The sequence below is a fragment of the Macrosteles quadrilineatus genome, unplaced genomic scaffold (assembly GCF_028750875.1).
Source record: "Macrosteles quadrilineatus isolate MER2022 unplaced genomic scaffold, UCM_ALF_1.0 Scaffold_8__2_contigs__length_117827958, whole genome shotgun sequence".
NCBI lineage: Eukaryota > Metazoa > Arthropoda > Insecta > Hemiptera > Cicadellidae > Macrosteles > Macrosteles quadrilineatus.
The window spans coordinates 80,706,955-80,820,260 of record NW_026542601.1 but is presented as its reverse complement, the minus strand read 5'-3'; the positions used below and the strand labels follow the sequence as shown (position 1 = coordinate 80,820,260).

The 113,306-nt window shown below is 34.8% G+C and overlaps 3 protein-coding genes across 11 annotated transcripts; 1 reads left to right on the top strand and 2 right to left on the bottom strand.

The window, feature by feature from the left end:
• Positions 1 to 282: 282 nt before the first annotated feature.
• On the bottom strand, positions 283 to 74,839 carry LOC129001105 (protein Gawky-like). 9 transcript variants are annotated; one of them, XM_054428284.1, is made up of 28 exons: positions 43,274 to 43,623; positions 40,433 to 40,546; positions 39,557 to 39,601; positions 39,152 to 39,224; positions 38,043 to 38,173; positions 37,285 to 37,425; positions 36,559 to 36,751; positions 35,864 to 36,054; positions 35,181 to 35,306; positions 34,666 to 34,774; positions 34,269 to 34,466; positions 33,922 to 34,096; positions 33,474 to 33,748; positions 32,719 to 32,863; positions 26,218 to 26,383; positions 21,880 to 21,954; positions 21,477 to 21,665; positions 20,507 to 20,635; positions 18,540 to 18,641; positions 17,819 to 18,025; positions 16,673 to 16,825; positions 14,749 to 14,924; positions 14,154 to 14,301; positions 13,060 to 13,295; positions 8,348 to 8,597; positions 6,352 to 6,471; positions 5,928 to 6,266; positions 283 to 732 (listed from the first exon to the last, which is right to left on the bottom strand). In XM_054428284.1, exons 2-27 carry the CDS (start codon positions 40,499 to 40,501, stop codon positions 5,976 to 5,978), a joined length of 4,113 nt encoding a protein of 1,370 aa, XP_054284259.1. In that variant the 5' UTR covers positions 40,502 to 40,546; positions 43,274 to 43,623; the 3' UTR covers positions 283 to 732; positions 5,928 to 5,975. The 9 variants fall into 9 exon arrangements, with proteins under 9 accessions (XP_054284259.1, XP_054284255.1, XP_054284257.1 ...); XM_054428280.1 differs by lacking the exons at positions 283 to 732; positions 43,274 to 43,623 and adding an exon at positions 74,636 to 74,839 and having other exon boundaries at positions 758 to 6,266; XM_054428282.1 differs by lacking the exons at positions 283 to 732; positions 43,274 to 43,623 and adding an exon at positions 43,828 to 43,845 and having other exon boundaries at positions 758 to 6,266.
• A 5,247-nt stretch (positions 74,840 to 80,086) lies between these two features.
• Positions 80,087 to 83,561, top strand: LOC129001153 (39S ribosomal protein L12, mitochondrial-like). The gene is made up of 4 exons (XM_054428362.1): positions 80,087 to 80,270; positions 80,850 to 81,072; positions 81,694 to 81,828; positions 83,373 to 83,561. Exons 1-4 carry the CDS (start codon positions 80,209 to 80,211, stop codon positions 83,487 to 83,489), a joined length of 537 nt encoding a protein of 178 aa, XP_054284337.1. The 5' UTR covers positions 80,087 to 80,208; the 3' UTR covers positions 83,490 to 83,561.
• A 1,719-nt stretch (positions 83,562 to 85,280) lies between these two features.
• On the bottom strand, positions 85,281 to 112,275 carry LOC128999401 (ras-related protein Rac1). The gene is made up of 6 exons (XM_054425893.1): positions 111,986 to 112,275; positions 94,162 to 94,233; positions 92,023 to 92,140; positions 89,963 to 90,025; positions 89,658 to 89,792; positions 85,281 to 88,675 (listed from the first exon to the last, which is right to left on the bottom strand). The coding sequence occupies exons 1-6, from the start codon at positions 112,018 to 112,020 to the stop codon at positions 88,520 to 88,522; spliced, it is 579 nt and encodes a 192-aa protein (XP_054281868.1). The 5' UTR covers positions 112,021 to 112,275; the 3' UTR covers positions 85,281 to 88,519.
• Between the last annotated feature and the right edge of the window lie 1,031 nt (positions 112,276 to 113,306).

The window sequence follows — 113,306 nt, the reverse complement described above, 5'->3', positions numbered from 1 at the left end:
AAGGAAGTGGAATTGCTTAGATTACTGCTTTTCATTGTTTTATTTTAACTTGTCTAAGACCACATTGGGCCATTGGGCAAACAGCTTATTTTTTAAGTGCTCAATACATTAACTGAGCTTAAGTAAGCAACACAAAAACATATCCTTGTGATAATTTCTTTCACTGATCTGTTTATTTTCGCCATCACTAATATTACTGTACTTAATTCAAATAATAACACACAAAAATATTAAAAAATTAAAAAATTCTTATCTCAGTGAACACAAACCATATATTTCAAATAAATACAAAATAATTACATACATAGAAGAAAAATAATATCTCAATTATCCTTCCAAAACTTAAAAAGGGAAAACTTAATAGCAGTCTTAATATCTAAAATTGTGGGTACAAATATCAATAAAATTGTAATAATCAGTGTTAATAAATATGAATTCTACAAGTCTTTATAGTAAAAATACAGTTAATATGAGGCTATCAAAAACGCTTTCACATTCAAACACTTGAGGTTATAAAAAATAAAATAGTATATAGACATCCAATAAGCTAAAACAAATATTTCAATTAATTGACAACCATTAGACACCTAACTACAGGTGTTTTATACACACAAACCATTTAACTAATTTGTAATTTTGGAATATAGAAACAGAAAGCAGTTGTACTACCCGTGGAGAGGAAATAGGTCTGGACAGGAGATTAGGAACGAGGATCAGAACAGCTCAAATGATCTGGGAACACAAATAAAAAGACAAATTAAATACAGACACTGAGGACAACCTTTATTGAATGCATACTTGCTGGTCCTATACATAAAGGGATTGGTAGTTACGTTTACAGTACACAGTTGTTAAAAGCACTTAACATAGAATGTCCCACCCCACACAATACAATACTGACTCACCTCTCCCACCCTAATGAGATATTGTCACCGTAAGTTTAGGCCATCGACACGACCGGTGGGGCAGGGGGGGAGGCGAACAACAAAAACTCTGCCGGGAAACGTATCCGTCAGTAATAAAAAATACTATCTGTCAACATCTTATGCTAACTTTAAAGCTAATTTGGAAAACGCGATTGCAAGGTGACAGTCGTTTCCGAGCGGTTTCTGTTTTTCGCGTGATGTCGGGGGGCTAGCTACAACGGAATCTTATCGACTACGACATAGGAAGCGATGTGCTTATCACAATCTCGAGTCTTGTGATGCGACTTGCGTGCGTCACCGTACGATCGATCGAGATACGGCGATGGTTGATGTTCCTGGCTGCCAGCGGCTTAACCTAACTTACGACTAAACTGACAACCGATAATTCGCTTAACCGACTAAACAAGTAGAGAGAAACCCGAAAACAAAACTACTAATTTGGTTACTTACTAAGCGTTTATGACAGTGCTTCAGACATGAAATGTTTTCCCATAATACTTCTTCAAAATTTATCTGTGTCCAACTTTGTTTTTGGCACTACATACTGAACAATTACATTTAACCGCTAAACCGAGAATAAAGCTTCTCTTACAAATTCTAGAGTATTAATTAACAAAAACATATCACACAATGCCTTAAATTAGTCGGTTTCTATGATTGAAAACGGACTGTGATAACAGCACTTAAAAATTAAAATGCAAATATACACAAAACAAAACGAGCAGAAAACAAAAATAAATAATTTGTCATAGATTTAACGATGGTGAGCTGGGATGAGATCTGAGACTGATAGTTTATCACAAAATATCGGTTTGATTATAACAGTACTTAGTAACTAGACTATTCGATTGCATCGGGTCATAAAACTTTAGTTTTCTCTTTTGAGCTTAGGTATTTAAAGATTCAATAGACTGTTATATTATTTAATCTTATTACTTACAAAGGCTTTTGAGACATGCAATATATTTCATTCAGTACTATTTCAAAAATTATATACAGCATACAATAAAAAAGTAGAGTATTATGTACAAAGAAGGAAAAATTGAAACCTTGATGGTTTCATGCACATGGAAGTTTGACTTCAGATTGAAAATTGTATTTTAGTATTATGTAACACACTACTTCCTTATTCATTTTATACCTTCTCACTTACAAAAATTTGATTTGAACACTAATCTACGCTGAATTGCAAGTATCACAGCTGGTAACGAGAATTAACAGTTTGAGTTCTTTCAGTAAAATACAAATAATAGTAGATGTTTATAAGTGATGGGCCACAAATGGATATTAAAGACACTGAGTACACACTAAATCAAACAATACTCTATAACATTAAAATAAAAATTATTCACAATAACAATAATTATCTAAAACAATTTAATATTTATTGTTAGGCTAATTTTCTATCAGTTTGAAAAACTTAGGCTTTACAGTCCGAATGAATAAGGAAGTTTTCCTTGCAGGAACTAAACTATGTCGTCAAAACTCGCACTACTTGGTCGACTGGAACGGAAGAGCTTGCAGTCAAGACTAGCCCTTATCTGGAATTTGTTCCTTTTTGCGGAAATGTCAAAACAGGAATGACCAAAAACTTGAGAACTGCCAATCCTAACCTAAACTAACTATTGCGTTCCACTGCAGTCTTCATAGGGCAGTCCTATAACTCTATTGTTTTGGTGTACTCGTCTTTAGAATTAAAAAAACCCCATAACATGTAAAAAATTCTGGATCCAATATTCCAATTTATAAAACTGAGCAAGTTGAAGTACAAGAGTTAAAAAGCTGCTTCAGCAATCTCCCCTCGAAATCCTTGTGGAATGTAGTCGAGGAGAGAGAAGCCGATGGCATTATTGCTAGTTGCAACTTAAACTAAACCAACTTAAAACTACGGCTAAACAGTCAAGTCAGTGAACACAAAGCCAGGTCTTAGCCTAGATTACAACTAAATTGCACTCAGACTAAAGGCACTTGGGGGAAAGAGGCCGGCGCATGAGCGGCACCTTGACAATACTTGATCTTCTACCCCTCAAGACACGGCGTACGACAATTTCCTTCCTTCAGAATCTCACCGTTTGGGAATGTTGAGTTATAATAATAGCTTAACTATTCAACAAATTAATTCTAAGTTCACCTCAAATTCAATCTAATAATTATTAAGTAGTAATTAAGACAATATCCGACCTTTTCTCCATCAGAAAAGAAATTTGTTAATACTTTCAGTTACAAATTCGATATGGAACATTTGAATGGTTGCTGCTGATTTTATACCAGAGTATTTTAAAACGGTAAGAGTCAAGAGAAAGGAGATCTTTCTTGCCATTGCACGTACACATAAAGTAAATGTATAAATGCTAAGTGAGTGAAAGCTAAGGGAGACTAGAGTGGTGCTGCAGCCTTGAACATCAACCCTCACCAAAGAGGCACGGAAAGTTTGTTTTGTTCAGTTTGTCGAGTCGGTACATGTCAGCGGGTGGAACCTGACAGATCTCTGAAACCTCCGACATTCAGTCTTAAATCGGTTTGAAAACTCTGAATACTCGTATAACCCTGACGACTAAACCATAACCGTTAATCTTACATCTAACTTACGAACTATGGTATAGAATCATCTGCAAACAAAACCCACAAACCCGAGTGATTAATCTAAAACAAACAAACAACGATATAAGGCTGTCTCCGCAGAAACGCGATTGGTCGAGAAAAACCGTCGACTGGAAACTAAAAACATTACTTCCAAACAAAATTATAACTTCGGCTCTCGGTAGAAACTATATATGAAAATTATAAAATAAAAATCGACTAACGACAAATAGACTACGAAATGTGACTGGTGTAACCTCTATTGGCTTTAATAAGTCTCATGTGATTTGTTAAAAAAACTACATAATAATATTGACATATTATTGATATGGCTGATGAGACGGGGGCGTTTACACTCGCCGACCAAGAACGGACAAACGAACAAACAAACGGAACGGCCGAACACTGTCGGATCAGACCGACAGACAGATTATTGCTTGGTCGACGCAAACAGTCTTCAATTGGTGTTCCCGATGTTGCCGATGAAACGAGAGTGAGGCATTAGTTTGGTCAGAGCGATGAATAAACGCCCCCGACCCTTACATCACAATATACATTACAACAGCACCCACACACCCATTCACTCACACTTTTTTTTTTGTTTTTAATATTTTTTATCATTATTTTATTATTATTATTATTATTCAATACTTTTAAGTTAAAACTCTTCAACACTCTTATTTTAACAATTGTACAACATCAATATCATAATTATTCTCAAAAACAAAAAGTGGCACTTGAATCACATAAGGGGGGAAGACGACCAGACGTTCATTTACTGATTCAATTTAGTAATTAGCACCAGACAAGAACTTCCTGCCTACGTTCGCTTTACGGTAAATCTAAACAATAAAGACTTGTCATCTCGAAATCACAAAAAATGGAGTAAAATCCACAAAAATAAAAATTATCTGACAAAAAAATTTGAATAGCAAACTACATAATATTGGACAAAAACAAAATATTTAGCCGTAAAACCACGTCATGGCTGAGTTTGAAAGCAGATCGAAAATGATTTAGATACAAAACAACGGTAACCGCTAAAAGGATTGTCTGATCGTCAAGTTTCACAGGGAATCTATTCTACAGCTGATCAAAATTACCCGATAATATTTTATTTATATCTAGACATGATTATTACATCGAGTAATTACTTCCGCGTATCTTTTAATATCTCAATGCCCTGTGTCCAATTTGTGCAAAAATACCTTAACTAATAATCATTGTCGTGGCGAAAACTCTAACTCCCACGAGCTTTCGGAGGGGAAAACACGATTATTCGGGCGACGGTAACAGAGAGGCAGTTGTGACCAGGAACTACGCCGGAGCGATATTCCTCGGACGGTGAATATCGCGCACGGAGATAAATGCCGCACCGACCGCGCGCTCGCGCAGGTACAAGAAACATCCTCAGAGACGGACTAGAAACGCACTGGCGGTCGGCACGACTCCCCGAAACTCTGTTTTACTTAAACCGAGAAGGAACAAAAGTGTAAGCTTATCGTCTTAATACTAAAGTTAGCAATATATATATTCTGTGTACAGCCAGAAATCTGCGTACGTATCACTTGACCGATATCACATTTACAGGAGATGGGTGAGCAAAGAGGCCTCAATTTCTGTCTTTACACCTCCTCACGCTATACTTGCACTACCAAACTAACCCTTAGTGCGCCTACAGTTACAAACATAATTATACTATGTTCGTACAGTTACCCTATTATATAATATTTGGTTCGAGATTGGCAATAGAGAAGAATTTTAAGCACATGTATCAATTATTTTCTAAAATCAAAGGAAATTAAAAGTATATACACCCGACACGCTACACAGAGCAGAGTTCGGCTTAAAACTAAAATTGGCATTCGGTTAATCAGACGAGAAACGCGGCACCGAGTGGAGCGGCCGCAACTCGCTGCCTCACTAGGTATTGGAAGACAAACTATAAACCAAAAATTAAAACATTACGATCCCTGTCATTCGTTAATAGAGAAGAGACCGCTCCGAGATGCCGCAAAGGCCTATCAGTAAAATTATAAATTAGAAATCACTTATAAATCTATATAATATAATATTTAATACACATTTTGCACCATAGTCGAAAACGTAACACTAACACTAACAGATTTATGCTTCGATAATAGTAATCTCTTATTATCCCTAAAGTGAACAACATTTCAAGAGTCTTCGATAAAACATAAGAGATAAAAAAAAGAAAGTATATCGTAACAACAGAGGTAATATTCTCGTAATAAAATATAGTTAAAAAAGCCACACAATTTTCACAGCGCAGTTCACCTAAACAGTACGACGCACAATAGTCCGCTGTGCCATCGCACTTTATCATACTGATAAAAATTTAAGTTACATTTACACCGTTATAAAATTATTTTTACTGTAAGATACAAATTACTTTATTACTTAAATACTTTTCGACGAACAGTCTAGATGATTGAAGAGATCGACTCGTTACATGCTATCGCCGGGGCCGAGTAGGTCGCCGGGCAGGAAGGAGTTTAATGAGGAGGGTGTGGAGCGGTGGGGGTCAGGAGGGGCGTCACCCCCCCACAAGGAGCTAGAGGCGGGAGGCCAGTCAGAGCCCCAGGTAGTGGCCTTGCCTCCGCCACGTCCCCAGCCACCCCCGGTAGCTCCACTACCAGCTGACAGGTGCTGTAGTAGCTGCTGGACCTCTGACTCTGCCAGCATCTCAGAGTAGATGGATGTGTTGCTCAGCACACAGTTGTTCAGAGCCCCTTGAGCCTGCAATACAAGTGTATGAAAATATGAAACCATTGTCGATACCATTAATAGTTGTTCATTTAAAGTACACATAGTTACTACTTACTTTGCTGGCCTCGTCCCTGGTGGAGTATTTAGCCAGAGCGATGCCATGGTTCAGGTACAAGTGGAAGTTCTGTAGAGGCCCGTGTTGAACACACAGTGTCTTAAGCGTTGATCCGTCAATCTGCCAAACAGAAAGTGTTGTCATAACAACATTCTAAGAATAAATGGAAAATAATGCATATATACAATCTCTCTATTTTTACTGAAGAAATCTCCGTATAAAATCACATTCTCATAACTGTTAATATTCAGAAAAATATACTTGCCAGTGCAAGTGACCAAATTGTAGTTGATCAGAAGTTAAAATAAGATGTAGAGAAATACACAAAACACTATGAAGTTGAATTGTTAGTAGCATACGGGTTGAGAGCTTGGGTAAATGCTGCAAACACAACCATGATACACAATATGTTGCTCATTGATTATTAGGAATAATTATAGCCAAGGTTGTTATTCATGTTTTTGAGGCAAGTGATTCATTGTTTTAGCATTTTTTATTTTTTTCAGGGTATCCACCAGGCCAACTAGAAAAAAATCATGAGTAATTCATGAGAAAAAAAAAATCCAGGTAGTTGAGTTCATACTTTTCGTACTAAAATTTCCAACGTGTTTTGCGCCAACTATCGCAATGCTGTTTTAGCGCTAACACAGCTCGCTATTTTAGTTATCGGAAAGAGCATTCTCAGTTAAAGAAATAAAATTTATCATTACTGTAATATTGCCTGACACAACCAAAGACAAAATATACCAATTCAATTTATATATATTACTGATTAAATAATCCGAAAATTAAAAACTAATCCTTAAACCTGCAATTTATCAATAACTTCTTAAAAATAGTGATATGTCGATACCAAAATTTTTTGAATCTCTGTCCAGACACTATATACCACGTTAAAGGAAAATAAAGATATTACAAAATATAAAAAAAACCTTCTAAAAGTGTGCCATTTTGAAATTTTTGGTCAAGCCAAACTCGAGGTTATATTGTGATCATCTAACACAGTCGTAGAGACACCATCATCGTTTTCTGCGATAACTGAAAAATCCAGAATATCTCACTCAGTAACAAAAATATCACCACTGTCTTTCGTGGTCGTGACAAAATTCTGATATTTTTCAGAGGTAACGGAAACATTAATATCCTCTTCCGTCACAGAAACGGTCACGTAAACATCATCTTCGTTTCCCGCGGTCACGGAAATGTCATCGTCTTAACTCGCGGTCACGGAAACGTCATCCTCGTCACCCACGGTCACAGAAACGTTTTCGTCTGCTCCCGCAGTCACGGAAATGTCATTGTCTACTCCCGCGGCCATGGAAACGTCATCGTCTGCTTCCGCGGTCACGAAAACGTCATCATCGTCTCCCGTGGTCATGGATACGTCATCGTCGTCATGAGCGATCGCGGCGAAATCACTAACAAATCCCACGGCCGTTTGGACATCATCGTCGGTCTCCTGCGGTCACAGGAACGTCATCTTCATGCACGATCGTGGCAAATTAAAAATCCCCGGTAAAATACGAAATTCACACATAGTTCCCAGTTTTCCCGGTCATTGGACACCCTGACGATTTTCCTTTGCGAATTTCCCATATAGGGAATAAGCTATACCATAGGTATCATGGTAAGACTAGACCCAGGACCGATTTTCTTTTGTTTTGAGGTCCACAGAGCCCAAAACTACCCTCCGTCCACAAATTCATATATTATATTAATGTGTGTGTGTCTGTAAGCGCAATAACTCAAGCAAAAATGATCTGATTTTGATGAAATTTGGAACGTGTAAGTAAACCTAAATTAGTAAATTTATTTGAACGAGTATGATCGGACTAGGGGGACAGTTGTTTATGGGGGGAAAATGGGGTTTTCCCATTTTGACCACAAAAACACTAAACTTCATGATTTCTTTCCAAACCATTTTGTAGAGCTTAAAAAAACCTGATAACCTTACAAAAAACTACTGATAAATGTGTTTGATTGACATATAGGTTACCTGGGGTGTAAGGTTCTTGAGCAGAAGCCAGGTAGAATTGGGCTGGTTGGTCCAGGTGGTCCCGGGATTGTTGTGTCCCGGGCCCCATCTACTACCCCCTCCGCCCAGGCTGCCCCAGCCGTTGGTGCTGGGTCCCTTGTTGCTGCTGAGGCCTGGCGGGGGACCTCGTGCCTTGTTGGGGGCCCACAGGTCTCCCCCAGGGCCAGCTTCACCCCAAGCACTCTTTGACCCGCTCAGCTTTCCTAGTGGGCTGTAACATCATACTGAATTGATCAACTATGTTTTTTTAGAGTTGAAATACATTGTGGCATTTCATAGAAGCAATCAAGGTATAGAAGTACAGTAGAGACCCGCAAACTCGGCGTAATGTGGACTGGAAGGGTGCCGAGTTTGTGAAATGCCAGGTTATCAGGAACTAGGGTTAAAAATAAGGACAATAAAATTTTTAAGCGTTTTAACCTCCTTTTTTTATATTACAAGTCAGTATTAAGTCATCAGATATAGTACTAAAAATCCTTGGTACAAGTTGTGAATGATTTTACTTGAGCTGGCTCGAGTCCATGTTTAACTCGGACTCAAAATATCACTAATTTTCTGAGCCAGGTGATGGCCGAGTTATCCAGACTGCCGGGTTATCGAGTGCCGAGTTTGCGGGACTCTACTGTATTGTGTTACTATAAGGTGGCTGCTGGGTGATTATAACGCTGAACAAAATCTGTAGAATATTCTAAGATTAACTAGGTATAATCAGAACTGAACAACTTATTTTAGAATGAAGACATTTAACTCTCAAATGAAAAGAGTAGATGGCAGTCTAACAGGGTTTTTAAAGCACATGTAAAAAAATTATTTTTTAAATTCAGGGACTTTACCATCTTACATCAATATTATATATATATATATATATATATTAGGGGTGGGCGAGTAGTGATTTTTCAATTCGAGTCGAGTCGAGTATTTGAGTAAAAACTTGAGTATCGAGTCGAGCAGAGTAGTTGCGCGTTAAGTAAGCCTAGGCCAAGGGGTTTAAGCTGCGGTAGTATTATTAGCATCTTGCTATTCACAACTTAAAAATGCTAAGTTTACATTATTTGGCAGGCTAGGCCTATGGCAAATTTTCTACAAATAAAATTGAAAAAAGTAATGTTCAAACAAATGTAATATTAGCCTACTGGAATTTTTTGTTTTAAATGCTTAAGTTATTGAATAATATTTTTTCTACAGTTAACTTAGTTTTAGCGAATTTCCCATATAGGGAATAAGCTATTACCGTAGTACTCATGGTAAGACCTGGACGCGGGACCGATTTTTTTTTTCGTTTTGAGGTCCCTAGAGCCCAAAAACACCATCCGTTCAAATTCATATTTATATATATATATATATGTGTCCGTTAGCGCGATAACTCGAGCAAAAATGATCCGATTTTGAATAAATTTGGTACAAATGTGTAAACCTACATTTATTCTAACGAGTTCGCGATCCAGCATAATTGGACCATGGGAACAGGGGTTAACACTATTCGTGCTATCGACATGTTTGAACATAAAAGTTGCATTTATTTCAATGTTAAGCAATTGCGGGAATTCCCGTCATCAGCACCCAACGTGTTAATGGGGGGTTTTATAGGGTAAAAATGGGTTTTTCCCATTTTTGACCCTAAAAACATAAAATTTTAGAATTTTTTCCCAACCATTTTGTAGAGCTTAAAAAAAGAAATAATTTAGTATATTGAAGCATTGTTGTATGCCTAACGGTCACGGAGAAAATTCAAAAAAATGCAAATTTAAAATTCCCATGTTGTTCTTATGGAGAAAATGAAAACTGTTGTAGTTTACTTGTTTATGGATATATGTTGATCAAATTTGGCAAACTTATTTATTTCATCCTATACTATTGACGTTTGGTCATAAAACACTGTTTACCTTCCCCGTAGCAGCAAACCTAAGCACTCGTTATAGCCTATCTAATGTTATTTAAATTGGGAATAAATATGTCTTATTTATGGAAGTATTTTAGTAAATATGTAATCAGACAAGTTGAAATTCGCTTAGTCTGCAGGTTTGCTGCGGCGGGGGTATTTGTCTTTGCAGAGAGTTTGCAGCATTTTGCTGAAACAAATTTCGTCCTAGCCTAAACCCTGCCTAGGACTATATAGGTAGTTTAAGTACTTATACCAAATTTTGTAAGTTATATGGTTACTATAGTTCGGCCGCTTAGAAAGCGACCTCCTTCAGCATTGGTTTAGCATTAGCGCGCAGGTTGTTTTCTAAGCGGCCGAACTATAATTATTAGTACCTCCTACCTTAGGCCTAATAAAAAATTTGGCCTAGACTACTTGTTGGCTGCAGCATTAAATTGTTTAGGCCTACACATCACTTGTTATTATGTGTTTGATTTTTTCTTGCCTTTAATTCCTCCTCACTAACATGATAATCAACCTAACCAACTATCTTAATAAGGTAACTTTAAGAATAATTTCAATTCAAATAAGAAACAGAATTTATAAAAATAAATTTATTTATAAAACAATACTAATATCAAACTACATATTGTATCACAAGTTAAAAACATCAATATGCAATTAGGTATTTTAAAATAATCACTATTGGATAAGCACTCCGTCTTAAGTTTGAAGGTTATGGGTGCTAGGGCTATCCTCTTCACTCAGTACATTTAAACAATGATCAAGTCACTCATCTCTGACAGACTGAAAATATCAAACAAAAACATAGTAGGCCTATTATCTCGAAATAAAATCCCACATTGAACACTTAATTTAAAATTAAAACACATTTCACTGTAGCCCGGTATAGCCTATTTGGCCTTTCTTTATAAACTCACATTTTCTAGGTTAAGTTACAATTCAATCTGTAGTTGTCATGTTTCTGCCACCAGATTGAAAATTGCACAGTCAAAATCACAAACTTACTTTCTATTAAACTTCCACTAACAAAATCAATTTTATTTTAAGTTACAAATTCACTTCAAAGTAAAAACATTCAAAACTAACATTGACATAACTTCACTCCAATCCATTGTTTTGTTGTTACGCCATACGCCAGCTGTCACCATATCTGCTCTCTCTCTCTCTCTCGTCAGTCTGCTCATTCTGCTTCTGCTTTGTTTTCCCATCAAACAGCTGTTTTGCAGGGCTGACGTTGCCATATTTTTATCACTACACCATTATGGTGAATGTCGGTAAAATTATCATAAAATTGCTATAGCTTTTATTTCGTAAAAAAAATTAATAGTTTGACTAATTTTAATCATGTTTATGTAAACTCATTAGAAAATAAATTATACTTAAAGTTTGTTTACGCCAATACCACAGTTGTAAAAGTACAAAAATTATCGTCCATCTGGCAACACTGAGTTTAAAGTGGAACTGATCTTTTCTTTCTGCCAAGACCCAATGAGATTGCGTCATTCAGATGCATGTTCCTTGCAGCAACTTATCGGTTTGTAAAACTAAACACCAATACCGATTAATGTAAAAAAATATTATGCTACAACAGGTTATTTTTATTTGTTGTATTTCTATATTTTGGTATAAAATATTTTGTTATTTCTATATTTTGGTTTAAAATATTTTTATGGCAGTTCAAACTAAATCTGATACTGTACTTTGTAATATCTTCAAGAATCGTCTGCCATTGTTATACTAGTCACGAGACTCCCTTGTTGACTATCGACTATTGCAATTCGGTAGATTCATTCAATGCTTTATTTCAACTTACTGTATCGTTATCGAGACGTATTGTTTTAGGAAAGTGAAAGTCTTAAGTAGTCCTCTTGCTAGCTCTGCCGAATGACGATGGTTGTTTGTTGAACATTTGGTTTACGCTGGTCTAACCTATATGAGGTTAGATAGTTGTTTTTTGTAGGAATGGGGATTAAATAAGGCATCAACACAAAACAAAATATAATTTATTAAATATAGGTGTAGAAAATCGTGAAGTGGCACTATTTATAACTACTCGACTCGAATTTTTGAGTAGCAATTACTACTCGACTCGAGGTTGAGTATTTGAAAAAACTCGAGTAATTACTCGAAGGTCGAGTACTCGCCCACCCCTAATATATATATATATATATAATTGCCGGAGATATTTTATTAGCAATATAAGCTTCAGGTAAATCATACATAAGAAATTCTAAAGCAGAATTTTGGGCACAGTAGAAATTAACTACCTATTTGTAAAAAACAGTTTAGCTGAGGTTTTGAAGCAGAGAGAAAACACAACAAAAATCTTAATGCACACAGATGTCACATCTTTAATGGTGCTTGAAAGCAAATAAGCAATGAGAAGACACATTAACAATATTTTAATACTAAAAAAAAGAGGATAGCAGCTAGCTTACCTTGAAAGTGTGGGTAGGCCATAGAACAAGTAGAAAAAACACTGTGCACACAACAAGAGTTTATAAACTCTTTCTCTACACTTGACAAAGTCCCTTAGGCGACAAAATATTGTGTGCACAGTGTTTTTTCTACTTGTTCTATGGCCTACCCACACTTTCAAGGTAAGCTAGCAGCTATCCTCCTTTTTCTACAATTTAAAATCCTGGCCTAGAGCCTTTCCTTAACAAAATTAAAACTAAAAAAATCAAAACAGCAACATTTCATAATGCCTCAGTAAGTTATTCAGTCAAAAATTGAATATTAATTGTTATTTTCAATATAACACTGAAAAACAGTTAACACTTCTGACCTGGTAAAGCTGGAGCTGGTAGTGGATGCTGGTGGGTTGAAGCTCCAAGTGTTATTGGTGAGACTCATCGGAGGGATGGTGTCAGCCCCCACTCCTACTGTGGGGGATGTCTTGCCCCCTGCTCCTCCACTACTGAATATCTCTGTGTCCTTGATGGTGGCCAGGGAGAGAGGGGAGCGGACCACAGAGCCAGGCGTGATGCTGGGATCATCCTCGATACTCTTCATCTGGGTACCCTGTACAATGTAGGCCATAATATGTGGTATGCAAATTACTTCAATGAACACAAACTATCATTAGATCCAAACTTTATTTTCTCAAAAGTACAAGGAAGGGCCCAACCCAAAAACAATGTTACCAGTACTCACCCATCCTACATGAGGTGCTCTGGCCACCCTGATCTGGCCGACTGACCTCTTTACAACCAATGAATGATGCTTATCAACCCAATTTGCTAATGGGTGTAAAGCATTCAGCCTTTGCATTAAAACCTCAGCATTTTTCCTCCGTATCCATATCCTTAAACATTCCTTGAATCCTAATTATTCCTTTAGTGTTTTAGTACGGTAAGATACATTGTTAAATATATACGTTTGTTTTGAGGAAGTAAAAAAAATCACTCGATTAGAAAATATATTAAGGAGTAATTTTAAACAAGGTATAAATGAGATATCAAATGAGGAAGAAGCGCATGCACAACTATATCACCAAACGTTTGAAAGAAGTTGGCAGCCCACAAACAGATCACAGCACAATAATTTTTTTATTTCACCTTGCTCTTCTCTTATTGTCTGGTACCAAATATCTCCAACTCTTTTCTTAAGCGAGTTATCTTCAAGAACTGGTATTATTGGAATTAATATTCATTTGAAATAACAACTTCACCAATATTTCTGAATTTTTAATTTTTATGAGGCCTTTCGCCAGCTATGTTTACATAGCATACATATGCATAGCTGGCGAAAGGCCTCATAAAAATAAAAAAATTCAGAAATATTGGTGAAGTTGTTATTTCAAGTTAATAAGCGAGTTAGTTGTACCCAATTCTTCATTACTGGTACTAAGCATCTTATGAGTTTTATGAAGTTAGTTACCTTCCAAGGTTTTCCTGGCTCAAACTCAGGCACTAGGTCAGTGAAGGCCTGGTTGGAGGCCTGGGAGGTGTTGGGCCACTCCTTACTGTCGTCTGACACACTGCTGGAGTCCGGCCACCCTCCTTCTGAGTTGCTGCGGCTCCATGTCCTGTCAAAACCACAGTGGAACATGCTTAATTTGAAAACTAAAACTAAGTTTAAAATGTTCTCTCTGTCCCTAGAATTATTCAATCAATATTGAAATATTCTCAATAATTTCAATATAATAAGATAACATTTTTTTTCCTTTGAAGAATGACATTTAGGGCTTAACGAGATTGCCAAAAAACTGACATCGAAACACCAAAGGGAGTTTTAATATGACCAAATACTGTGTGGCAAATACCACATTACCCAAGGTTACCTTACTTTTCCTTCTCCCCCTACTTCCACACCACCCTTTGCGACCAAAAAGTATTTATTTTCTGTGTATACTATGGCCTGATTAAACGCTTAAAGGGAAATCATCTGCTACCCCTTCATTTAAAATATCAATAGAAAGTCAAAGTTTGTAAAAACAAATTGGGGCTTTCAATAAGTTGTGACTTTGACTCACCCGTCGGCCTGGCCTAGTAGCGGTGGCAAGTTGGGTGATGAGTTGCCTGTGGCTGGCTTGGCTGTTGTCCCTGGTGCCCGACTGAACTCTGACCCAGTCATGTCTCCATCCTTGTCTAGCGAGGGCAGCTTCCACTGGTTGAGTCTCGACTGCTGAGACTGGAATGCTGACGAGTGCTGCACAGACAGTCACAATCAATACAGATACAAGAGTAGTTAGTAACCTACTTATTTCAACTGGAATTTGTCACATAACAATTGAATATGCAACACGAAATACTATAACCATTCTAGGTCAATACAGGACATTTTCATAGGCTACTTTTCCTAAACCTATTTAAGCCCATAAAATAAGGACATTTAATAATATATTTGTGAAGTCGTAACTAAGTGGTGGAAATCTATTTAAAAATTGTTCTTTATTTTTAACCCTAGGAGTGGCGAGACCGATTTTCAGTATGTGCTTTGTGGAGTGGCACGCTCATTTTGGTGAATTTGTAAGGGAGTTCTTCAAAAATCTGTATAAAATTAGTATGTAGAGATAAACTATTGAACCGTATATTCATTTTGTTCGTAATTGTCAGTAGAATTCAAAAATGGTAATACAAACCAATTTTGGAAAGGTAGATTTTTAGAAAAAAGTAAAAAAAAGAAAATTTATAACTTTTTCAAATTTTATTTCAAAAGCAAACACGTGTCACATGTAACGTAATTTTTTATTGCACAATTCAAAATATGCAATTTGTTCAGAATTTATTCCTCTACATAGACAAATCATAATATACACAAAAGAATTCTTTTTATAGATTTACTAGCAATAATACGGAAAAATTGGAAAACGTCAATTTCTTCAACTACACGTTGATAGATCCACAAATAACCTCTACTAATAAATCAATATGATAAAACCATACATTTTTTGAAGCCAATAATATCATTCTATATAAGAATAACTAAATAAGATAAGTAATAGAATATTTGGTTTTCACAAAAGCAAAAATGTAAACAAAACAACTAATCAGCTGTTATAGCCCACAAAACGTCACTTTTTATCCTATTTTGGATCACATATGTATAAATATTTATGCAAAATAATGCATTTTGCCTGATACAAAATAAAAAACTAAATCGAACATTACACTGTAAAATTAGGGATAAAACCCACACTTCGTCTTTGTTATTGGACAAAAACTCACGACGACGCCGCCATTTTAGGTTAGACGATGACAAGTGTTCTGTTCCTTTAGTTTTGAAAAATCAAAAGCTTCTATTTGTGTGACCAGCCTAACAACATTGAATTCTACTGTCCTTCGTCTACAAGAGCGTATATAAAACAACGTTTTTGTACTTTTCACATTGTATATATATGCGATTTAGAAATCGACATTTTATGTCGATCCGCCACATGAACTATACGTAAAAATAGGCTATTTACAAAAATTGTTCATCAGCTGTTGGAATGTATTATGACGTTATACTTTATACAGAATAAAAGATTTCTTCATGCTTGTTGCAGTGGTACTACTTGCTTTTGTCAGAGACAAAAATTACGTCTGCTATTTATTTTTGAAATGACTCATCATTTACGATTGCGCAACAAAACATGGCGTTCGCGAGTATTTTTCGTTTAAATGTAACTCATTATAAGATCGATGTATTTATGTTATAAGGTTCATTCTTATAATAAAATGTAACTTCGGAATCTTATCTTTCCATTGGTATAAGAGTTATGTAATTTCACTGACTTTAAATGTGCTTAACATGCAACTGAAAAAAACGTTACATAAATCGACATATTCTGTCGCCCGCCACTCCAGCGGCACATTTTGAAATCGACATTTTCTGTCGATCTGCCACTCCTAGGGTTAAAACATAAAATTCAGAATAGAAAACTGGGGTTTAGGTAGATAGTTAATTGGGCCTACCTGAGGCTCCTTGTTTAGGGACAGTTCACTGAAGGTGGAAGGCAAGGCGGAGAGAGGGTCGTGATTGGCTTTGAAGAAGTCACTGGCACCAGCCTGTGGAGGCATCTGGTTGTGCTGCTTGACGTAGATCGCCTGTTGCGCCTGGATCTGGTTCTGTTGACGACAACCATTAGTGTAATAAAGCAGAGTAAACTTGTTACTAAGTTAAAACATTCATATAATTACAAACAAGAGTGATTGAAAAGATTTGGCTAATTTAAGGCCAATGCATCCATAGTAGCAATCTTCTATAGTCTAGATTCATTCTATCAAAGACAAGACGGACATTATGGTGAGACAGCTGGATCAATACAGCAGCGATTTATTTTGAGTCACAAAAACTCAATTCATCCAACAATTATGCAAAAAAATTACCGATTAATTAATTAATTTCCTACCTGTTATAGTTTTTGTTTTATTTAATCTCTGACTTGGTGAATAATACATTATACTGAGTATTTTACTGTACCGTGATGAAGATTGGATAGTGAGACTATATAGAAGAATATGCCAACTAATAATCAAAATCAAAATATAACACTTGGTCTATTTCATACAGGAGGAAAAGCATGATTACTATCAAGTAGGATTTCAAAATGTTGGTGTTAAAAAATTGTTAAGATTCTTCTATAATTTCTTGCCCTACTTTTGATCTATTCGAACTAAATCGTTAACTTTATACAAGCCAATATGAAATGAAATATTTTACTTGGACCAAATTACTTGTTGTAACGAAGGTAGCAATTTTGGAAGTTAAGTATAGACCAAGTCTAAATATGCAGATTTTAATTTCAGTTTTAAAATTATAAATAAATGTGTAGATCCGCAAAGACAGGCAGAGCCATGGGCCATCCTGAGTGAAGAATCTGATTATTGTCAGACAGATAAAAAGCACAACAGTCATGAGGCTGGGTGCAGAACCAAGTATTCTGTCCAAAAGAGCAACAATAATTAAAATAAAATAGAATTCCATGTGGGAAGGGTATACATTAAACATACCTTTTGATACATACAATACACGTGAATTAGAGATTCAAAATGTGTAGACCTTCCACACACATCACCTTAGCTCTACCCCGTTTTAATGTCTAGGATGTGTTTTGTTACCTGCAAGTTGGTGATCTGCTGCTTGGTCTTGGTGAGATGTACAGCATTATGCAGCAGTGCCTTGTCATTTTGTGGCTGCTTGGCTAGAGGGTTCTGCAGCTGCAGCATCTGTTGTTGACTCATCTGCAGATTCTGAAGCACCTTGATGTGCTGCAGCAGCTGGTTCAGTAGGATCAGTGTCTGCGGTGCCAGCGGCTGGTTCAGTATCTGACAAAAGCCAGACAAGTTACTGACCAAATTCAACTCTCCAAGATCACTTGACGCCTTACTTACTCCCAAATAATATTTTTTTAAGCGGAACCTAGTTTTACCCAATGTTGTAGTATAGATGAAGTCGCAGAAAACTCTTCATTCATTAATGATCATTACTCTATGAGGGAATGCAGTATTTTGTTAAATAAACCCTGAGCACAAGGGTATAGAAACTAAAAATCAGTGAACATTTAAACTGTACACTCAGTTGTTCCCAATGTAGTCTCTGTTACAAATATTGAGTCACGGTCCTACTGCAAGCACAATATATTTTACATGCAAATATCATAATTCAACTATTAATACATTCAGATCGATGGGATTGGAAAATACCTAACTGATGAGTCTAGTAAGAATCAAAGTTTTAACCGGGTGTTGTATTGTATATCTATGAGCCTATTTACTTTTTTCCCAGCTGAGCTAGATGAACACTATCCAAGTTACCCTGTCTACCACATACTACACACACCTGGTGGTTAAGGTAGCCAGTCTGCACTGCCATTTGAATCTGCTGCACTAACATCCTCAGCTGGTGAGCCGACGGCTGACTGGCCTGCTGTGGTCGTGTCGTCTGCGAACACAATACAACAGAGTGAGTTAGAAGGTGTCAGGTCTTTTAAAGCACTTAAGAGCTTACAAAATAGGTTTGTCAAAGAGATTATTGAATCATACTGGCAGAATTGTCATGTTTTGTGCAAATGTGCAAGCATGTTCTACCTACTTTACTACAGCTACTTTAGTCAATAATCGGATGCTATATTGACACAGTCTGTTCGAATTGTAGATCGGAATTGGCGCAAATATATTTTGTCATAGTTTTGACCGCAAAATGTACAAATTATTCAAGATTTTTTCCAGAGTAGGCAAAATTTACGGCATATTTGATTCTAAGATTTTCACCGTCTACCTATTGGATAGCCTGGGTTAAATAGACAAAACTTTATCATTTGATCATTAGATATACCTAGAGGGTGTTTATAAAAAAACTTTACAACTACAAACAACCATTTAAAAACTTTATCTTTCTACCTAAAGCTATGAAATAACAATCAAAGTTTAGAAAATAATTTTCTAAAAAGTGTACAAACAATAGTATTTCATTAACTGAGTCTAAAAAGCAAATGGGAGATAAAAAGTCCTGAAAATAATTTAAAAAGTACTATTCATTTCCTACTTTCTATGTTTTGCTATTAACATAACTTAATACTTTCTAAGTCAGTTTAGCAAATAAATCTGATACATATAAACCCAGGTCATGCAAACAAAGCCACAAAAAATTGAAATTCGAATGTACCAATAATTGTTTAAAACAGTTGAAGGAAGGGAAAACACAATGAAATATTAAATCATATACATCAAAGAAAGATAATATAAAATAGTCATAAGAAGCCTTTATTTTTAGTAAATATTTCCCTCGTACTACATCAAGTCATCACTATTAGTTTACTTGGGTCACTGCTCTTTAACGTAAACTCTCCATAATGTCAACTCTTTCTCGTCATGAAATGTTTAAGTTGAAATTATATTGAGACAACCCCAATTGTATCACTGTGAAAACTAAACCAACAGCTAAATATACCCCAGCAACAGTTAACCTGCAGGAAGCAAATTTCCATCAACTAAAATACTCCCTTAACATTGTCAGATTTATTTCCTATTTAAATAAAATTAATTTGAATTATGATATGAATACTTAAATTTGCTACTACAGGAAAGGTAATAAATTGTGTCTTTTACTGAAATGTCAATGGCTTGGTATGAAATAAACCAATTAGCCAAATTTAATCAAATAATATCCAATTAACAAGCAAACTACATTTTTAATTTTTTTTTATAATTTTCTCGTAAACCATTTGGCAATCAAACACTCTTCAATATTTGCTTTTATTTATATACACAAAATGGTACAGAAAGAAATCAAAACATTTTTCTAGGATCAAAAAATGATAAGGACTAATTTTTACCCCATAAAACCCCGTACCCATTATCAGATCATGCTAGTTCAAACTTCAAACTTGTTCAAATAAATGTACATTTACACATTTATATAGAATTTCATCAAAATCAGATAATTTTAACTCGAGTATAGTGCTAACAGACGCACAAACACACATATATGTATATATGAATTTGAACAGATGGTGTTTGGGGACATGAAAAAGTAAATCGGTCCAGGGCCTAGGCCTTACCAAGATATAGCTTATTATTCCTTTAGATAATAGCTTATTCTCTTAAATGGGAAGTTCTCCAAAAATAGGTGGTTTCACTTGGAATCCAAAAAGAAAATAATATTTTCCTTGTGCTGCTCTGAATCAAAATAATCATGATTTGACTAAAGGCAAAGTAGTTGATGACTGAATGTAGTGAAGGGTGTAAGGGTGATTTAACATGCAAGACAACATAAGTCAGTTACTGTAGCTGTAGAGAACATGCTACCTGGGTGAAGGTAGCAGGAGGTTGACTAGGCGTCTGCGCTGGAGGTGGTTGCTGTGTCATGATCTTCTGGACAATCGCTGGGCTCATGCTACCCAGCTGGCTTGAGTTTGGACCGTTCCCACTCGAACCCTGTACAACAAAAGCCAAGCCCTCACACATTGACACTGGCCTACAGCAAAGCGGGTGAGTAAAAGTCCATCAAATTTAAGTGCAAGTTGTAGAGTGATTTTCGAATGTGAAAACGTAAATCAAACTGTCTATCTATATGGTACAGATTTATTTGCAAGGATCTAGTAATAACAATGATTGTCAATGTCAATGTGTGAATCAAAAAGAGAATGATGGTCTTAAAATAACAAGTGCTATTCATACCATCATTCATCAAAGTAATAATAATTTAAATCCATCCCACACATCAATGAGATCAAGGAAAGTGTAAGACCAACACCGTATCACATGCCATAGGTTAATGCTTCGGGAATCTGCTATGAAAAAATTGCTAGAAAACTTTTTGTTGTAAAAACAAAATTAAAATAATAAATATGTGCTTGTTTGTTTAGAAAATCAAACTATCCAACTTTGTTGTTTAGAGAAATAAATAAAAAAAACCATCTTAAATACTGTACTTTATTGCAGAAAAAAGATTATTTACATCCACATATTCATTAGACAAAAAACTTCTGTAATTTACACATAAATTTATATCAGCATTTAGTGCCGATTACAAACTTTTAAACATACGATAAATAAGACGAAAAAAATCTTAGTTCCGACTAAAACCTCATTTATTTTACAATATTTCAAACTAGGCTCAATGAATGGTGTTAAATAAAGTTACTGATGAAATTAAATGACAGATGGAAGGCAAGAACTCGAGGTAAAGACAAAAAAAATGAAGGGGAAACCCAATCAAAAACCAATAAACAACACACTCCCAAATGTTCCGAGTGGCAGAATGTTATTCACTCACAGGAGGTGCGAAGGGCAGCTGTTGAGGGTTGAAGCGTTGAGAGGTGAACTGTCCAGGAGGGTTGGAGTGGTCAAACGGAGGCTCCATGTCTGAGTGGCCTCTGCGCCAGTTGCCTGACATGTTCAGCAACTCCAGAGCATCTTCTATGTTCATGTTCGAGTTTCGTAAGGCAGTCTCAATGTCTTCTTTCTGTTATTCAGATATTACAATAATTCGGTGACTGTCTAACTAGCTAAGTACTAGGACTAGTAACTAGTAAAGTAAGAAGGTTATATTTAGAAATACAAAACACTAATGCTAGGATAATAATAAATATGAGCTTTACTATTTTTAAGTCTATTAAGAGAATTTTGAGACATTAAATAGATATGTTATAGTTGTTCAAGACAGTTTTTTTACTTACTTTGAATCCCATTTCAGAAAGAATTCGGAACTGTTTGCTCGCCCAAACAATGTCTTTAGACAAAGGCTTTTGAGGCTGAAAAATATGAAACAACATTATTATAAAACAAAGTAAAAATTGATGCTTAAGAATTGCACAATGATAGCCAACACCCAACTAGAATAATAATTATCTATTAAAATTAAACCCTCATGTGTAACCAAAATTAAAGTTAGATCAGGAAATAAGATGAACCAAACTCAGGGCTAAAGATATACAAGGGCTAGGCCACGCGAGCTCAGAAAGTGATGCCAGGTGGCTCCCCTCCACTCCGCCGCTGTGACGTCACAGCGGTACCTCGGGCTCCCGGCACCGTATAGCTTTGCATGTGTGAGCGCTGGTATTGCCGCACATTTAGTGTCGAATAAGCTCTATGTTAGACATTTTTTATTAGGTATTACTATATTTTATAAAAGTAATTGATTTTCAAATAGGATTACGTATAACATCAAATTTTAATAAATAAAAAAATGACTTTAGTATATCCTTAAGGATAGGAGTGGACTGTAAAACGATGGCTAAGAATACTGTAGTTATTGATCCAATGCATTAAGTTACTGTGTAATATCTGTGTTTGTATTGCTCAAATGTATCTTAATGTATGGATTTTTAATTGTATTTATTTATTATTTATTCATACCTTTTAGAATTAATTGAGGTTATATAAAATACATTAAGGTTGTATACAAATACATTATACTTAGTATTTTGAAACATTAACAAGAAGGAAAAGAATTTCAATTTATCAATTACATTTTATTATACATATTTCAATCCATTAAAATAAAGTTGCCTGACTAACGGGCCTCAATCTCTGATAACCAATAACTAAGCAGTCGAGTTTTGGTGTGATTTTACTTTATCAGTTTACATCATGATTATAATTTGTACAATATTGTACAATATTTTAAATATTTATTTTGTTGCCATTTTCAAGTTCTTCGTTTCATTACGAACACTTCAAGTATACGGTTCAAAACGTTTGGTCTGTTGGTTTAAGCCTATATGGGCGGGTTTCCGAGCTCGGGAATACGTAATCCTGGAGTTACTTAATCAGTGAATAAAGTTAGTCATCGAATAAAAAATCGGGTTTCAGAGCTCGCGAACTAACTCCCTAGTCCGCGGACTAGTCTATTCGGAGACTAACTTTATTCGTCAACTTCTGGACTTCTTATTCTAGGACTAAGGTAGGAATCACGGGGAATTTTAGTTTTTGAGTGTTGGTAGTGGCAGCGGACAGACGAATTTGAGACGTTACCTGCCAAAGTTGTTCACGGACAGCGCTCATAGCGACACTAGCATCTACTGTCTAGTCTGGTTCTAATCACTTATCAGTTGGGATAATGATTCCTTGAGTTTCACTGAAGATGGTAACTAAAAGAAGAGATCGTGTTCAAAAACGAATGCCAAAATAAAAACCCTGTTATGGGAACCATCATAAAAAAAATAAATAAAAAAACTGAAGGTTTATTTATTGCTGTTAAGTTTGATAACAAAAAAAAACTTCCCGATTGAAGAATAAGGTGTCAAATGTATTAGTATATGCCTTTACTTTGTCCAAGTTATTTTTTATGAGAATCTAAAAACTGTAGGCATTTGAGATATTAGAGATTGGTTGTGACTTTTGTAATCCTAATGCAAACCCCAATAATTGTCTATTTAAGATCTTACAATTATTTTAAAATAAATTCTGTAGGATGATAAAAAATAAAGGGAAATATTTTATTGTTCTTTGTATGAAAATCAACCGTAAAAAATTATCATTATTACAACAATTTAAGAGTAGGCCTAGTTATAATTTATCTGCTTAGAATGTATTTGTGTTCTCTGATTGTTTTGTATTTTAACAATTCCTCTGGAAGTACAATGTGTAGTAGAGAATAAGTAGGTGTCCAAGCAACTTCAGTTAACTTCCAATCATCTGAGCTCCGGTTATCTGAGAATCCAGGTTGTCGGAGTTAACTCACGGCTGAAATATTTTTTATTTTTTTTTACCCAAATTCCAAATTATTATACTAGGTATGAGTTTCAATTGAAAATAATACTAATACATAAGTCTTGTTTTGTTATGCATACTGTTAGTTTTGGTTAAAAGTATTCTTTAGTAAAATATTGCATTACAGTAGACTATCCGGACTCCTCTGGACCAAGGCCAGTCCGGATAACGGGTCCCCAAAAACTCGTTAAATGGACCATTTAAATGCATGTAACCCTATGTAACATTATGTACCAAGCGTATTAAATACGTATTTAGATTTGATAGGCCCTACATTAATTTTTTCATACAGTTAAGTTTTTCTTTCTTTCATCGTTATATTGTTATTTTAAATTCTACGTTTAGTACCTTATAATATTAATTTTAGGGACCGTTTGGCCTATTATAGTCATTGTTATTAATTATTAATCATGATATTATAGCATAAATTGTAGATAAACGGGTTTCATTCAAAGATGGGTTTGCTTATACTTAAAAGAAAAATAAAATTTTACGAAAAAATATCAAGAGGTATGAAATTGCAAGTAAATTTTATGCCGATTAAGAATTTGGCATTTATATAGATACAACTTCACAAATTGAGTAATTACACCAAAAGTTAAGTTAGTCCGCCCCTTAATCCTGCCCATTCGCCTGGACTAAAAATTGCCCATATTTATTCCTCGAGTTAGTCTTTGTTGCCCAGTTGTGGATTAAATATTTGGCTCCGAAACCCGATCGAATAACATTTAATCCGAGGATTAAGTAACCCGTGACTCCGAAACCCATGAGAGTAAGTCAGGGACTAGTTAACTCTCGGAATAGACTTAGTCGTTGACTAGCGTAATCCTCGAGCTCCGAAACCCGATTTTTTAGTCCTAGAATAAAAACTGGTTTGAACTGGATTTTAGTCCAGGAATAGCGTTAGTCCCGAGCTCCGAAACCGGCCCTATGAATTTTTGCTAATCCTTTGCTTATATTATAAACACAATTATTAATATGCGCGTAGATGTCGGGTGACATATGCTATGCAATGCCGTGCTAGGCTACCGTCGCGCCGCGCCGATGTACCAGCGCTACGTCACTGAGGAGGGGCGGGAGAGGGGAAGTAGGATCAGGCGGCGACCGCTAACATCAATGGAGTGAGCCAGCCCTTGTATATCTCTAGCCCTGAACCAATCTACACTTTTATTTTCCTAGAACGCTAGGCACGAGCCCGGGATTGTTTTTCACATTACAGTAGACTCTATCTAATCCGGCACTGCACCACTACGGCATTCCAGTAGTCCGGCGGAACCACGGAAAAGTCATCATTGTCTTGCGCGATTGAGGCAAAGTCATGAACATCTCCCACGGTCACGGAAACGTCACAGTTGTCATGCGCGAACGCAGCAAAATCATGAACATCTCCCATGGATGTTTAGGCGTTATCAACGATTCCCACAATTACGGAAACATTATCGTCGTCATGACCCATTGCAGCAATAGTTGTTTCCGATCGCGCAAACTTCGGAGACGTATTTTAAGTGAGTTTTAAGTTTTTTATTGACAACACTCCAGTAATCCGGCAGCATCACGGTCCTATATCTGCAAGATTACTGACTGAGTCTACTGTACTTCAGGCTAGACCTAGGGGTTTGCGGCATAATCACTAGGCATTGGTGATTTGGCAGGATTTGAACCCGGGACCTCAGACTGAAGTCGCTCGCTCCCACACCAACCTACACTTTAGTACGTATACGACTAACGCCAAGTTTTAAGCTCTTATTAAGATGTTGATTTGGAAATTTTGCTTTAAAAGATATGACAGGCAGCTGAATACAATTTTTGGCCTCTGTAACTTGCACAGCATTGAGTCTAATGTAAATGATTACACACTGTATCTTTGTTTCTTAAGTTTAAACTTTGTGCTTTCACACTTGTGTCCAGCAAAGTTGCATCTTATGATAGGTGCCTTAGATGTAAATCCTAGATTCTCTTAAAAGTAAATCAGAAGCAAAATTAACAATACAATCAAGGCCACACTTAAAAAAAACAGGCCATAATGCTCGTCTAGCATGACGTCACGATAGAAGACGGCAATGACGTAATGTTTGCCGTTTGTGATCAGCTGCTTGTTTTAATCTTTCATCGAAAACAAAAATATAACCTTAATTACGTCATCGCAGTCTTCTATCGTGACGTCATGCTAGACGAGCATTACGGCATGTTTTTTTAGTGTGGCCTTGATACAATACACACTGCCAACATATGATTTGATTTTGTTAGAATCATGTTCTCTTCATGCCATAATTTAAATAATTAATAAACTAATAGAACTGTACCTGTTTGGGCGGGTGGTCCCATCCTGGATTCATTGGGTTGACATCCCATTCCCCTCCCATCTTGTACTTTGGTCCAGACAGCAGCGAAGGGTCGTTCCAAGACACCCCGACTTTCTCATCTGGCCACGGACCAGCAGCATCATGACCTCCCTCCCACGACCCGTTCCTGAACACACAAATAACAGGTTATAGAACAAACTGTTATCTAGTTACAACTATTGTAAAAAAATAGCTAATGCCAAAAACTGTACTAAAGCATTGCTTGAGTATCTTAACCACACATTACATTACTACATCTGTTGTTTCAAGTAAATTTCAAATTTAACTGTGTAGATGTACAGTTGACAATTATTCCACCAACAAATGAATGTTATAAAATAATCAATTTTGACAAAAGCCTAAACAAACAAAAAAATAATTATTATGAGGGAAATAGTAATAATTCTTTTATAAAAATCTAAGCTTTTTGTAGTTATTATAGGTCTTGTTGCATTCACTTGTGTGCAAATCATTGTATAACTTAGTTAAATAAAACCACGTTCCATGCTTCACTAACAAAACATGTGGTCGTATCTAGGTAAGCAAAGGTATTTATTTTGGTCAGAAGCACATTCATTATCATGGTCCAAGCATCGATGGTTGTTGAATCCAGTAAAACACTGAACACAACACAGTCTTTGCTGTCAGATGACGCGCATGTGCCTGTCTATCATCATCCCAAATTTGAGTTTACCTATATATCATTCAATCGCTCTGTTATGCCAAAATGTTTACTTACATCTTGATACTTACACTCATCTAAAAGACTTATTCACCACTGTCAGTTCTACCTGTTCTGTATCATGACGTCAACTAAATATGTGAGCAATCACGTTTCTTGTTGAAATAAATCTTTGAATCTTACGACCATTCATCAAACCCCCACACTATGATCAAGGACAACTGGTTCCGGTTTCAAAAAATAAAAATTCCCTTAAATTACAATATTATCACTTTAGCTCAAAACTTTTGAAAATTCTCTTATTAGTTGGAGTTTTTCATCAAACATAATACAAGGCCTAGCAAAGATTCTTAAGTGTATATTTTACTGAATCAAAAAATGTCTTAAATTTCTAAGTACTGTTGGTCAGAAGCACATTATGATCATTCAGACAGAAACCACAATCAACACCCAGTAGAACACTGAGTAATTACTGCATGTTATGTCTTCAGATGACGCGCATGTGCTTGAAATTCATCATTCCAAAAAAATTAAATTGGCCAAATTTGACAATCTATGTTAGAAATAATATTAAACTTAATGCTACGATTCGCAATAGCAAAACTTAACACTCACCATACCAAATTGTTCAAACTCAAGATCCTTTTAATTTTTTCTTTACTTTCAGAAATTAAAATCTAGCCTATTTAAGGACTTTTACAAAAAATCAGAATGATTAAATTTCTTTCCTTTAACTATTAAACTATTATTTAACTATTAAATTTCTAAGTACTGTTGGTCAGAAGCACATTATGATCATTCAGACAGAAACAGCAATTAAAACCCAGTAGAACACTGAATAATAACTACATGTTATGTCTTCAGATGACGCGCATGTGCTAAAAATTCATCATTCCAAATCATTTGAATTCCCAATTTGAGTTTATCTAACAATATAGAGGAGACAGAATAACACTTATTGCCACTATTCAAGAAGAAACTAAAAACTTCCCTATCTGTTTATAGTTTCTGATAAGTAGAACATAAAATTAAGATTCTTGGTACTTTAATGACTTTGGATGTGGATCAGAATTTTGAAGTTTCTTCAATGTTGGTCAGAAGCACATTTATGATCATTCAGACAGAAACTGCAATTAAAACCCAGTAGAACACTAAATAATAAGTACATGTTATGTCTTCAGATGACGCGTGTTACGAATTGAATTTAATAGACTTTGGTTTCATACCCACAATTTAAAAGACTTTGGTTTAATTAATTACTGTACTGTGTGGAACTAACATATGTTCATATGTTTGAATTATCATTCTGATTTGTAAACAAAGGTAGTTGGTGATGTTAAAAATTCTTAAGAATACAGTTTCTTTTAGTAAGTGAATAAAAGAGGTTTTTATTTTAATTACTCGTTAGAACCTGAAGGGAATATTTAATATTTTTTAAGGAATTTCCCCTAAGTTGTAAAATATGGCGACCGTGACAGGACGTGATAACGAGTAAATTTGACCCTGTTTTATTGAACACACAAAATTGTTTTGATTGTTTTGATTACTGAAACAGTGAATTGGAAAACATGGCTGAACTAACAAAACTAAAGAAATCAAGATCGGCTATTCGAAGGACATTTACTGTGACAGTTAAAAAACTTGAAGATATTTTAAAGGAAGAAATAGTTGATTTTATACAAGTATCAGCACAGCTTGAAGTAATAAATAATCATTTTTGCACTCTCAACGACCTAAATTCATCAATATATGATCAATTGTTAGATGGTGATGCGAGAGATGAAGACATTGATGAAGAACTTCAAGGGCAAAATTAATATATTGTACAATATCATCTTATTTCTAAGAAAGTGGAACATCTAAAAATTAATGAAATGAATTCACATCAAGATGAAAGGAGTGAAACAACGCAAAAAGGCTCAGGATCGGGTAAAGCAGGACGCTCATACAAGCTACCTTATCTGAAACTAAAAGAGTTTAACGGGGAACTAGGTGAGTGGCTCCCATTTTGGTCTCAATTTAAGAAGATCGACGAAGACCAGAATGTAGACCCAGCAGATAAGATCCAGTATCTTATAATGGCAACTGCGGTTGGATCGCCTGCCCGTGACTTGGTTGAAAGCTACCCTGCGACGCCTGAAATGTACAACGAAGTTGTTGAAGCTCTAAAGAGTCGATTCGGAAGAGACGATCTCTTGAAAGAGTATTACATGAGGCAAATGTTGGCTCTAACGATACAGAACGTCACAAGTAAAGAAAAACCAACTTTGTCGGTTCTTTACGACAAGATCCAGTCACACTTAAGGAATCTTAATGCACTGGGAGTGATTTCAGAGCATTGTGCCTCACTGCTATTTCCAATGGTAACATCAAGTCTGCCCGAAGACGTCCTCAAACTTTGGCAGCGAACAATGAACCATAACTATAACAATCATGAAAGTTCATCTAAAGAAGTTCTGGAGAATCTGTTGACGTTCCTTAAAAACGAGGTAGAGGGAGAACAAAAAGTATCTATGGCATTGGAAGGGTTTGGAATTGCAAGTACCAAACACAATGTAAAACATCCTTCAAGTTCCTCTGAAGATTTGTGGGGATCTTCTATCAAAAAAAATAAAGGTTTTGAGAAACAAAACAATCGGAAGCCTTTAGAGAAACTGCCTTCGGCGGCGGCATTTGTATCGACAACAGAAGGTACTTATTCATTGACTTGTGTGTTTTGTGATAAAAACCATAGATCTCAAGATTGTGTGAAAGCTTTGGATATGACTCTTCTTGAGCGAAAAGATATTTTAAAGAAGAAAGGATCTTGTTTCAAGTGTTTAAAAGGTCGACACATGAGTAATTCCTGTAAAGCTATGGTAAAGTGTGCAGCTTGTTTAAGAAAACACTATCCGATTATGTGTGAAGATCTACAAAAGAAAACTACCCTTTCCTTAAATGAAACTGAAAAATCTGATGAACAGAAAACTATTTCTGAGGATAGTACAAGTCAGGCATTAGTGTCGAGTACTAGTAAATCAACAGTGGTTTACCTAAGCACGCTTCTTGTGAAAATCGTCGTGGGAACCCAAGAACACACAGTTCGTGCGTTGATTGACTCTGGAAGCCAAAAAAGTTATATTTTGAAATCTTGTGTGACTGATTTAAAACTGAAGAGAATAGGTAAAACTGTAACGAGTCAAGAGTTGTTTGGGGGACAGAAAACAAATTTAAGGTCTCATGGAGTTTATTCTGTAAAACTTCAATCCACATCTGATGGTTTTAATGAGGATTTCAAAGTTTTGGACACACCTTGTATCTGCGGATTCATACCTAAAGTGTCAGACGTCAGAATATATGAAAATCTCAAATCAAAAGGTGTTATTTTGTCGGACTTTTGTGAATCCTCAGAAGAAGTAAGTGATATACAGTTGCTTCTTGGAGCTGACAGTTGGCCTAAATTGATTACATCGGAGTATGTAAAAGTAGGTAATGATTTGGCTGCTGTGAAAACAAAACTAGGATGGACACTAGTTGGTGAATCTGAATCAGACAGTGAAACTAGAATGACTTCTTCGATGTTATTGACTCTTACAAATCAAGTTAATCTCTCCCACTTTTGGGAACCTGAACTTTTAGGAATTAAGGACCCTGGTACGAAAAAACTTCAGAGTGAAAATGATAGTCAAGTAGCTGAGTTTTTTTGAAAATACTGTCCAACAAGAAGATTCTGGGAGATATGTTGTCAAACTTCCTTGGAGTGAAGGACAGCCTGTACTAGAGGACAATAAATATGTTGGAGAAAAGAGACTTTGTTCAACTACCAAAAAACTGAAACTTATTGGTAAGTACGATGATTACGATTCTGTGTTTGATTCATGGCTTAAGCTTGAATCGATCGAGAAAGTTCCCGAAGATGAGACAAATAATATTAATGTACACCTAGAGATCCTGACTTCTCTGAGTACGTCTGCCCTAATACAAGCGCTCAGACGCTTCATATCAAGAAGAGGAAGACCGAAGATTATACAATCAGATAATGGGATGAATTTTGTTGGACTTGACAACGCATTCAATGATTTAGATTGGATCAAAATTGAAGAGGAATGCAGTATTCAACGAATAAAGTGGAAATTTAATGCTCCCGCTGCACCATGGTGGGGAGGATATTGGGAGCGGTTGATAAGGACCTTCTTAAGAAAAACTTAGGACGAGCCTCACTGTGTTGTGTGACTATCTTATGAACAGCCGTCCCTTGACTCATGACCGTGATAACAAGAATGAACTTACGAATGGTTTTATACGAATTGTGAGTTTACTGATTTTATGAATTAAGTGTTTGTAAATTGTTGTCGAACTCTTCAATTTACAAAGGTGGGGAGTGTGTTACGAATTGAATTTAATAGACTTTGGTTTCATACCCACAATTTAAAAGACTTTGGTTTAATTAATTACTGTACTGTGTGGAACTAACATATGTTCATATGTTTGAATTATCATTCTGATTTGTAAACAAAGGTAGTTGGTGATGTTAAAAATTCTTAAGAATACAGTTTCTTTTAGTAAGTGAATAAAAGAGGTTTTTATTTTAATTACTCGTTAGAACCTGAAGGGAATATTTAATATTTTTTAAGGAATTTCCCCTAAGTTGTAAAAACGCGCATGTGCTTGAAATTCATCATTCCAAATAATTTGATTTGCCTAATTTGAGTTTAAGAATTTGGCAACGTGTTAGTTATTGCTAAAAGAAGGAATTTAAACATACTCAGACTATACTAAGTTCCTTTTAGAATGTCTCGTACTTACAACAGAGGCTAGGACTAGTTTTGGTACCTAATTAAAAGGACTTTGAATAGGGCCTACAGTACAGCAGATATAAAAGGACTTTGAATAGGGCCTACAGTACAACAGAATTTTGAAGTTACTTTAATCTGTAAGTACCTATTGCTGGTCAGAAGCACATTTATGATCATTCAGACAAACACTACAATTAAAATCCAGTAGAACACTGAATAGTAACTGAATATAAGCCTTCAGATGACGCGCATGTGCTTGAAATTCATCATTCCAAATACTTTTAGAGGCGTAGTTTGCTGGTAAAGAGTAAATACAGTAGAACGTCCACTAATCCGAACCCCTCATTGCTGTACTCTATACACAGTACAGCAATTCTTTATTGTATACTGTATTTAATTTACAGTACTGTTTATTCACCATGTTTACTACTGTGTTAAATGAACACTGTATTTTACTTTATAAAACATTTTTTCACTTTTCCCAAAATAATTTTGATCAATTTTAGCCATGTTTTAGCTATTGTTATGTAAAAACAACAAAATGTTCTGTAATCCGAACTATTCAATAGACCGAACTACCCCTGGTCCCAATTAGTTCGGATTAAAGAGGTTCTATACTGTATTTACATTTTGAAGCATCTAACAAGTTTACTGCCATGCTGAAATGATTGGGTTCAATCAAGGTCGGGTATAATATCAATTAAACAACCAGCCAATACTCACAGAATTTAAAGGCATATAGCCTACATATGCTACCTGACTTAACCTAAAGATCGTAAGCCATGAGTGGTTACTTTTTTGAGTACCAAGGGACTGAACGTTGATACAAATTAAACTAATATGTGTTGTTTTCAATAGATGACTAATTGTACCCTAAGCTGAAGAATGAAGAAATTTGATGCTTAAGGTAGGGTTGGTTGAATTGTTTGCTTCTCTGAAAAACTAAATCATCCATAAGACTAGGGGTTTTGACAGTTAAATTAATTCTAAACCAATAAAACTGACCTTGCAGGATGGGGCCATAGTGGGTTGTTTCCTTTTATGTCATTAGGCATGCGGTTCTGAGGCATTCCCGGGGGCATGCCTCTGCCCATGCCAGCGGGAGGAAGCTCCTTCCAGTGGGATACAGGGTTCTTCTGTCCAGCAGCCGCTGCAAACCACACATTTGATTTTATGACACAATAACTGGTTTCTTAAAATTATTTCACGAGGCATAATTAAATGCAAATACCACCCCAGACTAGTGATGTGCGGTCGAAAAATTGCTTGAAAATAGCGATCTTTCCAAAACTTCTTTAAAAAAGAACAAATTTGTTCAAAATGATGCTTTAGTTACATCTCAGTGTTGTTGTTTCAAGCTTAAACTTGTTCTGATAATTTAACAACTTCTAAGTTAGTGATTCGCATCTAAGAATTTTTACCATTAAAAGTACTAAAGTAGTTATAAACAGAGAGTTTAAAAATGAGCGGTATGAAATGTGAATTGCTTCTATAACAAAGGAAACAGTGAAGAGCTCAATCTTATGAGACAAATATGAGTTATTTGTTTATTGCGTAGCAGCAAGATTGCGCTAGGGCACTCGCATCATATGATAATTATATTTCGCATGCAATCACACATCACTACAATAGACTTGTCAACTACTAGAGCTGGAAAACAATTTTTTACAAGAGGTGCCAGGATGAAAATTGGATTGCTTTTTGTAAAGGTCATACAAAAATGGGGCCTAATTGTTTGAAGATTGTATACTCTTACTCACCCTGCATAGCAGCTGCACGCTGTTGCCCACTGCCCCAAAGACTTGTGCCATCATCGTAGCCAGGAATATTTCGTCGCTGCTGTGGTGGACTCGGCTCTTCCCAGCCATTGGATTTATCCTTGCTAGGTGGAGGTCCCGCAGGCCAGGGCTTAGCAGGAGGCATGTGATGAGGCCCAGGGCCCCACATACCTTCCGTTGCCCCTCCGTTCAGTCTGCCGCTAATACCTCGCATGGCTGGATCACCTCTCATAACCATGTCACCACCCACCATGCCTCTGCAATGTCAAAAACTTTACTGATCACCTATCTCATCCAACAAGAATATTGCTCTTTCCACAACAATACCTACAATAAAATAAAACAGATGTTGATACAAGACAAGCACATAAGTATGTTTAACAATCTGTAACTGTAAACTTTTTTTTATACAGAGGACAGAGTAACTAACCTGTGCTGGTCCATGACTCCTCTCATGGGGTCTCGTTGGTCCACTATTGATCCACGAGGGTCCCTAGCCATGGGATCTCTGGGGTCCATTGACGCTCTCATGGGGTCACCCCAGTTAGAACCGGCAGCAGCCCCCGCCCCCCACTCTCCTTCCTTTTTGGGACCATTTGCACCACCTAGCAAACAGAGTCAATAGTTAATTTTGAATTGTCGGTACAAGTTACGCTTTATAATGAGGATTATATCAACTAAAATGTTTTTAAGATTCTTATACTTAAATTCATTTTCACCTCCAAGCCTTGCAAAATATTTACACAATATATTTCTGGATATTGCAATGTGACTCACCAGGCCATATTGGCTGGTTGGGTCCTGGCCATTGTGCCTGAGGGTTCCACATATTGCCGTTGTCTGGACAGTCGTCATCCACACCCCAGGTGCCGCCGATGTTACTGGCAGGAGTGTGAGAGCCCCACGGCGTAGTCTTCTCCACCCGAGGTGGTGGCTGACCTCCATTCCTCAAGTTCTGTTCCCATAAGTCCGTTCCTGCAATCAAAAACATTTTTAACAAATGTGAAATGCTTACAATGAAATCAAAGCTGTATTAAATTTAAAGCCTAAGATCGTATTTGTGATCTTCCCACTCTAATAGGGTGTTTAAGAAATAAAAAAATATTTGAAATGAAAGAAATTACTAAATATATAGAACAATAACAGTTAATCTCAACGTTGACAAGCCCCTTACCGTTGTTGACATTGGGTTTCCAAACTGGTGGAAGAGGCGCTCCTGTGCTGTCCTTTTGTCCCGGTTCTGGACTGGAGGGAATATCCCATCCGCTGTCTTGATTTACATGCTGTCAACACAACAAAAAACAGTGTTATCGCCAAATGTTACTTACAGGCAACTCACCAAAGTAAACCACAACAAAAGTTAATCCAAACATTTAGAACTTTGTATATGTATTTTCTTATTTAAAATCTTTGATTTTGTTAACTTCCTTCACCTTGAATTTAGCTTGAAACTTATAAGCTAAATAAACTTAACTAAATATAAATTAATATAACTATTAGGCCAAAATAAAGGGAAACAACTTGAGAACAATGAGGACAATAGTAAGGAGAGCCAAAATGGGATGACGGTCATTAGAAAAAGTAAGAGCAAGAATTTCACTGAAAATTAAAACGGGGTTATTATTCTACAATATTCTGAAAAAATCAAATGTAGTAGAAACAGAAACAGTTTGTAATATGTATACTCACAGCGCCCCAGCCGTCCTGACTGAACAGCGCCTCTCGCATGTTGTTGAGTTGCTCCAGCTGTTGTTTGGTGGACTGAGAAGCAGGAGCTACTGAGTTGGTTGCGGCCGCTGACGTGGGTGGAAGACCCTGACAAACCAATCACATTCACTTTACTGAGCACATCATCGTTACAGAATTTACTGACATTTGGATTGATCAAAACAGTTATATAACAGGATATTATTGTTCAAAGTGTGGGCGTAATTCTTTGCAATATTAAGTTCAGCGGAAATCTCTTTTGCAGTATTGTGTTAAGTGAATGAATATATTGTCATGAAATACATGTTGTGCAAACTGAATGTGTACGTAAATATAGTCAAGTAAATTAATTCAATGTTTTGTTTTCATCAACTTCACAAACATAGGCTAACAGTAGTTTTCTGTGGGTTTTAAGTTTTTTGACAAAAACCATATAACAGACCGCACAAGAAACCTAACTGCATTTTTAATTGCAGCGTACATTTTCAACTTGAAAATTGCAACAATGGACAGCACAACACTACGCTGTCGCAGTTGGATATTCACTGAGGAGGCATATATCTATTTCTGTTTTTGCAACAGTGTGCAATCAGCGCACCTAGCAGTAATAGGTGGAAACATTATGAAAGGTGTTTTAAATGCAATGCGTTATTAGGTAGGTTTACCTTGCCAGCTGCCTGGGCCCATGTAGCCCCTGCGTTGCCGTTCTGTGCTTGGCTACTAGAAGTGGCTGGTTGTTGCGCCTGGCTGTTTGATGTGACTGGTGTTGTTTGTTGCGTGGACGTGGCTGGTTGTGATGTGGGTGCAGCCTGGCTGCAAGGTGTTGTGTTGGCTGGCTGTTTTAAACCTGTGTTACCTGTAAGAGGTATCCAATTAATTCACTAATATCAGATGTAAACTGAAAAAGATTATGACCAGGCTGATGAATCATCTTTTCCTACACCAAACAAAGTGTAGCACAAAAAGTTGTTTTTATATAATAAAAAAGTTTTTTCAACTATATCTGTAATTTTAGTTTTTAAACATTTTTGCTATAAAATGGTGGGTATTGGTTAATGTTTTAAAGATTCCAAAATCAAGATGCATGCTCATCTTCTACGTTGGATGTGTGGTTAAGCTGTGTTTAAATGCTGACGTTACAAAGAAAGGCTGCCATCAAGGAGTAGTTAGTGCAATGCCTTCACTAATATATCTGCACTTTGATGTTGGACAACTGCAATGTCTCTGAAACGTTGGCCAAACACAGCTCAATGACACAGTCCAACCCAGTAGACAACGAGCATACATCTTATGTGAACAAACTGTCCACATTCTGTATTAATACTAAAACCATCAACATACATTATTTATCATCTCTCACCAGTGGTTGAGTTCTGCTGAGGACTAGTGTTGTTGCCGTTGTTGTTGTAAGGCGCTGGGCCGCTGCCACCAGTCGCCGCGTTGTTGAAGCCCGAGTTTCCGTTGTTCGTGTTGTTGTTGTTCCATCCGGGTGTGGCTGTGGCTGTTTCACCGCCACCAGCCAACCGCAGTGACCGGGGGATGCCCCACCGAGCCTGATAAAACAAACATTAGAGTCGACAACAGGACTAAGAGTTTAGAAAAGACTAGATGCAATATAAATACAAATCATTCAGCACGAAGAAATACTTGCGACTTGGTACACACATTTAAACTACTAACCTAGTTTTATTGTTCCATTGTCAAATAAGTGATATTGTGCCAAGGTGAAAAATATGAAAGAAGAATATTGCTATATAGGCCAACACAAAAAAAATTCAAACTTATTTTACAGAATCCAGCGACAATGGCAAAGTAGGCAAACAAAGCAGATATTTTTTTTAATTACCCTATTTATCTAGAAAGGGAATGTTACGGCAACAATTCTTTAACACTTAACCAAAAAGAACAGAAATATTTATGTCAATAAACAATATTTTAGAAGTATACTTGATGATTAACTACATTGGCAATATCCTTACAGTGACAAAAGTGTCACTTTTTATTATACTGTCAACCAACATTTGTTTACACGGTGCATAACCAGATATAGGTATTAATACTGTTTTATGGTCTGCTCAGTGCTTACCTTGTAAGAGGCCACTGCGTACGAATGTTCTGGAATGTAATGGGGAGTCAGACTCCCCAGTGTAGACTTACAGCTAACCTTAACATTACAGGGGAGAGCTAGAGCACCGTCGATCAGGTCGACAACACTTGATTCGGAGCTCTGCAGCAACAAACAAACAACACAAGAGATTATACAACAATACATCACAGCTACTTTAGGGTAGCCTAATATCTAGAGGTATGACCAACAAGCCGGACAACAAAATAGCTGATCAATACCTACTAACACTCCTTTGGTCCGTTTAAACACTCAGTTTAAGCCATCCATGTATAGACTATAGAGTAAACATTGGTTTTGCTGTATTAAACCATACTATACTTAATTATTCGTGAAGTCAAATACCAATTAGGTCTATTGTTGATCAAAATGTAAATCCCCCAAAATATTACAATTGTAAAGTAATTCAAGGACCAAAGAATAAAACTGAGATGGTTGGAATTTGATATATAACGTACTTTACTACTGAAAGGATAAATTTTACAAATAAACTGAAAATATTAAAGCCCCATCAACTCACATAGTAAAGCACTCTGTAAGCTTAAAAAATATAACTAAAAAACTTTATCATACTATAGCCTACCATAGGTGCTTATTGATAGAATGGTGTGAACAGCTAATTAAACATCTGACCCTAATCTTTTGAAACCTATGATTCAAGTGGGAATCCATGATTTAGCTTATTTAGGTTATCTGAGAGAGATTGTGTGGTATTTTACCTGTGTAACGGACGGAGGGGTAGGCTCCTGTAGGGGTGAGCTGGATATCACAGACAAAGAGGGAAGGGTGAGGAGGGGGCCAGCTCCGCCCCCATCTCCCCCCGCCCGACACTCGCCACGCGGCTCACAGCCTGTGACAAACATCATTAGAGTATTAGTACAACCAATTCTAACCACTAAAATCTTACTCTACTGTCAGCTAAATAGCAACAAATCTGTGCATTAGACTATATCATCTCACTAACATGTGCATCGGTTATCTTTGTTTCATTGTGAGCCAGAAAAGTTTGCCGAGAAATAGACGATCCATATCACATCTTCAACGTTGCTAAAATGAATAGTGACATGAAGAAAGTTTCAGTGATGGAATTTTAATTTGAATCAACTTAACAACTCATTTTCTGGGATTTTTTATAAATTGTGCCAAATCTAAATACGTCATAGCTTATAAAGAATAAATGCCAAAAAATTGGGGGTGAATTTTTTTTTAGGAAAGTTCTAAGTACCGGTATAGCCTACACTCCTGATAATATTGTTTGAACAATATATTTGGGAAGAAATAAGGGAACTACAGCAGCAAACCTCTAGGCCTATATAAAATGAAAAATTTGGCTGACCTGTCAATACAAATAGGCTAACAAATTTTGAAAAAAAAAAATGGTTTAATGAATTTATTCATAGACTGGCTGCTGCCTCTTATTAATGGATTTCCCACTCCCTGAGTTAGCCTATCAATTAAATACAGAAAATCAAGTTTAGAAGTTGCTGATATATAATCAATAATTACAAACTAGGCTAGCCTAATAAAATTAAATTACATGGAGGTTGTCAGCAAGAATAAATCAGGGCATAACTATCTAAAATTGCAGAGAGAATTTCACCTTGGAGTATAGCTATATAAAAGTGTATGCTTAGATTTTATAGCATAAAAATAGTGTATGCAACTGTCAATCAAAAGAGAATTAAATATTAAAATTGCTTAAAATATTTCTTAAGGAAAAAAATGTTTATTAACTATTTAGTTAAAAGATTAGGCAACCGACACCAGTTTAATTATTAAATTTCCTGATATTGCAGTCATTCTTTAAAGTAACATACTGTAAACATACCATTAGGCGAAGTCGGGAAGATGGGTTTCGGTGCAGTCTTCATTGCATTATCTGCTCTGCAGTCGATTGTGTCCTGGAAAGTGTGGAAATGCTATTAGGCCTATATTATCGAGTAAACAAAATTGCTTTATAAATTGAGTAGCAAGCTCTTCAAGCGTACAAACATCGGTTTTAAAATATTTACTATTGGTTTTTTTACAGATTAAATTTATTAATAAAATGACTTAAGCTTGTGACAAGATATCAACTTTAAAATCCATCAAAACACTACCCATCTTTCAAGGATCAAAAATCATCAACCGCAATGTCCACAAAAATTTAAGATAGAGACCTACACAAAAGTAAGTTTAATATTATAATTGTTGAAAGTTAAAACCTCAATTGAATTTTAAAATTAGTTCTTACCCTCAATTCAGGCACTTGGTCGGTAGGATTGTTATGCTGCACCTCCTGCAAAAGTTAAAGTTATTTAAGATAAAATTTCAAATAAAGTTTTAGTGGAGGTTTTTTTTTATGCAGATACCCTCAGTAATTTTTATTACACTACAGTATAGTACAAATTAATTTAGAATCAGTGATTTAACTTATCTAATGCAGAACATTGTTCTTGGACATCTCTGGACAGGGAAGGTTATTCAAGCCTCAACCCTTTAAACCTGTGGATTTTTTATTGATTCAAGCTCCTTTAACATTTTATTTTTAATTTGAAGACAAGTTTTTAATGGACACCTGTGCATACACAAACAGTAATAAAGTAGCAAAACATCTTGTTTTTGTCTTGTACCACACAAAAGAATGTATTCGTCCCGTCAACTTCGACTTTAGTAGTCCACCGTTTATTTCAGATGGGCCTCTCTAACCAATTTCTGTCACAGACATGTAACTTAAGCTCTGAACGAGTTGTACACTATAGGCCTATCTGATCAGTAGCCTGAATGGGGTTTAAATACTCAATCAACAGTGCACTCTCCAACCCAGAGAGAAAATGCTTGGCCAGTGATCAGACAGGTCTACCACACTAACAGCACACAGTTCAAGTTCAAACTACGGTACACTTTAATAGTTTTTAAATTTGTTTCTACAATATAGTATGTAGGCCTACCGGTATTGGTAGTTGTTATTATTTCCTAGACCTAAATTTCTAACCACATTTAAGTCAGGCTTGATGCTGAGTTGGCCTTTTTTAATGCACTTTACTGTACTTATTAAGTGCAACATTAATACTAGGCTACTTAAACTATGACAAGCTATTTCAGGAAAACCTAATATCATTTGGCCTACCTTAATTTTTTGTACAAAGGCATTAGTTTTAGAAGTGAACTCGTCTGAACTAGATTCGTTTGGAAACATTGGATTTCAATACTTCTTTGGCAGGTGATGCATAGAAACCGTTATCTGTAACAAATAAATTATTTATAAGTCATCATGGCCTAAAACCAACAAAGTTGTAAAGTTTAAGAACAATATCTCTACAGCGCTGGCGTTATTGTACTTGGTCTGGATGCCGCAAGATAATGTGGGTAATATTATCTGACAATAGTAAAGCGTAGTTTGTTTAAAATATCGCATAGGCCTAATTTAAACAGTTTAATATGAAAAACCTGTGCTATAAATATTTCATGTGCTTGCAGAACATAGCGGGCGTAGTTTTTAAAGCTTTTTACAGCTAAAATACAGTATAATATATAATTATTTAATTGATTTAATTTTCAAAGTAGTGATATTTACTGATGTAGTAGTCAGTACTGGCAAAGAATAACCTTACTGTTTATTAAACATTTATTTGTTTTGTACATCTGTTTCCTAGTGCAAGGGTTTTGTTTAAAATCGTCTTTACCCTCGCAGTCCCACTTCCCAGCAATGCAAGCCTAAACATGCTTAAAAAAAAACAACATTTAAGATAGGGACTGGCCTTGGCTTGATGTGTACTTAACTAAAGTAGGCCTAATTGGTTTCAAAGGAACACCTGGTGTAAATCCAGTAACATAACGTAGACTAGGACTGACCACAAATTTAATGTAGGCCTACTGTATATGGACAATTCTCGAGCAAGAGTTCTGAGATATCAAATCAAATCAAATCATTCTTTATTCATTATACATAAAATAACATGTATTGAATAGAGTCAAATAGGCTATAAATACATATATCTACATATTACAAAGTGCTTAAAATATACTATTAAGATAAGTGAAGAATTTCTAATTGAATATATTAAAAATATAACACTATGGCAATCACAATAACATTAGCAGTTATTAAAATAAAATAAAAAAGCATATACCCAATTTCCGGGCTTAGGTAAAAATATACACAGAAAAGAAAAAGTATTACCTACTACTAATCATTGTGAAAATTTAAATTGTTCCCCTAATTTTGCTATGGAGTTCAAATTATGTAAGCTACTAATTTTTATTTAAAAAAATTCTTCTATGGAATAAATTGGAAATTTAATTAAAAAGTCTTTTAGTGTTCTTTTAAATTTATTCAAATTGTCTTCCGTCTTTATATAAGCCAGCAGGTGTTGCAAAAAAATTAAACCTGAATAATAAGTTTTCTTTTTGAAAAATTCCAATTTATGTCAGGGTAGGTTAATTTTAAACCTAGTGTTATAGTCACCGGTATTGTTTGAAGTGGATGACAATTGAATTTGTTTTGCATGGACAGATGCTTCATATAACTTATACAGACTATACACCGTTAGGATTTGTAATTCCTTAAAATATCTCTTAGCTGATTGTTTTCTTTGCAGTTTCATCATTAGATGAATAGCTCTCTTTTGTTTGGTGTGTATAGGCCTAGAGACTAAATGACTGTACGCACAAAAACAATTGTTGAATCATTAGGGGAAGTGATAATTTGATAAACTGTGATAATATATCAATCCAATGATAGAACTGGATACCATTGGTTAGGGGAACTACTAAATGAAACCAGAGCATGCTAAAAAAATTAAGGTGTGAGGATGAAAGACGAGAATATATGAAAGATGATATAGGCTAGATGTTAATGGGCTATGTTATTTATGTTAGGACGTCTCAGAAACTAAAGCTCCAAACTTTGAATAGCCATTACAGTTATCTCTGGAACCGTTTGACAGAACAAACTGAAATTTTAGCTAAATGCAACTACTAGGCCTATGTGTAGGCCTACTAATTTTCATAAAAATCTGTGACTGGTGGAGTGGGTGACAACCCCTGAAAGACTTGACAAGGAATGGCCCAAAACTTGTTCTATTTTTTTTATCGAGACGCAATCTATCCCTTTTTTGGGTAAAAGATGAAGAAGGAGTAAGTAAGTAGGCTAAGTAAGAGTCGCCTGCCACTCTTTTACAGTGCGCTTTGGCGTTTAACTTAAGTTAAGTTATACTTTCTCTTCTCCGATCTTAACTAACTTATAAGTTAACTTAAGTTATAGGCCTATCCTAAAACTGAAATAGGCTAAACTTATGCATGAACTGCTTTAAAGCTTACAATGAGGTGATGTACCTTAATTTCTTAAATTTGTTAAGTAAACGTATAAATTATAATAGGTCTAAAATCCTAAAAAAAAATTTAGGTAGCCTAAGTTACCGTACCTTAATTTAAACCCTAGTTGATTTCCATGCAACTAAGAAATACAAGTTAAGTTAATTACTGTAACAGGCATGATGACACAACTAAGTTAATTAGGCCTGAATTAATATAAAATTTAACTAAAAATAAATTACAAAATGCGACGTAAGTTGAAAGGGACTATGAAAGAATAAAATATACCAACTAAAATAGCCTATGCGTTGATGAAATCTAATGGACTGTTCCAATGTTCCATCCAATCCAACACGGTTTGGCCTCGCACTACGGGAGTCAGAATAAGGGAAAGAAACTAAATTAGACCTATTTACGATCGCTAGGAAAACTTAACTTAGGCCTAATCAAAGAAAATTTGATCCAATAGATATCAATGATGAACACAACATAAAAATAGCAACCCATAATTTTATAAGCAACAATCTACAGAAAAGTAATGAAATACAAAAATATTCCTTGAGGCGTAGGTAATGGTGAGGTGGGGGGAGGGGGCAATGTCGGGCAACAAAACACCACAATATAGCAGAAAACGAAACGCTGCAATCGTAAATACCTCATCCGCCGAGAAGATAAGTTTATGTTGGAGAGTTTCATACAACAAAGTCACAGCATTTTTTTAGAAAGATTGCGAAACTGAAACGCACATAGTAAATTTAGGCTACTGCCTACACTACGAATTTCACCTACAATAACAAACACAGCCAGAATTACCAGTTCACGAACACAAGAAAGAATTGCACTTCGCTGAGAACTAATTGTGGAGAAAACACTATAGATATGGCACAAAATATTACATATTGAACACCTCCGACGAAAACAGGAAATTATCACTTACAACTCTTGATGGCTGAACGTAGAAGCCAAATCGGAGTTGTCCCGTCTCATAGGACATCGTCCTATCCGCGACTTGTCTGCTCGGCTGTTCCCGTCACTGCTCCTACTCCCCGCTTTCCAAACGAGCCGCCTGTTTATAATCGTAAAAACGCTCAAATAGTGAGAGAGGAAAAGAGAAATCGATGTTATTAACTCCAAAATCTGCATAGAATTATTTTAAAACCCATACTTATATTGTATATAGGCAAAATCGCTAAAGAAATATTTTATTACCTTGAGGGAGCCTGGTATATTGATCGGAACGTGGCGTTGAGTTCATACAGGCTGGTTCGCCCTGTGCTCGCCCTCCCCCCTACGCACGGGGGGCGGGCGGTGTTATTTTGGCCCAGGCCGAACTGAACTCGTGAACTGACTCCTTCCAGTCCCTTGATCGTCAACAATGCTTAGGTCTTGTTTTCATCCTGAATAATTTATCAAAGCAACACCTAATTGAACTAAGCAGTTTGTTTACCAACCCTGGGCCAGAATCGTGCTCAACACACTCTATTCCGATTGAATAGGAAATGATGCGGCAAAGATAATTGATCTAATAAAAACAGTACATTTGATTGGATTAGCATACTGTATCATTTACACCGTTTTATCGTGTCCTTAAGGATTAATAAAACATGTGATTGTGGTAGGCCTATACAGTAAAATTTTACTGTAGGTAATTTGGTAAGAGTAAGAGTAATAAAATCATGTTTAACTCCCCTATTTAATAATGTGTACGGTAGTATTTTTTTATATTAAGTAATTGAGATAGGGAAGGCACTTTCCGGATTTTAACTCAAATATGGGTAGGGAGTACAGTTAAGATCGAAGATAAAACATCTGATACCTCTTGTAGCTATGTAGCTTGTTACCGAAAATCAGCTGTTTCATTTTTAAAGTCAGGTTGATTTAGCCCAACTAGCAGCCAGCGTCACTTCGTGTGTCATTTTCTTCTTTAGATTTTAAACAAATAACATTACAACATTTACTTGAAGCTTGAATTTACTACTGTAACCGTGTAACGATAACCCTGTTTTCGTCTGGATATAAGCAAAATTGTACCAGTACCATTGACTATTGGATACAGATTAATAGTCAAAGATTGTACCATGCCATCTGTTTTGATGTAAACAAATGTAAACTTGAAAAGTTCAGATGATTGACAACAGAACTCAGCACAAACTATGACATTTTACAAGCCGAAGGGACGAAGGGCTTTCACGGGGTCCAAATAACCCACAAAATGAACATATAGAGGATAAGAGATTTAAATTAATACCCATACCTATAAAACAAATATTTAGTGGTAGATTTGCTGCATTCAAAAATCCAACAAATTATTTTAATAATATAGATGGATGAACAAGGACAGTCAGTTCCAGTTTCGAACCAACAGATACACAACAATTGATTTGTAACTCAAGTGAAAGATTAAATCGACGCAAAGGAAAGCACTGTAGTCCAATTTGTACCATTTCAGATTTATACCATCCCAGCTGGTTAAGCTAAATTTCGTGCGGATCGCTTCACCTGTAGGAGGAGTATTTATAAAACAAATAAAGCAGGAGTGTTGTAGTATAAAAGAGCTTTAATCGCTCCGCTCAAAAATGCTTAAAGTATAAAATGAAATTAAATAAATAAAACTTCAAAATTTTATCATAATATGTACATGAACAAGCTAGTTACAACAGTAAACTTATTTTCTATAAGAATAACATGACAAGAATTTTAAATCAACAGTTTTTTTTTTATTTCTCCTTAACCATTAAGCGTATGACAACGCTTCAATATTGGTTTACTAAATATTGAATATTTACAATATTGGTTACTAAATTTATTGGTTTTTTAATATCTAAAAAACCCGTCTGGAAAGAAATTGCAAAATTTTATGTTTCTAGTCCCCCCATAAATAATAGTTGGTTCGCGAACTCGTTTATTTTCAATTAATCAAATTTGATAAAAAGATACAGCATACTGGCTCGAAAATCATCGTCTAAGTCTACGCTCGTTTTATAGTGTTATCAGACGCATAAAAACCTTATGAATTTGAACTGTTGGGGTTTTTGGCCTATGAGGACCTCAAAACGAAAAATCAAATCGGTCCTGGGTCCAGATCTTGCCATGAGACCTTCGGTGATAGTATGTTCCCTGTATGGGAAATTCGCTAATACATTCATATTTCTAAACGAAAATGGGTGTGTAGTTACGTGCAACCTGTATGCAGCACGTTGGCACGTTGAACAACGCACACACAGTGGCAGTCGTCAGGGAGTTGACAATAATTGCGATGTGCCTTGGATTATTGTCAACCCCTTGACGACCTGACATTCTGAGTACGATTTTAAGTCCTGAGCATAGTTTTTTTTCAGTAAGTTAAAACAAAATGTACATCTGCCAGTGGCACGTATTACCGAGTAGTGTATCTTTTTAAATCATTAGCCTGCTCACTCATTGAATGGTCGTTAGATGTTCGAATTCAGGGTTTAGATCAGGGACATTTAAAACACCGTATAACAGCCCATACATGTATAATAAGGGGTTTAAATAATTGTAAGAAATGTCAAAAAAAATCATTTTAAATTTATTTTCCTCTAAGGGAAGTTTTTAACATTCCCATGTAGCATACTAAAATAAGTACATTTGTTATTGAAGCGTTAATTTTAATCAACAAATTGCTTGATTTAAAGTATTACGCAGCATTTATACACGAAGGTGTACTCATAGAATATGTTTAATCGATTTAAGATGTGAGATGGACTAAAATGTTGTCTACTCTCTTTAATCTTTGTTTTAACTATTACGTTATCATTGACCAAAAGCAGAAGTAAATGCCTTCGTTCTAAAATTTATCTGGTAGTTCCTCCCTTCAATATTTGTAACAATGGGTTTTTCAACCCAACTCACTATCTGACTAATTAGAAGGCATTATAGGAAAACTCCAAAAATATGTTAAAGGAATTTAAAGTTTGATAATCGAACGTTGATAAAATCATCTATTCTAAAATTAAAGAATGGTAGATAAAACAGAAGATATAATACATACTTGATGACCAAAGAATGTAGTGAATGTAAAAATAATGACCATTACTCGCAGGAAACGAATAGTTTTATCAATCCATGTAAAATTTTAATCATTTTAATAGTATAAACCAAATATATTAGAAAAATATCGAAGAATGCTTAGTAATGTATGTTTTATAAAATGCTTAAAACTTTGTAAACAATCCCTACTAGTACGTTGATGTACATTTAGCAATCTTCATTTATGATTTAATGTTTAGGATATTCTCTAATGTATTTGATTTCACTATAATTTTTCATAACACTAATTTACAATCATTATACACTATTTGCTAAATGTTAAAAATTTAAAACTTTGAGTAGAGCTCAAAACGGATGCATACAAATACAACATGTCTACTAATTCATTAATGTTTTACAAATTCACAAGAATACAATTTTATTTCATTCGGGTCCATTCCCGGACTTGGCTTTTTAGCCCGTGCGGCTGGCGGCTGGTGGTTTTCACACTGACATTGTAAACAAAAGAATCCAGGGGTCCCAAGTAACAACACCGAGTTCTAGGGGGGGGAGGGGGCTGCAAAAGTCCCCAGGCACCCCACCGCGACACAACCCCCCAGTGGTGGGCCAGGTCAGTTGTAGGGGGTGGGATCAGTCCAAAAATAACTTTGCACGCACTTCAGCTAAGCCACCTTGACCTTCGCCCCAGATAGGGTGATAGTAAACAGTTCATAATCGTAGTTATTCGAGCGTGTCCTAGGTGAAAAAGTCTAATCCAATCAATTGTTGCAAGGGCGCAGGTAATTTAATTGAGCAATTCAATCACAAAATAACGCGAATTATGTTTTTACCCTACATACACCATTCAAACTGTAGTGACAGTATTACAGAAATAAAAATGTTAGTTATTGAACATGATTTTATGCGCTAGATTTTTATGGGACAGGAAATCAACAAACATGACTAAAAAATTATTTCAGCGCTGTTAAGAGTGAATTTAAGTAACTAGGTCGTGTCTCTTGTTTTGGATTGGGATATATCTGCCTTAAGATCCAGCTATTACATTAACTAGTATTAACATATTGACAAACATTTGTTTCACGATAGTTGTCATATTCTATAACAGAGTTTCGGAACACTACTTTACATTGAACACACGAATTTTTACATTACTTTGAGTTTACCTCCGGAGTTAAGACAGTTCCGGGAGTAAATAGTGATGAAATGTTTACTTAACCAAAGCTCTGAACAACTTATTATTTGGAGAAACGCACGCTCAACATTGCCTTCCAATCGATATTCTACATACATATTATATACAACGCTGGCTGTAGGATGTCAAACGAAGGCTACAATATCCGGCGTTTCCAGCTGATCGCACTCGATAATTGCGGAAACGGAAGACGCCCAAACAGTGGCAGAAATCAGCTGTTGCTCGTGGTATATCAGCTGACTATAGTAGATTTACGGTTAGAACATAATGGATGCAATGACAGGAGTTTACCAAAAAGTGCATATGCTGTCTTATGTTTGTCCTCAGCTAAGTAGGTTAACTTCAATCGCAGTATCGATAAACCAATGACATACAATACCATACTGGCATGTTCAATAAGAACGGTGATGGGTTCAACATCATAATTGGAACAATGCATAAAATATAAAATAGTAACCTACATCACTATCACTGTCAAAGTCTCCAAAGATAACCAGCCTGATTGTAAGTTTTGTCTAAATGTTGTGATTGAGATTCTTCAATAGAAATGGAGTAATGCTAAAGAACAATATGTAGGGTTACAGTAACTTTCATGCTATTATTAGGCGATTACGAGAGAAATACAATCATAACATTTAAAAATATACAGTTGTGTTTATATTTCAGACTTTGTAATAATACTTAGTCTAATCAATACTTATTTTTGTAGCACATGAAACGTAGAATAACGAATCTTAATCGCAATGATCAAAGTGCATCATTAAACTTATTTCACGTCTTCCGACTACTGAGGACACTTGAGGACACGTTTTAGAGCACAAACCATGTTAACACCGTCTACAGGGTAGGGTCACTGGTTTGTTTAGACAAGGGTACAACTGAAGATCATGGATGAGTTTTATTGAAATAAGAAAATTCCATGGGCTTATACTTTAGCGATAACAGTGTATCAGTTTAGTTGCGTCCAACTTCGATAACCTCTTCAAAGTAGAGTAGGAAAACTAATTGTTTACAATCTAACAGTAAACAATAGTTTTCAAAAATGTAACAGACGATATAGACGAACAACATTAACGATGACAATAATTCATTTCTACCGATGGAAAAAAATATTAAGACTTATTTATATTCTGCAATCATTATTCAGTGATAGGATATGAGTCCAGTACGTGCTAGCAAGTCATGACATTTTAGAATCACAATTTCCTTCCCTCTCTTTCTTAAAATTTACCTAATTAGTTTATTTTTGTGAAAATAATCATTGGCGGCTGGTGTATAATATGTTAATAGGGGTTTAATGTATTTGTTGAAAACAAACCAAGTTTAGGAAGAAGAGTGTCAAATGAAGATTGATATAACTGTTTACATCGGTAATAATCGGGCTGCCTGTGGTGTAACGAGAAAATGTATCTCTAGCTTAGCTAGAATTCAATTTAATTTTTAAACAACTTTGAAACCGTAACTTTTTATTACCACAGCCCACAAAACTGCACAACCACTAACCTGTCAAAATATTGAAAGACCAATATTAAACAATACCTAAATATTATGTAGCTAAATAAATAATTTAGATTTCCATACCGAATCCATAAATTAGTGCTTTCGAGGACATTTTGTTGTAAAGACTCAACGAACAAGCGAGCACAGCATTTTGTAGTTCTGTGGAAAGTTGTTGGTTGTATGCGGAACCATAGATGAAGTAATATACATGTCTCATGTTATAATAGTATACATGTTTTTGAATTGTTTGCAAACTCTCCCAGCTCTACCGTACTTATGGCGGGAATGTTGCTGAAAGTCAACAGTCCCGGAAGATCAAATAATTTATACCTGTGCCGCTAGGTCAAAAACTACAATGTTTGCAGTGTCTGTAGATCAAAAATCCCAGAAAGTCAAATAGTACAGTCCGGGCTAAAAGTTTAGTCTATGTTAAAGCAATTGACTTATTGGGAATTTGACCTAATGCAACAGCAGGATTAATATAACGAAATACGGTAAAATACAAGTTCAGTTTCGCTGAGTCAAAAGTGTCGGAAGATCAAAAGCAATAAAAGTGAACGTCGATTCAGTGTAAAGTAGACCTCCTGCAACGCTTACTACACCAACAAAACTCGCTTTTAGTTACTTCGTGTTTTGTCATAATTAGAATAGAGCTAAAATTATCATATTTGGTACATAGCTTATTTATTAATGCTTCTTGCCAACTGTTTGGTCAACACTGTAAATAGGTATAGTTTATGTAATGAAAAGCCTTTCGTCAAAATTTGTGGCATAAAATACACGCAAGGACGATCTGAACATTTCTGGTTATTATATACGTTTGTAAAAGGAGATCCATTTAATTGTAGAACTATTTTATGAGTTATAATGTAGTCTACATATAAACTGTGTAATGTATTACGCCACGGAAGGGTTGAAACCTGTCCAAACTATCATATATATTATTATAACGTAAATGGGGTTTTTTCACGATTCTGAATCAACCAGTCGATGGATTTTCATTAGTTTTGTGTTGAAAGAAAGACAATTTTGAGAACTAGATAATTTCAAAGCCATAATTTAAAATTATTGTCCCAGTTTTTTATAAATTAAGTTTTAGTTTTTAAAAAGTCTAGCAGCCGATGCTAACCTTCTCCAATAAGTCAATGCTTCTAGCTAGCTTTTAGTACATTATAATTTGCTTAACATAACAGCTGTAACATTCAGTATTTGTGACACAAATTCAGCATTTGGAAGAAAATTCAAATACATACTTATGGTTGACTTATTTATACTATGTATGTGTAATGCTGACCATTGATACATTTAATTCTTCGGTACGAGGATGGCAGTTTAATTAAATGTGCATAGTAAAATACAGTAGTAGGATGTTCAAATTATTTTTAAAGTATTCTTTGTAATCATCGATTTGTTTTAGTCCAATATAACTTGTTTAAACTAACAACTGGTAGAATGTGCTATGTATACTTATAAAAGGCAAAGCCCTCACTGACACACTCACTCTCACTCACGCATCATCACTAATTCTCCCACTTCCCATTTACCTAGGAGGCTGAAATTCGATACACCGATTCTTTGGGCATTAAATAGGAAAACTAAGTAGTTTTTATTATGATCGGGCATTCGGGCTCCGCCCCAGTGGCTCTGGAGTTTCCCATCTTAACCTTATGATTTTTCATATTTAAAAGGAATTAATGAATCATAACAGCTGTGTCAATTTAACAATTTATGACAACAGCTAATTTGCAACCAAAAGCTGAGTGAGCGTTTCGAACGAACTTCAACCTGGAGGTGAGTTAACCCCAAGGCAAGTGAGCTCAGCGAACGAGCTCCAACCTAAAGGTGAGAGAGCGTAGCGAACGAACTTCAACCAGGACTTGATTGAGCCATGCGAACGAGCTAATCTTGAAAATTAATTAGTTTAACGGGGCAAAGCCAGCGGGTACAGCTTGTTATTCTATAGAATTATTAGGTTTTTAGCGAATTTCGCATATAGGGAATAAGCTATTACCGTATAACTCATGGGAACACCTGGACCCGGGACCGATGTAATTTTTCGTTTTGAGTCCCTAGAGGCCAAAAACACCATCCGTTCAAATTCATATATATGTAAGTGTATAAGACATTTTGGGGACTTGACTTTTTCGGGACTCGAGAATTTAGTACTTTTCGAGGACCTGTGCAATTTATTCCATTCCAAATGCAGCGCGTTATCGATCTTCACCCTTGTGTGGGCCTCCCATTCACTGACGGAATGTCTCGTGGCGTATGACGACTGGATATAAATAGTCACTTTAACACTCACTTATCTCGTTATTTTTTTCAGCATATTCGTTGACCCGTCTGCAGGTCTTATGTTGATGGGCTGTCAGAGCGTCTGTTGTAATAACTGGAATTCCTTATGTATGTTTGCTGCTGATTACGGTGAAGTATTGTTAGAAATTCCACCTAATCTTTTAAAGTTACCCATTAAATTCATAGAAATAATATTATTTAACTGTTTGACGAGTACCCCTATTGTATTCAAAATACTCAACGGCCCAATCCAATGTCACGTTTCGTATTTTGTATACTACCGTTAATTACTAGACTTAATTACTAGCTTCATTCCCACTGTTCTTGTGAACTTAACTCTAGATCAGACTGTTGCTTCATCCGCTTCTTCATCAGTTAATTTTTCATCTTAAAATCTAAAAAATATCTTTTTGGTACCTATGTTATCACCCACGGGATCTTTGAATAATTTTAGGCTTAACTGAATCTGAAGTATGTGTTTTGGTGGTTGATCATTGTAATGAATTATATAAGATTAACCTGCATTACACTATCGACAAATTAACTATCAAATATTTATTAAAACACTGAAGCATACTGCAAACGCTGAGTCATACTGCAGCAAAAACAGCCGTATTTAAAGAGCTTAAAGTAGGTCTTTTCACTATTTTCTCCCTAGGAAGTGAAAATCAGCTGATTTAAACTCAGTTGTGAGCTTTGATTGTATGCAATCGCATGTATCGAAAGTATGTATAATTTTTTTCACCACACTATGATGTTTTAGTGGTTTTACATACGTTAATTGGTGGCTGAAAGTTACGTTTTGCTGGCCATGCCAGCTGTCATCGTTATTCGGGGACCGAGCAGGTCCCTAGCAGCGACCACAGAATTAAAATTTTAATTTTAATTCTGTGGTCGCTGATCCCTAGGGCCGCAAAATTAGCTGCCCGCTTACTTACTTAAAACATGAATGCATATTAAATACACAATCAGTATCCATAGAATTATTTTATTGTCACCGTTGCCTAGCAACAATTTATTTTTATTTTTGCTGATGCCTCGAATTATTTCTTCACATAACCTTAAAGTTGTAGTTGTGCTAACCATCAGTGTGCATTATTATAGAGGTGAATAGTGGCAATAGGGTATAGTGTGGTGCAAAATAGCGTTCGTACCACGGACCGAAATGGTTTTGCAGCTCTCGATCGAGACGAAGTCGAACTATCTCGAGCCGGCAAAACCTTATTTTTGGCCCTAGGTACGAAATATACTATTAAATGGGTTGTAGCTTAATCGGGTTTCAACTTTATTTAATTTACAGTCTGTTTCAAAAGTAGAAAAATAAGCAAATACATTAACAATAATACAACGTTAAAAGTATAGTGATTTACCACTCTCAACACTAGCTGACAAAGATAATTTTGATAACACAGCCGAATCTGAATGGGAGGTTTAATGTCGTAAATGGTGTTGTGATTGTCCAATAAATTTAGTGCAAGATGAGAGCTCGCCTTGTGGTCGGAAACTTGACCAAAAGTATGTATTTTTCCAACTTATCTATATTTACCCTATGCTATAAATAAGACATGTAAATGGAATTTCTTCTATTTGGTTTTATTTTCTGTTTACATTTAGTTGTTATTTCGTTACCTACATGGCAACCCATACGGCCCAAGTTATTTTTAAAATTTTAAATTAGTTTCTTGTGTTTATTTTTGAGCCTATTTTAATTTATAAAGGGATTCGTCACATCTACAGGAAAATATCTTTCATTTGGTACCAACCGCGTGTAATTCGTTCCAGTAGTATGATCAGGCTAGCTGTCATAAGTTTTGCAAAAGTTGTTTTGTATAAGACGATTTTGAATGATTTTCCAATTTGATTATCTTTTTTCACTAGATTTTGTAATTTCTTCTTTGACTTTTCAAATTCTAAGATTATTATGAAGTGTTCTGTTAGTAACAAACCAAGGTGCGTTGACAATTTTACGTAGCAATTTTGATTGGTATCGTTGAAAAATTTCAATGTTTGATGTACTTGATGATCCCCAAAGTTGGATCCCATAAGTCCAAATTGGTTTTATAACTTTTCTGCAAAGTAACATTATTTTGTGTACTAAGTTTTGATTTAGATCCAAGAAGACAATTAAGCTTAGTTATTTTAAAATTTAGATATTGTCTTTTAGTCCAGATATGTGCCTTCCAATTAAGCTTTGCATCTAAGTGCATGCCCAAGTATTTTATTTCTGTTACTTTAGGGTGGTAAATATTGTTCATGGATACTGGAGGACATGTAGCCAGATTTAGGGTAAAAGTAATGTTTTCTGATTTATTTTCACTAATTTTGAACCTCCATGTTTTAAACCAATGTGAAATTTCATCCAAGTTTAACTGTAAATTTGCTGTAGTTTGAACCGGTTTGTCGTGGACAGATAAAATGGTCATATCATCCGCAAATGTGGCAACCATAGTATTTACAATTTCTGGTAGGTCCGATGTATAGGGAATATACAAGTATGGTTCAAGTACGCTTCCTTTGGGGATTCCTGATTCTATAGGGTAAAGGTCAGTTAAATAATTTTGATGTTTAATTTGGAAAGTTCTGTTGGTAAGATATGATTTTTAAATATGAAAAACTGAATGGGGTAGCTAAATGTGGCATTCTTGTCAATAGTTCGATATATCGATAGTAATATACACTAACACAATCGTAATAAACGAAATAATTTAATTATATTTACTAAACAGATGCTTGTTTGCATTAGCAAAATAAATAACAATTTAGAAGTCATTTTGAGAAGTTATCTTAGTATTTCTGTTAAAGAAATGACATTTCTTCATAATCTTAACATCTCAAATTACTTTAATACTTTCTTCTGAAATGGCTACCATACTAAATTCAAACTCACATAACAAGAAATTAAATAACATCCAAACATAAATTAAAAAGTTTTACACCACAATTAAAAAAACAAATGTACGATTGCTCTTGCTCATTCTTCGTCAGATTAGGCATAGGCACGAGACCCTCCTTCATTGCGCAGTCTGTAGTCTTGGAGATAAGAGAGATATGCGGTAAAGATAAGCAAGAACTGGAAAGGTCCGTTGTGGGTTTGCAATATTTATCTCAAAATCCAGCGCAAGGTTAACTAAATTTTGGAATTAGGGTCTGAATACGTGATTGGTGAAATCCAGGAGGCAATACTGAACTTGCACTACTTATGTTTTATCGCATTTTTTACCTTATCTACCAAAATTATGCTATTTTCCTTTGGCACTTTAGGGGGAAACCTCTATTTCACCCTGAAAATCACGTTTGGAAATCGAGAAAAGCTTTAGAAATCGGCGATTATAAGCGCTTGAAAAATCTTTTTTTCTTTTAATGGAAGCCTATTTTTTATTATTCGAGTCATTTCAAACTTCTTTTCCTCTTGCACTTTTTCAGTAAACACATATTTCACCACGAAAAACACGTTTGAAAATCGTTAAAAGCGTTATAAATCATTAATATCGCCACATTTGACTGGTAAGTGTCAATAAAAGAGTGTAAAAGAGTCCTTGGAGCCTAGACGTTGTAACTCATAAAAACAATGTAAGAACTACAAAGACAATTTATAATTTAACAATATACTAGATATTTAAATTACAATCACTCTGATGTTTGAAAAAATATTTTTGGACTGTAAATAAATCTCCAGCTGCTGTCTGAAATTAACGTAATTAACATCGCTCTTATGGGGGACAAATCCAAGATGGCTGTTAGCTTTCATTGACTCCACTGGAGAACAATAAAAAACTACAAAGAACATTTCTAATCTCACACTATACTCGATGTTAAATTATAATCACTTTGGTGTTTGAAAAAATATTTTTGGACGATAAATCGCTCTTCAGCAGCTGTTTGAAATTATCCAAAATGGCCACTAGCCTCCAAGGACTCCCTAAAATAACCTTTAGCTGAGCTCCTCAGCCCTAACCTAAGCTGGGTTTACCCAAAATCGGTAATTTTCGGCACTTTGCTGATCTAAGCATGGGTTAGGTTAGGTTAGGTTAGAGTAAGCTAGGTTGGATTACTTTGGTTTACCCACAAATTGGTAATTTTCGGCACTTTGCTATTTTTTAATAAGTAAGGTAAATTAATAAGTACGCAATTAATAAGTACGGTAAACCATATTACTGCAGAGGCCGGTCTTTATAAGTTATATTGTCTATGAGAGATTTATTTTGGACCTATTTGCATAAGTATGGTGATGTAAATGCAGTTGTCATCGAATTTATAATCATCGATCAGTCTAAGTTTTATTTTGTCAATAAATGTAAATATCCTTTTTGGTTAACAAAGGATGCAACCGAATCTGTAAATTAAGACAAGTATGCGAAAAACTTAAGTTTTCCAACCACCATTATTGCCTTGTTTACAACTATAAAATCGGAAGTAAAAATAACAATTAGGACAGCGTATACTAACTATTTGATTTTTGTTGTGAGTTGTATACAATATCACTTCTTTTTGAAATTATGTCAAGTCCAAGAGACATACATCTAGTTTTGTATTAAAGTCTTCTGTCAAGAACTACACGAATGTAAATGTTACTGTGGACAAGGTAGCTGAAACATTTGCAAATAGGTGTAATAAATTTAAGAATATTGTATTAGTAAAAGTATCATATACATTTGTCATTGATATCACTGTATTAAATAATGTATTACCTAATTATTTGTAGGGAGTAAATTAGTTAGTAGACTATCTATTAATCGATTTGCAAGGTACATTATGAATATTTCATAATGTAGCTTGTAAATCGATTAATGTATTTAAACCAGACGCTCGTCAAATAATGCAGTTCAAGGCGGAAATGTAGTGAGGGATACATCAGGATTAGAATGTGTGTTACAGAACAAGAAACTGATGACAATAGTTGGAATAACTAGTCAATGTCAACGCACTCGATAAAAGCGCGGGATTAAAAAAGGCGCGAATATGTGCAAGTACTACTGTATAACCAACGACAACACCTATGAAAAACCAGACATAAGCTATATTACAACCAGGCCTACGAAAAAGTCAAACTATGTAAATAATGAATCACTGAATATGATTAGACGAAATCACAGAGGTACAAACTATGTTAGATATTTACGTGGTAAAGGAGTGTAGTTTCCTGATAGGTCTAAACAACGTCATCAGTTACCAAATCAATTATTTTTACTAGTTTTAGTCATACAATTGTTCTCATTTAAACTTGCGCTATTATGCTAATTCAACCTAGGGCAGATGTAGTTCCCACAATATATCTATACTTACACGAGGAGAGCGTGGTTTCGGTGATTTTGTAAAGTAAGAAATAATAGATGTAGAAAGAAATGTGTAGATTTTGAACTTTTTTCTTTTTTCATTGATTTACTGTGTTGATTATGCACCACAGTGCTTTGTACTGTAATTATTTTCTGCCATTATGAAAAATTCATTGCCAATATTTCTTTCAAGGTCCCTTGCATTATTTTGCGTGTACTAATATGTACTAGGTGTACAATGCAGTTGTCTGCTTGCAATTTTGAGCGGAGCTATCATAGTACTGTAATCCAATACTTTTGCAAAGTCAATGCTAAATATAGTTCACGTAATTGAGATGTCTCCTACAAGTCCACTAAGTCAATTGTATAATTGTTTCTCATAAATGGGATGACTACTTGTAGTATCCAAAGTCAATGCTTTATCTGTTTCTCTTAAATGAAATCTCTACTTGCAGTATCTAAAGTTAATGACAAATCTATGCTAAAACTATTGCCTTGGGTGTAGTACGCCAGTGTCACGGTGATAACGGCGGGAGTGGTCGTGGTAGGCACGGATGAGTCGTTGTTCTTGCAAGGCTGTTTTTTGCCTGTCTTCTGGCTCAGTCAGCACTTACACCATCGGGAAGAGATAGTACATCCAAACTAACAAAAATAGGTTCCAAGGACCCATATTAGATTTAATACAATTGGCGGCAAACGTTATTGTTGATTAGTATGTTAAATAACAATAAAACTGTTGTAGGAGTTTGTTCCTAACCGTAGGTGCTCTGTATAATATTTAAATCGCTAAAATTATACCCCAACAATCAACGTTTACAATCGTGATACGTAAACAAATGATCCAATAATATGTAAGCCGAAGGATCGTCGTAAATTAATGTCTTTCGTGTAATACAACAATATGATAATAAACAATGTTACTATATCACTAATAACGTGTACGTAGACCGTCGTAATTAGGCTCAAATTAAAATATAATAATGCAATGTCAGTATTAAACAATCTTAATACTTGTGCGTAACAATATTGCTGTACTACAGAGAAACAAGGGTTTTCGAGTCGCTGTTGAATAATAGGACAACAAGAAATTTAATAATAATACGTTAATGAATACTATTACTATTAAACAGTTTCAATCCCAAATATTTTACGGGCAAGCAAGTCGGTTGTATTATGCAGAAATAAAGCCTATAGTAGAATTATGAACGAGGAAACTCAAATAGTAAACCGCACGATTACCGTTATCAAACAGCTGATTGGGCCCCTCTTATCTCTTGCCCATTCATCCAGAGTACAATTGACGAGCTTAAACAGTGTACAGTACATTTCTTTTTACGTACAGGTCTAGAAGGGTAGGTACAGGTCGACTAGCATTTACAATTCTCACCAAATATTTGGTAAACTGAATGATAACTGAAAGATAACTGAATGCTCTGACATGAAGCAGTGTTCTTCTTTACCTATAAAACAAGGTTGACACCTTTCTTCACTGATCACGTAATGCGTGATTTTCTATAAAGTCTTGGAAAAATAAAAGGAAAAATAGATAGACTACAGGTGTACTGTATGTGGTTTACACACAAATATTCATCAAACTGTGTGATAGTTTGTTATAGCAATGAACAGTTTGAGAGTATCGTATTGTTTAAGTCGATGGAAAATCTCTGTTGATCCTGTTTTACAAGCAAACCAAAAAGATACAGTAGTCACCACTCTATGCGACATATTCTAGCCAGAAAATTGTAATCGTATGATTCTATAAGCATTGGTAGGATTGCAAAGTACTACACAAACATTATTTCAAGGGTAATAACAGTCACAATTTCCGCTGACTTTAAAAGAGTCAACTAAACTATTATACTAATGGACACACAACTAAATGGAACAACTAATGGAAATTCTCACGATGTACATTCGTTCGATATAAGCATTGAGTATACACGTCAGTACATACGTGTATACCCAATGATATAAGCAACGGTTCTTGCAATTTATTGCTTATTGTTTTTTAGAGTTGTTTTCGGACTTACTCACACTCGTATAAGGTTTTCCACGTTTGTCATTGATAATGTAGCCATGTTGCTTTGAAATGGCGACCATACAAAATGTATGCATTTTAAGCCAAGTATGAATGGAGATGAGTGTGGGATGAGTGGAGCGATCTTGTTGTCCTGTTTGTGACTAAGGCCGACATAATCCTTAGACACAGCTGTTAATTAATAGTGCATACAGTCAATTAATAGCAGCAGAGGTCAAGTTTGGTATCAAATTAAAGGTTTTATTCATAAAAATACATTGCTGCAAACCCAAACTCAAACGAGGATGATGATAATAACGTTAATGATGTCGCTAAAACGTATCGTTTGAAATTTAACAGCTGAAAATAAGTGAAATAGAAAAGGATTTGGTTAAATCCATCAAATTGTAATTGGACACTAGTAAATACTAGTGCACTTGTTGCTACCTCCCCCCTTCGGTTTCATGTATTCCTCTCAATCAGTTCAAACCTAGGAGGATTAAACATTAATGTTAATTAATGTTAAATCCTCCTAGATTCAAACCTGAAACACCCAGATCGAAACTCGCCTGTCGTTATTTTACCATCGCCTGTTTTTTAAATATATTTTTCAAAAAAGAAATATTATATTGATTTACTTTGGTTTTTAAAAATGTTAACGTTTTATTTTGTTAAAGACTTATGGTGATACGTAAATATTGTGGTGTAGTAGAGTATATTATATTGTAGTTAAGTGTTAAATTTTGAAATTTTAGGGTGAATCGAGATGAATCTTTGTTTATAACATGGGTCTCTCCTACCTTAACATACATACCAAGTTTGATAAACATCGGTTGGAAAAGTGCAAAGATAAATATTTGTATGTAAAAAATACAAAATGGCGGATATCTGGTTAACGAAATTATTTTGGAAAAAATGTTATCCTTGATTTTCTGTTTATTTTGACCCAAGGAATTACTAGGTAAAGTATCTCCCCGCTTATTTTAACACCCTGTTTATGATGTATTCTTATAAGTGAAAAATGTTAGCTGGTAATAAAGAAAGATGTTTTATAAATAATATGAATGTACTGGTGATCTGTATATTCACCTTTTTCTTGTCCTTAGATAAATTAAATTAGATAAATTAAAAGTCCACTCAGCAGTCGCATCGTACGATGTAGTTCTTTCCATGCGTTGCGAAATGCTACATTTGCCGTCCTCTTCAACCCAAGTTATCTACTGAACCACTGATTGTAAAAAATTCAAAAAAATATATTTTACGCATTACACTTTTGGCTACAACTTTGCCACAGACAAAACCTCTCTAACCCAAAAACAAAAAAAAATCTCGCATGCTAACTTTTTCATGTTAGAAATCACGATTTAAAACTATTTCACCATACAAATCATTTTTTATTAATTAGATCGGTAAATAGTTTAAAGTTCCAACAAAATAGTCATCGAGTAGGACTAACCAAGAAGCTCTGTGCCAAATTTCAAAATTTTAGCACAACTTTAAGAACACCAAAACACGAAATTATTGAAGACATGCGTCGAGAGGACTATCGTTGTTTTTAACAGATTATACTTTTGACCTTCCGGCACTGTTGACTCAGCGAAACTGAACTTATATTTTATCTTATTTCGTTATATTAAAACTGCTGTTGCATTAAGTCAAATTCCCAATAAGTCAATTGCTTTAAAATAGACTAAACTTTTAGCCCGGACTGTACTATTTGACTTTCTGGGATTTTTGATCTACAGACACTGCAAACATTGTAGTTTTTGACCTAGCGGCACAGGTTTAAATTATTTGACCTTCCGGGACTGTTGACTTTCTGCAACGCGTCCCTTATGGCAAGCAATTACCAACTGTATTTCTGTTGAAATACGGTATAAAATCGCTCACCCGTTCCTCGCATGATCACACCTTTCCTGTTTTGACGCAGGAATGTATTATTCGCGTTTAGTTTTGGAATGTCACCCTAAAATTTAGGTTAATACATTCCATGTGATTTCCTTTACTCTACACGCTAGGATGGAAAAAGAAAATATCACGGAAGGAAATGCGTTTGGTGATAAATAATCCAGTCATGTTGTTTTGCCTTTTAAATTTATAAATTAGATAAAAAAAACTTAGGATTTTTGTGGATTCTGTGTAAGTATGTCCTGTGTTTGCTAAAAATAAGTCACAAAACTAATATGAAACTGTTCTGAAGTTTCTTTAAAATAAATTAAACTTTTCATCATACTGCAGCAAAAACAGCCTTTAATGCATGTGTTGTGGGTACAACTTTTCTAAACAAGTCCATTTTCGTCTACAGGTAAGAAGGCTATGTTCAAAAGACCAGCACACATGATTTTATGTACATTATTGTTGCTCATCGGGTCTTATAAATTGTCTTTTTCGACACGTTTTTTTTTCACGTATTATGAGGAGGTAATGAAACAAAAACACCAGGATTCCACTGATACAAATCTCCATGCGTGTAGAACATGTGATGACATTTCTATTTATTTGGAAGCGGTCTTGTAGGCCTACACGAGTACAGTACATACAAGCCTGATGGGAACATAGGCTCTGTAACAACATGGATTTACGCTTTATACTAATTTATCTGTGGCACCACATGAAACATTAATGAAGAATGGATACAATCATGACAGCCCATGCTATAATGATCGAATGGACAGATAAAATGCACAGTACTCTAATTAAATTAATGTACTTAGTTAATTGAACATAACTATTTTAATTACTGTGTAACGTGTTTCCCTTGCTTTAATGTTCAACAAACTGCAATAAAACTATGCCATTAACTGTTAGACGGTTTAAACGCCAATCGGCAATTAAAATTTGCTTTGATTCTTTTTAATACACGAATAAATTGAAATCATTAACCAACAAAATAAGATATTGTTTTAATTGGGTCATTAAATCGTAATGAAGGTGGTCGGATAAAACGTTTGTTATTTCAATAAAAGAAGCCACATTGTCAGATTTTACGATTCCTAATTATTTCTAACTGTGTACACGCAAGGTATAAAAATGTTTTTGTAACGATTGTCTGCAACCCGACGCAAACTTTTAGGAATTGCAAATGCAAACAAATCTGTTTTCATCGATAATCGTGAAACAAACTAATGAATTGTGTCGACTGAATCTTGTTTTACAACACGGACGAAATATAAAAAATATCAACCATCCCGAAAGAGCACACATTGACGTAATCGTGTGAAGGTGATTATGGGGCTGTTTTATGACTTTTTACCTCTTTAGCCTTTCCAAAAATGCAAGTTTATGTCCGAAAGGCACTGTTTCAACATTTTTGGGTATTTTGGTAAAATTATCGAACATGCCTAATTTGGTTACCCTTAGGTTAGGTTATCTTCCGGTTATAACCCTAACCCAACCCAACTTAGGTGTCGTCGGTATAATACCCATTTTTGTTCTTTTGTCTTTCAGCATTATGCTATTCGGTGATCATTTAAAAGCCAAGGAATGGATAAAAAGAAGATACAGTAGCAAAAGCCAAGAGAATTTAACGATACACCACGCTGTGTAGATAAGTTCTAAATGCTTGCTTTCCAATGTTGTATAGCAATTCGGTTCATTAATAAGTGTCGCTAACCGGTATCATGTTTTGGACACCTGACGATGGGAATCGTAACAATAATAGCACAAGCTAGAAATAAGTCTTCGGAGTTAAGCCTTGCACTTAAATGCCCATCGCAGCAGTATAGTACGATAAATGCCTTTCAGGCTGATGCTAATTTAGATTTACATTTACACCAAAAGAGTGATAACTTTCCTAGCCTAGCATAGCTTCATGGCACCGATACATTTGCCACGCACCGATGCATTGGATCAGACACAGATACCTTCCTAAACATCCGACGCCTGGAAAACCAACGACTATGTTGGTACCACCTTGCTATTATCTATTAGTATTATCAAAGGTTGGTCCAATTTTTATTTTAAATAAAGTCACGCCCATGATGTGTATGAAAGTGATATAAATACATGAAAAATAATAATTCGTGTATACGTTAACAGCATTTTTACAGGTGTTCACTCGATCGGTACATTGACACAAGCCGCCGGGCGTTTGGTAATTTATGCAAGCCTGGTTGTCTGAAGGCCGTAACGGTAAAAACCGGGACAATTCTTGCGCTAAGGTTGGTACCTTCACTGTCTGGCCTGCGCAAGTCAATGACCCCGCCACCGTGTGTGGAGAAATCGCAGGGTTGCCACATATAGGGATAAAATCCCTGACACGTGCAGTTTTGGTATCGTGCTACGTAAACGGTATTGGTTAATTTAAATAATTCCAATTTAGGCCACAAACGTGCAATTGTGGACTAGAAGTTAAAGTTGTTAACCATTTTTAATACTGTACTGTAGAAGGAAAATATTTATAACCTCTAGACACAGGAACTTACAGCCAGAAAAAGTTGTAATGCAATCAACTCTGCAACAATTCAATTCCCAACGCAAACAGTAGTACTGTACAAGAAAAGCTTCAAATTATGCGTTCTAGCAGATTACTAAAATTTGCACACTTGTTTCAAACTTAAAAAGAAAGTTGTAAGTAAGTTCTTAGAATAATACGTTATTGAATATGAAATCTTGAATGAACCTCGTATCATTCATGGTTGGTTTGCACCAGTCAGCACGTCTGGTGCTGGTGTCTGGTAGCCAGAATCTCACATCTCGTACAGTCAGGCCTAGGTGCCTGCGGCTACAGCGATCTAAACAAGTTCTTGCTGGTGTGGAGTGTACTTCGCTGCCAGACGGAAAGTCTGACTACCCTACCTGATAAATTGGGCGTAGTAATACTGTAGGGTCCTCATTCGATTGAGAAAAATCGAAGGTGTCGACATCTTGAACTAACGTCCCCACTATAAAAATAGTGAGTATAGTGAATACGACTATCCGCAGTACTATCCTGATAATTAGACCAATTCGTTAATACCAAGGAAAGAATGTGGTTCGCATTCCACTATAAACTGTAGGTCCCTTAGTTGCCATTAGCTGTATGGGCTATTAACTAACAGCTGTGTCTAAGGAATATGTCGGCCTTGGTCACTAACAAGACTACAAGATCGCACCATTCACCCTACACTCATATTTCGGTTAAAATACGCACATAGTGACGTCCCCGTCTTAAAAATTGATTGATTGATTGATATGTCAAATTTCATAACGTTTCGCACATATAGGCCTACCTCCCTCCTTCTTCAGGTGCCAGACTAGATGCATCTCTAGTGTCAAGTGTCATGTTGACACAACATTGTGACGCGTCTCGTGGGCGGGACGAGGTGGAGGGGGGGGGGGGGGTTGCGGGCCGAAATTAACCGAACGTAGGCCACCGATTATTTCGGAATTCCTATTCTAAAATACGCACCGCGTAGTTTTGTTTTGCTATCATTTTCGTGACGTGGGCGGACGCTTGTCTCTTTATTTGGGACCCGCTGCCAACAAACGAAAGTAAACTATAGTGATACGACGACTCTCATGTTATTTGCGATTGTGGGGTAAACTTTCAGTTATATTGTTTTATTCAATGCTATACGAATACTCTTTTTAGCAATTGGCCACGATGATCACGTCGTACTCTATATAAGTGAGTGAGTTCTTTCATTTCGAATTTCCATACTGAATCAATGAAAACTTAAAGAACTGAATTGTTTGCTGCCCCGTCAAGGTATTACTATACGGGATTATTATATGAACGGTTGACTTTCCCACCAATGGTTGAGATTAAAGGTTTCAGAGAATGCACAACTACCTACAAGACAAGTGTATGCCTAGTCGAGCCACTTATACTGCATAGTAAAAAATGTGATGTATCAATTTCGGCAAGCCTCATCACATAATCATCACCAAAATAAAGGTATAAATTAAAATTCATACACTATATAGTACAAAATATACAAATAGTTGGAAGATACCACATTTTCCAAATTATCCAACACGTCTTGATCGATGTCAAGTTCAAAATTGAAAAGTAATGAAAAATACAGCTGTGAGCCAATACATTTTTTTAGTAGCCTATAGCTTTTTTAACGTTTTTGATTTTCTGATATTATGCAGCAATAGTTCTAATTAGGCCAAAGGAGGTGTTCATTGCTTTCTGTTCCTAATAAACTACTTAGAGTTGACATAATGTTGGGAAACGGTCCAGCCAGACCCTAATGTCGTTCTTTCTACCAGCAGAGCGTTCACCTGACAACCGGAACTAAGGTTAGCAAACCGGAAGTCTGTACCGCTGCTTCTTACTCTTCTTACTAGACCCTATAACTGAACTTACACCTCGGCACCGATATTGTATTTAGGTTGTCATTTTTCATTTTATTGTATACAAGGTGTTTACAAAGTTTGAAGAAAACTTTACAACTGACATAGTTAGGCAAACCAATCTTGGCACACATTTCCAAGCAATCTTTAGGGGTCTTTAAGTTTGATGGATATAACATTTTCGCTATTAGCCTTATAATTAATTTCCTCGCTGTATCATTCCACAAAGTCATTTCACTACTCAGAGTTAAACTACATAACAAAACCACATAATTTTAGGAAATATTTCAACAGGAAGAATCTAGGAGAAACAAACTTCCAAAATTAATTATCAAAATGTTCTATGTTCGGGTTTTATCCATATCCGGCCAATCAATTAATTACATAAAAGGGAAAGGGCAAATGGTTATATTATTTTGTCAAGCAAATGCTACCTATTAAACGTGTTATAAATTTATAACATTTAAATTTTATAATACCGCTTGGTTAAAGCGGAATACATTTTTGATTACGTAACCAAAAACGTATCTTCAAGGGAATTTCAGATTAAGGGGAATCTTTAAGAAAATTATATACATTGTTAACGAATAGCAAGTAAACAACAATAAACTTATTTATTTATAGTAATCAAACTGAGCAATTACAACAATTGAAGTAGTTCGAATCTAAAAACGTCACCAATATAAGGAGGCACTCACAACACGAGCGTCTAAGAAAATATTGCATTGTAAAGTCATACAAGTGAAACAATGTCAACATTGGGTCGACTTTATGGCTCTGTCTATGGTCTGTGCACACAATGCAAGATAATGTAGATAGGTCCTCAATTAGTGAAATGTTATCATTGTTATCAGTCAGAGATAAGATCGCGACACGAACACACAGGAAGACTGCCGTTCCTGCAACTCGACGAACGCAGAAAACAAGATTAATATCTAAAATTGCTAAAATAAAGCTACTTAAACACATTATAACTGTTAGCAAATTGTTTTCGTTACAAACTAATCAAAATAGGGTTCAATGGGGGTTCTCCGTTGAAATCAATTTTCTAGCATACTTAACATAATTTTACGATTGAGGTGTCATTAAAGCTTATGATCTAGCGTACCTGCGAATTACACATGTAATTTCCTTAAGGGCTTCGCCCCTCACGCTTAATTTATTTCTAGAGCCATTTTCGATGATCCAGTTATGGGCCAACTTTGTTATGGAAGTTTAAATGTGAATTTTAATTTACAGCTGTTCCTGTTTTCAAATTATGAAAATGTATTTGATTTAGACTGCGTTTTGACAACTGTGACCAGATAGGTAAATGAATCACTCTTTAAAGTGTACATTTAAAACCAACAAATTCATTGTAAATTAGTAGTTCTATTCGCCTAATAACTTTTCTAAACAATGGTATTCTTCAAAGGATAAATAGTTAATGCACTGGATTAATTTTGTTTCGGAAACAAGTTTTGGATCCTAAAAAACTGCGCAATTTTTGCTAAGGATCCCTTCGTACAGGTAAAACTGTATGATCAAACAAATAAAAAGCTAGCTGCCCACTACACAACACCACCAACAACGATATTTCCACATATCTTTAGTATATGCACGCATGGACAGTACTTAGAATTTATTTTCATGTATTATGTACATAGTTAACGACGATATAGTTTCATTGATTTGATAACAAACATTCAAAATCGTGTTTTAATCAACAACAAGTTTCAGGAATGGTAGTTTGATTAAATCATGTGCCTCTGTGTTAACATACAACTACCACAACTACTGACATTTAGCAGACGGCCAAAAATAGACCTGAACAGTAAAACAGCTGATTTGGCATGATTGTTGCGCAGGTGTACCACACTTTCCACACCGATTTTCCCCGCTTTCCCCGATTCGCGGCGATGCCAAAAGCGGTTTTTCTACACGGTCGACTTGAAAATCACCGTCTGGAATTCCTGTAGTTGACCTAAGCTCGATTGTGTTTATAGTTTTGACCTATAAATATGATTTTCAATAAGTCGTTGATGCCAAATGCCTAAATAGTAGGCCTTCTGGTTAGTAACATTTGGACAAACGTCAAACATCCATAATTATTGATATCGAAGTGGAATAGCCTAACGACTTAAGTTTTACCATGCTTAACCAATCACCATCACGAAACAATTACATTACAAGTTTCCTACATCAGTGCATATTTACTTAATTATCACCTTGTTATCAATTAAAATACCAACTGCCAAAAATTTTTAATCAATGAAATGGATATTGCTCCCATTCAAAACTCTACTTAGCCTTGGCTTACAGGAAAGTATCAGGGGAGGGGGTTGGTTCAAGTTCGTTGGCCCTTGGAGAAATGTGAAATAAAAGGAGAATAAGGGAGCGACCCTCTCTTCACCCTATTTTGCAGACACAGTACAATACGCCAGGAGTCTTGGATATAATTTACAGAAAATCAATACAAATAGGCTACACTAAATATAACTGCAAATATGGCTGTTGTGTTTCAAAATATGCTCACGACTTTCTACTTTGTACTGTATATAAAAAATTGTAAAAGTTAAAATTAAATTACCCCCACCGCAACAAACCTGCGGACTAAGCGAATTTTCATTTTCCTGACTATTATATTTTGACAACAATATCTCCTAAAAAAATATATTTATTCCCTATGCATTTAAATAATGAGTACAGTACATAGTTTTGCTGTTATAGGGAAGGTGAAATAATTAAAATTTTCAAACTTGATCCAATTATGTTCATACAGATACAAAAGTCAACTTATTTTCCATCAAAATAAATTGTGAAATAAAAATTTACAGTTTCTGGAATTTCCTCATACTATTAAGCATATAATAATGCTTCATAATTCTAAATTAGGTATTTTTTTTAAACTTTACATCATTTTACAGCTTTTGTTGGAAAAAAATAATAAAAAATTTGATACTTAATTAATTAACGATACAGTACTTATACATGTTTACTAAAACCTAAACCAAAGTCAACAATGTCGTAATGGCTGGCTTCTATCCAATCACATTATAGCAGTCAAGTCAAAAGTTATCACTTGATAAAGCTTTGGCTGATGTCTGAAGATATATTAATATTTTTATTGGCTCCAAAAAAATTTCCCTCTCTAAAGTTAGACTATGCTATTAAATGTCAGAAATTAATTTTTAAAACATCGAAGATCGTATTATTTAACTGAAAGATACACATGTAAGTTGTGAATGAGCATAGGAGTCAGAATATAAATAATATAAGCTGGGGAAAAAGAAGATAAACATTTAAAATCTACATCTTATTGTTAATTCAACCTGTTTAACAAATTTCTCCCATTGGGAAAAGCTATTACTTTAGGTAGCTAAACCAAGGACAGATTTACTGAATTTTTTCATTTTGATGTCCCAAAATGCCAAAAACTCAAACTGCAAAAAAGCTCTTCAAAAAGGTCCAGAGAGAAATTGGGAAATTTTACGTTATAAAGGTAAAAAACGAGAAAAACCAATTTTTACCCTATAAATACCCCCATTAAACCCTGTTCAAATGGTTCGATCATGCTGGTTCGCAAATTCGTTCGAATGAACGAACATACATGTTTGTACCAAATTTCATCGAAATTGAATAATTTTTGCTCGAGTTATCGTGTGAGTTAACGGACACGGATGGTTATTTTGCCTATGGGGACATCAACACAAAAAAGTAAATCGGTCCTGGGTCCAGGTCTCACATGAGACCTAGGGTATTAGCTTATTCCCTGTAATAGTAATTCACTAAAAACCTTACTTGATATATAGCAAAACCTCGCTAACTCGACAGTCAACAGCTGACATAGCAAATCTTCTTGGCTTTGTATTGTGTTTGACTTTTCAAGTTTTAATTGTTAAATATTTAACATTTTCTTGAAGATGATTAAATATGTAAAAATACTTATCTAAGCCATACATTTATCAGTAAAAATTAATCTGTTAAGAATTTGTTTGAATTTCAATGTTCTGGATAAATCAAGAACCCCAGACTCAATAGCCTCTGGGCCCACAAATAGTCGTGTTAGTGAGGTCTTACTGTCGTGGTATTTACAAATATATAGCAAACAAAAACCACACTATACTTGACACACGGAACTATACTCCAAGAACCTCTATTTTCCCGACTACATTTTGCACAAGCAGTGACACGCAGAAGCAGGCTCCATGCTACGCGACTCTTCAACCTTTAAACTGATTGATAGGGCTAGTATAGGGGGAAGGAGATTGAAATTATGTTCAATCGGTTTCTAGAAAGATGTGTGTGAGGTACTCGTGAAACTATCGCCTTGGGGATGTCACATATTTTTCTGAAAAATTTAAATTGCCCGGAGGACAACTCCGTTGTGGCACCCTTTTTTTTGTCCTAGGACGCTAGGCACGAGCCTGGGATTGTTTTCACATTACTTCAGGCTAGACCTAGGGGTTGCGGCATTGTCACTTAGATAAAATCCATTGGTGACTTGGAGGGGATCGAACCCGGGACCTCACAGACTGAAGTCCCGCGCTCTAGCCACTATGCCAGCTCGCTCCCCCATACCCGTGGTTAATGGTGCTGCAACTAATAGCAATATCTTAACAATACCGGGACCTATGAAACTGCTGTAAGCTTTTTACTAAACATAGCAGTCTGTAACATACATTTTATAGAGTATTACTGAACCTAAACTGAGTGTAAAGTATCATAGGTTTATGTACTGGAGTGAACTCTTTCCCAGGCAACCCTGCTACCCTTACAAAAATTCTTAAAACCTAGACATTTGTAGGCCCACTCTTTTACCCCCTGGACCAAACTACGAATTTTTGGACTGTCGATATTAAGACCCACATTTAGGATGTAGGCCTAGGCTATAAGATTTGCTAGATTATACTGTCAAGAGGCTAAATGGGGTCCAAGAGTAAGTCATATACCCCTTTACCAAAAATAAGCCAACTTTTAATTTAATCTAGCCTAAATAATGACAAATAATTGGTGAGGAGGTTAATATGGGTTTAGGAATGAGAGAGCCTGTTTCTACCTGCTATATCAGTGGCAATAATGTTGACCCCACCAAAGACCGAGGGGCGAGGAGACAACACTGCGGACCGCTCAACAATCAATCACATTGCTGTATGGAGTCAAAACTGCAAAATTGCTCTGATGACAAAAGTAATCTGAACTTAAAGTTCTTAAGTTTCAAATTAGAGCATTTCCCATCTAGACTGTCTTCATTTGTTTTCAATAAGTTCAGTTATAAGCCAACATACATGAGGGTTGTCCAGAAGGTTAAACACATTTGAATCTAACAGGAAATGGACAGGTCATGTGATGTCAGCTCAGTGTTTGAAATCTTACATGGTCAACATACATACTCATACAATCACAAGTGATGATAACAATAGTGATTAGTCACGATTAAGAAACTAAAGTTTTCCTCGTCTAAAAAAATTGGAAGGAAATGGAAATCTCGCCAAAACTAAAAGTAGCCTACCATTGCGTCAATCCATAGGTCTACGTTTGATTGATTGTTTGTCATAAATTATCATTATGTTGTGAATGTGTATATAAAATCATTATACCGTATTTTTTATGGCATGAGTGTTTAATATTGATGATTCATATGAAGGGTTGAGGGGACGCAAATGTCTTTTGGGCACATAGCAGTCACAAGTTAGCCATAGGCTTAAAAATAATGGTGAGTATGCCTACTTGTTAACTGTTTAGCTGATTTGAGTTATAAGTAACAAACCCAGTAGGTCTAGGTATTGTTTGTTAAATCATATTTGATGAAAACAAAGACAGTGTATATTATCGCTTAGAAAAATATGGTCTAACGTACAGCAAGGAAGAGAATAATTGTGAATTATACAAATAGACCGAGAGGATATAACAAACTGAACCAAACAAAACTGCTAAAAGAACGTACCGTACCCGTAAGACTTAAATTACATTAGTTAGGATAATTAATTTTATTTATTCTTCAAACATGGCAGTTTGTGCAACTAGTTTTAGTACCACAACTTATGTGCTCTTTCATTCACTTAATCCGTGCTAACATCTAAGTTGAAACAAAACTTGTTCACTACGGTACAGGTGTTGTCACTAAAAGTGGTTCCATTTTATTGCACAAACTGCGGTTTAAACGTGAGTTAAAAAGTGCTAAGTTAAGTTATAATGTAACTTATGTGTACAAAAATGCTTGAGAAAACGCAAATTTTGGGTAGACTTCCATATCTGTTGTCACAAACAACCAAATGAAAATATCGATCAATATATATCGAATGAAACAATCGAATAACCAATATTTTCATTCGGTTATTTGTGCCAACAGATATGTAAGTCTACCCCGAATTTTTGATGTAGGCAAACATTAAGTTAGGCCTACACCAAAGAACTGGTAAAAAAATAGTCAAAACTAAGTTCGCTTTCTGTGAGTTGTTATATACTTTTGTGTAAGAATATATATAGGCCTACACAAGTGACTACTACAACTATCCACGTAGGCCTACTATCCTGAAAATTAGACCAATTCGTTTATACCAAGGCAAAAATGTGGTTCAAATTCCACTATAAACTGTAGGTCCCTTGGTTGCCATTAGCTGTATGGGCTATTAATTAACAGCTGTGTATAAGGAATAAGTCGGCCTTAGTCACTAACAAGACTACAAGATCGTGCCACTCATCCTACACTCATCTCCATTCATACTTTGCTTAAAATACCTACTTTGTATGGTCGCCATTTCATTGAAAAGGTATTAAATGGTTTTGAATGTAGGCCTAAGTATGTTGTAAACTCTGTTGTAGACTTTCCAGTACAAAATAGGTACTCAGACCAAACATAACTTAGGCCAACTAGGTACTACGTTGTAAAGTTATTGTAATTGAGGTTACAGGGGTATCCTATTTTATATTATAACAACTTGTCAACACTTGGTTTAGAAAGTAATGTAAACACTAAGGTTGTAACGTTATAACCTATCTTAACCCTTCCCGGACGGGCGAAATCGTGACATAGAACGGGACAAAATTATAGGAAAAAATAAAAATTAATTTTCCTTATTTGTGTTTTGTTATACCGGGTGATTCAAAAAGTACTTTACAACTTTGAAAATTCATATAAATCTTATTAAACAAGGTACAGAGCTGGTTTTGGTGTTGTTTTAAAGGAAAACACGTCAAGTTTTTTTACCTTAAACTAAAGATGTTCTATGTGACTTCCGTTGGTTATCCTGCAGACATCCCATCGATAGTCGATTTCTTCCCAGACTCGCACTACCATTTCAGGTGTAACTTGCTCAACAGTAGCGTAAATCCTTGCTCTAAGATCAGGTAGAGTGCCTGGCAAAGGAGGTACGAACATGTGTAGGTAACTGACTGGGGATACAAATGTTTACCCACTTCTAGATGTGCTAGGGAGTTGAAATTTCGCACACTTGTAGTTCTTGGTCCCAAACCACCCATAAAATTAAAAAAAGTCACATTTTCAAATTGTAACCCCCCCGAAATCTTGAATTTCCCCCCCATGTCATCCTTATGGGAAATAACATTGAAAAATACCGACTTTTGTGTGCCCATCTGAACAGTTTAGAAACGTGCTAGAGACTTGAAATTTGGTAGTATCGTAGGCCTAGTATGGGATCTTAAATTAACGGGGAAATTCAAAAAAGTCCCATTTTCTAATTTTAACCCCCCCAAAAATCCAAAATGGCGGACCTCTGAAAACGACAAAACATGTTTTTTTCAAACGGCTATAGCTCGAAAACGGTAAGAGCTAGAAAAGATTTGAGGAAAAAACGTAGGTTCGAAATTAAATTTCCTACAAGACAATATTACCGTATGCGTTTTTCAAAAATCACACTCCTTCACCGTCAAAAAACCCCTACTTTCTTCAAAATTTTGTAAATTTCTTTCAAATTTTTAACGGTTTTCACTATTTTTTCTACCTAAATTTATTATTTTCCCCAAATCCAACGGAAGTCACATAGAAAATCTTTAGTTTAAGATAAAAAAACTTGTTTTCCTTTAAAACAACACCCAAACCAGCTCTGTACCTTGTTTAATAAAATTTATATGAATTTTCAAAGTTGTAAAGTCCTTTTCGAATCACCCGGTACAAGTATACATAAAATAAACACAATGGAACACTTCATACTGTCAAAATAATTTCTTACTCGTTTTTAACTATGAGGATATATCCACTACCCGTCTGCGGTTGAGTAGAAAAGCAGCTGATATATCCGCCACCCGTCTTTGAAGATATGACCATGGCAACATTATGCAATAAATAAAGAACAATATGTAAACAATAAATAAAGATAACATAGTGCTGAGTGCGAGACGTCGAGGGGGGAGAAAAGGAGAGGTTGGAGGGGTGCGGGAGAGGAGGGGACACGGGAGAGGGGTCTAGGCGTGGGAGAGAGGGGGGAGTGCGGGAGAGAGCGCCGCCATGAAAAGAGCAGGAAAGTGGCGCCTTGGTACCGTGAAACATCTGGTTATTGCTCAAGCACCTTCCAGTCTGTCTGAAGAGAACGCAGATCCGCTTCCCGTCCGGAACATCAAAAACCATATGCGGATATATCCACCACCCGTCCTTTATCGCCAAAGACTTAGGCAGATATATCCGTCACCTGTCCGGGAAGGGTTAAGCTAAAAAATGGAGTTAAAGAACAAGTTTTTAAAATGATGCCTCTTCCTTTTCAAGCACAGAGAAGTAAGATACCTACATTCAATGGTTCACTTAACTAACTTATCTTACTACCGTACTTCTCATTGTTAGGCCTACAAGCTAAGTTAGGCCTTCTAGCCTGGATGAGCATCAATGTTTTTGTTAGGCTACACCGATTTTTGGCGAGCGCCAAGTAAGTTATTAAGATATCAATGTTTTCCGTTAGGCCTACTGGAGAGTCCAAAAAGCAGACAAAAATCTGAAATGAAACATATAAAAATATCTAGGCCTATGTTTTCGGTACACAAATGGTTGACTTTGATGTCACCATCGATGGTTATGCTCATCCCTAAAAGCTACAGCAAACCAATACATCGGCGCTAAATAACTGCTTTGTTTACCAAGTCTACCTTTGCATTCCCCGTGTTTAGAAATATTTCGAGACCACTGTTGCATCCTATCAATGACTATTGGAGCATCATACTGTACTGTAACAATAGTCAAAGATCCTATACCGTAGGCCTAGGCGTACACCTACCTGCCTACATAAAGTGATGACGATAATTGGAATTAGGTATAGCCTATGTCGTAAATGAATTAGAAAGGTAGGTAAGTGTTTATACTTAAGTTAAAAAAACATTAAAAGAAAGTCTACTTCAAGCCAACTTCCTTATAAATTAACCTTAAATAGCTTCTAGCCCAATATTATCAGACCCTAGAATAAAGCAAATAAATATTGTGTAACTTACATTCAGCATTTTATAATGTAAAATAAAACTTACCCCATCATAATCCTAAACTATGCCACTAGAAAACTTGATTCAGTTCTGTCCCATTTCACAGTTAACACTAACTAACTTAACTTAATTTGTAACTGCACAAAATAACACTACTGGATACTACGGTATATACTGTCAAAAATAACGCCAGCTAAAATTATTATTTTTGTTGTTTGTCTCTCTCTAATAGAGAATCTTGTTCATGTTTGACAATACAATACACAATACTAGTTCAATACGACGCAGAATGGAGTGAGTAGTGTAGTGAGTGAGTTGGATTGTTGGATAGGGAAAAGAAAAGGAGAATGATAGGGGAGGGGGGGTGTTACGATTACGAAAGACTCATGCGCACCGTGCGCACCTCATACTACTAGCGCTCATAGCTGCATTCCTTAGGTGGCGATACTTTGAACTATAGGCCGCGAGCTGGTAGAACTGGCAACGTTGCAAGCAAAGAAAATAGAACCTTTAGGTTCTATTTTCTTTGTTGCAAGTCATGGTGGAAGGATTGCAACACGGCCACCTTTAACTCCAGGCCTTAGCCTGGTAGAATTGGCAACGTTGCAAGTGGTGTTGTCTAGCGCTAGCCGTCCCATAAGATTACATGGCTGGCAGGTGACACCAGCTCATTAATTCGCGTATTATTCATTTAAATTTAAATTTATGAACATTAATTGATTAAAATATTGAAAATAAAATATAGAATTGAAAACAAAAACAATGTTTGAATTAAAAATCTATTTTTGTACATTAAATTAGAGTCGATATTTTCATAGCCCAGTAAACAAGCTTTTGTATTCTTAAAATATATACAAATTACCATTAACCACCTCCAAACAAAACAGCTGTTACAACCCACACTTCGATGTTCGATGTTCGACTTTCGATGTTGCCACTTCGAAGGCCACAGCCTGGAGTTAAAGGTGGCCGTGATTGCAAGTAGTGTGGTTTACACTGCCACCTAACTACAGGCCGTGGCCTGGTAGAATTGGCAACGTCGCAAGTGGTGTTGTTTAGTGACAGACGTCACATAAGATAACATGGCAGACAGGTGACATCAGCTCATTAATTAGCACTTTATTGATTTAAATTTAAATTTATGAACATACATTTATTAAAATATTGGGGAAAAAAACATACAGAATTGAAAACCGAAACAATATGAATTAAAAATCTATATCTGTACATATTTAAGTGGAGTCAATATTGTCATAGTCCAGAAACTAATCTTTCGTAAATACACAAATACCACCAAATACCATTAGCTGCTTCCAAACAAAAGAGCTGTTACAACACCACTTGCAACGTTGCCACTTCGAAGGCCGCGGCCTGGAGTTAAAGGTGGCCGTGATTGTTTAGCACCAGACGTCCCATAAGATAACATGGTACCATGTCTACTAGACCTAGACAGCTGACACCAGCTCATTAATTCGCGTATTATTCATTTAAATTTACATTTATGAACACAAATTTATTAAAAGATCAAAAATAAAACAAATAGAATTAAAAAACAAAACAGTATTTGAAAATAAATGTTTGTGCATTTGAAGTGGAGACAATATTTTCATAGCCCAGTAACCAATTAAACTTTAGTATTATTAAAAAATACACAAATGCCCAAGCATTAGCTGCCTTCAAACAAAACATCTGTTACAACTCTATTTCACTATTTGTGACATTGCCACTTTAAGGCCTTAAAGGTAGCCGTGACTCAACACAACTTAAAACAGACTATTGTCTCTGCGTATTCGCTTTACAACCCCTTTCCAAAACAACGAAACACACTGTAAGTTAGTGATTATTTTACTAAAAATTTACTGTATTTAAATTGTCACAACAACCATGCGCACGCATAGAATAGCTTATTGTGATGGGTCATTTCGAAAGGTATAGTGAAATTCTGCGTTTTATTGCTTCCGTCACCAGTAAACATATATAGTAAACAGTACTCTGTTCAACTTGATGTTATGTTGAATGTCATCATAGATCTTTTTTATTTAAGCGTCCCAATATTATAGGATTATTAATTGTGAGTTTCGGGCATCATATTATCTTTGCCTTTATTATGTGATTGTAATAAAGATCAATGAAAATAAATATTTCTTATTGTCTTATTCTTATGTGCACCAGTGACAAATTTAAATGTCAATCAAAACCATCTGTCTTTACGCCAGCGTCGTCTAATAATTATTATTATAATGCCAACTATTTTATTACCATCTTTTTGGTCGTTGACCCATCGTCTGACAGGAATAAATTATATCAGCGTGAAAAATACTAAATTGATTTCCAGGAAGTATAAAAAATACTCATAGAACTATATAATTAAAAACGTAATTTAGTTACTCATAGCGATCGCTGTGTCACTGCCACTAATAATTACTGAGCCCACCCAGACTGTCTTCAAGTACCTAATTCTTTTATTGAGTGGTAAGCAGTTTTACGGAAGAGGTTCCTATGGTGGTTCTGAACTCTGCTATCCAGAGTCTTTGTTGCAGCTTGGAATCTGTTAAAGAAACGGGTGGAGCTTCCGCGAGGGTACGATTCTCAATTTATACTGAGACATGCCACGGTAAATCCAGTTGATTCCAACCTCTTGGTTAAGTATATGATTATATCAACATTTTCCACCAATCCTTGTTTTTTGTTCTTTATTTTTAGCAAGCACGCACATACGTATATGGTAATTGAAATAGCCCACGTTCTGGAAGCTGGGGTTGTTGTGCTCACGGGGGTGACAACTACTTATGATACGCACAGCTTTCTTCTGAAGTTTCAAACTGCATCTCCTTCAGCAGCATGTCCCCTTAGATAGATGCCGTAAAGATGTGACAATTATTGCAATTATTATTATTATTATTATTTGTTATTATTATGTGACAATTATATATTGCATGGTATACCAGGGTTAATAGAACTTGTAACACACTTTTCCAGGCTCCACTAAATAGAAGCATGACACGAGCCAGCTTATAACGCAGACTTGTAACACAATCGCTTCAGTCTTGCGTTAGGTCAAGGTAGAATCCCAACAGTATTATATTCCCACCATCCCACCATGTTTTTTTGGGTGCGCATCAGCGTGCAAGTCATTTAGTTCATCTTTGTAGATATCAGGTTTTATTTGGTTGAACGAGGTTTAAATGACTGAAATAACAAGAAACAGATTGTAATTAAAAACTCTTTCAAAGTTTAGAGGCCAAAAGTGGCATAGTGTTTAGATCGTACGACATGTCTAAGGCCTTTGACAAAGTGTCTCATGATCTCCTTGTGGATAAGCTTTCTTGCTATAACCTTGATGCAATTTTGGTTAGGTTCTTTCAATCTTATCTCAGTGACAGATGGCAAAAAGTCTATCTAAACGGCACTTATTCTAGCCATGTTCGAGTGCTCCACGGAGTGCCCCAAGGCTCTATATTGGGCCCTACCCTGTTTATACTGTATATAAATGACTTACCTTGTAATATTAATGACTTATCTGTAAAAAGCTTTCTTTTTGCTGATGACTTGGCCTTGTGTGTACGGGGTAACTCTTTGAATGACGTTACAGATACATTGGATACAAAATCTGCTGTTATTAATGACTGGTGTAATGCAAACAAGTTATGTCTTAATGCTGATAAGACTCAAGACCTAACTATTAGTCTTAGCAGTAATGGTAATAATGATGTAAACACTCTGAAGTGCAGTCAAACTTGAAGTGGTTTTCACATGTAGATTTTGTAGCTTCTAAAATTGTAAAAGGCATATTTATGATAAGAGCACTTAGGTCCACTGTTTCAGTTGATGTCCTTATTTGTATATATTATGGCCACATTCATAGCTATTTGTCCTATGGTACCTCACTGTGGGCCAACAGTTTTTATGCTAACAGGTTGCTCTTTACTTTACAAAAGAAGGCGGTGAGGTTAATTTGTAGTGTGAATAGAAGAACACATTGGAAGCCCCTTTTTGTGGGTCTTAACATTCTCACATTTCCATCTTTGTATGTTTTGGCAAGTTTGTTGTATGTAAAAGAAAACATTTCTCACTTTAAAAAGATATCTGATGTGCACAACTACTGTACTAGATCAAAAGATAATCTGTCTACACTAAGGCATAAGTATACAGCCACTCAAAATAGTTTTTCCTACAGTCACCCGACAAAGTTGGCTTCCTTGTACTGTTTATAGTACAGAAAGCTGCTAATTGCTGCATATTTATACTTTGCCGTACAGTTTATACTTTGCCGTACAGTTTATACTTTGCCGTACAGTTTATACTTTGCCGTACGGTTTATACTTTGCCGCACATCAGGATTCCAACGAAACAACACAAAACAGCGTGGTTCTATTATGCACGTAATCCGTGTACGCTTGGAAATAGGTTGGCAACACTTAAAGATAATAATACTATGAGCAGCTGATTGACTATTATAACTACGATTTGACCTATCATTTCGTGTTTATAGTTTCGGTATTTCTGAACTTTCTGGACTTTTCTTTTAAACGTTTTTAAAACATTCCTACGATCTTAATAAACAAGAAAATATCTTTAAAGCATTTTTTTAGGCGCGGAAACCACTTCAAATTATAAAAACATACGGAACTATATTCTCAAAAGCACATTTCTTGCCGAGGAAAAATAGCGGAGTGATACGGACCGCGGGTACTACTTTCTCTAAGGCTACCATTTGTGTTGCCAGCTGAACCTAAAAACGTGTCGTATAGTGTTTGAAAGACTAATTATTTATATGCTTTATAGTGACTGTAGGAAAAATATAATGTGTAACACGAGTGAAAAAGGCCTTTGCTGCACTCGAGATCATTCCGCACTCGCCTGCGGCTCGTGCGTAAACATTGCTCTCGTGTGCAGCAAAGTGCCACTTTCACCACTAGTTACACAAATAACTATTGAGTACCAAGGTGTTAAAATGTACAATTTCTTGCCTGCAACCATCAAAAACCTGTGTGTTTTAAAATTCAAACATGTTTTAAAAACTACTCTAACCAAGGCTTGCCTGTATAAAAATGAAGAGTACTTTGGTTTAGAGTTTTAGATATTTTAGTTGCCAGAACCATCTTGATTGTTTTGTTTTTATTTTGACGATTGTCATGAACTTTGTACATAGTTTTACCGACAATAAATCATCTCATTTCATTTCCTTTCATTTCATATCAACTCTGTGGCACTTACAAAACCATTGTCTTTAGCAGATCTCTAAGGATGGTCAATCTACTAAAGAAGTATGTTTTATCTATGGTTTTATCTACAGTTTATTCTATCCATGCCAATATTGCATTTAATCTATGCCTAAAATCTATCAAACCCCAGACAAAGAATTAAAATACTTTAACTTACGCCTATTATTTCAGCAGACCATATTCTCAAACCTTCTTCTTCAATATTTGTCTCATGGTCTCGTCTCGTAGTCTGTCTTCTTAAATTCGATTAAAACTTGAAACGAATGGTCAAATGGAAATGGAACACAAAAAAATTGAAGTGAAATTTTTAAGGAACGTTTTGAGGTTATACCGTACGATTTGTTATAATAAATTTGTCGTATCAGAACTATATATTCTACTTATATCTAAATAATGTTCGTTCTCAGAAATTTGGTGAGGTCAGATTCTAGCAAAATACGTTCCTTTTCAAGATGGTAAGTCTTGTACATTTAGGAATAGTGTCTCTCATAGGGCCGAAATAGTTTACAACCGAGATGAAGGTGTAAGGAATATATTATTAGGCTAACTACTTTGTTATAGCTTAGCTGGTATTGGTTTGGTATTACCAACAAGCTTTCCAGATGGAGTATAATAATTACTAACTATTAAGGCAAAACTTATCTGACTCCATTATAATATTCTACATTTTGGGCTTTAGTTAGGCCTAACTTAGGCCTCGTTAAAATCTTGGTTAGAATGAAAATACTGTATTGATTAACTTATTCCATATATTGATTAGCCTATTTCATTAGTTTGGTTAGGTTAACCTAACCAACCACACTTGATACCTATATCAAATGAAATAATCGGTTGATCGATATATTCATTCGGTTGTTTTGGCCCCACTTATGAAAGTCTATCCTGATTGTTTAGTTTAGTTGTTTTGTAATAGCATATTAACAACACAGGTTAAATTATGTTAACTTTAAGCCAACATAAAGGGTTGTTTTTTTTTTTGTTAGTAACCAATAGGCCTACCAATGACTTATCTAAACTACTGTAACATTTTTTAGTTGTGTTCGAGCTCAAACAGCAGCTGAACCTCTTTCAACCCCCACTCCTGATGGACATCCAATAAATATAACACCCAAGATTGAAAAGCTTGTGGCAGATATTTCTCAGCTGACATTAGTCGAGGTATCAGAGCTGAGCACGGCCTTGAAGCAGCGACTGAACCTTCCAGATGCTCCGATGATGGCCATGGGTGCGATGCCGGTTGGGGCAGCCCAACCTCAGGTGAGAAGACTGGTGACAGTTCTGATATTTTATAAATATCAATAAGTTATCAAGCCGTATTTCAATGCAATTCACTAAGCAATGAATTCCTGATTATCACTACAACAATTTATTTTGTTCACTCTATTCAATTTTATTTTCTTAGACGATCCATCAATTCTTAGTTCGTACTTTGTTTTCAACCTTTGGGGACAGGGACAAGAATTATGAAAATATTGAAAATTCAATTGGTCGTAGTTCATTTAGTATTTGTCTCCGCTGAGAAATGTTTGCACCATTATTATAAGGTAAAAATCTAGTTTCTGGTGATATGTGAGTTACTATAGGTTCCCATGGTCATCTCATTAAGCTATGCATAATTTCCAAAATATGAGTTTCTGATCTCTAATATTCAGCTTTGCAATATCTAGACAGGACAACGGCAGTTTCAGAAAACCAGCATCCATCATCAGGTCTAATTCTAGAAAGTTCCTAATGTGCTGGCTTTAGTTTTAAATGTGTTCCATGGCAGTACCAGATGATTGTTAATGTTATAGGTGGACACACTTTGACTCTTTAAAAAGTCCATATAAGGAAAAGTCTGCTTTTACACATTTAAAGGAACATTTTTGTGTGTTGTAGGAGGATGATGAAGATGCTCCAACAAAAGCTGTCAAGACCGACTTCACTGTTAAATTGATGAAATATGACGAGAAACAAAAAGTTGCGCTCATCAAGGAAATCAAAAACCTTCTGGAAGGCATGAACTTGGTCCAGGTAATTACCTTTAATGAGTAGGCGTACACATTAGCTTTTACTGCTATTTATAGGTGGGATGTCTAATCTCAGTTTCCAAAAGTCAAAGAACTTAAATAATGGATCTTGTTTAAGCTTTTAATTGTTGTAAGTTTTAGCTAAAATCTATGCTTTTAAGGAAAACAGGTTAGCAGGTCAATATTTTTTTGTATACCGGTAATAAAAAAATTCAGAATTTTACCTAGCCTAGTTTTCAAAATAAATTATTACTAGAAGAGAAACTGACTGAATATCCGTACATTTCAATTTTAATAAATAAACTATAATGTAAACTTCTTCATTGCGTACGGTACTGTAAAATGGCTAGAGTAAAAGTAAACAATTAGACGTGTATATGATGAAAACTGTTATAAACTTTTCTTTCAATCTATACACAAAAACCTGTTTTAGCATTTAATTCATTTTCCTACAGGGTGTGGTAATTGAGTTTCAATACTAACTAGTGTGGTCTGCCGTTACACTTTAGACGCATAAATGAGCGAAGCATTATTTAAAGATTGTCAATGGCTAAAGCAGCTTACACCCCACAATATGTTCCCTTTCAACAGATTCACCGTTTGTTTGCCCGATATTATTTAAGTTCTAAAGAATGACTAATTTATCTGATAGTTCATACTGTACCTTTGTAGTGATACTGGCCATCCTGACCATTTGCTTGTACTTTGTAAATGGGCATAGCAGGATGTACTCGTGCAATCAACATTTGTTCTACAATCGTCAGGTCAGTTAATTTGTTCGGGACACTTGACACATCCATATTATTTAACGCCGTGAATTTAGTTGCATTTGAACGACAACGCGAACAAATCGGTGATTAGTTTGAAGCTGTTAGTTGTTGGCGATGACAGTAAGTGCAAATGTAAAATTTTAGTGCATCTAATTCATGTTGGAATTGATTAGCTAACTGCCTATCATTATCAGCTTCTTCCGCCACTGCTTCATCTGGTTCTTCTTGTTCACGACGCCACTCTCTTACAATATTTGCATTATTGGTGCGACGACCAATATTACGACGTGGTCTTTGAGGCATGCTCAAAACAAATATAGCAAAACTGTTACTTCCTTTGATAAACTGTTACATTCCAACTTTAACCTAGGATGAAAGTAAACATTGAAATGTAAACAAAACAGTTACAAACAATTAACATATGTTTATCTTATTTAAATTAAACAAAATAAACCCATATGTCATAAACCCAATATAATTTTTCTTTCAACTTACATTAAAATAACAAGCAAAATTGTGTGACCCGTAAAATAAAATCCAGAAGGAAATTCGCAAATATTTTTTACCAAAACATTGTCCTTAGTATTCTTTAGCTGTTGGCCAAATTTCATATCAATTGGTCAAGCCATTACATTCTGATATTCTTACAAAGAAGTTACAAAGTGAGGGAAAGTGAGCTTCGCTCAATTATTTCCCGTAAGTATAGGGTTAGGAAAAATAAGCAAAAACTCACAAAGAACTCATAACTGTGTTTGATTCAATTTTGTTTCTTTTTCAGGCCAAGAAATTTGTTGAGAGCGCGCCTACAGTGGTCAAGGCAGATGTGCCAAAGGAAGAAGCGGAGAAGTTGAAAGAAGCTTTAGTAAAAGTTGGAGCTGAAATCACCATAGAGTAGGCTGTTGTTTATGATAGGATAGTTTTGTACAAAGGATAGATACCACCAACCAATAAAATTTGTAATATTGACTATTGATGTTCCCTTATTGATTGAACATTGAATACCAAAACTTCTATCTGGTAGGGACTTGCAGCACATAACTTTTGACTGAACAAACATCAATCAATCAATCTATTTACTTAACATAGGTACATACATATGTTACCATAGGTGCAAAAACCATTCAATGTCTGCACTAACACATAAAACAAATATTTTCACTACTTGTCCCAGAAGTGACAAAATTCCAGGGTATCAATTATCAATTTTTTAAGATGGGGACGCCACTATGTGCGTATTTTAACCCAAATAAGAGTGTAGTATTGTTAGTGACTAAGGCTGACACGTTCCTTCTACACAGCTGTTAATAGCCCATATAGCCACTTCAATGGAGCCCCGAAATGGAACTTTAATGATGGAGTAGTGTAGTGAACGATTTTTTTTATCATGGTGCAAATGATCACACAAAGCTTCTTGGCTTCAAATAATAAATAATACAGTAGAGTCCCACAAACTCGGCACTCGATAACTTGGCCATCACCGTCTCAGAAAATTAATGATTTTTTGATTCCGAGTTAAACATGGACTCAAGCCAGCTCAAGTAAAATCATTTGCAGCTCGTACTAAGGACTTGTTGTACTATATCTAATGACTTTTAAATAAAAAAAGGCGGTTAAAAAGCTTAAAAATTGTATTGTATTGTATTATAATATTTACTTTGAAATATTTTTGATGATGTCATGATCAAAATGTCATGATGTTTGTCATGTTGGCAAAACACTTAATTGTTGTGTTGGCAACGACTTGGGGTATATTATTGCCTGATAAGGATACAGTTTTTTTTGCATTTTTGTGTTACAAGAAAATACCCAATTCGCATAAGAGTGTCATATTAAGGAAAATTTCAGAATGCATTCTCAAAAACTGCCTGATAGTAGAAAGTGAAGACGAGCAATATACGCCAGAAACGCACGAACAACTACTTCTGGCAATGTTTTGAGATAGTTGAATGTAGAACACTTGCTTGAAAACAGTGCTTTTCATAATTATGTTAAATATACAAAATTTAAGAAAACAAATCTCGTGAAGTATGGTGACAACTATTTGTGCTATTCTGTCAAACCAGAGTTGCGTTAATAGTATGGATCCATGCAGGGTTATTTCTGCCTGAATTGCAAAATCTGGCCAAGATTGGGAAAATGTCAATTGGTTTAAGTTCAAGGTCGGGTTAAACCAGAACTGTGGGTTCGCCAGATGACATTACCAAGCAAACGCAAGAAAAATACCGATACAAAGGATATGTATGTAATATCCACATCTTTACTTATGAAACGTTTATAGATGCTGACAGTTCTGAGCAAAACTGATAAGTTAAATTGATGAAATAGTTGTATTTCATACTATAACTATAAACATTTTTTATATATTGCTTCATTAAAAACCATCACACGTGATCGCTCAACTGGCTTTCACTGCTATGAAAGTAATCCTACTTTAAGGTTTGCATTAAGAAACTACAGTACTTAATACTATCATTGGTGTTATTTGAAACCACACCATAATAAACCCTCCCCTCACCAGGACACAGAATTGACAACAGACAACAAACACTTTACTAGATGCATACAATTGTGCACAAGACATGCATCTTTGTATGGTACCAAGACAAGAAAGCTGTATTCCATACTTTATTTTGGAAATCAAAGAAGTTGGAAAATAAAAACAATTGGGAACTAGATAAAAAATATAGAGTGGTTTAAAATGTTTTATTTTATCTAAACGATTAGACATTATTTACAAACATCTGCTACAGCCTATATACAGGGGCAGTTAGCGTGAATACAGTGTTTCAGTAGGTTAAACCTCCTTCCATTTACAAGAGGTTCATTTTTAATGTGCGATAATTATTCTATAAAAGGTCCGTCAACTAAATACAGATCCATATAAAATAAAGAATAACAGTAACAAAATAAGAATAATAATGAAAATTTGATGAGGTGGTTGTTTATAGAAATATATATTTGCCAAGGATGGCTGATTGAAAGATAAAATTGTTTTTCCCCTCAACTCAGAATCTAGCTTTAACGACCAACAAAGATCTGAATTTAACATTGCTTCTAAGTGCTTACTTTATTTCTTGACTATAGCTCATGTTCATAATTTGTAGAGTCCTTTTTTACATAAAAAAAAAACTTTGTCAATCACCCTATTTTCTTAGTAATTTTTGCATTATTACCCACTAACTTAAATCAACTCTTAGTCGAGGCACTTTAAAAAATAACTATCCAATACAAATAATGGTTAAATTAATTAAAAAAATCATAAAAATGATCAAGTTTTTCCCCTGATGGCATGGAAAACACTGTACAATAAAGATACACAATTTACACTAACATAATTTAGTAAGTATTGGAGAATAGTTGATTTTACGGTAAGTAATCAAATACAAAAATTGCTTTTGACGTGTCACAGAAGCTATCTTGATTATTATTAAAGATAAAAAATTAATTCAATTTGCAAAGTGTGGATATTGAGGTAGCTCCAGATATTGGAGACCTTTAAATACTGAAGTAGACAATCCTATCTCTATGGACCAGCTGTAGACATTTTTTTTACTAAAAAAGAACTTCGTTAAGTAAGGAGATCATAGAATTTTAGTTTTACACTCACAGAATGTATTAGTCTAAAATTTAAATTATATTTCCTCCCTTCGTTTTTGTCAATAAGATAGTTGGTGTGATATTAAAGATATAGCCTTTTAATGATGGGCAGTCTCAGGGACCTGGACATGTCAATTGAAACTTATTGTGCTATAGCTTACAATAAATCATCCTGCCAAATTGACCTGGTTAAAAATTAACTGTAAACAGATATGAATTATTAACATCAGCACATTTTGTCAGTAGCTCTATTCAACAATGTAAATGTTGATTCAAAAACTTTAACATGAGGATGGAATGTCTAATTCTATCAATAATCAAAGGTTTTATCATTTTAAAACAGTACAACCAACCTATTGTGGGAATTCAATTTAGAACGATTATCGGTACATTGAAACACTCAGTTGAAAATCATAAACATAATTTAAGAAACACTATCTTACATATGAGGCTCAAAGAGTTACTGATATTTACAAGGATTACACACCATATGTAGATCTTGAAAGACGACAAACCTTCGACGATGCTAAGCTTTTATCCGCGGATCTCCGACAGTGAAGTAAAATAAAGTGAAGTAGTAGTTGGCACTGAAGTAATATTGTGCTGACACTAGTTGGGCATGTAAACTAGGAATAAATAAAACCAGTCAACACAACTAAATAATTTAGAATAAGTTATTACACTAATGCAAACCAATCTCTCATTTTTTAGTTGAATTAACCTATGAAGTCCTTATAGTTTGAAATGAGAAACAAACAAAAGATAATTCAACTATTTATGACCTATTTTGGTATTTTGGGAAATGATATTGTGTTTGTCACACCAGAATCTCCACTCAGCAAAACACAAGAAAATTAACTTGTTTAGTATTTTAGTTATTTTTTAGTTTTCATATTATTTGGTTACTAACCTAAAATACTACAAGGTTTTTATTTTTTAATGACAAATGGTATAAGAAAGTTTAGTTGTATTATCAGATCCAAACGTTTCTTTTCATAAAAATCAACTTATCAATTTATCATTAACTAAGATTGTATTTTATGCTAAAGCAAATACGCCTAACTCAAGGGATACCATTGTAAAAGCAACTAATCTCATTAAATCTCTAAATATATATTCTTTTTTTTCTTATAAACTCAGCGCTCTTCAAATCCAATTCATAGAGTCAAATACATAATTTGCGCTAAACTGTAATTTCCGCATGGAAATCCGCCCCGATCACTCACAAAGACTTTATATACACTCGACATAAGCTGAACCATTCAAAAATATAAATCTTTAATTCTCGTACATTAAATACAACGGGTACTCCGACATTAAATAGATAAAATCTGTCGTAAACTTGTCTCACAGCATGAAACTATCCAACGTAACCTAACCTATATCAAATTCAACATAGGATTCTGACGAGCCAACAATCAACAATGTGGACTGAAACATAAATGCAGCTATGTTAAGAGAAATTATATCAGGGTAATGAGGAAAGCATTCAATTATGAATAAACTTAACTGGTTTCAATAAGAAATTATATTAGCCTAAAGTTATAAAACAACAATCATATATTCTGGTTATATTCTCAGTTATATTGCTGCAATGGCAATATTGTGCGAGTAGTTTGAAGACTCAAATGGGACAGGTTATGTAAAAATTAATACAACAGCGTTAAAACTATTTTATACTAATACGTTTCATTAAGCACTAAGTAAACAGGGTCCTCAGATTTGAGTCTTCAAATCCTCTAGTTGTGCATCTCAGCGTCAGCTGATTAGATAGACCTATGAGGAAGTTTGTCTATGCTCGAGAAATTGGGAGTATTATTATTTATTTATTTTTACCTTGTCTCAGGCATAGACAAATCCTATTAAATTACAACAATTAATATAACAACCAAATAAATTCTGAAATTGTAGCTACATAGAATACCTTTTAAAAAAATCAAACAAAGCATTAAACATTCTTGTGTCACTTTTTTAGGGAGTTGGAAGTTTCATACTTCATGGTTTTTATTAACCACAACATTTTTACAAAATGCACAAATATCTCTCCAATGATCGAGCCCCAATTTTTAGTGCAGGATTATTCTTGGTTGGTTGAAAATAAATTTGCCATCTCGTGTAAATCAGAGTTTTAAAAGTTTAGTATATTAATAGTGGATATAATAGTGCCATGATTACCGAAGGATATTGTTTTTAGCACGTATATTAATGAAATGTTGAATTTTTTAGTGTTCATGAACGTTAGGGTAAGTTGTATCGAATACAACAAATGTTTGGAGGGATTCAGTGACACAAGAACAGTTTGTAGTTTTGGGCTTACAGCCAGTCAATCTACAGCAGAACGCATTTCCGCCGCTGTTTTGGCGGCAAAACAGGACATAAGACAGCACGGATGGCTTCGTCAAACACTGTTTTGAGGCCTTTCTGTGTGAGAGCGCTGCACTCCAGGTACTTCACCGCTCCGATCTCCTTGGCCATTGACAGACCCTGGGAACATTTCATTGACATTTCAATTCAATATCTTTGCGCTGAAAGTAGGTTAGATTGTATAAGATTACAATAGAATGATAACCCAATCGAATCCCTCCCCCTAAAAAAAAAAAAAAAAATCATGAGGGTTCTTATCTTTGCCAAGTTGGGTAAAACATCTTCTTTAAACAGTACATTAATTTATACCCTGTGGACTCTTTTGATGAAAAACGCTTTTAACTCCATCTTTAGCTCAAACAATCATCAAATAAATACTGACTAGTTTTATTGCAAGTACAACATTGTCGAAGCTTGCAATATGTCAATATAAAAAATTAACCCCATTATGGGTGGTACCACGGAATTTTCCTCTGGAGCATTTGTTTTAATAGGCCTAGTTAAGTATGTGATATTGCCAGCCGGCACTTTAAGAGTAACAGAACCTCTCAAATATCTTTCTATGAACCGTTTGAACATTAAATAGCTCTTACACCTCCCCCGCACAACCCATATGACACCTATAGCGTTGTTTTGTTTGCTATATATTTTTAAATATGTATAGTAAGAGTTTTTTATTGATTTCATGTACACTTTTGTTGATTATACACAATTTTAAGTTTTTGTTTTGATATAAGTAAGTATAAAATTATGATGTTTGTCTAATAATTCAAAACCCAGAAAAAAATTCCTTGTGTCCCTGATCGTGTGTTAAAATCAAAGGTTAATAAAACTTGACAAAAACATAAAGACTGTGCATCCAAAGATAGTCTTGGTTCGTTTTGTGTGTGTTTTATGTAATTATTTAAAGTGAAGTTTGGACTAAGTCGCAATTCTTTAATGAAAATTTGGAAGAAGATTTTGATGATCAATTAAATAATATAGATGGACAATTTACTTCACTATACAGGTTAGTAGGGAGCATTTTTAACACCAACCGTAGCTGATTTAAAATAAATAGCAGCTTTGATTGGCGGTGGAGATGAATTAAACACAATATTACCTGAGGATATGTTATTGGAGAGAGTTTTTTCTCCTTCAACTTCTCGATGGTCTCCTTGTCCTCTCTCAGATCAAGCTTGGTTCCAACCAGGATGATGGGAGTGCTGGGACAGTGATGCCGTACTTCAGGGTACCACTGTAGCACAAAATATCCCAACATTATCACTACTGAAATGTACTAGAAGACACTCCATACTTTGAAACTTTATGTCTAATCATTTAGTTATATTAGAAAAATAACATGTATTGTAATCATGATTAGTACAAGAAAACATTTCATCCATTGCAGTTTAAAAGTTGTCTTACCTTAGCTCGGACGTTCTCAAACGACGCGGGATTCACCAGAGAGAAACAGATTAAGAAGACATCCTGCAACCAAACGGTTAGTAGAATTAGGTTTATTTTATTTATTTATTTATCATTATCCCGTTACGTCCTTGACGTTGACAGGTGATTTCTCTTAAAACCAAAATCTATTGTAACAAACCACCAACAACAAGAACCAAAATAAAATACAAAAACTTAAAAATATACATTTTTTAGAAAATCTTCAAGTGAATACAATACTCCAGAAGCCATATCTTAAAGAGTTTTATTACATTTTGATATGCAATCAATTTCTTTTAGCGTTTAAGGCAGCTTATTATACATTTTAGGTCCCATATATTATACGATTGTAGAAAGGATTTTATGTTTCCCAACAAAACTTAACAATACTACCACATAAGCAAAAAAAAAAAAAAAAAAAAAAATACAATGATAAATGATAATATGTTCTTGTGCTCGGACAATTCTCAGTTTTATCTTATCAGAGGTGTATTTTCATCCAGCAGTTGAGTTCCTTCAGAACCATTATGCACATCAAAAGTAATTAGCACTGCCAAATGCATGTAAAACGCTCAAACAAAAAGGGGGTTTGATAATCTGTAGGGAATTTCCATTCTTAACAAGCATTTAAGATGATTTTTCAGGCATCATACGCCCAAATACACCCTAATTTTCTGAATTACAGCCCTTCATAAACTGCTTAATGGGTTGTTAGAATTATATTTTTTTTAATCCGGATATATACAAAGAGTACACAAATCTTTACAAGGTCAATGAGTGTTTTGCTAGCCTAGAAAATAGACCATCAGAGAGTGCAGTTGAGGGAGGAGCCTATTTGCCCCAAGACTTCGAAGACGTTGAATTGATTTCGGTTGACGAACGTGAAATTTTCAATGGCGGTTTGTGCTAGCCGGTAAAGCAAATTTACAACACTTGTTTCACAATACTGATTTTATTTTCAACTCGCGCTGCAATTATATCCCTTCGGGATATAGGCTTAACGATTTTAATGAAAATAGAATTTGACAGACTAACACCGCGATTGAATTTAATTTGCACGAAACGATCTTTTTGTTTACCTAATCACGGGGAAGACGGGGAACGAACTGGGTTGACGAAAGCGATCCCTGGCTGGCTAATTTCATCCCCACTCCTCGTGCACTGTGGGTACCGTCGTCTATTGTTTAATCAGCTGACTGGTTCTTCGCGTCCACTCATATTAATTTGTTGTGTATTTCAACAAAATCGCTACACCATACTATCAAGCTTTGCTCTGGTTATTTCTGTAATACACAGTGTGATTGAAATGTTCCGAACTGTATAATCTCAACTTATGCTGCTATTTAAGAGTTTTGTCTGACTCCTTGTGAGCCGTCCACCTTAAGGGATAAAAAAAGTAAAATAGCTTAGAATAGTAGGCATTTATGGCTATTATTGATATACCAGGTCTCATTACTTTATCTATAATGGTAAACAATATTACAAAATAAACAAACAAACAATAACAACAAACAAAACAAACAAACAAACAATATTGTTTATTATAAACTTAAGTTGACAAATTTGTTTTTACGGTGAAAAATTACACTAGCTGATTTGAAAATATTGTCTAGTATATTAGTGTTGCCATGGCTCACGATGGCGGCCGTGTGGTAGTCAACAGGCTATGTTGCAACATCACACTAGCCTGGTTTTGATATTGGCTGCCACCAACTGCAGACTCTCGTGGCCCGTAATATAATGGTTACCATCCTATCGAGCAAACTGGTCTGGAGTGGTAGACCCAAGGTCCCAGGTTCAATTCTTGCTAATCACTAACTGATTTCATCTAAGTGATAATGATGCTACTCTCTACGGCTTGTCTGAAGTAATGTGAAAACGCTTCCGAGCAAGAGCCGATTGTCGTAGGATGTAAGGGTGGGAAAAAGTGGTAATCATCTCTGACATTGGTGCGAGGAGATTTATTTCCTAGCATCTCCTCAATAGTTAAAGTAAGTCTAACTAGTAGTTTGGCGTGTGACATCACATAGCATACTCACAGTCTGGGGGTAGGAGAGCGGCCGCAGTCTGTCGTAGTCCTCCTGACCCGCTGTATCCCACAGCCCTAGGTTGATGGGTTTGCCATCCACCATCACGTTGGCCGAGTAGTTGTCGAATCTACACAACAAACAGTGTTGTTCAAGCATTCTCCTTTTAAGTATTCTTATTTTAAGTATTTAGTATTGTAAATGTTTTGGTCAATAATAAAACATGTCTTTTTTTTCTTCTTTTTCAAACTTTTGCGTCTTATACAAACTAACTTAGTTGTATTTTGTCATGGTTTTTGATTATTGAACGAAACTGTAATATATTATACAGTATATATATTTTGACCAATTTAAAAAAAATTACGTTTTGGAAACATTATTTTCTAACAGATTTAAGTAGCCTACTAGGAAAAACAAAATCCTATCAGAAAGCCCATGGATAAACTAAAACCAGAATTCGACCGTGGGTTGAATGTTGTGCAATTTTTTACTACATGAAAAGTGGTAATTCAGTAGAATCTACATTTTAACAACCCTGAAATGGTTATTTTTTTAATATACAGGGTGTCCAGCTTTGCTGTGAGAACTTGAACAGGCTATTTGATGAAAAAGTAGGGGGTTAAATAATTTCAAGATGTTATACAATAATTGGTCATTCACTGATACAATGATATATGTGCAATCTATATATTTAATTCCGTAAGCGAATCGGTCCCCACGAAATATCTCGAGCTAGGTAAAAGGTAGCATGGCTGTTGATGATTAATTCTAAAGCTTACGGTCCAAGGACGGTGGAAGAATATCAGAAGTGTCCAAAATTACCCCTGCTCTGCCCCACAGGCTGTCAGAGATCCTGTCATTTTCAAATGGAAGTACTGATACAGTGTTTCTATTAGCTGTTTTAAATACCAGCTGATGTAAACATTGTGTATTTGTTTGTCTATTGATTTAGAAATGTTCTTATTTTAGGATAGAATGGTGATGCAGTGAAATGTATCGTTTGGGGAAGACCGTGACTACGAAGGAGAGTATTTAGGAATGGTGCACAGCATAGGGAATTATTAAGGCCAAATTACAACGGAGGTGAAGGGTAGCCATTGCTGCTATGATGGGCCCCTAGTAAATTGTATTCCTCAACACTGCGTTCGAACATAATACATTAAGTTTTTTCATTAGGACGTACAGAAGAACTCGGTATGGACAAGACGTTTCAACTGTAGAATTCTTTATACTGTAGAATCGTTAAAAGCCTATTTTCCCATGTTTATTTTCCAAGTTTAATTAAATGAGTCATGCAACTTTAATAAATAACAGAAACGTCACTTAATGTGACCTTGTAACAAATTCAACACAGTCCCTCTCAGTGGAGGACTTGTGCTATTAATTACAAATCCCGAGTGTTCCGACAAATTAACAGCTTGAATTCTCAACTGTCTCTTCCTCTTGTGAAACATGTTTAACCTAAGATGTTACGTTTGAAACTATAAACGTTGGCTGAGAAAAATAAAATAAAATATAAATCATCTGAAAATTACTTGGACAGTGAAAAGGATAAAAATAAAAGGCTACATTTAAAAATAATCAAAATTATTTAATTGTAAATGCAAATGGAAGAAAACTTGTCCTACTGTAGATGGCTTGCTTTCTAACTTAAACTTGTTAATTCTCTTAATTATTTTTAGTTAAAAAATGACATAAAGAAATTGGGTTTTCAACACTTCCCAGCTACTTTCAGCTTAGGAAATTTCATTTGACTTTTATAAGTTATATCCAAATATTTTAGTGTCTAGCAACTGTATCAAAGGAGAGTAAAACAAAAGATAATAAAGAAAAACATACTGTAATAGAATACCAACATTTTTTTTTTTTTAAGAGGTTGCTGGCCTCTTTTAACCTTTCATTTCCGTCCACATAGACTACAGATCTGTGTGTGGAAAGTATCCAGCAAAACAAAGGGGTGAGCCGGTACAGTACAAATTTAGGTGAACTGTACTGATAAAATGTTTGCGGCAGTGACCAGGATTTGAACCCACAGCATTGCTGCCTTGGGCATGAAGTCTGTGACGCTACCGACTCACATGATTAGAATTTCTTTCTAAAAATGGGGTTCTTTTAGTTGTCTAAAAATTATTGAATTCGGTTGATACTCACACTGTGGGGATGTATTCCCCCGGGAAAGCGTTTGTCGTGTAGCTGATGAGAAGACATGTCTTACCAACAGCTCTGGAACAGACAGACAACTTCAGTACCAAATTAACAAAATTACAATAACTTTAAGATGGAAGTGAATGGTATTAATGGATCAATTTATGTTTTTGTGAACGTAACTCTTAAGTAGAACAAAAATGTTCAAATCTTGGCATGATTCCTGAAGTTTTCGTGTTTCTTGTCTATAAAATTCACAGCATCTATATAATTAATACGCTACATGAAACTTTGTCGGTTGAACTCCTCCGCCATTTCTTAACCAATTTTATCCATTGACGTCTCATTGGAAAGAGCATGTCGCGTAGATTTGCAAACTGCATTTAATTACATTTTTGAAAAAGTCCCTTGGGCTCTGCCCCAGTGGCTGTTAAAGTTCCCATGTTATCCTTATGAAGAACATAATTGTTTACATTTGGTCAGCTGTATAATTTAATTGCTGTTTTTTTTTTTCAATTCAAAGTCGCTTATGAGGTTTGCAAAAAAAAGTCGCAAATTATTCTCAATTAGTTTTTGTGGTTTTTACATGATATGATTAAAACCAAGTTAAAACTCATCGGAAATTATGATGACTTTTATTTGTTTTTAAATGACTACCGGTACTTTACTTCTTTGCAATTGCTTGATTTCGAGCAACATATTTACTAGTTTATTACTACTGTACCATAATGTAAAAAAGATTGTTTACTTTTAGTTCTCAGTTACTTTTTGTGGTTTTTACATGATTAAAACCAAGTTTCGTATTACTAAATGTTTTACTTTTAATTGTATAAGCGAACACATGTTAATTCCTTCTGTTTGGATTACCTAGCTTCAGTGGAATTACCTACTAAGTTAGAATGACTTGTTTACTATGAGAGTAAATTAACTTGGATTCTATTTACCATAGTTTTCTATGTAAACATTGTGGATTTAAGGTCTGTTTTTTGTGGGTAATGAGGGAGTATGTTTTATCTATGGTAATGAGTACTCTGTGGCTTTTGTAGCCAATATATTGACATTGGTACATTAAACAATAATTAGATGGGTTATTTGGTGAATCTAAACTTATGTTCCATAAGGCCTCTAACTAATTATTGATACACAGTTACATCCAGTAATCATTATTCGAAAACGCCTAATTTAAATTTCTAAACAAGATAAGATTTTGACTAGGTACCAAATTAAAGTTCGTCCCGAAAAAATAATGAACGAATGTCCATATCAATTGAAAATGGTACACGATTATCTAAACCATTAAACACATTTCCCATACACACTGTAGACTGTATTGGTGTCAGAAAGCCATGAATGACAGCCTCAAGTAAGAAATGCATAACTGGGTTGGTTAAACACAGAAATAGATTCTGTTAATCTAAATACCCAAACCACTTCCGCTATTTAAATAATTGTGGATGGCAATTTTCTTTCCAATATACAAAACAATGAGTGTTGCTAAAACGAGTGGCAGCAACAAAGGAATTTAATAACTGCATACCCATTGTCGGTTACTTGACAAACACAGGGCTGTCGGTTGTCAATAACCAACGTTGGGAGTTGGCCAAGTCTAACTTTATATTAGCGAACTTTTCCTAATAATATAACAAAGTTGCATAACAATAACGTAGTCCCCTGTTTAGACTTTGGGTCTCGGTTTAATAACAATAAAGCAATCAAAATGGGGTGAAATAACTGTATGAAAATGGTACAAAAATGTAGCGTCTCATAACTCTAAGAAAATTAAAGATTTAAGCAAACTTTGGTCTAGACAGTATTTTAATTTAATAAATCAAAATAAAGCAATTATATTTGTACACACATAGTACAACTTATAGTTTTTTTGACAGTGAACCTTTTATATGTATAAACAAATTTAAATCTTTATAAAGCTAATTTATTGTAAAACGATATACTCATCCAGTGTTGTTTTGATGTCTAGAAACTCTTAGAATTATGATTAGGCCAACTCGTGAAATTGGTTTAAATTAACAATTAACCTACGAGTAGTTTTTTCAATATGGAATTCTGGATGACTGAGCTATTTTGGTACTGAGCATTATATATTTCAATAGAAAATTAAACGTTTTGATACTTAGTAAACTATTTAGGTTTATCTCCGTACTTTGTTAATTGGATTAATCTTTGACTATATCCAAAAATTGACTAAGAATTATGCACTACTTTAATCAGTAACTAAAAAGAGCGTACGATAGCTTGTTCTTCTTATTGATAGTAATTGACAGTTATTATGTACAGTTGGTTGCAGTAATCAATCATTGGTTACAGAAACTAAGTAAAAATGTAGTCAATGCTTAAATGAGTCATAAAACAAGATGATAGGTATAATCCTGGTTCAGGGCAAATATGTCCAACCATAACACTTTATTTAAAAAAAAATACCCTTATCCACTCCATACTATGGTAAACCGTGGCATCTGTGTAAAACATTTAACTTATTTAAACACAATGAGACATGCAAGAGCACAATGAGACATCAACATTAAGCATGGCCTGCATTAATTTTTAATTCCATGATCAATAATTAAAGTGTCCTACATAACTGTACGCTGTACAAGGTTTGACTTAACGGCTCACCAAGCTCTACAATTAACTAACTCACTTCACAGATTGGGAGAATATCTTATCTCTACTTATCACTTATTTGTCCTATACCATAACAGTCATACTCAGACGGGAATATAAAATAAATGTAGATACGTAAGATTATTACTGGTTTTTTTCTTATCTAAAATAATTAAATAACAATATTTGTGAATTTATCAACTAAAATTCAATATCTGAACTTGGTCAAATTTAAAATTGAAAACATACAAAGCAGAGAGTTCAGTCAGCCTAACACAGTAAATGCAAAAAAGTTTAGTGTTTACACAAAAATGGTATTTTCCCTAAATTTTAAACAATGCCCCTGTTTAGTACCACTGTATAAATGAAGCACTGTATTTTTTCATCTTCACTTCTTTCGAGCACTGAATAATTTTTTGCAGCTTAGTAACTATGTTTCAAACAAACTTGCTCTTTGGCAGGGCACAATTCTGATTCGACTAGGGATGAAAATGAGAAGAACCATCAATTTTTCTTAAAACTGGGTATAACACTGCAGTTTTTTTTTAAATTGTTTCATCATTCCTATAAACGTTAATATTGTTAATTTGAGAAGTTTTATTTCAAGGGCCAAATATTTTCAATATCCCAGGGGTTATATTAAGGGAAAAACCAGAACTGCTGGAAATACCTGGACAAAACAAAATGAGAACAGAGGGGGAGGGGAATATAAATATCAGTGCTCATAGAAATGTGCTCGCATAAAAAGTGGTGCCTGGAAATTAAAAAAAAAATATATATATAGTACATAGACTATGTATTGTTCTTAAGACAGTGAAAAAGTCTTTTTATTTGTGGATGTATTTGAAATAATACACAGTTATAGCTCGGCCGCTTAGAAAACGACCTCCTCCAGCATTGGTTTAGCATTAGCGCTGATCGTTTTCTAAGCGGCCGAGCTATAGTAGTTCTCTGGTCATTCAGTGATAATGATTCGCCATAGGCTACGTATTTGCCACGATACTAAAGCAGGTTAATTTAGCCTATAGTTATGCTATATGAAACTCATTCTGAACACTAAATAAACATTATACTTCTTTCTACATATATACCAATATAACCATATACTCATATAGATATACTCATGTCGTTGAGAAGTTAAAACTAAAAACGGAAGACCAACGGGAGACAAATCGTCTAAAACGACCAAACTAATTTTAATCCAAGGTAGTTTAATCCAGTTTGCAGTTAAGACTGCGGGTGTTGAAAGCCTAATCAAAACTCACCCGTCCCCGACAAAAACACACTTAATGTTACTAATGGCTGCTATCCTGTAAGGTGACGGGTCGCAAGACTGTCTCACTCCGACACAGTCCATTGCTTCTGATACCACTGATAACACACCTACATGAGTCTACAGGTGCTATCAGACTGTTACTTATCATATCCGACATTCTGGGAGAAATACAAAGGATTACTCATGGTGCATTGTATTGCCAAGGACAAAAGAACACAAGTGTCGTCTGCCTATGAATATTAGCTAAAAATACTATAAGGTATGGTAAAATACTGTACTGATTAATTGCATTTTAGTTATTAGTTTGCAGTTTTTCAACTCATTGTAAAATAATCGGTGTCAGCAATCTGACACATACTTTCTCCCATTCAACAACCTTTATCATGAGTAAGCGATGGGAGTTAACTATGATATTTATAGAGGTATTATAAAAGTTGCAATAGCTTTTGAACCTTAATTTTTACAGCAATTTGGGATTACCAGGAGCAATGGGATCACTATTTTCTAATGACTTATAAGAAAAAATAACCATTACAGACAAATTTCAATCAGAGCCTTTTTTTAAATCCATTTTTTGCTTTTATGGATTTAAAGGCAAAAACAGCTGCTTTTTTAGTCAGGTGACCAAAACTTTCCACCTCCAAAATCTATTTTGAACTCTCTAGTTTTTCAAACTATGTTTCTCGCTACATAATACTCGCTCAGTAATGTTTTATACATGAAAATGAATCCTCAGAATCTCATCTTTATAATGGTATAAGATAAGATTCATTGAGATCTAAACCGGTTTTCATATTTAATAATAGAAAAACCCAACCCATGTCATCTTGGTCGACCAGTGCCACTGAGGACTCGCGTTTTAATGGTCGATAATCGACCAGCGCCAGATCTAGGGTTAATTATTAAATCATCCTGCTGAATTTAATTGGTGTTTAAGATCAACACTTATTTACCATAATGAAAAGTGCCATCTATATGTTGAACAAGTACAGCAATCATGTGCAAGACACTGAATGGTATCACTATCCCACTTCCCATAGCCTTGATGACTCATAAACATCATAGCCTACATGAATGGAATATAGCCTACTCAAGATGTCTCAAATGTAGTTGGTAGCGGTGTTAAATTTACATATAATTTCCTGTCAAGAACTGAAACAGATTAAAAGTTCCATATTTACTGGGCAAAACAAGTTTTTTCCTAACGATTTTGAAAAGCGACAAATCAAAACACCATCAAATATACAGATTTTAGAGATTTTAAAACCTACCTTCGATATAAAAACTACAATATCAACTAATTCATTAAATAGCACATAACTTTTTTTATATTTAATTCGTGGTTTAGGTATTTTATTCCTTCGTACAATAGCAACATTTGCTAATACAACATGAGCTCATTTAAAAAATGAAAATTTTCTCGAAAGAGGTTCAAATTTGTTTGGTCTTGTATTAATTTATAAAATTTATTGTAAAAAGGCTTAATTAGAATATAAATACTGATCAGGAAATCAATTATAATTTCCGGAATAAATATTTTCTAAAACCCTAAAAATAATTTGTCCATAACAAGAAAACAATGATATACAGTAACATCAAAACTTTATTCTGGTTTTGCTAAATTGTAGGATTTTAGCCAATAAATTAATTTAAAGCTCAATTATTTTTTTAAATATAAAAGATGAAGTTAATAGCACTATTGGTCGGATATTGAGTCATATAATTTAAATTTGAGTTTTAGATCAAATTGTTTTAAGCTTCTAAATTCTTCTGTGGTTGGATAGTATGATAACTATCCTAGTTTTACAATTTTTAAATAATTATAGGCCTATAGCTAATACTGTAGTGCCAATTTTTTCTCAAAATAGGTTGGTATTTTAAAAATATTGAATAACATTTTCCATAAAACCGTATTTAAAAAACCGATATAAATGCCAGTATAAAACCGACAGGCCTTCCACTAATGACCTATTACTGTCGTGATCAAGTCATTGGTACAACTTCAATCTATATTTAAATGAAGATTTGCTGAATGGCTGTTTTTTTATTTATTTCTGAAAGACTGTTTTGTCTTAGAATTTAAATTTATACTCATGAATGGTTTGAAATGCAAATAAAGTTTAGTTTGTTGTTTTGTTTTTCATTGAACACAAGCTCAGTTTTCTTCTGTTAATATTAATATAGCACTTTGTCATTCCTGAATTTAATTCACTACGGATAACGTCCGTGATATCACAATTAATCGTGAAACGTGTAGAGTGACGACTACATTACCATCAAAATAATATGTATCATAAATAACACATTTATACAGATTGAAATGTTATGAGTCAAGTGGTACAGTTTCATTTAACAGGGAATCCACTAAAAATATTTATAAAAAGGCCAAGCACGTGGTGTGAATGAAAGAGTTTGGAGCAGTGGGTATTTAAAGTGAGGCTTGTTTAGTACTCTGTGTGGGGCCATTGAACATCTGGTCTTGTGCTCACAAACCACAGATCTGTTATCAGCTGTGAGCCATCAGCTGACATTTAATTATTAAAGAGCTTTCAGCAGAGCTACCAACCCATACAATCACATTTCCCAGGATTTTCAAATGTTTGCAATCTTATTATGTCTTGTGTTGCAAACCTATGATAGTAATTTTTTTTTTATAATTTACACAATAATTAACTAAACAAAATGTTGTTAATGAACTTAGTAATTTTTTAACATCGGTACAATTTAATTGAAGAGTAAAATGTACAATACGGTAGTTTAAAATAAACCCCCCTGTCGCAGCAAACCTGCAGACTAAACAAATTTCCATTTGCCTGATTTGATTTTCATTTAAATCTAGGCTATTAAAATAATAATAATAACGAGCTGTTGGCCCGTCCTACGTACAGGAATCGAGTAGTCCATTAAAAACTATATTTAGTGTGTCTATTACTAATTCAAGCATATTTTAAGCAGATCAAAATTTATAGTAAAGAAAAAGCTGCCAAGATGAATTAAAACATGTGATCATAGTTATTTTCCCAAACTTTCCTCAAAACGTCGAGTAGTAAAATAATTGTCATAAGCTTTCTTTGAAGACTCGTGAGCTTCAATTCGTATACAGCAATGGTTATAGTATCATACTTATTTCCTATAATCATAGGAGTGCTATAATCAATGACAAAATCACAGAGTAAATAAACTAACCTCATAGTTCTATAGAATATTTTTTTATTCAACCAGCTGTTAGTTATAATGTTATAACAAATTATATTGCACTAAAAAAAACTAAATATTTTAAGAACTGCTCAACAAAATAAATTAGAACATCTAGTATCTACTATGTATATTTAAATAAACTCTCATCCTCTAACGGAATAAATGAACATATCAATTATTATAGCATTACACATAGTATGAATAAGTCAATTCTACGTACGTCATTTCATTTTCATCCAAATGCTGAATTTGTGTCGAAAACGCTGAATGTTTACAGCTGTTATGTTAAGCAAATGGTATTACAGTATAACCAAGAGCTACGGTAAATTAGAATGTTAGCGTCGGCTGCTAGACTTTTTAAAATTGTAAACTTAATTTCTACAAAACTGAAACCTTAAACTAAAATTATGGCTTCGACATTCCCTAGTTCTCAAAATGATCTTTCTTTCAACACAAAAATCATGAAAATCTGTCAAGTTGTTAATTCAGAATTGTGAAATAAAAACCCTGTTACGTTTTAATATTATAGATAACAGTAATGATAAAAGGTCTTTATTCAGCAAGCGTTTATCAGATGTGTACAATTCTGCTTTTCAAAACAACTCTTGTCATTAACCAAAATCGTCGCCTATATGCTATTGTACTGTGCAATTAAAAGCATCCTAAAAATTTGTGAGCTTTATGTAGGCCTAGTCTCTGATAATTATTATGGTAGTAAAATGGTGGTTGAATTTGGACCCGTACTATTGTTTCACTAAACTACCTTGATAAAATAGTTTACTTTAATACAGCTAAGATTTGGACTGTGTTGCTAACCATAATATCAATTTAATTTATACAATGGTTAGTATAAAATATTAAGCTAAAAAAAAGCTAATTTAATAATACTAATAAAGCCTTATTTTCCTTGGGCCAAGTTTTAAATCTCTAGGATATTAGAATAATAAGCAATTAAACAAATTAAACAAGTTAAAAATATATCATGATGACCTAGCCTATGAGTTACCCAAATCAAATGCCAAGTAATATGTCCAGCTAAGTACCTAGTTGGAAGTTCCAAAAATACCCAGCTCTGACCTCACCCCAAGATCTATTTTTGGAATGTTAACAGTACTTGACACTCTGGAAGAATGACTGGACTACATTCCAGGAACCACCCTTCAAACCATTTACGTTTAATCAGAGTCCTCAGAACTCGTCAGATTGTATTTGTTACTGGTTAATTTCTCATGGCAGTTTGATTTCTTATTTTCTTAGATTTATTCTATTGCTATTTTATTTTATAGCTACCTACTTTTAATATTGATTTACTTCATATTCTAAATATATATATATATCCAATTTGGTGTAGGTATTGCTGTTGGAATGATAAATAAGCTACGGATAAATACCATTACAGTTTTTAAACTTGAAATGGGAAATCGTGGTGCATGACAGGAGTAAATATACATGGTGTCCCGTGTAAGTAAACATCCAAACTCCGGGAAATGGTTATATGGGTCAAAATAAAGAGAAAATCAAGAATAACACTTTTTCCAAAATCGCTTTGTTATCCAGATATCCGCCATTTTGTATTTTTTACATAAACATTTTGATTTTTAGATTTTTTAAACAGATTTTTATAAAACTTGGTATGTAGGTTAAGGTAATAGAGACCCATGTTAGGAAAAAAAATCATCTCGATTGGACTTAAAATTTCAAAATGGCAGCCATTTTAATTTAAGTTAAAAAAATTAAAATGGCCGCCATTTTGAAATTTTAAGTTGGATCAAGATGATTTTTTTTCTAACATGAGGCTCTTCTACCTAAATCTACATACCAAGTTTTATAAAGATCGGTTGAAAGAATCCAAAAATAAAAACTTTATGTAAAAAATACAAAATGATGGATATCTGGTTAACGAAGCAATTTTAGAAAAAATGTTATTCTTGATTTTCTCTTTATTTTGACCCATAGAACCATTTCCCGGAGTTTGGCTGTTTACAAACGGGACACCCTGTATATGGCTTTACATAAATTATAAATACAACTAAAAAATAGTAGCATTTTGCATTTAAGAATCACATTTTTAAACAGTCCTAAACTTCATCCTTATATAATATACAGGGTGTCCCATAAGTAAAGTGCCAAACTCTGGGAATAGGTTCTATGGGTCAAAATAAAGAGAAAATCAAGAATAAAGTTTTTTTCAAAAACGCTTCGTTTACCAGATATCCGCCATTTTGTATTTTTTACTAAATAATTTATATCTTCTGATTTTTTCAACCGATCCTTATAAAACTCGGTAAGTATGTTTAGATAAAAGAGACATACTGTAGAAAAAAAATTCAACTTGGTCCAATTTAAAATTTCAAAATGGCGGCCATTTTGAACATTTAATCTAAAATTACGGGAAAACGGTAAAAAATACAAAAATGTACTAAGAACACTTTTTTTTATAAAATTTTATTTCCAATCTATCAACACCAAAAACATGAAAATCGAACAAAAAATAACCGAGATACATTAAAATGTGTGTTAAGAGGCAGCAAAAAATCCATTTGTTGTAAATAGCCCCAATCAGCTGAACAGCTGATTGAAAAACATGTGTTTGTTGAGTTGCATTGTTGCATTGTTGTTATTATTGTTCTGTTTACTTTAAACATCATCATTGTGATCAGGTTAGGTTGATATTTTCTAAGTTTATTTAAATGCCGAACCATAGCTATTCTAATGTCGAGCTAGCTGATATTCATTTTTTTTACGGCTTAGGTAATGGGAATTCGCGTGAGGCATGCCGCCTTTACGCAGAAACGTTCCCCAACCGACGAATTCCGTGTAGGAAAGTGTTTGTAAATGTTCACAGGAATTTGAGGGAACGAGGAACACTAAAATTCACTGAGAAGACCGGACGGGCTGTTTCTGTAGATACATTAAATAATCAAGAAAGAGTTTTGACGGCCGTGGAAGAAGACCCAAGTACTAGTGTTAGAAGAATATCGCTTGAACATGGTATTTCAAAAAGTTCTGTGTGGCGGATTCTACATAATCAGCAGTTGTATCCTTACCATATCCAAAGGGTGCAATGCCTAACCGATAGGGACTTTCCACCCCGTATTAACTTATGTCAATGGTTCTTGCAACAGATCGCATTACTTCCTCTGTTTCTCTCCAACATTTTATTTACCGATGAGGCTGGGTTCTCGAGAGAAGGAATTTTTAATTTTCATAATAATCACTTCTGGGCCGATGAAAATCCCCATGAGATATCACAAAGAAGGCATCAAGTGCGCTTTTCTCTCAATGTTTGGATAGGCATTGTTGGGGACTATCTTATAGGGCCATGGTTTTTACCCAACCGACTTAATGGTGTGTCTTACTTAAACTTTTTAACACAAGATCTTCCCGGATTGCTAGAAAACTTACCCCTTCATTTGAGAAACAATATGTGGTTTATGCAAGACGGTGCGCCACCACACTTTTCATTGGATGTAAGGCGACATTTAAATCAAGTGTTTGGAAATAAATGGATAGGGCGTGGGGGGCCCATCCCATGGCCTGCCAGGTCTCCTGACCTTAATCCCCTGGACTTTTTTGTATGGGGCTATTTAAAATCTTTGGTTTACCATACCCCTGTTGACAGTATTGAGGACTTAAGGGAACGAATTGTAGCAGGTTGTGAAGTGATAAGACAAAAGCCTGGGGTATTTGAAAGAGTGAGGGAGTCGATGAGAAAGAGGATGGTTTGTGTCGTAGAAATGAATGGAGGACACATGGAACATTTGTTGTAGTTGATAACTTTCAAAAAAGCTATCATTTGTTAAGATTTGATTTTGTATTTAATTAGTTTCCTCATTTTTTATGTTGTCACTCAATAAATGGTTTCAATGTATCTCGGTTATTGTTTTGTTAATTTTAGATTACAAGTTTAAAATGGCCACCATTTTCAGATTTTAAATTGGACCAAGTTTAATTTTTTTCTACAGTAGGTCTCTTTTATCGAGTTTTATACAGGTCGGTTGAAAAAATATGAATTATACCAATTACAATTATTTTCTAAAAACAGCTGATCTGGTGATTGGGGCTATTTACAACAAATGGATTTTTTGCTGCCTCTTAACACACATTTTAATGTATCTCGGTTATTTTTTGTTCGATTTTCATGTTTTTGGTGTTGATAGATTGGAAATAAAATTTTATAAAAAAAAGTGTTCTTAGTACAATTTTGTATTTTTTACCGTTTTCCCGTAATTTTAGATTAGGCCTAAATGTTCAAAATGGCCGCCATTTTGAAATTTTAAATTGGACCAAGTTGAATTTTTTTTCTACAGTAGGTCTCTTTTATCTAAACATACTTACCGAGTTTTATAAGGATCGGTTGAAAAAATCAGAAGATATAAATTATTTAGTAAAAAATACAAAATGGCGGATATCTGGTAAACGAAGCGTTTTTGAAAAAAACTTTATTCTTGATTTTCTCTTTATTTTGACCCATAGAACCTATTCCCAGAGTTTGGCACTTTACTTATGGGACACCCTGTATATTATTATATAATACGTGAAGGCGATTTCTACAAAACACTACTCCTCTGTTAATAATGGACGGATTTTTTACAAACGACGTGTCAAAATTAAGTATTTTTGTGCAGAGCCCCCTTTCTCCAATTTCTGTAATAAAAGTCCTCGGGCTTTGCCCCACAGGCCTTCAAAATCCCATGTATTTCTTATGAAGAAAATATTTTGTTAACTAAACAGACTAATAATTTGTATTAGGCCTAATTACAGATGTTCATGGTAAACACATGATACATACAAGAACGTTCGTTTTCAGAGTGAGTTCATTTTCAGTTTCGATAACTGGAGTGGAGTGATTTGAAAACTTACATTATCTTTGAGTTAACTCTTTCTTGTCATCGGAATTTTGTACTGTTATTCGTTTTGAAATAACGCCTGTAATACTTTGTAATTGCTCAAATTAAAGCAAATTAATTATTTTTTGTATGCCGCAATCAAACACATTCTTCTGGCACCAAAGCTGAACATACTAACCACTCGGGTAGCAACACACGAAGGTGTGTTTATCAAAAAAGGGTGTTTTTATTGCTTTATTTGTAGGTCAAATATTCATGGGAAACGTGACAAATGTTGGTACAATTTAGGCACATGGACACAACCCTAAGAAATCTTATCCAGTTTTGATGAAAATTATTTCTGCGAGTCACTTTGTATTCAGGGGATTGAGCAGTGATATTTTGTACCGGTAAAAAGGGTTTATTTTTACTTAGGTTAGGTCTACCTACCAATAAAAAACTGTTTAGCCACTTTAATTTCTTAAAAAAATAATAGTTCAGTAAGGTAATTGAAATTGAATTAACTAGACTACACCCATTGCACTCCAATACAAAAGTAGCATACCAACATAATTGGTTCTTTCACACGTAAGCTTAAAACTTTGTAGGGATAAAATATAGCCCTCGCCACCTTAACTTGAGGCAGCCCAAGGCCGCACGCCGTATATCTCGTGCGGCCTTCAGCTGCCTCAAGTTAGGGTGGTGAGGACTATATAGGCCTAGCCTATAATAATGCATCATTATTAAGAGCAATTTTGAATGATGAAGTTGCTGGACGGGTGTGACTACTTTATTTAAATTTATTTATTTATTTACGACAAACACAATTTTTACAATCGTTTTACATTGTGATACTACTGACTATTGAGCCTGTCTTAACAACAGCAACCATTTTTGCATTAAAATAAGAAGATTCAGACCATTCCTATAGGTGTACAAAAGATGGTATTAAATATAAATAAATGGGACAATCCGCAATAGGCCTATTCACAGATGTCTGGTAAGCTTATTCATGTAGGTATGGGTATTAACTGATGGTAACGAGCATTGCCAAGGTTTGCTCCTTCTTTTTATGAGACTGCCGAAACATACTATTAAAATATAAACTGCCTAACATTATGTAGGCTAGATGAATTCACTTTTACTGGAATCTTCAGGATCAATAGGTAGCCTACTTGGATTTAGTTGCTGTAATAGTAATAATTAATTTTTTGGTCTACCCTTATTTTTTTACATTTCTTCATCACTATCCAAAAACTTGAATTATTTCAATTCAACAGGTTAATTCTTTGGTTTCAAATTTAAGAAATATAGCCTAATAGGTATGTCTATAACTAAACTGGAGTAGGCTAAAACTAGGGTTGCGATATGTTAATTTGTAAAAAAAGGAGATTTTAGCTGGCGGCCCCCTACTATGGTGGTTTGGATAAAAATGTACGGGCTAGCAAACCTGTACACTGTAAATTTATAGGAAAAATATTATAGGTAACAGAAACTGTATGGGTCATAAACAAAATGACATCACTGGCCCAAAAGTAAACACTTTTTTATTAATATGGAACAACTGTCAAAAAACATTCAAACCAGTTGTTACAGCTATTAGTGTAGACATTCAGGCAAGTGGCATATTTTGTTTAGGCTATGTTTAATGATCCATACCGTTTCTGTTCAATATTTGTATTCTGCATTGTCAAAGTTCAAAAATGGTACGCAAAAGCATAAAATGTTGCATCTTGCCCATCTCACTAAAAATAACGTTAAAAAACACTCCCTCTCTGCTAGGCTTTGGTAGTGAACTTGGATATCTTCGGACTGGCCGGGAGACGCAAATTGAAGGACTGGGAGCAATAAAACAGACGATAAAGAAAAACTAAGGACGTTGCCGGCCATAGTGAAACCAAGAAATAAAAAACTTTAGTGGAGAGTACGAGAGTTGCATATTTCAGTCATTGCATAACAATATTTGCGAAAGCAAACATTTATTTTATTCCAAAAGTGCTGTTATATAATGTAGGCAGATTTTACTAGAGAGTAAATAACCCCGCCGCAGCAAACCTGCAGACTAAGCGAATTTCCATTTGCTTGATTGGATTTACACAAAAATGTCTCCTTAAAAATATCATATTTATTTTAACCCTATATGGCAAACCTATTATGACCCTATAAATAACCCTATATAAATAACATTAATTTAACGAGTACTCAGGTTTGCTGCAACAAGGAGGGTAAAAAAGTGTTATTTTTTTTGTAAAATGTTAGGCCTAATAGTTTAGAATGAAATGAATGCATTTTCCAAATTTGATCAAAATATGTTCATAAACAAGCAAACTACAACAGTTTACTTATTCTCCATAAGAATAACATGTGAATTTTAAAACTTTTTCAGCCCAGCAAAAACTGTTGGTTCTGGCACTGTCAGGATTTTATATGGTAAAATATATATGTTTTAGGAATATTTGAGCACTTATTACAAGCAAATAAAGAAAATTTAATAGAAATAATTATTTTTTAAGGCCTTGTAACATTGACCCCTTTTATTATTTTTTTTATGACTAGTGTAACCTATGACCATAAAAAACAAAATAATTACTGAAAGGTATTCACACAGTACCTGTATATCATTTAAAAAATATATTGTGAATATTAATCAAAATAATCAAAAATTAATCAACAAAAACATCAAAAAAGGGGTCAATCTAACCCCGGTTGACGGTAGTTTGGAAAGAAAATGTTAAATTTTAAGTTTTTAGGGTTAAAATGGGAAAAACACATAAAACCCCCCATAAACACCTGTTCCCATAGTCGGATCATGCTGGTTCGCGAACTCGTTCGAATAAACGCAGGTTTACACGTTTGTAAACCTAATTTCATCAAAATCGAAAGAGTTTTGCTCGAGTTATCGCGCTAACAGACACATATATACAGGGTGTCCCGGAACTCTCTACCAATATTTTAGGGCATTGTTCCTGGGTAAGAAACATATCTAAATATCATATTTAAATTGTCCGGAAGTCCTTATTTACTCAGATAGCCGCCATTTTGTTTTTTTAAGTTATTAATTTTTTTCTGAAGATTGGTTAAACATACGAAGTTGAAACTTTGCTCAAACATTTATGACAACTAGACAAAGCTACAAAAAAATTATGACGATTTTTCAAATTCATAAAACAAAATGGCGGCTGTTTAAAATTTTGTTTCTTAAATTACTCGAAAACCGTTGATGTTAGAAAAATTTTACAAGAATAACTTTTTTAAGACAATTTTATTACAAATCGATCGACACCTTAATCTTTAAGATTGGACGAGTATTAACTGAGATATGGCAGTTTTAGTGATACGTGACCGCCGGATACGTTGCAGCGCATGCTGAAAGCGGTCATGTATCACTAAAACTGCCATATCTCAGTTAATACTCGTCCGATCTTAAAGATTAAGGTGTCGATCGATTTGTAATAAAATTTCCTTAAAAAAGTTATCCTTGTAAAATTTTTGTAACATCAAAGGTTTTTGAGTAATTTAAGAAACAAAATTTTAAACAGCCGCCATTTTGTTTTATGAATTTGAAAAATCGTCATAATTTTTTTGTAGCTTTGTCTAGTTGTCATAAATGTTTGTGCAAAGTTTCAACTTCGTATGTTTAACCAATTTTCAGAAAAAAATTAATAAGTGAAAAAACAAAATGGCGGCTATCTGAGTAACTAAGGACTTCCGGACAATTTAAATATGATATTTAGATATGTTTCTTACCCAGGAACAATGCCCTAAAATATTGGTAGAGAGTTCCGGGACACCCTGTATATGAATTTGAACAGATGGTGTTTTTGGCCTCTAGGGACCTCAAAATGAGTAAATCGGCCCCGGGTCCAGGTCTTACCATGAGTACTACGGTACCTAATAGGTAGCTTTTAAAAATTCCCTATACCGGTATGGGAAATTCGCTAAAAGAGGAGATTTCTCACTTTTTGCAGAAATCTCCCGGAGCTAAATTTTGAAAGTGAAAATCCTGTAATCTCCGGGGAAATCCGGGGATATGGCAACCCTAAGTAAAACTTAACAGAACTAAAACTAAACTTGATTTGATTAGAACTTGGAAACTGACTTGAAATAAAGAAGAGGAATGCACTTAACGTCTCAAAGTTAAAAGCTAGGCTACCCAAATTTGCTGTGACTGGTGATATAACATAAATGTTCCCTTTCTGAATGGAATAGGGAAAGGGGTTGCTTCAATTTCTCTAGGCTAAGTTAACTTATCCCTTGTAGGCCTACCCAGCAAACTTCTAAGTTTAATGTGTAAGTTAACAAGTTAGGTTAACCCTCCGAGTGTTATTTGTCGCTGCAGCGACACATAACACACTTTGTGTAGTGTTTTGTGTCGCTGCAGCGACTCACAAACACTGTTTACGGCGAAGGCTCTATGACTGACAAAATCGGATTGAACTAGATCGGTATTTTACAGATTCAGAGCTTTCTCCGGAGGTCTGTCTCTAAGCACTATTCATTTTAGTTCTGAAAATATTGTAGCAGACAGCTGACGTGCGTATTTGTAAACAGCTTGGTTAACCTCGGACCGATGACTGATGTGTTTATTACGTTTATCATTTTTTTAGTGTTAAAAATCAAAAGTAGTGATACGTGGTGCATTATAAGAAGATTTAAGTGATTTTGAAGGGCTGGTTGATGATCCTGAAGAAGTAGGTAGTGATATTGATGTAAATTATCAGCCAGATTCCTAGCTATGGTTAGGCTATGCATTCTTAGCTAAACGCTATGTACTGAAATCAGTTTTTTGCCCATAACTTATTTATTTGCAAATCTACTTCCTTATATTATTATATATTTGTAATCCTCATAAAATTTAGAACTAAGTGGCTATTTTCAAATATTTATAGGCCTATAATTTATACAATTTCATTGAGCGCAAACTTATTTTTTTTTCCAAAATATTTTTTTTTACCTAAAAAATTTTTTTGAAACAAATTTTCCTTATGTTCTATGTATAATATTGAAGCCCATGATTTTCCAAACAAAATGGTATATAGAACAGTATAATTAACATTGTTTTCAAGCTTCTCAGATCCGTTTTAATAAAACATTGCAAATGAGAAAAAAATAGGCAGACATTAAGGCCAAAACAAGGGACACTCGGAGGGTTAAGACAAAAATATTGGTATTGCTTGTATGAAATTTGTGTTCAAACTGCGACCACTCTATCAACCAGATTATTGTGTGTGGCCGTGCTGTTTAACCTACCAAGGTATTTAAAACTAAGTATAACCAAACGGTAAAACTCACAGGTATACTAGACATATGCAAAATTAAGTTAAATGAACATTAACTATATAAAAGAAAAGGGTTGGTGGCTAAATTAAAATTTTGGTAGGCCTAAGTTAACTCTTGACTTCTGGGGTTGAGCCTACAACTGTTGTTTTTCCCATCAAATCAATTTAGGATAGCGTAGACTAGCCTATACAGAAAAAGATTAACTTAAGATCAAGCTGCGCTTTCAAGACTTTTAAGAGAAAAGTCTACCCTGCTATGGAAAGAAAGCGGAAACTTTATGTAGCCTAGCTAGGCTATATTGCTAAAATTACAAAAAGTTACCTTGGAAGCCTAAATAAAATTTTCCAACAGGAAAAGAAAAGCACTACGAGTAGTACGGTACTTGTTTAGGTACAGTACTAATGAAACAAAATAACAAATTTAGAATGTACAAACATGAATAACAAATGAGATAGCAAATAGGAAATGCAACTAACTAGCATTCAAGGTTGTCAATGAACTAACCTTAACTAAGCTGGTCTTTGACAGATAGTACATAGGCTAATATCTTCGGCTGTTAAACAAGCAGAAACAGTACTACAATACTAATTTACACTCTTACAATTAAATACTTCTTTAAACTTACCCATCTCCAACCACAACACACTTAATAGCTTGCATTTTGAAGTTTTATGTCAAAATAACACTGGCACTGAACAATGGGTGGGGAGATCTTGCGATGACGTAAACCTTTCCGAGAAACCACAGATTATTATCAGGACATACAGTTTTCTTCAGAATATTATTTAAAATGTTTTAAATAAATATGTCACTAACTCTCAGTTGTTGACGAATACTATAAACCTTGGAAATTACTCTACATAAAAGACAAGCACAATTGACATACCACCTCCAAGGTAACAAACAATAATTCACCATCAATTGGATTGGAAATTTGGAATTGGAATTGAGCAAGTTTACCAACTACCAACATACACTATTGCAACGAAAAAATGTTACAAATAACCTACATTATAATGTAATAAAATATGTCGGTTATTCCATTGTGTAAATTGTATATATAAATTCAAATTTATTTAAAAAATTGAAATCTTACTACACATTGTAGTCTGATGTAAAACAAAGAATAATATGACATTAAATTTTACAAGTTTGTTTAAGCCTAATTATGATAATTGTTATATAGGAGGTTTAATTCTTATAATATTAATAAAAAAATTTTGTGGCTGTTAAAGATATTAAATATAGCACTTGATTTTCCAAATTGAATATATCTTAATTTATCAAATAAGCTTAAATATCTGCACCAGTTAAACTAAACCTGTATATACACTAGCTTATATATAATTGACATTGAATGGTAGATGGTACAAGGATTATGTTAAAGATCATCTATATATATAAAAGGCAAAGCCCTCACTGACTGACTGACTCACTCACTCATCACTAATTCTCTTACTTCCCATTTACCTAGGAGGCTGAAATTTGGTACACTGATTCTTTAGGCATTAAATAGGAAAACTAAGCTGTTTTTATTCTGATCTGACTCTCGGGCTCCGCCCCAGTGGCTCTGGAGTTTCCCATGTTAACCTTATGAGTACTCATATGGAATTAATGACTCTTAACAGCTGTTTCAATTAAACAAGTTTGGTTCTGTTCTATGATGTTCAATAGCATTAAAGTTACAAGGATTACCAACCGGGTGCAGCACTATTATTTCTTTTACATTTATGACAACAGCTAATTTGCAACCAAAAGGTGAGTGAGCGTAGCGAACAAACTTCAACCAGGACGTGATTGAGCCATGCGAACGAGCTTACTTATAAAGTTAAACGGGGCAAAGCCCGCGGGTACAGCTAGTACTTAATATATGCTTATTGTTTTAACAATAATCAAGTACAATAATGCAATAATAATTGTACTTGATTATTATTGTTACGAAATTA

Coding starts and splice junctions, on each gene's coding strand:
- LOC129001105 (XM_054428280.1), bottom strand. CDS start 40,501: ATGTTTCCAAACGAATCTAGTTCAGACGAGTTCACTTCTAAAACTAAT. Junction 34,775..35,180: donor GTCAGGACGGCTGGGGCGCT/GTGAGTATACAT, acceptor TTGTGTTGACAG/CATGTAAATCAAGACAGCGG. Junction 20,636..21,476: donor AGCTGCCCTTCGCACCTCCT/GTGAGTGAATAA, acceptor TTTGTTGTACAG/GGTTCGAGTGGGAACGGTCC.
- LOC129001153 (XM_054428362.1), top strand. CDS start 80,209: ATGTTCGTTCTCAGAAATTTGGTGAGGTCAGATTCTAGCAAAATACGT. Junction 80,271..80,849: donor ATACGTTCCTTTTCAAGATG/GTAAGTCTTGTA, acceptor AACATTTTTTAG/TTGTGTTCGAGCTCAAACAG. Junction 81,073..81,693: donor TTGGGGCAGCCCAACCTCAG/GTGAGAAGACTG, acceptor TGTGTGTTGTAG/GAGGATGATGAAGATGCTCC.
- LOC128999401 (XM_054425893.1), bottom strand. CDS start 112,020: ATGCAAGCTATTAAGTGTGTTGTGGTTGGAGATGG. Junction 89,793..89,962: donor TTGAGAACGTCCGAGCTAAG/GTAAGACAACTT, acceptor TTTGTGCTACAG/TGGTACCCTGAAGTACGGCA. Junction 88,676..89,657: donor CTCCAATAACATATCCTCAG/GTAATATTGTGT, acceptor AAATGTTCCCAG/GGTCTGTCAATGGCCAAGGA.